The sequence below is a fragment of the Bos grunniens genome, chromosome 16, assembly GCF_055505025.1.
Source record: "Bos grunniens cultivar Pamir isolate PY7600 chromosome 16, Bosgru_T2T1.0, whole genome shotgun sequence".
NCBI lineage: Eukaryota > Metazoa > Chordata > Mammalia > Artiodactyla > Bovidae > Bos > Bos grunniens.
This window is the reverse complement of record NC_141180.1, coordinates 20,469,345-20,588,514: the sequence shown is the minus strand read 5'-3', so window position 1 is coordinate 20,588,514 and position 119,170 is coordinate 20,469,345. Positions and strand designations below refer to the sequence as shown.

At 39.8% G+C, this 119,170-nt stretch overlaps 1 protein-coding gene, 1 non-coding gene and 1 pseudogene across 10 annotated transcripts; all 3 read right to left on the bottom strand.

Annotated features, from left to right (window-relative positions):
* Nucleotides 1-6,791: 6,791 nt before the first annotated feature.
* Nucleotides 6,792-107,333, bottom strand: ABL2 (ABL proto-oncogene 2, non-receptor tyrosine kinase). Of its 9 annotated transcripts, none has more exons than XM_086343608.1 (13): nucleotides 106,572-107,070; nucleotides 30,699-30,761; nucleotides 29,296-29,466; nucleotides 25,317-25,612; nucleotides 21,867-22,139; nucleotides 20,712-20,796; nucleotides 19,588-19,765; nucleotides 18,843-19,027; nucleotides 17,386-17,538; nucleotides 16,423-16,512; nucleotides 13,748-13,921; nucleotides 12,971-13,204; nucleotides 7,075-12,661 (listed from the first exon to the last, which is right to left on the bottom strand). In XM_086343608.1, exons 1-13 carry the CDS (start codon nucleotides 106,726-106,728, stop codon nucleotides 11,481-11,483), a joined length of 3,240 nt encoding a protein of 1,079 aa, XP_086199734.1. In that variant the 5' UTR covers nucleotides 106,729-107,070; the 3' UTR covers nucleotides 7,075-11,480. The 9 variants fall into 9 exon arrangements, with proteins under 9 accessions (XP_086199730.1, XP_086199734.1, XP_086199735.1 ...); XM_086343609.1 differs by lacking the exon at nucleotides 106,572-107,070 and adding an exon at nucleotides 34,010-36,131; XM_086343604.1 differs by having other exon boundaries at nucleotides 6,792-13,204.
* LOC147356297 (small ribosomal subunit protein eS19 pseudogene) lies at nucleotides 41,678-42,353 on the bottom strand (annotated as a pseudogene).
* On the bottom strand, nucleotides 95,641-95,712 carry TRNAS-GGA (transfer RNA serine (anticodon GGA)). The gene has a single exon. It is a non-coding gene; the product is annotated as a tRNA-Ser (tRNA).
* Nucleotides 107,334-119,170: the final 11,837 nt, after the last annotated feature.

Here is a 119,170-nt window from a genome sequence, read left to right as displayed (position 1 = left end):
CCCCCCAAGCCTGTAACATACCTGGATCTAAACTCTGTAGACACACACTTTAAAAGGCACGTTGTACAGCTTTAGGTCTCAGAGCCACGGAACAGCTGACTTGCTTTCAGCACAGGTCAGCCATATCTGATGTCATAAATACTGGGTCTGAACCTCATACCTCGGGACCAGCACGAGCAGCAGACTGCAGTAATTCCACACACTCCCCTGGAGCCAGAAACTGCTCAGCGGCTCAGCCACTTACCGCCCGCTGGTGAGACCACAGGAAAGCTGTTGATAACTTCAGATTAACCTTGGTAATGACTGTGCTTACCTCATAGGGGTGAGAATTAAATGAGTTAGTATTTATCAAGTACTCAGGACACAAAACTTTGGCACCATACTCAAAGCCCAGGAAGGGCCTTTCCCGCCGTTCTCTCAGACCCCTGGTTTGTTTCAGGTAATTTAACGTTTGCAAACACGTCATGTGCCACGCGTGCTGCCTCACCTCACGCAATTCTTAACACGGAGGATTAAACTACCTCATGTATGTGCCACACGTGCTGCCTCACCTCACGCAATTCTTAACACGGAGGATTAACCTACCTCATGTACGTGCCACGCGCACTGCCTCACCTCATGTAATTCTTAACACGGAGGATTAACCTACCTCATGTACGTGCCACGCATGCTGCCTCACCTCACGCAATTCTTAACACGGAGGATTAACCTACCTCATGTACGTGCCACGCGTGCTGCCTCACCTCACGTAATTCTTAACACGGAGGATTAACCTACCTCATGTACGTGCCACGCGCGCTGCCTCACCTCACGTAATTCTTAACACGGAGGATTAACCTACCTCATGTACGTGCCACGCGTGCTGCCTCACCTCACGTAATTCTTAACACGGAGGATTAACCTACCTCATGTATGTGCCACGCGTGCTGCCTCACCTCACGCAATTCTTAACACGAAGGATTAAACTACCTCATGTAATCCTTAACATTATGACTTAGGGATCAATGCAGTCACCATTTAATGACAGAAAATTGGGGCTCTAAGAGGTTTAATTATCTTTAGAGAGCTCGTCAGTGGAGAAATGGGATTCAACTCAGGTAGTCCAATTCCAATGCTTTAATGACTTGTTTCTAAATGATTTTTTTTTTTTGCGAATGCCATAGCCTCGGGTTTGGAAAGTATTGCAAGCAATACAAAGAGGGAAAAGATAACAATGGGAGGTTCTCCTCAGAAAAATCTGAAACAAGAATTTCTAAACTAAAAATGTGTGGGAGAAAAGGATTGACAGTGGAGGGTACAGAGGTGTATAAACTGATGTTTAACATGGTCGAGGAGGAAAATTTTTCCCCTTTCCCTTTCTAGAGTCTTTGGCTGGCCTAGTAACTAAGGTGACATAAGATTAAGAGGAGAAAAATAAAAGTTTAATAAAACATACACATGGGAGAGACACAGGAAAACTCACTTTGAAATGGCAGAAGTTATCACCTTAAATACTATTTTCAGCTAAACACAATAGCAGATATTGGGTCCGGCGGGGCGCGGAGGTGCGGGCTGGCGGTCAGTTACGGACGGTTGCCAGGAAAAGCACTGTAAACCGATGTGAGGTGGTTCCGCAGATGTACTGATGAGTCACCACCTTCTCTGTTGTTGAGTTTCTAGAGATTTGATCCTCCTCTTCCAGGCACAGCAAGGGAGATAGCCTAACAAGTGGAGAGCTCCCTCACAAATGCAAATCTCTTACAAAAGGATAACTTTTACTCAGTTTTCAGAGCTTCACCTGTGTCTGCAATTTCTTATAACCAACTTAAAATAATCCTTATGCTAAAGAAGCGCATTTTGGGGTGCCAAATTCTGCTCCCCTACAACAGCCATTCTAATTGAACCTTATACACACATCACTTGAGTATATGCTACTCATCCTTCAGCAAAATGTCACTTCTATTAGAAATGAGCATTCTATTCATACTAAGTCAAATAGTGGAATCAAAATGTCATAAATTTCTTAGCTAGGCAGAAATTCTCAAGTTTTCTAAAATATACATACTATTTATATGTACAAAAAATTTTCTACTACACTTTATAAAGGCTTGAGAGAGAATATCAAAAAGAAAAGGAGAAACTGAAAAACAAATGAAATGGGAGCACTGAGTATGAAACAGAAAAAGTGAAACAAATCAGATAAAAGTACTAGATTTCTAATTTAAAAACACAGATATGCAACAAGCAACAAACGTTTACTGCACAGCACAGGAAACTATCGTTAATACCTTGTAATAACCCATAATGGAAAATAATCAAAAAATAGTATGTGTGTATATATAGAACTGAATCTATATATACACATATATTGAATCAGGGCTTCCCCAGGGGCTCAGAGGTAAAGACTGTTTGCAGTGCAGGAGCCACAGAAGATGCGGGTTGGATCCCTGGATCAGGAAGATCCCCTGGAGGAGGGCATGGCGACCCACTCCAGTATCCTTGCCTAGAGAATCCCATGATGAGAGGAACATGGTGGGCTACAGTCCAGGGGGTCCCAAAAAGTGGGACATGACTGAGTACGCACACACACACAACTGAACCACCTTGCTGTGCACCTGAAACGCTGTAAGTCAACTACATTTCAATAAAATATATATATTAAAAATTGAAAACCAGAGGGATGGGATGGGGAGGGATATGGGAGAGGGGGTTTGGGCTGGGGGACACATGTACACCCATGGCTGATTCATGTCAATGTATGGCAAAAACCACAATATTGTAAAGTAATTAGCCTCCAATTAAATTAATAAAAATCAAATGTTACTTCTAAAAGCAATGAAATCACTCATTTCTTAAAAACTGAAGACCAAGTCAAAGAAGACTAGAATGTTCCCTGTGAGGTTCTATACTTACTCCATTAATGTGGCTTTGGCTCCAAACATTTTTAGAACTTTATTTGGAGCTGTCCTCAGAATGAACTTTGAGAGAATGAAGTTTCATTTTACAGTCAGCTCATGTTGGATAGATGGATGGACAGACTCACACACATCACTCATCTTACGTATCAGCTGGGCTCCAGATGATCCTCTGGCCATTTCCAAACTAATCCATCAGAGGATGAGTAGCCACACTCATAAAGGACCACTCGAAAGAATGTTCAGGGGATGCTTGCTAAAATCAGCTTCTTTACCTTACAGATACCATTATATATATATATAAAGAAATTATGCTTAAATTACCTATCAATTAAAATTCTGGGAGAAACACTCCAATCACAAGCCTATATTGACAATAAAATATTGCAACCTTTATTTAAAATAAAACACAAGTTGGCAAGCCTTGTGAGACAACAGGCAGACAGCATTCCCCTTTCAAGGGTCTCATTATTTACATCAAGTTTAACACTGTTAGCAGTTCACAGTCAGACAACAGGGTGAAAGTATTAAATTAGAAAAACGCAACACCTGAAAATATATTACAATAACAATTAAGAACAAATACCTGACAACACTGGTAGTGTGACCCATGATTGATGTGTTTTCAGTGAAATCCCACACTGCCTCACTGTGTCCCCTTAGCAACGTACCCAGGGGTAGGCCCTCCAGACCCGCTCCTCTGTGCACCCATCACACATACACCTGCAGAGCGTGACCTTTGGTATAAACATTAAACAAGTTTTAAAGAATCTGAATCATATGGTTTAAGGACAAAGTTCTATCAACCACCATGAAATGTTCAAACTTATTTTTGCCAAGCGAGCACAACACTGGAGTTTCTCCACTGATAGTCACTACAGAATTAAGATTGCAAAGAAAGGAAAGTGTGGGGTCTACCCAGGGGACAGGGCTCTGAGCATGCAGAGAGAGCTCAGCCAGCCTGTTCACAGCACACACACTAACCAGGGCACAGCTTCCAGTCACCACAGGGAAATCCGAGTAACTCCTCCCACTCCCTTCCTTCTTAGCACGACAACAGTGTATGTACATAATGTGGAATCGCGTGTACCCTCTGCGCAGATCTGAAATATGGTGGTGTCCAAACATACGCCCTAAAGAACGGTAAGATGAGTACCTCATGGGTCCTTCCAGCTGCTGAATACTAACTTCTCTGAAGGATAGTCTAATCAAGGTGACTTCTCAAAGTCTCAGCAAATGTCCTTCATGATGGAGTTCCAAGAGTGATCACAGTGAAAACCGGTTTGTCAAAACAGAGGAAGGCTGGTTATCGGGCCCTCATCTATTGGAAACATCTGTCTCGTGGCATTCTTGCCACTCATAACACATGGCACGCTACTTCTGAATTGTACAGAACAGTATTTGGATTCTCCACCAATAACTTCTGAATCGAGAATAAATTTGTTTGGCCTACCTATGTTATTACTGTGTTAGAAATGCTGAAAATTATCTTTTGATGTGAAAACTTTACTAGCCAGTAGTCCCATTCTCCAATTTAGAGTTCATAGTGCTTAATTACATGATTCAAAATGCCTATCCTGAGGCTTAGAGGCAAATCTAAGCAAGCTCCAACCAGACAAACTATGCATTTCCTTTCTAAAAGCCTGCTGGCATTTCACAATCTACCTCCCCCATGTCCTGAAGAGTTATTGAGAATTCGTGGAGACCTCAAGCCCTGTGTGTATAATAGCTCAGCAGCTTGAATGACATGAAGAATCCGGAAACTTGCTGCTTTGAGTATAATGATGAACAGAGAATCTCACAGAACAGACACAGACAGTGTGTGTGGGGGAGTCGGGGTAGGGGGGGAGCAAGGGGTGCTCCACAGCCCTTCAACATAAAAGGTGACATCCTTTCCCACAGATGGGCTGCAGGTTTGAAGATCTAAGCACACGTCACCTGTGACCGCGGGCTGAGGTCACAGGCCCTGCTGCTGTGTTCAGGTCACAGAGCAATGGGGAAGGGAAAGGATGTAAATTTTCTAGGAGAGGTCAACTGTTTCAAATTTGTAATAGTGCACTTGGAGGGTGGAAAGGGCTCAATTGAGAGCGTCTTCCCCCAGCTCACCAAGCAGGTGGAGAAACATGCAGCGTCTACCTAGCTAGCAGCCCATGTGGAGAGAACAGCCCACCGACTGTGGCTCCGAGCCACCGCCACCAGAAAGTTCGTTTCCCCCAGTTTTAGTTCAATAACCATGCAACATCAACCTGGCTGACAAACCCTTTCCTCTGCAAAACACACGAAGCCCGGAATCAAGATGCCCCACACTGGCCTCCTCACCTGGAGAAAAACACTGATGATCACCTGGGTGATCACAGGGTGGAGTCTTCCCTAACTTCCGAGGGAGATGTGGGTCTAGGATGTGGAGTCAGAAGGAAAGGAAATCTCTTGCACCTTTGTTCTCTCAAGACAGAACACACACAGCTCAGGCAAGTGGTGTGAAAAGCAGCAGCCCCAGGGCAGAGACTGTCTTCTGGGACTCTGCAGTAAGGTCACAGAAGATAGGCTGGGGCCACTGGGGCTCAGATGCTCGGGTGCAGGGCTCCGCCCCTTCCACAGCCCCAAAAGCCTGCCCACCTGCTCCCCCAAGTCACACGGGAGGGCAGATGGCAGTGAACTTCTGGCTGTCACGGAGCTGCAACAAAGCAGGTAACGGTAATTGTCACTCCAGGCAACAATGCTGGCTTGCCAAAGAAAAGCCAGCCTTTACTTTTAAAAGTCTGGTAGCTGGAAAAACTGGAACTCCCTCCAAAGAATATAAATTCCCCACTGTTAAAAGAGTGGGACAAGCTTCCGAACCAGCCCAAGGCCTCTCCTCCCTGACTGGTGAGCTCTGGCTAGTAGAGATGTCCCTGGGCGGTCACATGGAAGGAACAGGCAACCCCAGAGCTGCCTTTCCCTATTTCTCGCCTGTTCCCACACGTCCCCAACTGAAGCAGGAGGTTACCAAAGAACTGAGCTACTGGCTTGACAGAAGCTGAGACAGAGATACAGACAGCTCAAGTCTATTAATACATAAGAAGAAATTTATGTCCAGAGACACTTACCTAAAGATGACTGGTCGTAACAGATGCTTGGGACACAGAGATGGCCCCTAAACCCAGGTAGAACGAGTTAATGCAAGCAAGATGATGAAACCCAAAAATCATCAAGAATAAAAATGCAGACAACCCTGTCAGCTCAGCGTAAATGCCTTGGGGCGTCGGGGGTTGAATGCAGAGCCTGATGCTAACAGTGACATCAGGAGCAAAAATGGAAGGAAGTAGGAGAGGCACGAAAGCAGTGAGCTACAACTCAGAACTGGCCACCAACGCAACTTCCTCTTGAGTATCTTTATAATTTAAGAGGTGAGTTACGTTCCGCTACTCCTTTAGGAGACAAGACAAAAAAAAAAAAGGGTGGTAAATGTCAAGCTCATCTATAATTGGTAGGAAATCCTAGAAAAGTAATTCCCAAAGTGCACTGGTTCTACAGCCATCCCCCCGCCCCCCCAAAAACAACAAAACTCTACAGGACACAGGTTAAAAAAGACACTGTCAACGTGAACAGGTAACGAGTCCGCTCCCACCATCTGTATTTAGGACACGAAATGGCTGAGCATGTGGTGGACAAATGTTCAGGGGTGAGAGCGCTTCACTCTTCTTGAGTCAAGGTCCCTGGAAGAGCTTCTTTGTTCTGGAGTGAGTACATGTTACTGAAGTTTTATAATTAAGCCAGGAAGTTGGTCCCTAGTTTTGGGAAGTTATTCGGCACTGAGTTACCATTTTAGCAAAACAGTTACTACACCTGCACGTACTCATTTAGCAGTTTCATACTTATAAATGTGATGAATCACAGAGCTGATTGTTTATATCTCTATTTTCGGGTCCCTTGCACACAAAACTTGTAAGTCAATCATCATTTAAACAGACATTTAGTGTCTAAATTACAGACATCTATGTAGACGTTATAGATGTCTATGTCTAAATAGACGTTAATAATACTTTATAGTTATATTACTCTTTCTCAAAGTGCTTTCATACATTATGTCAATTATTAAAATGATACGAAACAATAAAGTTTTTTGTTTTTGTTTAAGAAAAAGGAATGTAGGACTAGGTTTTTTTTTTTTAAGTTGCTACTTCTTCATTACAAAGTGCAGATTGCTGTGTTGCTAAGGTCTGTCCAAAAGAATGACCCCATATAATTTTTTAAATTACTGAGTTCTACTGAACGCCTGCTTTGCTAGTGTAGCCATTACTTAACATTCAAGTCCCTTAAGGTCAGAGAGTGCCAGGAACGTGTGCTTTAGAAAGTATGCAGCACTGTGCAGACGGATTGTCCGAGTCACTTTTTTTGCAGTGTCTCACAAGGCAACAGGAACGGTGGCAAGACCCCACAATGAGAAAGTGAATTAAGAACCACACTCTAGCCTTGGCTCTGCCACTAAGTAACTGCTCTGAGCTCATGGGCAATTAACTTCAACATCCTCTCCTGCCATTTCTTAAGCTGTGAAGAAAAAAGCTGGAGTGTTGCTACTGCTCACAGTGCTGGAGAGATTCTTGGAAAACACACTGGTTGAGACCTGGCCCCACAGGGAATTCCACAGGGTGAGGCCAATGAATCAGGATTTTTGTTGTTTTTTTTTTTAAACTCCAGGAAATTTTGTTGCACATCCTTGGCAAAAGCTCATTGGATTCAGTGTTAATAACAGTAGTAGTTAACATTTGTGGAGTACTCATTACATGCCAGACACTCAAGCTAAGTATCTTACACACATTATCTCATTTAATCCTTACAACAACCCTGAGGTAGTTACTATTAGTATCCCTGTTTTCCAATGGAGAAACTAAGGCCGAGGAAGGTTAAGTGTGACTTGCCTTCTAGACTGGCTTTAGAGTCTGAACTCTTAATCACTTATCTAAACTGTATCCTTAAAGCCCAAAAGCTTTAAAAGCCTTAAAGCATGACTTTGTTTAATAAATATGGGTGGTGCCTTAACAAAGTCAGCATTTTATTAACTGGGCACTATTTTACCAGTCAACTTTCAGCTGAAGTGTACAAAAATTCTAACTTAAACCCCATAATTCAGCTAAAAAAGGGTCTGCTGCTGCTAAGTCGCTTCAGTCGTGTCCGACTCTGTGCGACCCCATAGACGGCAGCCCACCAGGCTCCCCCGTTCCTGGGATTCTCCAGGCGAGAACACTGGAGTGGGTTGCCATTTCCTTCTCCAATGCATGAAAGTGAAAAGTGAGAGTGAAGTCGCTCGGTCGTGTCCGACTCTTAGCGACCCCATGGACTGCAGCCCACCAGGCTCCGCCGTCCATGGGATTTTCCAGGCAAGAGTCCTGGAGTGGGGTGCCACTGGGTCTAGTGGAGACCTAATAACCTCAATGTATAGAGGTCTCCTGGAAAAACACTGAATACATTTCTCAGGACCAATTTTTTTTAAGGCTGTATCTCTGAAAGTCACAATGGACATCTGTAGGAAAATATACACATTTTAATTGTACACAAAGCCTTTTAAGAAAATACTTCATGTAAAGCACAAACAAGATGTATTTTACACAACACTGCACTGTAAGGTAGTAAATCTAAACTGAAATCATATTATCTGTACATGAGAAGATTCATCTGTGGTAACCCCAAAGGGATGCATACAAATAACCACTTTAGAAAGTTTTCAACACCTTGTAGAAGGGCTTTTGCTCCTGCTGTCTGTTTTGTTTTTAAACTAGACAGAATTAAACTACATTTTTAGTTCCTAAAAGTAATTTTCTCTGCTTTGAATTCAAATGTTTAAATTTATATATGGTTAATTTTTTAAAAATCTGGTCCCTTTCAAGTAGAAAAAGGAAAAAAACCTAAGTTACATTTTTATAGTAAGTTGACAGTGTCTCTTTAACCCGAACCCTGAGCCCTCAACTCCTGAAGTTACAGTTAAAGCATCATGTGGATGGAGTGTGCTGCAACAGTCAATGCTACTCTTGACAGTGTTGAGAAAAAAAAAGAAAGAAAATCCATTCATGGACATACTGAGCACCTACTATGAATGAGACAGAGCCAGGTGCTACCCCTGAGTAAGACCCAGCCCTCACCCTCAAAGACTGCTCTTCGGTGAGAAAACCAGGGAGCTTAAATACACTCAGTAGTGTTCCTCCAAGGCTTAATTTCAGAGCTTTCAAGAAAAGACCCCTTGCTTTAAAAAAGAAAGAAAGAAAATCCCCTGAAAAATGATTCTAATCCCTCAACTTGCATCCACAATGACAGGGATAAACTTAAAAAGCAGCATAATAATATTCTAAAGTTTTAGCTCTCCCTGCCCCACCCTTAAAAGGCTAATTGCTAAAACAATTTCAAGTTTATGGAAGTATATGATGAAGGAGAGTGGCAAAGAAGAAGGTGGCCGGAGGATTGTTGGTTTTCAAATCCAAGTTAAAGGGAACTCTTCTAAACATTACAAAGAGATTAGCCAGATCTCTGGTTACCTGTGTTCCACCAACAAGTAACAGAGGGATCACCCAACCCCTGAAAGGAATGCCCAATACGGTCTCCTCCCTGCTTTTTTCTTCTTTTTGCCTGGGACTCCTCTGGAACACCCACAGAAAGAATCAATTCCTTTCTTTCTAATGAAAACTAAAATTTCTTCTTGGTCAAAGATGCCAAACTCTATCCAAAACCATTTTTCCCCTTAGCCTGATTAGTATAATCTCAGCAGTTTTAAATTTCATCACCAAAGATGATGAAAAAGGAGAATGAAAAATGTGTATTCATACATAACAATACTGCACTCAAGAGCTTTCCAGAGAGGCTCTCAAAGGGATAACTATACACTTATTTGCAAAACACCCTTGAGAACATGTATCATTACCTCCATTTAATAGATTAAGAGAAGGGGCGACGGGGCTGACAGTGGATCAATGACAAAGCCAGGAAGAAAACTCACTGTCCATCAGTGTTGAATTCCTATCTTCCTAAGTTTATATTCCTTTGGGAGAAAAAAAATGAGTTTTTAAAAAATACTGCATTCTCTTTGGAGGCAGGAATGGAGGGGGCAGAAAGTTTTAAAAAGAGAATGAAGTGGTCACTGGACTTAGACCTGGTATCGAGAGTATTAATAACATCTAATCAATTAGATTTGGTTCTAAATTCAGAAGTGATCCTAATTAACTTCTGTAACAATAACTGAATAGGGAAGGAAAAGGAACCATTAGGTTTCCAGGATCTAATCGGCATCCCCTGAAAATGACCTGCTCCTTCAATTATGCATTTTTAAATAGAGGTGAAATGAAAAAATAAATATCAAAGAGTATTTCCAGTATGATCTTTACAAACAAGCACAACAACTGGCAGGGGGAGTCAGTGAAAGAAGAAAAGCATGTGACAATAACTTAGGGTGATTCATTTGAAATCCACACAGAGTGAGAGAATGCTTCTCCCCACTCCCTACCTGGATTGGGTCTAAGGTGATGAGGGAGAGGAAAGGTACAGAGAAAGAGTCATTAGGACCAAGCCAGCTTTTCCCCTCAGTCACAGGCTCCTCGGCTGAATGCTGGGTTTCAAGAAGACACCCTTTTCCCTGGCACTTTAGTTGATAAAGAAACATACATAGCTGCTCAAGTCCTTGGCCAGTATGTCAGTATGCAGGGACTCTCCTGAGAGCCCTGTCCAGGACCATTATTTTCAATAGTGTTCAATGCTGGTTAATGCCCTGAATGCTGCCAGGACCGAGGAAGACAGCCTGCCCAGCAAGGGGCAGAAGAAACCCCCAGAGACCCTCTATGCCTATGGATCACAGATAGGCACCAATGAGCACAAAGCCCATCCTCATCCATTACGAAATCATACACTAGCCTGGGAGAAGTGGCTTCTGCTAGGCAGTATACAATGTAGGAGGAGGTTTCAATCTCCCTGAACACACATCCTAGCGTTCTTTACCTCTGGCACCAACTAACACACCAACAGACAGGCGTGTACAGATAGGGCCATGTTTCCCAGTTTTGCATCCAGCCATCTGATCTGCAGCTCTTACTGCAGCCGTGACCTTGTGGGAGCTGGGCTAACAGCAGCTTCCAACAGCCTTGAACAAAACCTCTTGGCATGTCCCCACCCACTCACTGAGATCAGTACCACTAGTACCTACTGGGGCCCCTAGTCAATCCCTTCTGTGTGGTGCAAAGTGAGAGCCACAGCCACCCCGCTGTCTGGGCACAGGCCCTGTGGCCTCGCTGGACAGCCCTGTTCGGCCAGCTCACATCACTCCAGGTAAGGACGGGCTGGGCTCGGTCCTTCGTAGCTCGACAGGCATGTCCCTGATGCTTCAGTGCAGCTTCTGATTTGGCCCACGACTGCCCTGCCCCCCATCTATTTTCCCTCTCTCCTATGGATTTTGCTTTTTGTTATTTTTGAGATGAACCTGTAAACGTGAGAACTCAGAGATCTGAGGTACTTCACAGAAACACACTCAAGTATCAGTCTTCCATTTTCTGAAACGAGAACACAAGTAAAACAAGTCCCTTTCCCTCTCCCCTCAGAAATGTGTGCATGTTCCCACTTGGCTTCCAGTGGCTACCTCTGCACCACATCACTGATTTCCTGTACACACGACAGTAAGTTGTTAAGGACAGGGTTTGCCCCGGGCACGCCAGCGGCTGCGGAAGACACCTGCAGCTCCTGCAGGCTGAGTTCCAGTTTGCTCACAGCCTCTCGGAAGGCAAATTTGTTGCGAGTTTGGGGGATGCAGTCCACGTAGCCTGAGCAGTAGTCGAGCAGCTGGTGGCCAGTGTCCACCAGCTGGCTGTTGGGCACAGGTTCCGTGATGGCACTGGACAGTAGGTCGGCACATTCCAGCAGGGCCTCCTTGCTGATTTTGTCGGCTGAGATTTTCTCGGCCGCCTGTTTGGTTTTTCTCAGAGCCACTTTAGTACCTGCTGTGCCATTGGCCATTTTGGCTGGCGAGCCGGAAGATGTGGGCAGAGGCACTTGAGGTGGAGGCATCACAGGCCTCCCAGCTTTCCCACTGGTGGGCACCGCCCCTGGAGCCGCCTTTTTCCCTCCCTCCTGTGTTTCTGACTTGGGCTGGACTGCAGTCGGGGCGGCTGGCTCTTCCGTGGAGTCTGAGCACACGGACGGATGCTGTAGTAGTCTCATCACTGGTGGTGGGGGCGGGGCACACTTTGGTTTTACCCGGCGGGGTCGGTCCTTGTCTCCAGAGGAAGTGACCTGATGCTCTGATAAGAGCTTGAATTTATTCCCCTGAGAGTCTGTGCCAATGAGCTGCACGTCAGCTGGAGTGTGCTTCAGAGTGGGTGAGATAAGGACGGGCACTTTGTGGTTATGAGTGGTTGGGAGGACCGCGGCAGTCTTGGCTGGAGAAGCCCAGCCGGTCTGCTCGCCATCCTCTGGGACTCCAGCCATGCCAAGTCGTGCCCCACCATTCCTCTCCTTGCTCTTGGGGGCAGCTGCCACTCCAGCCACCCCCAACCCTGGAGAATCCTTCTCTGTAGTGGCTGGATCCCCAGAGGGGGTTCTGAGAGGAAGAGCGGTGCCTCCTCTGGGCAGAAGTTTGGCTTTTGGTCTCTCCCTGGTCGGAGCGGCACCTTCCTCTGATTTTTTTGGAAGCGTGTCATTGGCCCTGTCCACATTCTCTTCTGGCTGAGAAGAGGTGGACACTGTCCTTTCCAGCTGGAGTTTGGACCTCTGGCAGTTCCTGGGAAGGGTCATTGCCATCCTATCCTGCTCTGGAAGCCCTGAGGACACGGAAGATGTAGAGTTTGACCTTGGAAAAGGCTTGGATGTGTCATCACTGGCTGTGGGTTTACCTGCTCGTAAGCCCAGTGTCTTTTTGATTAAGCGTGGTGTAAAGAAGCCTGTGATGCCAGACCACCCGCCCCCAGCAGCACCGCTGCCCCCACCCCCGCCACCGTCGTCATTACAGAGGTTCCTCTGTGCAAAGCTACCCCCATAGCACTTGGGTGGCACCAGACTCGCTTCTTGCTGGGCAGGAGTGAGAGAGAACCCTTCAGCATGCTGCAGAGAAGCAACAGATGAGAAGTTACCCGTCAGTTCGTATTTCTTGTGGGGCTGGTTCTCCATTTCTCGGAAGGAGCTGCTGCGTTTGGGGGGTGTGGGAGCGTTTCTCTTTTTCATAAAGGAGCTGAAGAAGCCTCCCTTCCTATCTCTGGTGAAGCATGTCTCTTTGGCATCTTCCAAGAGGCTGCTGGGTGACTTGTCTCTCTGCTTTCGAGGCAGTGCTGGGGACCCACTGGGGGCCTGTGCACTTCTAATGAACCCTGATTTAAAAAAAATAATAACAGCCAATCAGTATTGTGAAAAGTAAGTGACTCGCCTGAGTGAAGACAGTGAAGAGTGTTGTTGGCATCTATTAAGAGTCAAGTGTTAGCAGGACACTCGGAGGAAACTAATAAATACACTATCATGTCACACTGCTGTTCCAAATGTGATGTGAGATATAAATACAAAGAAATAAACCTGCTGGTTTTTACCTCAACATCCATCTTTTCTCTAGCAACTACAGCACAACCTGGCTTCACCTATCAGACTCAGAAAGAAATTTTTGCCAGAACCATAAGGAGTGCAACTATTTGAGAATCAAGAGTTTAGGAAATGGAGTGGGAGGCAGAGTTGTGTGCCGAATGGACAGATCACGACTACTAACACTAGCAATGCAGAGCCGTGGACTAGAGTGGTAAATAAAACAGATGCCCACCACCCTTTGCCTTGAGGAAGACGGGCAGGAAAGTGGAAATAAAAGCTTCATAGCCCATGGCTCTTTAAACGAGGCAGTCTGCCTCTACCTTCCTAGGGACTCGTACCTGGTGCTGAACTGGAAGCAGAATTTTCTGTGGCATCTTGTGCCCCCTCGATGTTCTCCTTGTTCTCCCCCTGCTTCTTCAGCGTCCGGGTCTTGGAAGGAAGCAGAGGCAGTCGAGGCAGATATGGAACCACAGACGAGGCGGCGGCGGCCCTCCCAAGCTCCTCAGCAACCTCTGTGTGGAGGACAGGGCAATGAGAAAAAGAACAATTTCATGACAAAAGAGAAAAAAGGGAGTTTTCTCTTTTCAGAAAAGGCAGACAACTGAGAGGACCTGAAGAATGGAGTACTAAAACGTGTAAGTGGAGTCACAAAGTATGTACCCTTTGAGTGTGGGCTTACTTCTGCTCAGCATTCTAGCTATAGATTCATCCATGTTACTGAATGTGGCAGGGGGTTTTCTTGTTGCTGTGTATTGTTCAAATATGTGAATACACCAAAATTCATTCATTCTCCTCTTGATGAATACTTGTTGTTTCCAGTTTGGGGCTATTATGAATATACTGCTAGAAACATCCTACGATGTGTCTTTGACTGCAACAATGGTATGCACGTCTGCTAGATACAGGAGCAGGACCGGCGGGTCACAGGGCCAAACTGCCTTCCCAAACTGGCTGTCCCAATCTCCATCCCCACTAACTTATAGGAAAGTTCTGGTTACTACGCATGCTTGCCAGAGTTTGATGTTTGTTTGTCTGATTTTAATTTTAGCGTTTCTGAGGTAGGTGTGTACTGGCCATTCATTGTTTTATTTTGTACTTCTCTGATAATGGGTGATTTCACATGCGCACTGGTCAACTGGATATTCTTATTTACTAAATGCTTATTCAGAGGTTGAACAAAGCAAACAGCTATTTGCAGATATTTTATTTTCAGGTTGTGCCTTGCAAAAAAAAGGAGGCTACATACATTTCATGCCAATGAAGCAAATGAGGCTCCTGAAAATGTGTTCACCCTATTAGTAAGCCTCAGCTGATTAAAAATGGCCATGGGATTTGTGGCTTTCAATAAGGCAAAGACTCACTTTGCTATCCATTCTTGAACAAAAATGAAGTATGGATCAGTCAAACTTTGGAATTTTGTAATTTACAACATTTTTGGTAATTATTTTCCAAAATTGATCCCCCACAAGTGTGGGTACATAGCACATAATTCAAGCCATGTCAATGAGATTCCAATGATATTCAGGATTTGACTCCACATGAACTAAAGGGTACAGAGAAAAGTGCTCTGATAGGGAGCTGCTTAATTTGGCCCAGAGGGTGAGCTGTGCCCTCCCTAACCTGTAGAAGTTCCATATATAGAAGGACGAGGATGGAAATACTTGTCATTAAACTCTGGTGGTGTACTTTTTCCTTTCTTCTTAGCAAAACATGATAAATCACTAAAGGAAGCAGAAAAAAAATCAACTTGCCTAATTTCTTCTTCAAACATTTTTTAACGTGAGCTTAAGTAGTGAGAGCTCTGTTCAATTATGAAGAAAAATTTGAAAAAATATGTATACAACTCTGGAACTACACAAAATGTCTAATAGGCAATTAGACAGAATTGTGTTTTTAGCTCTCAGGGAATAGCCTATCCTTTTAATTTTATTTATTCAAGTATTTATTTAGTTTTGGCTGCGCTGGGTCTTTGTTGCTGCTCTCAGGCATTCTCCAATTGCGGTGAGTGGTGGCTACTCTCTGGTTGCAGTGTGGTGGCTCACTGTGGTGGCTTCTCTTATTGCAGAGTATGGGCTCTAGAGCACACAGACTTTAGTAGTTATGGCGCATAGGCTCAGCTGCCCGGCAACATGTGGAACCTTCCCAGACTAGGGATCGAACTCATGTCCTATGCATTGGCAGGCAGATTCTCAACCACTTGACCATCTGGGAAGTCCAGTCTCTCTCTTCCTAAGAAGTTTATTTATTCTCTGACTGGGCATTTAATCTGTTCAGTATTTATTTTTACTTAGCCTCGCCAGGTCTTAGGTACAGCATGCAGGATCTCTGATCTTCAGTGAGACATGGGGGATCTTTTGTTACAGTGTGCAAATTCCTAGGTGGGGCATGACAGATCTGGTTTCCTGACCAGGGATCCAACCCGGGTCCCCTGCGTCGGAAGCTCACAGTCTTAGCCACTGGACCAGCAGGGAAGTACCAACAAGTACGTTTACTGTTTGACTTTTGCATGGAATTTTAAAGAGACATTATACACAAAAGTAGGAAACTTCCTGTATGTGTCCATATACTTGTTTTTTACATAAGAAACAGATTCTCAGTGTTCATAGCTTAGCTTATTTAACATTCTTTTTCTAAACTCCTTTCTGTGTCAATATATTTAAGAATATCATTTTAACTACTCAATTATAGGGATGTAATAATTAACATACTGGATACTTAAATGTTCTTAATTTTTCAGTATTATAAACTACACTCTGATGTAACACCCTTACAGCTAAATCTTTGTTCATACTCTTAAAATATTTCAATATTAAAAATATGAGCTAGAGAGACAAAGATACATTTTAAAACAGCAAAAGAAAAAAAAAGAAAAAAGAAAACAATAATAAAGGCCAAGAACTAATTCAATATCCTGAAATGGAGTCCCAAATCATAAGACACTATCATTTTGGGAATGTATCACCCCCAGCACCCAGAACTAGCCCCCACCGACAGTAAATCACCAGGGTCTCACCTTCAGAAATGCTAGAGTCGTGGAACATGGTTTCAAAAGCTTGATGTGTTTCTGCAAAAGAGGGCCTGTCGGCAGGGCTCCACTTCCAGCCTATGTAACCAAAAGAGAAGAGTAGTAAAAGCTTCTTGGCAGAAACTAAATATTCAGGGCCCACCTGAGGGTGAGCTCCATGCTCTGGGACATGTGCTAGCTAAAGCACAGTTACAGCAAGTCTGCAGTGACAGTGAGGCAGCTATTTCTTAGTCTCAGCCTGAGGTGCGATGAACCCACTTCCTAGGGCCAGTCCTTCTATGCAGTCTCAGCTCCTGTTCCCTCCACTAGAGGGATGCAGAGGGGGTGGAGAGATGGTTTAGAAAAGTTTTCTTCCATTGGAAAAATGAAAAGTAGTAAAACCTCTCTTCAAACTCACTCACTCACTCACAATTAGTTGTACACATTCCAAAACATAACAGTGTATCAGAAAAGGGGAGTTTGGAATTCACATTTGATGACAGCAGTAGGCAGTCAATGCTCAATGAGAAAATAATGAGACTCAAATACATGGTGGTTTAATTCACCACTCACCTCCCTACTTTTTCATCTTTAAGAAGTCAGATGCTCTTGTTTACACATCACAGAAGTCACTTTCATGCATTCTCCAGTCTTCAACACTCATTTTGCGTAGCTGAGAGCAACCCTCCCCAACCTAATCTCCAAATCCATTTTTTATTACCTTATTATACAGGCAAATCTTTTGGGAAACTGAGTGAGTACTTGGCCATGGACAATGATTCTTAGGATTCCAGTGTGACTCAGTAGTAGAGCATACAGTAGCCCAATTGGTTGATCAGTGACCAACTCTATGTCACAAGGTTGAATACAATCTTACAACACTGATAGGAAAAATGTTTTCAATTTTGTTATTAATCATCCAGAATTGCTCATTTAAACTACTTCAAAATTAAAATCTGCAAGAATACTCACATGCTCTCATAAGTTCATACACCTTAGGGGGACATCCTTCAGGCTGCTCCATTCGGTATCCTTTTTCCAGTAGATCATAGACCTGAGACAGGTCAATACCTGGATATGGTGACATTCCATATGTAGCAATTTCCCATAAGAGCACCCCAAAAGCTGCAGAAGGGATTGTAAAAAAAGAGCTTTTATGTTTCTTCTGATTTATTATTTATTTTATACCATTAGGTAACTTCTCTTTCAAATTTTCACAATGCTACAATATTAGTATACTCTTATAATTCTTAAAACATGACTTGTTCTTCAAAATATTTTCCACAGGAAAAGTTTAGGTATAATCTAAAGACAGTTTTCTTTAAATTTCCCAATTTTGGGGACTTCCCTGGAGGTCCAGTAGTTAAGACTCCATGCTTTCACAGCAGGTGAAAGCATTTCACAGGTTCAATCCCTAGTCAGGGAACTAAGGGCCACATAAGATGTGACCAGAATAAATACATAAATAAGTTTCCCAATTTTTATTTGGATTTCCTTTACAACGAGGGAGAATAAACTAGAGCCATATAAGAAGTTTGGGGTATAATCAAAACTATTCTTAAAGCAGCTTACAATCTATTTAATGAGTTGCACAATTTTTAAGTCACTAATACTAAAGGAAGAATATAAAAATGGACACATTTGAAATCAAATAAAATTCACATGTGATGAAAGAATTTGCTTGATTCTGTCACAGGTTACTCTTGAGTTTGAGATTGCTGGTAAAACATGATCTAGAATTCTCGACTAGTTCTACTGCCCAAAATCCAAACATCCTGACTCGTTCTGTCCCCCAAGTCACTACTAAATAATATTCTTTTTCAGGGCAGTAGAAACAAGATCAGTTACAAAGACAAATTCTAGATAAAACTTCACCATGCCTTCCTTGAAAAGATACATTTTAAAACAGCAAAAGAAAAAAAGAAAACAATAATAAAGGCCAAGAATTAATTCAATATCCTGAAATGGAGTCCCAAATCATAAGACACTATCATTTTGGGAATGTATCATCCCCAGCACCCAGAACTAGCCCCCACCAACAGTAAATTACCAGGTTCTCACCTTCAGAAATACTGTGTCACAGTGCTCTAGACACAAGCAATAAAGTCTAACGTGGAAAACAGGGAGCTTTATAGAGAGGATTGTTAGAACTTCAGTGCAATATAGTATCTAGACTGTGAGTGCTCCCAAGGTAGGAACTTTTTTTTTTTTTTAACTTTATTCTTTACAGTTTCTTTCTACAGTAAGTACCCTGCAAATGCCCAGCAGATAGTATTTATTAATAATAAATGCTTGCTGAATAACTGAAGAAGGATGGGTGTAACAGCAGAGGATATTGATCATATACAAAAAAAGCAGCTCTAAAGAATTAAGCATTTAAAGTATAAAGAAAATGACGAGACACAGAAAAATGTCCTGTCCAACCTTACCCCAGACGTCAGATTTAATTGAGAAAGTATTGTAGGCAAGACTCTCTGGTGCTGTCCATTTAATAGGAAATTTGGCTCCAGCATGAGCAGTATAGGTGTCTCCGGTCATCAGTCTACTTAAGCCAAAATCAGCCACTTTCACCACATGGTTTTCTCCCACCAGGCAGTTACGAGCTGCAAGATCCCTGTGGGAAAGAAACCCTGCTGTGATTCTATTCAGATGGTTCTGGAAAATGGTCATGAATGCTCTAGTATCAGTTCTTTGTGCTGCAAGCAGAGTTTGATAAGTAAGTGCTGACAGGTATGGTAGTATTTCATGAAAATTGTAACATGGTAGAAAGCCACTAATTATACATCTCTTGCAGAATACTCACCAAGAGGCAGTTACATGATGCCACAATAAAGCAGGCTTCAGAAAACCAGTTCCCATTTATAAGTACACTGGGATAGGTTTCAGAGGTGGGTAACAGAGGTTTCAGTTTCTTTACTAAGGCAGAAAACTATTTTTAAAATCAAGCCACTAGATGGAGCAAAATGATCTTGGACTTAGTCCTGGGCAAAATAAAGAGCCTTCTGAGAACAGCAAAGGCCCTGCATTAGTACTTTCATCAGAGGACACAGTAGGTTTCTAAGTTGGAAATGACATTACAATGGTCCTTGTGAAAGAGAAAACTACTTTCCTGAGTTATCTGATATGCATGTCAGTTTCCTGGTTAGTCACAAGTGATAATTGGGTTTTACACACCTGTGGATGAAATTCTTCTTCTCTAAATACTCCATTGCAGAAGAGATCTGAGTGGCCATGTAAAGCAGTACAACTGCAGTCACCTCTTCTCGGTTGCATTCTCGGAGATAATCAAGCAAGTTCCCATAAGGCATGTATTCAGTCACAATGTAAAATGGTGGCTCCAAGGTACACACACCTGATGGTTCAAAGACAGCTTGTTTTGTTAGTACGTAGTTAAACACGCCAACCACTTTGGCAAGAATAACTGACAATTTTTAAAAATCTAGTCCAGCAGTAATCTTTTCCTTTCCTGCCCTTTCGTTCTCTGAAAAGAACATAGCAACGTTAAGAAGCTGGATGATAGTGAGTTTCTACTTCCAATGATACCATGCTCTGGAAATTCACATGCATTTTGAGAATGTGCCTGTTTGAACAAAGGTAGAGTCACTTGTATTAATTCCTTAAGGGGTCAGGACCACCAATACCTCTATAGAGTTCTGTATGAGCCCATGATTTCACATCCTCAACTGCCTCCTGCTGACAATGTTTATCTAAAAGTAACAGCAACTGTGCACATGGTAAAGACTATATGAGCCCAGACTGCAAGGATTTCATTACTACACAGCAGACTCCCAGTAAAAATACAAAAGAAGCGATTTCCTTTGGGATAGTTTGGCTCAATGAACACCCAAAGAAACTGGCCTTATTTTTAAAAGGGCAATTGTTTCAGTCAAAGATTTCTCTGTGACCTGAATAGGTGAGAAGCCTATCAATCCCTGCAAAGCACTTGGGTGGTCACAATTTTTAATCTGTTTCTGTTCAACAGTCCTTTGCTTAATGTCTCTTTATTTTGTAAAATATATTTTGGGATAGTTTGTGGCTTAGTATCATTTCGAATGACTCTGACTTTGGATCTGGGGCAATCAGCACAAGCTGGGCAGTTTCATACATTGCAATCAATGAGGTCACTGTTTCTTGGGTAATTTTAAAACACAGAGACTTCTGATTAATAACAACCATTTATTGAAATAGATTTATACTGAGAGCTTCCGCCATGGTGATACAAAAGGAGGACTGGGGACAACAGGGGTTGGGGGACAAGCATCTTTGAGGAAACCTATGGTTCAGACAAGCTCCCTCACCTAATAGCTGTACCAGGTTAGGATGCTTGATTTCCTTCATCACTGCAGCTTCCTTGAGAAATTCCTCCACCTCCATAGTATCTTCCTGGAAAGGGGGGGAAGAAAGAAAAAAAGGAGAGGGACAAGCCCCCATCTTAATCATATGAGTCAACTCACACTCCTAAAACCTCAGTTTTAAAAAGGGGTATCTTTTGGATATTTTAGCACTTACTTCAAGAAATTTTATCGCTGCCTAGTATGCTCTGTATAAGTCCAATTAAGAAAGAAAAATGTCTCTTTTAATTTATTCAGTATTTGAAACTGAAGTAAAATTTAGTAGGGTAAGTATAATTCAGCAATCACGTCCTAGCACAACTGAAACACAAAAGACCTGGACAGACCATTCAATTCCCTGAAAGTCTCTTTATAGATACCTTAAGCCTTTGAACGAGGAGCCAGAACAATTAGCTGTTTACATATTTGCCTTCCTGACAAATTCCTTAAGGAGCAAGATATGTCTGCAAGGCTGTGCATACTGGTTGACACTCAGAACAAGCACTTAGTAAATTCTTGGTAAAAGAACTGACTACTACTCAGAGGTAAAGAGCAGTCCTTAGGAGTCCTCCAGAGTTACTGAGGCACATGAGAAAATCTTCAGAGAATGGGATGAGTGACAAAACATGTAATTCGCTACCAGGATGCTTAACGGAGAGAGACAGACTGGCATCAGGAAGAAGATTTCTGTGAATATGAAGAATAAGGTGATCTAATCTCAGGGAGATGGGAGAAGCAAGCAACAGGGAGACAAAGGACAGAACAAGAGAGTGATTCTCCAACAATGCATGGAGAATTCTGCCCAGCAGGGGTTGTTCTGAGGAAGGAAAACAGCTTGCTTTGCTTTTACAAGTTATAATTTGCTTCTAACCTCCCACCAAGATCTGTATCAACAGCCTCCAGAGACAAACCTTCCCCATATGTGGGTTTCACTGCGTTGTAGTGAATAATCTGCCCCTGCATTGTCAGCAATGGCACCAGGGTTAATCATCACAATTTGCTGATGTGCTTGGCACCAGTGGGTGGAAAGTGTTCCAAAGTTAAAGAAGGGCACACTGGTATTTCCAAGTGATTCAGCACAAAAGAAAAAGATGCCTAAAAACTGTAATCTCAGCAACCCACCTTCAATGTTTTCACAGCAACTGTAAGGCTGTATTTCTTCCAGACGCCAACGTAAACCTCTCCATACTGACCACCCCCAAGTTTGTGCTTCATGGTAATATCTGTTCGTTCCATTTCCCACTTGTCGTGGATGGGGGACACACCGTAGACTGTAGGCTTATTACACTTGGGTGCTGGATAGTGTAGGGTTGTCACCAGCCCATCAGCCACCGTGGAGTGATGGTGAACAAGCTCGGCCAAGGTGCTGAAGCGGCTCTCAGCAGTTACGTATACCTGGTGAGAAGAGCAGAGAAAAATAAACCAGCTGAAAAGGGGTCATTACCTCACTGCTCTCAAGATATGAAAATAAGCAGCACTAGTCACAATAGCCAAAACATGGAGACAACCTAAATGTCCGTTGACAGATGAGTGGATAGAGAAGATGTGGATGTGGGGGTGTGTGTGTGTGTGTGTCTGTGTCTGTGTGTGTGTGTCTGTGTCTGTGTGTGTGTCTGTGTGGCAACGGAATATTACTCAGCCATAAAAAAGGACAAAATAATGCCACTCACAGCGACATGAATGCAACTAGAGATGATCATACTAAGTGAAGTCAGTCAGAAAGAGAAAGACAAACACCATATGATATCAGTTATATGTGGAACCTAGAATACAACACAAATGAACTTATTTATGAAACAGAAAATCACAAACAGAGTGAACAGACTGGTGGCTGCCAAGAGGGAGGGGGTCGGGGAAGGGACAGAATGGGTGCTGGGGACAGCAGGTGCAAACTATCATATACAGAGTGGATAATCCACAAGGTCCTACTATATTCAATATTCCATGATAAATCACAATAGAAAATAATATAAAAAGAACGCAGATATATGTATAACTCAATCACTGTGCTGTATAGCACACATTAACACAACATTGTAAACCAACTATACTTCAATTTTTAAAATACTGATTTAAAAAAAGATGAAAATAAGGCATTATCTTACTGAGATAAATGGACGAATTACGGAAGAATTTAACCATGATGTTGGGGTGGGGGGACAGAGAACTTCAGTTTAATCTCATTTAAACTACTCTTCTTATGATTCCTAAAGTAGCTTGAGTCTTGAGGGGAAAAGCTTCTATCTCTCTGGATCATCAAGATCACTGGTCTTCAAATATTTTTAAGCTAAACGACGAAGGAACCCAAATATAGAAGATAAAGGAAGAGAAGTGCTGATTAAAGTAGGTAAGAGGCTGGCTTCCTGTAAAAGCTTATGAACTCCCACCTCAGAATCTTACACAGAACATAATTTGAAAACCACTGATTTAATTTTTTGGTAGAGAGAGGGTATTCAAATATCTTATGATTTTTATTTCATTAAGAGGCACTTTTGAGTGTCCAGGCAATTTTTTAAAAAGAGCCACAATTTTACTTCAGAAAGTAAACAAAACAGTAGTTTATTTGTGATAAGCAAGAAGGATAAAGTAGGATAGCAGTCTCTGAGCCTTATCTTCCAAAGGAGCTTGCTTATTTTTTTAAAAAGAGATTCTAGTGTATAGAGAAGAGCATACAATTAATAAATGGAGAACCGATGAGTTCTATAGTGAACTCACCCATGATAAACATCTCCCACCCAAGAGAATTATAGTATTACCAGCACCCGGCAGCCTCCCTCCTGCCCTCCCAGCTATTGACCCCTGCATAGGTAACCACTCTGCTGGCTTCTAACACCTTAGATTAGCTTAGATTGTGAACTGTACCTATGCAAATGGAACCACACAATAAGTATTGTTTTGTGCCTGTTTTCTTTCACCGAACTTTTTTTTACTGTGATATAATTCATACATTTCACCACAAAATTCACAATTTCAATTGTGCAATACAGTGATCTTTAATAAATGCACTGATTGTCCAACTATTACCACTATCTAATTTTGGAACATTTTCATCACCCTACAAAGAAACTCCAGACCCGTTAGAGGTCATTCCCACTCCCCTCATCCCATTCCTCAGTAATCACTAATCCCTTCTACTCAACTTTATGTGTAAAAGATTCATCTATGACTGTTCTAGAGGGCCAGATAGTAAATATTTTAGGTTTGTGGCCATAGCATTTCTGTCATTACTCAAGTCTGCCTTAATATTGAGAAAGCAGCCACAGACAATACATACACAAATGGGTGTATCTGTATTCCAATACAATTTTATTTGCAAAAGTGGACAGCCAGTGGGTCATAGTTTTTCCTAGTAATGTGTGTAGTAGTACTGTGTTCACTTTGTGTGAGATCCCATTTTACATACATACCACAATTTACTAATTCAGTCTACTGCTGTCAGACAGTTGAGTGTTTCTAGTTTCTGGCTACTACACATAACACTGCTATGAATATTCCGGTACATGTCTGCTGAACACACATGCACTCACTTCTGTTGGGAAGACAACCATAAGTAGATTCTGCTGAGTGGCCCTTATCTGATTCTATTTGGTTTCCTGAAGAAAAAATATATCTTATTGGGTGATGCAAATAAAATTAATAATTTACTGTTTCCTACCTTTTACCAGCCATTATCTTTTATGGAAATTATCTCACTGAATGCTTCCAATAAAATGGGATGGGAAACTGAGGCTTAAGTAAGGTCACAATGTGAATAAATGATGGAGTTACCCAGCAAACCAGATTTGCTTGCTCTAAAGCCTATGCTTTTCCCCTACTATGCATATCATAAAGAGAGAAAGACTGGAAGAAACAATTCAACATAAATTTATTATTCAAGGACTTCCCTGGTGGTCCAACACTTAAGAATCTACCTTGCAATGCAGGCAATGTGGGTTCAATCCCTGGTAGGAGAACTAAGATCCCATAGGCCACAGAGCAACTTAGCCTGCACATCATAACTATACATTTACTGTTCAATAGAAGAACTGATATAAACCTACGCTTTACCATTTATAAAGTAAGACAGTTCCATTCTAACATAGCCATTCTTAAACAGTTGGTCTTTCTAACCTGCAAAGTGCTAAATGACTGATCGACCTATTTACATTAACATACATTAATGATCAATATCAGTCTCAGAAGCCTAAAGTTTTACTCTTTAAACTTTCTGGTAGAGATTATTATAATTTTCATAGATAAAAGGTTTAATTTATAAAATTCCACACAATGTATTGGATGTATACGTGCATATCTGTATACTGATACCAGTTAACTTATACAGCTGTTTCCTTCATTTTTCATCTTCAAATCTAGCTCATCTTTAAACTCTTAATGTAATACTGTTTTTAATTTCCATTACTGAATTGTTTTGAAAAGAGTAAGCTCTCTCTCATGTGCCAAACAGCTCAAACTCACATCAGTGATTAGTTTCTTTCATGTCAGACATAAAAATTGTATTCTTTCATCATTCTGAATATTGCTTCTAAAGAGCAGGCCCATTCACACCAAGAGGTGGCTGCCGGCCAGTCTTACCTTGCCATCTGTGGTGGTATTGATCCTGTAGTGATACACACGCCCCTCGTACCTGAGCGAGATTGACAGCTGCCCGGGGCTGCTCTCACTCTCTCGCACCAGGAAGCTGCCATTGATCAGACTGCTGAGTAGGTACTCTGCTGCACTGCGAGACACAGGTCCATGATACCAGGAATGTTTTTCCAGGCTGTTCACAGGGGTGATGTAGTTGCTTGGCACCCAGCCTTGGCCATTCTTAGAGCGAACTTCGCTCCACTCTCCATTCTGGTTGTAACCAAGGACTCGGAGCTTTTCACCTGGCCAGGAGATCATTACAGAGGGAAAGAAAAGATGTAAGACTTTATCTTAAACAGAAACAGTCTACTGTCAAGCTTGAAATTCACTGAAAAAATGAATCAAGAACTTTTAAACCAGCACAGTTTTTTTAAAGATAATGAAAATGAACTTTGCTATCATCATAGCCTGACTGATATTTTTAGCTTGTAGCTTAAACAAAAGAAGCATACTTAGACATGTTTTTCTGGCATTATCAATAGGGTTTCAAAAGCTTTTATACTACAGGAAACTCCATATACATAACTAAGGTAGCACACAAAGAATAAAAGGTCACTCAAATGTCTGGAATAGGACATGGTCTCACTTCTTAAAAAAAAAAAAAATGAAATGAATTTTTTCCTCAAAACATATATATGGTCACAGAACATATATATGGTTCAGTGCTAACAGCAATCAAGGATTAGGGATTAGACATTAAAATTACTTCTAAATTTCAGTTGGCCAAGGCTACAAAAACCATCAATCAAAAACAAAAAACAAAAAAGCACAGACCACAGAGCTATCAGCAATATTTCAGAAAGAAAAGTGAGGAGGTAGGGGTCGGCAGTCAGGACCTCAAAAGCACAATCTTTTCCAGGACTGAAGTTTTAAAATAATTTCCCTCCCGTTCCCCATAACGAATGAATCCCCCATCTACTCTTCTCAAATTAGTGTGTGGCAAAGAGAAGTTGAGACTAAAGTTGGAGCCTAAGACTCAAGTTACTCAGAGTATCTTTGCTATCAATTTCAATGTCCTTGATTTCTTTAATAAAGTTGTGAGTATCAACTTCAGACTCCCTAAACATGCTTCCTTATCCTGTACTTGCAGCCCAGGCAAAATAGGAAAGGTAAGAGATATCATTATCAGTAAATGATAATTTAAAGATTCCTGGGACTTCCTTGGCAGTTCCGTGGTTAAGACTCCATGATCCCAATACATGGAGGCATGGATTTGATCCCTGATCTAAGATCCCACATGCTGCATGGCAAGGTCATAAAAAAAATATAAATCCTTATAAGGCCTTACACCCCCATATCTGAGAGATGCAAGCCTTCCTGTAGAGTTCACATCCACCTCTCAGTGTCAGAGAACAGAAGAAAGCCGCAGCAATCAAAAGCACATGGCCCAGTACTTACCAAGCAAAGACTGCTGGGGAAAAACTCAAAATTATTATTCTGCCAGTCATCTTTTTTCAGTGGTCTACAGAAATGTTTGCCACAATATGACTTTCTATTTGCCCCTACTATCTCACTAAGACCCTGGGTTGTGAGACATTCAGTGAGAAAAAACTCGGGTATGTGCACGTGCGCACGCACACACACACAGAAAATATACACACGTACAGGTAGGTAGTGTGTGTACTATCTACACACTATCTGTGTGTACACTATCTGTATCTACCTGTACACACACTACCTGTGTGTACAGGTAGATAGTGTGTAGATAGTGGCGGTGGAAATGCACAAGCGTGCTGATAAATACTCCCCAATCATATCTGCAGGGAAAACAAATCTTAGTGCTGTCAGAAAAGCTATATAAGACTTGTCAGTCAGCAGCTTTTCTCTAATACTCTTAAGAAACTGAGAAGACTAAGTTCTTTACCAAGTACATTATTTTTCCTTACAAAGAACTGATAATGACAGGTCATCATAATCAGGATATAGTCGAACACTCTAGGTTTGGGGCTATTTGTTTTTCTCTTTTTTGGCAGTTGGGAGGAGAATTTTCTACTCTGGAACTTTTGAGTACCATGAAGATTAACAATGGAATAAACATTGACCTTATTGCCAGAGAAACCTGATTTTTTAATTCAGGCAAAATATTGCCTTCAAAGAAATTACTAAAATAAGTATTGTTATTTAATTAAAAATATATTTTGTCTTTTAAAATAAAAAAACAGCTTTAGCATGACAATATTTTATATTAAATTAAAAATAAGAACCTGGATAAAAACCTGGCATTTCATAGGTTTTGGACTATACAGCCCATGGAATTCTCCTGGCCAGAATACTGGAGCAGGTAGTCAGTCATTCCCTTCTCCAGGGGATCTTCCCAACTCAGGGATCAAACCCAGGTTTACTGCACTGCAGGCAGAATCTTTATCAGCTGAGCCACCAGGGAAGCCCTTAAAAGAAATCACTGTTGATTATAAGATAAATGAAATCCCACTTTTTGAGATGTATAACTGGTAACTGATGAATCAAAAGGCTTTCTTTATCAATGTATCGCTGGTGACTGAGCAATCTTGGAAAATACTGACATGAAAATTGTATCTAGGAAAGAGTGTTCTGAGTCACCTTCACCAACTTTCCCAATGAAGCACCTTAAAGTAAAAGACTGTGTTGTAGCCCAAAGAGACTACCTACCACACAGAGTATAAAATATTTCTGAACTCCTGTATCCTAAAACTGTAAAATTTTCCTCCCATCATAAAACACAGTTGCACACACATACAAATACCATCAAATGCATGTATACATACCATCATCCCCACTCTGGGACATACATATACCCCAGAAACTCAGTTTTAAGGATTTCTGCCTTTGATGAATCTGGCTGGATTTTAAGAATTGATGTATAAAAATATTTTACTTCAGGGTAACATTCCTTGAGTGGAGACCTGTCTTCTTAATTTGGTGATCCACTCTCATTTACTATCTCATTTCAAACCTTACAAATAAGAGAAGTATTGTTTGACAAAGAATCATTTAATTTATACTTGCAGGTAGCTAAAAATTATCCAGAATCTTATTTTTTCCTAGTAGGAAGCTTTAATACATTCAAAAGACAAGAAAAATATAAGCAGATTATCAATCCAACTCATGTATACAATGACAATGCCCACACTCCTATTTCTTTCTCATAAAAATTCCACATTTTCTGTCCTCTTCAGAAAACCAATAATGGATGGTTTTTACATGATTATGTTCTTGGTGTTCTCTTTGTTAAGAATTTACTACTGAAAACAGTACTACTACTCTGTTGTGAGTGTTACTGCAATAGAAGCCCTTCCTGCTAGTCCTTTCACTAACACACACAAACACAAGTGAGAGAGAAGTTGTCTAGGCCAGTGCTACCCAAAGCAGGTCCACAGCAAGGTAAGATGCGTGTGCCAGAGTGCGAATCACTGGACCACTTTCTTCAGCTTTGTTAAAAAAAAGAAATGTCAGCTGAACTAAATAATAAGTGTACTTAGCAATGTAGTTGTTTTACATTTTGAGTACAAGTTCTTAATCTCAGTGTAGACTGGTAACGAATGGTCTCACAGGAAGTCAGCCCACGAACGACACTTAAGAGTAGCACTGGGGTCTGGAAACCCGACTCCTCTTAGTGAGCCACAGTTCACTGAAAAGAGCTGTACGGTAAACCTTACCTTTGTGGCAGACAGATGCTGGCATATTATCTACAGAACAGAATTTTGAGAAGGAGTCGAGTTTATGTATATATTGTGCAGTGTTTTTTTTCTAATGTACTTTGTCTCATTTTAGCCTTAATGAAAACTCTATGAAGTAGATAAGGTGGCATTATCCCCAATGAATCAGAGGTATCTGGGCCCAAATTACCTACCTAATTCCAGTCAGAGGCAGAATCCAGAACAGATCCCATTATTTCTTAACCACTAATAAAAACTGAAAAGTGAGAGGATGTCACGTAGAAGCTCACCTTTAGTGATGCTGAGTGTGTTATCACCACTTGCTACAAAATCATAAAGTGCAACAAAGAGATTAGGGTCACTCTCGGTGGCTCCAAGCAGGTTCTCCTTGGAGCTCCACCTGATGGCTTCGTTCAGGGCCTGGGGTTCAACATCACAACCGTAGGGGCGATGCAAGGCTTCTGAAAGACATAGAGAGAAAGGAGTTTACACCAAGTCCAACAGCTGGAGATTCATTTGAATTCACTACACAGACAGTATTTTAGCTGTTGGCATTATACTGATGGCTCCAGCAAGGAACAAAACCATACACGTGGTTGTGGAGTCATGAAGAATGAGCAGATGGCATGTCTCCTAAGCAGGAGAGAAATCTACTTGTTGAAAACATAGTAAGATAGAGCAAAGAACACAAAATGAGCATTTAGCTGTGATGCTTATGCATGAACCAAAATCAGAGGTAAATGAATAGGAAACATAGTTTCCTCAAAATGAAAGAAAAAAAAAATCTCAAAAAGAAATGCCAGTTCATTTTATAAAACACACAAGATATTTTGTCTAGATGATGGTGGTTTTAAGAAGGAATAGGTATGTTTTATAAATGAAGTTAAGTCCCCCCAAAGTACCTTTCTCCCCTTACTATCTCCATATAAAACAAATTTCAGAAAAGATAACAGAGATTTTTAAGAAATATGTATAGATTGTATTAATCCAGGCCCTCCATTTACATATAGAAAATTATAGAAATAGTGCTTTTAGAAAAAAAAACCCTAAAATTATCTACTAAACAGAAAAGTATTTTGGTTTAATACAAAATATTCTTGGCATCCCAAAATACCTTTGTACTACCATGTACAGTCTATAACATAACAGCTTTCCACTGTTAATTGTTTTTATAAAAAACAATTTTTCCTTATTTTCTTTTCATATATTTTTAATAAAATACTGTAACTTAATTAGGACTCAAAATACGGCTGGCAACGGACATGATTTATTGAGTTTCTATCACCTGTAATGGTTGAAGCCTTGTAAGACCTGGTTTCTTCTTCAAGGCTTTGTGGTTCCTAAATTTAGTTACACTAAACAAATAGGTGATCCTTACACCATGTTAGTTTAAGATCACCTGCTTCTCACAGTTCAGAATAATCATACCAAAAACACACTGTTCTTTCAGTAGCAATTTTCTTAGTCACTAAAAATGGGTTTTAGTGGCACTCTGCCACTATGCAACTGCCTCTGTCATATAACAATTCTTTTCTAGTATGTCTCCCTCTCTTCCACTCATTTTTAATTTAAACTTGGTTTTATCATATATGAAGAAGAAAACCCCTTGAATCCGTGGTTTTATTTTCCAATCCACTCCCTCCTCTCCACCTGTACTGCCAATGTCTTAGTTCAGATTCCCAACATCTCTCACCTGGACTACTGCCTCCAGTCTTGTCTCCCTCAAATCCATCCTCCAAACAGCTGGCAAAGTGATCTATTTAAAACAAAAATTTGACCATGTCACTCTTCTTAAGATACTTCAATAGTTCACCATCAAGCTAAAAATCTCTTTTAACAGGGCCTTCAAGGTCTCTTATAATCATATCTCCACCTATTAATACTTCTCCAGCTTCCCTTCTCTCCCATTCCACGCCTTGAATTTTAAATTTGAATAAACACCATGATGCTTCCTGCCTTTCTGCCTTTGTTCACATAGTCCTATCTTCCCAGAATGTGAACTCATTCCTCTTTTTTCTTTGACAGGCTGACTTCTATTCATTTTAAAAACACTCAACTTCAATGTAACCTCCCCTTGGAAGCCTCACATACATTATACTTGCTACAGTAATACCTCTTATTTTTATCCTCCATTTATGTTCATTTCCCCAGCTTTACAAAATAAGCTTCTTAGCATAAGAACTTTATCTTTTTTTCTAGCAAGAGTCATATAATATGTGTTCAGTAATTTTGACTGAATGAGTAACTAAGTTTCATAAAAATATAAGTGACAGGAAACAATGAGAAAAAAAAAAAAAGCAGTCTTTTAAAATAGCATTAACCAGTGTTTTTTAAATGGCTTCGTAGCTGTCGATATCCTATAGACAGAAATTCCTCTTGTAGGTCAGATGCTTTCCTAACAGTTTATTTCACTTCTTCACATTCCTTCTTCCTCTTAAAAAGAATGTGTTTTTTAATTTTCACAGCTAATTAAATCATTTTACATTAAGAAAGTTACAACAAACCTGAGATATGTCCAAATGTCCTGAAAAGATAATCTGAAACAGGTATCTTGCTTCTTAAGCACATAAGCATAGTGAATAGGAACAGCTGTACTATCCACTGAAATAAACTAGGATGACCAAACTTGGAGCTCTTTGACAGCTCCCTATCTTAGAATAAAAGCTAAAGTCCTTACGAGGGCCTTTGCCCAATTCATCTTCCTACTCTTCCTTCCCTACTTTACTTCATTCTGACTACTGGCCTCCCTGCCGTTACCTGAACAAGGCAGGCACACTCCCACCTCAGGACCTTTGTACTGGCTTTCCCACCTGCCCAAAACATCCTTCCCTAAGCCACTGACACGACACTTCACCCAAATGTTCCCCTCTTGGTATGGCATTCTCTAACCATCCTACTTTAAAATGCATCTGTTCCTGACAACACTTCCACATCCCCTATGTCTCCTTTACTAATTTCTCTCCATTGATCTTATCATGCCCCAAAATGCAATTTACTTGTCTATCATCATATTCATGTGAGCTATTATCCCACCCCACTAGAATATTAGTTTTATGGGGACAGGTAATTTTTATCTGCTTTGTGTACACTGATAAATTCCAAGCACCCAGAACAGTTACTGTATATAAGGGGCTCTCAAAAACAATCTATTGAATAAATGAATCACACATTCTGCTACACTTACAGAGTATACACTGAGAGGACAGAAGACAAAACTCTGCAGTCAGAAAAGGTTTCAGAGAAAAGAAAGCATTTAAATTAGATGAGCACATTTAAACTGGATTTTGCACTGATGACAGTAGAATGACAGACTGTCAAAATGCAAGGATATGTCTATGACATGTGAGTCATCTGTACTGGAGAGGAACTCCATCAAATTCAAAGGAGGATTTTGAAAGGCAAGTCAGCCTCTTAAAACCATGTTAAGTGACAAAAGGAGAAAAGAGAATGAGACCTTCAGCACAATTTTATGAAAACTTAAAACATATACACATGCCAAACAATACTGTACATTTCTCAAATATACAAAATAATAAATACAGGAAGACAATCATTTCAGAGGCCAAAGTACAAAAAGAACCACATCTTGGAAAACAATCCTTTTTATTCTCCAATCCCCTTCTTCCCATCTCTGGTTTTTACAGTCTTTTTGGTCAAGTCAAAAGATCTTATTTCCTTCCTTTCTTCTTTCTTCCCACTCACTCTTTTGTTCTCATAGAACTAAGGGTCAGTTTCCTGTACAATCTGCCTGCACAGGATATGCACTTAAACACCATCCTACCCACTAGCACCAAACAAAAGAGGAAATTTTCCAAAGACAAGAAACATCCTAACATTTTCTTGAGAATGAACATGTTTTAAATCATAAGGAGTTAAAGAGCTAAATGGAGGCAAAAAAACTAAGGAATGAAGACAAAAAGGGGTGGGGGGTCTATAGAAAGTAAATGCCACAGTGTTATCCAGTAGATCCAGCCTATGCTCCTTTCCTTGTCAGCTTAAGACAGACAAATCTGGATGATTCAGAGCTACTGCATCTGCCCAAATACAAGTGCGCAGGCTGGGAATGTTTTATTTTTGAACAATGTTAAGTGACTACTATATATAAGGTACCTTAGATAGCGAGTTATCCTTCGTTAATCACTATTATGGAGGCACATCATGGACTCACGATGAGGCAACAGAAGACTCTAATTTTTACTTATGGAATATGGAACCCAGAAATAGGTCCCAGCAGAAATATATTATGACTATTAAGAAAAGGTCATTTTTTTCTACTGATATGCCTGTAGGATACAATAAAAATAAGGTAAAACTAGTAAGAGTAGCTTGTACAGAAAATTATCAGGACTAAACAAGACTCAAACTCAAATTCACAGATAATTCCTAAATTTAATGTTTAATTTTATTAAAAACACTTTCACCAATTAGTCATTCAATAAATTTTATCAGTTTAAGTAGAAATTTGTCAGTTATTAATTGGAGAAATTAATAAAAAATTTCAGTTTAGCAGGCATTTCCAGGCATTTTTATAAACACTTACCTTGCCAGAATTCTACTTTGACTGCATATTCTTAAAAACTAATACTTTTTTTTTTTGCCATGCCACGTGGCTTGAAGGATCTTAGTTCCCCAAGCAGGAGTTTAACCCAGATGGGCCCACGGAAGTGAAAGTGTGGAGTCTAACCACTAAACCACCAGGCAAATCCCTAAGGAAGCTAATACTTTTTAATACTGCTTTTAAAAACTAGGGTGGTTGGATAAACCATTCAACTGTTCTCAATATCAAGCCACACATATCTTAAAACTAAAAAATACTGCACATTATTCATTTATTCATTTATTCTTTTATTACTAAGGCCCTACCAGGGAAAAAACACATGAAGCTTCACTAGCCAAGAATAAAGATGTTAACAACAATAGCAGTACAAATTTTTTGGAATCTCATTCAGGCTTGATTACTGTGGTTATCTACCCTCCCGCAAATGATCACCCCTGTTATCATACCTGTCAAGCTGGGGAGAGCCGTTTCTGAGGCCTCATGGCATAGACAGCAAAGCGATGTGTCCTGATCTCTGCCATAACAATTAGGTGGAAGCAGAACCATCCCAAAGACCATTCCTCTGCCCAGAAGCACGAAAGTTTAACTGTTCTCTGTACAGAGGAAGTCTTGGAATTCTAGCCTCTGACAAGCAATACCACATGCATGTGACACTTATTCATGAACTCAGTGGCCAAAGGGAACCAATGGCAGGGTAACATTTACAAGTCCAATGTGGGTGGAGAGTTACCTAAAGGGAAATGTCTAGTAATCAGCAAAACATTGAGTCAGAATAGAGTTACTTCAAGAACTCTGAAACGTTTTGAAAAACTAAATAAGTAAAAACCAACACACATGAGTAACAAATGATAAAATACACAGGCGTCACTGCATGTAGCTGGGATTTCATTCCTAGGAGATGATGAAGTGAGATTGTACAGAAGTTTCCTTGGAGAAAACATGTTTACAATAAAACACCAAATACACTTTTAAAAGAGAGGAAACGCCTAACAACAGTCATCTTTTGCATCACTTAAAGTTCAAGAAACCACAAATCCAAAGTTAAAGAAATGGTTGCAATCTGATTCATAAGCACAGAAGCCAGGAAATGAGGGCCTTCAGTAAAAGTTTGGCTCTATTGCTTAATAAAGGTTAAAAACGTGGCATGATAGTACTGAAAACTTTAAAGGTTCTGAAAGTAAAAGCCTAATCTTTGTTAATATATAGAACAAAGTTAAATAAAACTCAAGAGCCTTATAAGAATGAAACTAGCGAAATCCACCAATGATGGATGACTTTAGGGATATAACCTACAAAAATAATTCTAGAATGTCTGTTATTATACAAATATTTGTTAAGTAGCTGTTATGTACCAGCCACTGTGCTAGGTTCCAGGTCAACCAAAGTAACAGGGTAAAATTATTGATAGTAAAACTGATACAGCCTTCAATAAAGATGTTACAAAAGTTATAATGCAAGCTTAAAGAAAGAATGACTCTGGTGTAGGTAGTAACTAATTAACCTTTTATGAAGCCAGTACTGTTAACATAATGAGGAAAGTAAGAGTTAAATGACTAACGGGTTACCTCAAATTAATGACTCAGAATTTCAAATACCAGGTTGAATTTCTCCTTCCCTGAATTACAAAAAATAAAAGGGAAAGAGGCTCCATAATTCATGTTCTATAGATATCTATATTCTATACTATATGATTTACTATTTAATCAGTAAATCTATTTAAATTATCAATAATGAATAGCTCCATTTTTTAATCCTCCTATATTGTAACCAGGAGTACAGAGGATGAATAAACAAAATATGGTACACACAATGGAATTTATTCAACGATAAAAAGGAATAAAGTTTTTATATATGCTACAATATTGATGGGCCTTGAAAACATCATGCTAAGTGAAATAAGTCAGACACAGAATGACAAATATTGTACAATCCCACTTATATGAAATATGTAGAAGCTATTCTAGCTCTGGAAATCTAGCTCTGCACTTGGGTGGCTATGTAACACTGTGAATGTACTTAAGGCTACTAAACTGTATACCTTAAAATAGTATAAAAGGTAAGTTTTATGCTATGTATATTTTCTAATTACAGTTTTTAAAGTAAAAAAATAAGTATTTGACTTCCCTCATGGTACAGTGGTCAAGAATCCACCTGCCAATGCAGGGGACCTGGGTTCGACGCCCAGTGCGGGAAGAACTCACATGTCGAGGAGCAACTAAGCCTGTGAGCCACAATTACTGAAGCCCGCATAGGGCCTGCGCTCTGCCACAGAAGCCATCACAATGAGAAGCCCATGCACCGCAACTAGAGAAAAGTCCCTGAGCAGCAAGGAAGAGCCTGTGTGCTGCAAAGACCCAGCACAGCTATAAATAAATAAATATTTCTTAAAAACTTATAAAAAAAATTAGTATTGACTCTCCAAAGACCTCTGTTATGTAGGTTGTATCTATCATTATCTACCATATTTGAAATTAAAACTGAGAAATTGTAATATTAATTTCAAAATAATAAACTCATATGTTAACATTTTATTAAAAATAACTACTCTTGAAAAGAATTAAGAGGTAATAGTAACACTGTCATTTTTTGCATATATCTTTAATATCCGTCTTAAAACAAGATGGATGAACCTTCATTCTGCATTTGATCTACTGTGATGTTATGTTGAAGTATACGAAAATCTAACTGTGCACAGATATGGAGGTATAAAAGGAAAAGATATTTTAACAATCTTTCAGATAATGATGGATATTCTTCTCTGATACTATACCAAAACTCGACAATTAGTAGTTCTTTAAAGCCTAACTGTATACTGAAATCTGAAACCAAATAGATAAAATTTTTATAATCTGTCAAACTAAAATTATTTTAACTTGTACTTGAAATAAGTCTATCTTGTACTCTGCATTTTTTAACATCATGTATTGATCATCTGGAAATATATCCACTAAATGTTGATATATTCCATTATGTAACTTTGATACATCCTGTTCATTACTATCACCATCAATCTCACCACAAAAATTTTGAGTACCAGGTAAGTTCTCACAATCACAATGGTTATTACTAATTTTATAAAATTCTAATTTTTGTTTAAGAGCCCAAATTCTACCATTTCCAACAATTCCTGTTTTGTCTTTTTTTCCCCTGTTTTCTTTGAAATAGCAGATTTACTTCATTCATTTTTCAAGAAAATGTCTACCAAATCCCAATTCTGAATGGTTTGTCATTCAATCTTTTAAGTGAAAACAGGGTTCCCAGAAAAGAGCAGCCAGCTCAGTTAGAAGCACAGCACACGTGGACACGGGTCTCTCTACACACAGCCATAGCATCCGGTGAGCAACAGAAGTGCTTTCTGCACACTTTCCATTCTGTCACATAGGATACTAAAAAGACATGTAGCTGAGAATCAAGACTGTTTATAAACATAATCATTTTTACTGCTTCATCAAGGAAATTCTTAGCGAGAGTGTGGCGGTGACAATGCAGTGATGGCTAGGTACAGTTTAATGTCACTACCTTGATTTCTATCAAGGACTAAGCAGTTTTACCAACAGTGCTTTCGCACCATCAGTGCAAATGTCAACAGAGGGATTTGTTGAACACAATCAAATTTTGAGAACTGTTGCTACAAGGATATCCACATGAGTTAATCTGCTTCATTTTATTTTCAATTTTTCAGTTCTGCTTTATACATTTTATTTCATTACATAAAATATTTACATGGTTCCAAAGTTGAATCTACAGAATGAAGCACCCTTCTCTCTATCCTAGTCACTCCTTCCTTAGAGGAAACCTAAATTTATATGCTTTATTCTTACACTGTTTTAATGTAAATGGATACATGCTCACATCCCCGCCCTTCTTCTTAAACAGTAGGATATTTCACACTCTTTCTCCACTCTGCTCTTCTCACTTAACTGTAAGATCACTCCACAGTAGCACATAGAAATAGTTATTTTCCTATGTACAGCTGCATAATATTTCATGCCAAATGCCACAGTCTTAAATGAGGACAACTGAGAATAAACACTAAGTTTTTAAATTCTGGATCATGAACATGAAAAAAATGCCAATTAAGAGGTTCATTCGTGAAGTTGGAAAAAAAAAAATCAGTGCTGTTTATGTTGTTCAGTTCCTAATTGGCAACTAGACATCTCCATTTATGTTATAAACTTACACACACAAATACAAATCAACAAATATTTTTTGCTAAAGCATGTCGACCCCCCTCTAAATTGCACTATACAGCACTGAATAAGGGACCCCCTAAAAAAATTCTCAATAATTCAATACTTTTCTACAAAAGCAACTATTGTTCAGACAATAGTTAATTTCTATGTATTATTTCTGGATAAGAAGAGAATAGCTACAGTGACAGGACACTCAGGAGTTCACATTAACCCTTATATTAAATATTGCTTGTCTGTAGTCACACAGCTCAAAGAAAAAAGGAAAACGAAAAAGCCTACACAACTCCCACAATAAAAATTAGGCAAGGTTCATCAAGTCATTAAGGACACTGAAAGGATATGCAAACAGCTCTGTGGGGAATGAATTTCAATGACGACAGCCATCTAAGTTAGAAAACTATAAAAATTAACAAAAGACACTCAAAGTATTTTTTAAAAAACTTTTCATTCTATGCTGTTTTTAATGACCTAAGCCATCTAATACCACCTTTAACATTTTAGAGAATAAATAAAATGAAAGTGAGCATGAAAAAATTATCACCAAAAAATGATAAATGAAAGCCAGTAAGACCAAACACAACAAAGTTATTAGTATGGCGTATTCTTTCTAAATTGTTCTCAGTTTATAAAATATATACTCATTGAAAATCTGAAAACTATATATACTACCCACTCTACATCCACACTTATTAAATTATTAAAATATTGGCTCTTTTAATCTATATCACATTTCATTCATCCAGTTAATTATTTATTGAGTGAGTATGATGTGCAAAGTATCTACTAGGCAGGATACATCAGGCTCTAGGCCAGAAGTAAAGTCCGTTAAGAGACTGAGGTAAGGTGAGGAGTTTCACTACTTCACTGCAGGATCACACTTACAAGAGAGCTGGAATACTGACAACTGAATTTCAAAACTTGAAGGCTAAAAAGAAATGAAAAAACATTATCTCAAGTGCTGAGAGAAAAAAGCTGTCATCCCCAAATTCCATAATCACAGAAAATATTTAGAAATTAAGATGAAACAAAGACTTCTCAGTTGAAGGGAAGAACTCGCGACCAGCAGACCTCCTCTGAAAGAACTGTTAAAGGAAGCTCTTCAGACAGAATGGAAATACCAGAAGGAAACTATTCATTAGGAATAAATAAAGAGAAACAAAAATAGTAAATAGCATATAGACTACTCTTCTCTTCTTGAGTTGTTTAAAATATGCTTGATGGTTAGAAGCAAAAAATGTTAACCCCATTGCAGGGACTTTTTAATGCAGGTAAATGTAACAACTGTAACATAAAGAGGGAAGAGAGAACTGTATGACAGTAAGGCTTCCATATTTTACTCGAAGTGGTAAAATGATGAATCCAGGTAGAGTGTGAAAAGTTCAATACGTATACTGAAATCCATACAGCAACCACTAGAAAACCTATACAAAGAGATATAGCCAAAAATACAACAAACAAAAAAGCAAAACTAAAAAGAAAAAGTGTTAATAATCCAAGAGGGCAAAAAAAGGGAAACAGAAGAACAAACAGAAAAAAATAAAAACAGCAGACCTAAATCCACATATTAATAATTACATTATATGACAACAGCCTAAACGCAGATGTATGATCCAGCTACAGGCAACTTATTTCAAATATAATCATATAAGTAGGTTAAATGAGCTTCGGCATCAGTCCTTCCAATGAATATTCAGGGTTGATTCCCTTTACAACTGACTGGCTTGATCTCCGTGCTGTCCAAAAGACTCTTCAGAAGTCTTCTCCAGCACCATAATTCAAAAACATCAATTCTTCACGCTCAGCCTTCTTTATGATCCAACTCTCCACATCCATCCAAACATGACAACTGGAAAAATTGTAACTTTGACTAGACGGACCTTCGTCGGTAAAGTGATGTCTCTGCTTTTTAATACACTAAATTTGTCATAGCTTGCCTTCCAAGGAACAAGCATCTTTTTAATTTCATGGCACAGTCCACAGTGATTTTGGAGCCCAAGAAAATAAAATCTCACTGCTTCCACTTTTTCCCCTTTTAAGACAGGGGTACTTTCACTAATATTTCAGGATCTAATGGCAGTCCTTAAAATATGTTCAATTCCATTATTATTGAGATAAAGAAACAAAGCTATGTAAAAACTAGATGATCTCTAAAGTGGCCATATCGTACCTGTTATTAACGTTCAACCTCCCAACAGAGCAGCTAACCAGCATTCTAATAAGAAAGAGCATCAATTTCACACTATACTACGTTACTCTCAGCAATCACATCTTTAGGAACAAATATTGGCCTCTGATTACAAAAAGACTACAATCTCAAACGTTAACAAGCTTTTTGTTTTTTAAATCCAAGACTTCAGACTCTGTATTAAGAAACCTTGTGCTTTGCCAGTGAAAAATTGAGGTGTCCTTCATTAAGTTATTTAAGTATCTTACAAATTTCATTTGTAAAACAGGAAAATAATGGCAAGTACTCTACAGCATCCTTAAATGAGATTAAATGCATGTAAAGTGCTTAGTAAACTTGACACCATAATTTAAAATTTTAGTTCCTCTGTAGTCTAAAAGTGGTCCCTTCCTTGAAAATAAATTCACTGAAAGAATAAATGTGCTGAGCTCAAGTGGGAAGATTTGCATGACTAACCAGAAGTGAAAGGTACAAAAATAAAAACAAACAACTGATGAGCCCCTAAACTTGTACAAGGTTAACTCTCTTTGGGTCAGTAAGTAATCCCTGATAGCTCAGCTGGTAAAGAATCCACCTGCAATGCAGGAGACCCCGGTTTAATTCCTGGGCTGGGAAAATCTTCTGGCAAAGGGATAGGCTACTCACTCCAGTATTCTCAGGCTTCCCTGATGTCTCAGCTGGTAAAGAATCTGCCCGCAATGCAGGAGACCTGGATTCAATCTCTGGGTTGGGAAGATCCCCTGGAGAAGGAAAAGCCTACCCACTCCAGTATTCTGGCCTGGAGAATTCCATGGACTACATATATAGTTCATGGGGTTGCAAAGAGTCAGACACGACTGAGCAACTTTCACTTTCACCCAAAATAATGTTTATAACTCTTTCAGTTCAGTTCAGTCGCTCAGTCGTGTCCGACTCTTCACGACCCCATGAATTGCAGCACACCAGGCCTCCCTGTCCATCACCATCTCCCAGAATTCACTCAGACTCACGTCCATTGAGTCAGTGATGCCATCCAGCCATCTCATCCTCTGTCGTCCCCTTCTCCTCCTGCCCCCAATCCCTCCCAGCATCAGAGTCTTTTCCAATGAGTCAACTCTTCACATGAGGTGCCCAAAGTACTGAAGTTTCAGCTTCAGCATCATTCCCTCCAAAGAAATCCCAGGGCTGATCTCCTTCAGAATGGACTGGTTGGATCTCCTTGCAGTCCAAGGGACTCTCAAGAGTCTTCTCCAATACCACAGTTCAAAAGCATCAATTCTTCGGCACTCAGCCTTCTTCATAGTCCAACTCTCACATCCATACATGACCACAGGAAAAACCATAGCCTTGACTAGACGGACCTTTGTTGGCAAAGTAATGTCTCTGCTTTTGAGTATGCTATCTAGGTTGGACATAACTTTCCTTCCAAGGAGTAAGCACCTTCTAATTTCATGGCTGCAGTCACCATCTGCAGTGATTTTGGAGCCCAAGAAAATAAAGTCTGACACTGTTTCCACTGTTTCCCCAGCTATTTCCCATGAAGTGACGGGATCGGATGCCATGATCTTCGTTTTCTGAATGTTGAGCTTTAAGCCAACTTTTTCACTCTCCACTTTCACTTTCATCAAGAGGCTTTTTAGTTCCTCTTCAGTTTCTGCCATAAGGGTGGTGTCATCTGCATATCCGAGGTTATTGATATTTCTCCCAACAATTTTGATTCTAGCTTGTGTTTCTTCCAGTCCAGCGTTTCTCATGACGTACTCTGCATATAACTCTTTACTGCATTACAATTACAGGGTTTTTATCATTGGTAATATTTTTTAATGAAGGAGGCAATTTGTAACCCAGCATCATTGGTTCTAATGCTTCTTCTTGGCAGATGCTGCTTGTCCGGTGATTTTGTCCCAATCACTGAAGTGTCAGTTTGCAGCCCCCATCTTGGTCCTTTTGTGCCATTTTCCGCCCCTCCAGGGCTTGGAGGACCCAATGGGCCATGTTCCTGAAGCTTCCGCTGAAGTGGCTTGGCTGGGCATGATACCGTATCTGAGGGTCCCCCCTTGCCCTCAGATCTTGGTCACTAAGCCAACTCCACCTCCTCCCCAGAGGTACAGGTGCCATGCTGTGGAAGCAGCTCATGTATAGAAACCAGTTCTCATTGTAAGGAGCAACCTCTTTATGCTTGGTCAGTGTGATGATGTCCACCCATTCAAGAACTTTCAGCTTCCCAGACTTGTTAAGGAAGGCCACCAGAGCTCTGATAAAACACTGCTGGTTCACATATTTTACAGCAACTCCAGGCATCCTACGGCCTCTATGCTGCCAGCCAGGAGAAAGCCATCACTGATACTGTTATCTGGGAGGGAGGAAAAATCGTACAGCAGAGAAAAATACAAAGTACTACTCCCTAAATGTCTGACTCCAGTACTACCCGACTCAAAGGCATGGATTATATGCGTGACTCATAACCATTTTCCTAGAATATATATTTAATATCTGCTGACATATCATTTTTTCCTAATTACAGAAGCAATACTTGCCCCTGTTCTAAAATCCAAAATGCACAGTAAGGAAGACAATTAACAGCAATCAGGATCTGATCACCCAGAAATAACTACTGATAATATTCTTCATACATTTATATCCAGTTTATCTTGTTCTTACACATGTTCTCAAACACATACTCATATCAATTTTTAGCCTTGACGTTAAAATTAATGTATATCAGTTCAGTTCAGTCGCTCAGTTGTGTCCTACTCTTTGTGACCCCATGAACTGCAGCACGCAGTTCCTGTCCATCACCAACTCCCGGAGTTCACTCAAACTCACGTCCATCGAGTCGGTGATGCCATACAGCCATCTCATCCTCTGTCATCCCCTTTTCCTCCTGACCTCAATCTCTCCCAGCATCAGAGTCTTTTCCAATGAGTCAACTCTTTGCATGAGGTGGCCAAAGTACTGGAGTTTCAGCTTTAGCATCATTCCTTCCAAAGAACACCCAGGACTGATCTCCTTTAGAATGGACTGGTTGATCTCCTTGCTACCAATTCCTATAACTTAAGATTTGGAACTTGGAAATAGAAAGAATTTAGTTTGTAGATTTACTAGGACGTGTGCAAATTTGATCTATATCATTTAGATTTTTCTTCTATGTATTCAGATTCCTAAGATTCAAGATTTATAAAAGCTACATGCTTTATTGATTGATTTCTCTATGCCAGGTCTCTAGTTGTTGCATGTGGGATCAAGTTCCTTAACCAGGGATCGAACCTGGGCCCCCTGCATTGGAAGGCTGGAGTCTTAGTCTACTGGACCACCAACGAAGTCCCACAATATGCTTTTTAGAAAGAAATTCAAAGCAACTTCATCAATAGGTAAGTAGTTTTTATAGCTTTATAAAGCATAAACAATTTCAATTTTCAAGGATGAACCAAATTTAAAATGAAACATGTTATAATCCATTCTTAAAGTATTTTACTCATTTTGTGGGCAAAATATCAACTACCCAAAAGTAAAAATAGCCATCACATGTTCTTAAAACCAAATAGCAAAGTTTTCAAAAAGTCTATTTCAGAAAGTAATGAGCTTATAGTTTTATTTTTAAATGTCATACTTAATTATGTATTGGTCAACATCAAGGGAGATGTTGAGGTCTCCTCTCTCCCTTCACAGATCTTCATCTTCCTCACAAAACAGAATTCAAATCTTGACTATCAACTTCACCTTCAAGGAAATGGAGAACTTGTTATCAGTTCAACTGCTCAGTCGTGTCTGATTCTTTGCGATCCCATGGACTACAGCACGCCAGGCTTCTCTGTCTATCACCAACTCCCAGAGTTTGCTCAAACTCAGGTCCATCTAGTCGGTGATGCCATCCACTCATCTCATCCTCTGTTGTCCCCTTCTCCTCCTGCCTTCAATCTTTCCCAGCATCAGGGTCTTTTCCAATGAGTCAGTTCTTTGCATCAGGTGGCCAAAGTATTGGAATTTCAGCTTCAGCATCAGTCCTTCCAGTGAATATTCAGGACTGATTTCCTTTAGGATGGACTGGTTGGATCTCCTTGCAGTCCAAGAGACTCTCAAGAGTCTTCTCCAACACCACAGTTCAAAAGCATCAGTTCTTTGGCACTCAGCTTTCTCTATAGTCTAACTCTCATATCCATACATGACTACTGGAAAAACCATAGCTTTGACTAGACGGACCTTTGTCTGCAAAGTAATGTCTCTACTTTTTAATATGCTGTCTAGGTTGGTCATAGTTTTTTCTTTCTTGAAGCAACCATCCTTTAATTTCATGGCTGCAGTCACCACCTGTATTGATTTTGGAGTCCAAAATATTGCCAAAACCTTACCCAAAAAACTTGCTATAATTTATTATATTCAGAGATTTTGATTGGGCCACATTTTTGCTATCTACTGTGTTTTTCTCCTATTTTTTATTAGAAGGTATGGTCTTTTCATGCAACTATGGAGGTATGATCTACAGTTTGGTCCTAGCTAACTACTTCTTCAATGGGCTTGAGGGGAAAACTCTTTCTATTAACAGAAAGTGTATCTGCCTTGCTTAATTAGTTCCACATGCAGATGTCATTCTTGAGAGAGAATTCTTTCAAGAGAGTTTAAAGGAGTGATATAAGCAGAACTCAGGGATTGTGTTGTCTCTAAGAGAACTCTTTAGTATCTCCCTAATGGCATCCCCTTCTCAATATTTCTCACTTTATCATTTGTCCTTTTTTTTGAAGGTATAGTTGTTGTGAGATAGTATTAAGGTATTTGCATTTGGGAAAGAGTCATCCAGCCATTTGCAGATAAGATTCCTTAAACAGATACCTGTTTGCATTCAACAATATGATCACTAATGTTTCTCTGTACTAATAACAGCACTGTGCACATAGCAGGCACTCAAGTATTTTTTAATTAATGTTCACAAAACGCCCACCAGCATGTTTTCCATGCAAATTTAAAACAACTCAAAGCAATTCTAGCTCTATAGTATGATTACAATAATAGCTACCATTTATGGAACACACATTATAAACTAGGCACTTTTACATACCTTAATTGATACTTTACAATTTATATTAACTATAGCCCTGAAGGACAGGTTTTTGTTATCACCAATATACAAATGCTCAGAAATGCTAAGTATCTTATTCAAGTTCCAAAGTAAGCTGGTGAAGCCAGGATTCGAAAGTGTAGGTCTTATATAACTCCTAAGCCCGTGCTCCTTTTACTATTTGAGGCTGCCTCAGTAGAGAGTGGTACAAAAACTACTGAGAAATGTTTTTTTTCTTACCTTCTGGAGAAGAATTTTAAGACAGCCAGACTCCGCAAGTGGAATGACCTCAATTCGTCTATCTATGCATAGAATGACATTTAAAGTCAAACCTAAGAGATGAATCAGAATGACATACATGTGTTCACCAACCAGTCTATTCCAACAAAAGAAACTGGAAATTTCTGGAATTTACTTCCAGCAGCAGAGCAATTACAAATTTTTCCACAGTCAAGGCACAATAACTCAGAGAAGAGTTTTAAAAATTTGTATAAGTCATGCCAGAACTCAAAATGCATTAAAAAAATACAACCTTTTCTCTAATTAACTAACAACTTTCATTTCTTCTTTGAAGAATCTTATATTTAGACCAAAACAGAAGGTGTCTTTACTTCTCATCTCACAAACATCCCAAACAACAAAAAAAATTGTACATGTGGTTATCATTAGGAAATATTTCTTCGAGCTCTAAAGGTCCTCTAACCTTATTCTTTAGGACACTTGTCACTGCCTTGCAGATAACTTGGTATGTTATCCTTTCATGTGATGTTAAAAATCAAAAAAGCTGACTTCTTTTTCAGACTGGTGGAGCTAGTTTTCCAATGTCTGTGAAGAGGCGTGTGTATGTGTATATACTACACTCCCTATACTTGAGTCCCGGCTGCAAGCTATTTCCTGCTGGCTGAACTCATATTTCCAATGGCCTGAACTAAAAGAAACAAAGACCTTATTCATTATCCTTATTTCAGCAGCACTGGCTGTCCAAACCAATAGAACTCTCCCTAAAGCATGAATGATTAGAGGTAAGAAGGGAAAAAACATACTTCAAGTTACAAAGTTCTTTTGGTTTAGGACTCATAGTAATAAATAAATACATATACACATATTTGTTCAAATAATCTATAAAAACATACTCAGAATTCAATCCCTATGATTTCATTGCTAAACTCTCCAGCTTAAAACAAGATATCAATAAAATTACAAAATCACTGAAAAATTTTAATGATAATCTTAGTTAATAAAGCTCTCTATTAAAGTTATTTTTACTAGAAGATCTGTCTGAAAATACACAGTACTAGAAGTACTACATAAATACTATGTATTACATGACTGTCTACTATGACTCAAACTTCTTTTTTTCCCCAAACTTCATTCTTATCACTAGCTTAATTTACAACATGGTGTAGCAAAAAACTCTGCTTTAACACCACCACCACCACCACCAATAAGGTCCTTCCAGGTTACAAGATCAAAGATCAGGTGAGAGCTGTAGGGGAAAAGGGAAGAAAGGAGGGGGAAAAAGGAAAGAGGGGAGGGAAGAGCAGAAAGGAAGGAAAAAGAATACTTTATAGGTACCCAAAAGATAAAAACATGTAATTCTTACAAGCAGGAACTAGCAGCATTTCTTCACCAGAACACCAGGCCCAGGTCAAGAGTAGTGGCTTTGTGTATTTAAATTAACCCGGAGTATGACTAACATCAACTTCCCTGATCAGTTTTGCTAGATTCCCACTAATTCTATCTTGATGGTAGAAGGACAGAATATCATGCTCACTGGTAACATTTATGGGCTTCCCTGGTAGTTCAGTAGTAAAGAATTCACCTGCCAATGCAGGAGACACAGGTTTGATCCCTGCATGGGAAAGATTCTCTGGAGAAGGAAATGGCAACCCATTCCAGTATTTTTACCTGGAGAATCCAATGGACAGAGGACCCTGGCAGGTTACATACAGTCCACAGGATCACCAAGGGTCAGACATGACTTAGTGACTGAACAACAACACTTATAGGATAGATTGAGGAAGAATATAAATCAGATATCAAAACATTTTCTAAATGCTGAGCCAGGCTGTGAGAAAAAGAAATAAAGGACAGGGAAGAATAAGAGGCTGAAAAAAGCAATGTTACACCAAACCCACAGAAACAAAACTTAAATTTTGGACTTTTGAGCACCACATCCTTTAGAAGCAATTTAGAAAATAGGGAATAGGAGAAAATTAACATCTAATAGTTGATGAATATTTGCTTATCTAAGCCAACCACTTACATCTATTACCACTATTACTCATCTTAACTCTGATAGAAATATTCAATTTCTCAGATAAACAGACCACATAATGCAAACTATATGCATTTTTAATTTTAATGTATGACTATACTCAAAGAGACAACTTTGGAGTGAGACTGAAATTCTACCTCTAGCACTTATGAGCCTGGAAACTGAACAATTAATAACTCTGAAAACAAATAAAGCCATTCTATTTACAGCAACAACAACAAGAAGCAACAGTTAGAACTGGACATGGAACAACAGACTGGTTCCAAATAGAAAAGGAGTACGTCAAGGCTGTATATTGTCACCATTTAATCTATATGCAGAGTACATCATAAGAAATGCCAGGCTGGATGAAGCACAAGCTGGACTCAAGATTGCCGGGAGAAATATCAATAACCTCAGAGATGCAGATGACACCACCCTTATGGCCGAAAGCGAAGAGGAACTGAAGAACCTCTTGATGAAAGTGAAAAAGGAGAGTGAAAAAGTTGGCTTAAAACTCAACATTCAGAAAACTAAGATCATGGCATCCGGTCCCATCACTTCACGGCAAATAGATGGGGCAACAATGGAAACAGTGACGGACTTCATTTTCTTGGGCCCCAAAATCACTGCAGATGGTGACTGCAGCCATGAAATTAAAAGACGCTTCCTCCTTGCAAGAAAAGCTATGACCAACCTAGACAGCATATTAAAAAGGAAAGACATTACTTTACCAACAAAGATCCATCTAGTCAAAGCTACGGTTTTTCCAGTAGTCGTGTACAGATGTGAGAGTTGACCATAAAGAAAGCTGAGCACCGACGAATTGCTGCTTTTGAACTGTGGTGTTGGAGAAGACTCTTGAGAGTCCCTTGGACTGCAAGGAGATTCAACCAATCTACCCTTAAGGAAATCAGTCCTGAATATTCATTGGAAGGTCTGATGCTGAAGCTCCAACACTTTGGCCACCTGATGCAAAGAACTGACTCATTGGAAAAAACCCTGATGCTGGGAAAGACTGAAGGCAGCAGGAGAAGGGGACGACAGAAGATGAGATGGTTGGATGGCATCACCAACTTGATGGACACGAGTTTGAGCAGGCTCCAGGAGTTGGTGATGGACAGGAAAGCCTGGTATGCTGCAGTCCATGGGGTTGCAAAGAGTCGGACATGACTGAATGAACTGACTGAGAGCACAGTAAGGAGCAGAGACTCTCAAGCCAGATTCTCTGTGTCTGAATACTAGTTCTACACTTAACTGTGTGACCTTCGTCAAGCTAACATTTCTATGCCTCAGATTCTGCATCCAAAAAGGAGAGCATGATAGTACCTACTCTTAAAGAAGTGGCAGAAGAATTAAATGTTATTCTATGTAAAGATGCTAAAACTGTCTGATACAACATAAGAGCTACCTAAAAAGTTAGTTATTTGGTTGATGAAGATGAAAATGCTGATTAGAAGGAATGTATACCAAGTCCTATTTTCAGACCTTAGCAATGAAGTTTCTGCCTTTTCTATCAGACTATACTGGATGCTCCAATGAAAACTGGTTTCATCCAGTTTAACGTTGTTAAAATGCATACTCTAAGGACAGATAATCTCTTTTTAGCTGTGATCCTTAGAACCTGATGTCCAAAACCAATTAATTTTCCAATACACAGAGAGGGTCTGTGCTAACTTCTTTTCTTCTCACAACTAAAGTAATGGATGGTGTAACAGTAACAGAGCACATGAAGATTATCACATCTTGCCAGTGAAGGAGTGGTAAGTAGTCCTATACAAAACAGTGACTCAAATGTACTAACAGATTGTTTCATAAATTATCAGCAACAGCTGTTTATAATGGGATTTCTGATTCAGATGATTTCTTGATGTTCTCCCTATGAGTTTAAGAGATCAGTCTGTTTAAAAAAGAGGCTAGACTTCCCACTAAAATCTAGAAGAAGAAAAGGATGTCCACTCTCACCACTTCTATTTGACACAGTATTGGAAGTCCTAGCCACGGTATTCAGACAAGAAAAAGAAATAAAAGGTATCCAAATTGGAAGGTAAGAGGTAAAATTGGCATTTTATGCAGATGACATACTATACATAGAAAACCCTAAAGACTTCATACAAAAACTACAAGAATAAACTAATTCAGCAAGGTAGCAGAATACAAGATTAACATACAGAAATTGGCTGTATTTCGTTACATTAAAAATGAAATATCAGAAAGAAAAACTAAAAACATAATCCCTTTTACAATCAAATCAAAAAAATTAAATATCCAGGAACCAACCTGACCAAACTGGTGAAAGACTTATATGCAAAACACTGATAAAAAAAAAATGAAGATGAGTCAAGAAATGGAAAGGCATCCCATACTCTGAGATTGGAAGAATACTGTTAAAATGGCAATACTATTCAAAGCAATCTATAGATTTAATGTGATCCCTATCAAATTGTCCATGACATTTTTCACAGAACTAGGACAAACAATACTAGAATTTATATGGCACTACAAATGACCCAAAATTGCCAAAGTAATCCTGAGGAAAAAGAACAAAGCTGGAGGCATAACCCTCCCAGACTTCAGACAATACAATAGTCAAAACAACATGATATTGGCACAAAAACAGACGTATAGATCAATGGAACTTAACAGAGACCCTGGAAATAAATTCACACACCTAAAATCAATCTTCAACAAGAGGCAAGAATATACAATGATGAAAAAATGGTCTCTTTGGCAAGTAGAGTTGGGAAAGCTAAACGGACATATGTAAATCAATGAAGATAGAACACTCCCTCATACCATATACAAGAATAAACTCATAATGGCTTAAGAATAAACTCAAAATGGCTTATGGAAAAGAACCTGAAAATATACATGAATACATATATACACACACATATATATTGATATATACATACACAAAGAGAATCACTTTGCTATACATCAGGAATTAACACACCACTTTAAATAATCTATATTTCAAAAACATGGTGGGCTGCCTATCCCTTCAAAATTTGCCATTTCAGATTGTTTTTCTCACCGAGTATCATTACCTTGCAGTCTTCCTGGAATTACGTTTGCACCAACCTAATATTTAAAGGTCAACTGCATAATGATAGAGAACAGACCAGTGGTTGCCAGGGTACAGGACTGGAGAAAGATGTGAATACAGAGAGATTGCACAAGAAAGTTTTTTGAAATGATGTAATTGTTCTGATTATTGGATTACACAAATCTGCAGAGATTAAAATCACAGAACTGTAAAAGAAACAAATAAAAAACCCAACTTTACTATGTGATAATTTTAAAAATAAAAACAAAAAAGGAAAAAAATGGAGCTGAAGCATATACATTTTCACACCAGTTATGAAAATAAAAAGTCATGCCATATCGCAGAACACTAAATTTTAGAAATACCTACAAATGAGAATTTGCAGCTTAAGAATCTAAAATTTCCACACTTATTTTAGATATAAATAAATACCTTTCTGTTAAGAATTGTGATAAAAGTTTAGAGGAAAGTAATAGCCTGCCAAAGCACACAAAATTTGTGGAATTCAGCATTCTAAGATCTTTGCATGTTAACAGCAATGTGTCACTGCCAACGTTATTTAAGCAGAAGATAACGAAATATCTGAGGGATGAAAGGAATGTGCCAATCCTCTTTCCCTCATGGAATTCTCAAAGTCAGTGTAACTAACACCTGGTACAACGACTTGAATGCAAGCTCAGAGCTAACATTCCTAGGGAGGGACTCACAAACAAACCTAGACCATTCCTAAAGATCTACAATACAATCCTCTGTAATCCAAGGAGTCAGCTGTTTCACCGAGACTAGGGAAGCATGCAACAACTGCTTACATACATTCACATACACACACACACACACATCTCTGCATGGAATGTATATGATGTCTGTGCCCACGTAAACAAAATAATTCAATCCACAGGAGATTCTAAAATGCCTAACTCTCAGTATTAATTCATCAATGTATTAATTATTCAAATATTTATCAAACATCCACTTTGTACCAAGCACAATAAAAAGCACCTGAGATATATCTGTAAACTGGAAAAATGAAATCTGGGCCTCATCTATTACCTCCAGTTTAAAGACATACAAGTCATTTTTCTATCAACCATCTGAAGTAAAGTGAATGAGGATGAAGGCATTAAAAATAAAGGAATTAACGACAGCAAACTGTGATATCACATGATGGAAACTGAAAAAGAAATTAGTGTGACCCCAGGGTTTCCACTTGTTCTTTGTGCGGAGGAGGGTATATATGCATGAAATGAAGTGCTAAGAAAACTCAAGCAGGAAAGGTAAGCAAGGACCAAATCTTGGAGAACACTGAATGCCATACCAAGAATTGCAGATTTATCTTGTTGGCAATTAGAAGCCATTAATAGCAGTAACAATTTCAAGAATTTTTCTTCCAGACAAATAATTTCATTCATTTATTTTTTGGCTGTGCTGGGTCTTTGCTGCTGCACAGGCTTTTCTCTAGTTGTGGCAAGCGGGGGCTTCTCACTGCAGTGGTTTCTCTTGTTGCTGAGCACAGGCTCTAGGCATGCAGGCTTCAGTAGTTGCAGCTCCCAGGCTTCAGAGCACTGGCTCAATAGTTGTAGCACACGGGCTTAGCTGCTCTGTGGCACGTGGGATCTTCCCAGATGAGGGATCAAACCTGTGTCTACTTCATTGGCACGTGGATTCTCAACCACTGAACCAACAGAGAAGCCCCCAAATATGTATTCTGAATATTCTGAATTATGGAGGAAGGAACAGTTAAACCAAGGAAATAGATAATATACACTAAGTCACTGAACAAACAGCTAAATAGTGTTTCTCTAGCTTCAACAAGACATATTCATTTATTAACTCTTTTTCCCAAGGGATTCAAAAAACCATCCTTTACTATTTACTCACTGGAAAAACCCTGATGCTGGGAAAGATTGAGGGCAAGAGGTGAAGGGGGTGACGGGGAATGAGATGGTTGAATGGCATCACTGACTCAATGGATGTGAGTTTGAGCAAACTCAGAGAGATAGTGAAGGACAGGGAAGCTTGGCATGCTGCAGTTCATGGGGTCACAGTCAGACATGACTTGGTGACTGAACAACAAAAAAATTTACAAGTAGTAAATAGTAAAATCCTTTTTAACACACATTGTTGGGCTTCCCAGGTGGCACCACTGTAAAGAACCTGCCTGCAATGCAAGAGACTTAAGAGACACAGGTTTGATCCCTGGGACAGGAAGATCCCCATGAGGAGGGCATGGCAACCCACTCCAGTATTCATGTCTGGAGCATCCCATGGTCACAGGAGCCTGGCGGGCTACAGTCCACAGGATCACAGAGAGTCGTACATGACTGAAGCAACGTAGCATGCATGCAAGCAGGCTAGCATTCATACCGTTATAAAAATTAAAGACTGAGGACTGATGTTAACTGAAAAACTGCCCTTATTCTAACATTCAAATTACATATAAATGAAAATGATCAATGTACTCCCTAGATAAAAATATTTTAATTCTCTGTGGCTCAACATCATTTCTTTCAGGCTCTATTTCCACAACCTTAGTTTAGGCTACCTTCATTCTTCACCTAGGTTTTTGCCATGGTCTAAGTGAAGTCAAGTGATGTCACTCAGTCGTGTCTGACTCTTTGCAACCCCATGGACTGTAGCCTACCAGGATCCTCAGTCCTTGGGATTTTCCAGGCAAGAGTACTGGAGTGGGTTGCCATTTCCTTCTCCAGGGGATCTTCCCGACCCAGGGATTGAACCCAGGTCTCCCACATTGTAGGCAGACACTTTACCGTCTGAGCTACCATCTAACATCTATCTAAAATGCACAAATAGACAAAGATGATTTTTTTCTTCTAGAGCACAGGAAAATCTGATCACATAACCGCTCTGCTTAAAACCTTCCAATGATTTCCCCACATTGCATTCAAGTTAAAGTCTAATCTCCCTCACATGGCATAAAAGGCTCTTCTGTGGGGACCTGGGCCTTATTCTATTACCCATTCTCTTTTTGGTAAACAGCCAGCCTCTCATCTTATGCTTGTGACATACCCAACTCTCTAATTCCCCAAACCCTCTTTGATTTTGTCGAATATTATTCCCTTACCCACTAATACTGTGGCCCACTGCCTCTACCCAGATTTTGCCTGGCTAACTTCTACAGGTTCCAATCTCAATTTAGGTATCTCAGAAATTCTAGTAAATAAAACCCACAGATATGAAAGAAAGTATCTCATTAAAAGATGCACAAAATAGGGCTTCCCTGGTGGCTCAGTGGAAAAGAATCCGCCTGCCAACACAGGAGACACAGATTCGATCAATGGTTTGGGAGGACCCCACGTGCCATGGAGCAACTATGTCTGCGTGCCACAACTATTAAGCCTGTGCTCTACAGCCTGGGAGCTGCAATTACTGAAGCCTGTGCGCTCTAGAGCCCATGCTCTGCAACGAGAGAAGCCACCGCAATGAAAAGTACACGTACCACAACTAGAGTAGCCCCTACTCCCCGCTTCTAGAGAAAAGCCCGTGTGGCAACAAAGACCCAGCACAGCCAAAAATACATAAAGTTATCTTTTTTAATGCACAAAACAGGCTGGACTGTTAGTCTCAATTTTTCAGTTCCTCCCTGTTACAAAAATATACATCCAAATCTTTGGCCCAAAGACTCGGCAGTTATCTACCACTGGAATGTTGTTGCTGTTCAGTCACTCAGTTGTGTCCGACTCTTTTACCCCATGGACTGCAGCACGCCAGGCTTACCTGTCCTCCACCATCTCCCAGAGCTTGCTCAAACTCACGTCCACTGAGTAGGTGATGCCATCCAACCATCGCACCCTCTGTCGTCCCCTTTTCCTCCCGCCTTCAATCTTTCCCAGCATCAGGGATTTTCCCAATGAGTCAGCTCTTCGCATCAGGTGGCCAAAGTATTGGAGCTTCAGTCTCAGCATCAGTCCTTCCAATGAATAGGACTGACTTCCTTTAGGATTGACTGGTTTGATCTCCTTGCAATCCAAAGGACTCTCAAGAGTCTTCTCCAATACCACAGTTGAAAAGCATCAATTCTTCGGCACTCAGCTTTCTTTATGGTCCAACTCTCACATCCATATATGACTACTGAAAAAACCACACCTTTGAATATATGGACCTTTATCGGCAAAGTAATGTCTCTGCTTTTAAATATGCTGTCTAGGTTTGTCACAGCTTTTCTTCCACTAGAATAGAGAGAGAATATTTCCCTGCCCCACTGAGGTTGGGCTTGCTTGGTCATATGACTTTCTTGGCCCAACCGTGTGGGCAGGATGCCAATTATGAATTAAGAGCCTTAACAGCCTTCATGTGTGCTTCTCATCCCTCTGGTGTTCTCACTATCCTCAAGAGAAGACTGAGACATGCAGAGCAGACCTAGGAGTTTGGAGCCAAACCCAGCTGAACCTAGTAAAACTCAGCTGAGATCAACCAAAGCCCAGCTAGCTCAGAGACTCATGAGAGAAAAAGAAATGCTGTTTTAAATCACTGAAAATTTCAGATTATTTGCTACACAGCATTTTTGCAGCAATAGCTGATATAATGTATTTCTAATAAAATCTTACTTTTAAATATCAAAAATGTATATTGTTTTGATTATGTACTAACAGGCTTCCCCCATGGTTCAGAGGCAAAGAATCTGCCTGCAATGCAGGAGACCTGGGTTCGATCCCTGGGTCAGGAAGATCCGCTGGAGAAGAGAATGGCAACCCACTCCAATATTCTTGCCTGGAAAATTCCACGGACAAAGGAGCCTGACAAGCTACTGTCCATGAGGTCGCAAAGAGTTGGACATGACTGAGCAACTAACACACTTATGTACTAACAGGTTAGAATCCTAAATCAAGCATACAATTTTTTAAACACAGAGAAACTAAAAGACATTCAATTTCAATTTATATACCTATCTTAGATGCAGAGAACTATGATATGATTTTGGACGGTCAATAAAATGCCACATTAGGATAAAATTCAATGAGGGAAGTAGGACAGAAACACAAATCCAGAGAAAACAAGAATAACAAACACCTTTCAGCAGTTAGATGGTAATGGTAAGCAATAAATCACTGTGATATTTAGATTCTTACTTTTTTTTTAATAATGTTTTATTTTAAAATATTATTTATAACACATCAAAAATCATATAATCAGCAACTATTTAAACTTGGGATGAAAACTTTTTTAGATGTCACCCAAAATATGTGCAAGAGAGTACACATCTATTTTCTTTTCTTTTGGGGTACAGTTCTATTAATTTAATACATGATTAGATTCATGTGACCAACACCTGTTTGTATTAGATACATACGTCTCCCTCATACTATTCTTTTACAGTTACATTCTCTAACCTAGATTCTCCAAAAGTCCTTATAGGAAACATGTGAACAAAAAAGTATGAAAACGCTGCTATATGAGAGTAACTAGCATGACTTATTCATCCAGTAAAATTTGGCTTCAAGTTTTCAGCCAAATTCTAGTTCATTTAGTAATATTAACCACGCCAAAAATATCCAATAAGTAACGGTAAGAACATTCATAAGAGACATTTATAAGGGAAGTCAGGAAAAGGATGTCAAGGACTACTTCATGACTTTGCTTAGAATAAGACCTGGCTAAGGAGCTACCTTCTCTTGAAGTGCAGCATATACTAACTTTTAATTCAGTCTTTGTTTGCTCTTCGAAAATGCTGATAACATTATTATTTTTAAGGTGAGTTGATTGCTTTTTGCTTTGTCATGAATTGTTTTAAGCTTTTGCTCTATGATTACTTTTAGTGAAGAGAAAGGTATTTATGTGTGGTCTGTGTTGTGATTTCCCCCACTGTGGGGAAGTTTCTTAGCATCAATAAGGAACATTTGTGACCAAGAGTCGTTAGTTGGGTGACTTTACTGTTCTTTTTTTTGGGTACATAAAAACTCATTCTGTGAAGTTTGACAGAGTTCCTTATTGAATTTTATGTGCATTTCTTTGTATGTAGGTGTAGTACTATTAAGTACATGCAGTTTATTTCCTAACAGTGTAAAATGAACCTATTCTAACCAGATTTCTAGCTTAGATGTCAAGTTCCTTGAGCAGTCTCTTTCATCTTTGTATACCCCTTAGTATCTTGCCAATGGTAAAACCTGCTGTAAGTGGGTCCAAAATGTGTGTTATGAAGAGGTTAGTAGAATTATCAATGAGCTTCTGCGCACATTGCCAGTCAGCAGTTATATCACAATTATAGTCCCTTGAACAGAATAATACAAAAATTTGAGTGAATGAGGATTTCTGTATGTATTAATCAATGCTAACAGATTACTGAAGTTTCCACTCTGCACTTAATTCTTTGTTCTCAAATACAACTATGTTGGGGATTTGTATTGTGTATTTTTTTTTTAAAGAGGTACTATTTAATGTTTGGTCTTAATGAATAAAATAATTAATTACCAGATTTTTCTATAGAGTTAGAATGAAATTAGTGTTCTTAAGTGATTCAACAGGAACTACTTTATTTTCTATATTTGACTTTTCCCTGCTTATATTTTTCATAATTGTTTAAAGTCCCTTGGTTTTGGCTTTTGATCCTTCTCCTGAGATGCTTGGTGTTTTGAGAGACTGGTTGGATTCCATATGTGTGCAAAAGGGTTTATTCTCATTTGTATTATACTTTGATTTTCATCTGAAATCGCTGTTTTGAAGTGATATTTATCTAAGTCTCAATTTTCTGAAAAACTAAGGCAAGCAGAAAATAGAAAATTTCCTAACTCAGAGGTATTTTAATACTCAGTATAAGCAAGCAAACCTGTTTAAAGATAAGAACAATTTCCAGATTACGTTGATCTGTGTCATGCACTGTCACTACGTGGAAAAACTTGTCTCAACTGTAGTGAACCCTGAGTCAGTATATTAACCAACTCAGTTTTGACTGCTTGATTATTTGGTCCCCAGAGACATTCCCTTATGCCTTCCCTGACTTCCCTTATGAATGTCTCCTCCTTTCCCAAGGACTTTACCCCTCACAATACTTCTACTATTTTCTGTATGCACACATACATGAATGCACATAGACTGTGCCAGGTCAATCTCTTTCTATCTGAAGGACTGCAGTGCTTTTATCTTTGATTGGAGAGTGGTATTAGGGGAAGAGAATGGCCTCCATTTATTTTCACTAAACAACAACTTCAGGGTGTTTACTCCCCCAGGCCTCCCTGGTGGTTCAGAGGTTAAAGCACCTGCCTGCAATGTGGGAGACCAAGGCTCGATCCCTGGGGTCGGGAAGATCCCCTGGAGAAGGAAATGGAAACCCACTCCAGTACTCTTGCCTGGAGAATCCCATGGACAGAGGAGCCTGGTAGGCTACAGTCCATGGGGTCGCAAAGAGTCGGCACACGACTGAGCGACTACACTTTCACTTTTTCACTCCCCCAGGCAAAGCCTCTAGAAAAATTAGAATTTAAAGATGATATAATAAGTAACTTCTATTAAGATGCTAATGCACAAATAATGGCAATGAATCCCACCACCTCCCTAAATAGTGATATCTGCATCTTAATAGGTTACGCAGTTAAAAATGAAAGAAATAACCCAAAGAATTTTAGCCATAGACAGAAAAAGACTGCTGGTGTTCCTAAAATCATGTCATAAAGCCTTTTCACCTATCCCTATTAAAAAATATTCAGTACACACGGACTAGCTCTGTTTTAACTCTGGCCAAAAAGCAAGCAAATCTCTTCTAAAAATATTGAGTTAAAGGCTCAGACAAATGTCTACTCAGAATATTATGGAGAACTGTACACTGTAAAATAAGTATATAACAAGTCCAATCTGGACATTTAGCAACTAGTATTAAAAATTACAAATAACTAAAAAAAATTATAAATTATAAATAAAAACTTTAGTTAAAAAACTTCAACACGCATTCTTTCAAAACCATCAAGAAAGTTTGACGCATATCTAGAAAGCAGCTGATATAATCAAATTAGACCAGATCAGCCGCTCAGTGGTGTCCGACTCTTTGCGACCCCATGAATCGCAGCACGCCAAGCCTCCCTGTCCATCATCAACTCCCGGAGTTCACTCAGACTCATGTCCATCGAGTCAGTGATGCCATCCAGCCATCTCATCCTCTGTCGTCCCCTTCTCCTCTTGCCCCCAATCCCTCCCAGCATCAGAGTCTTTTCCAGTGAGTCAACTCTTCGCATGAGGGGGCCGAAGTACTGGAGTTTCAGCTTTAGCATCATTCCTTCCAAAGAACACCCACAGCTGATCTCCTTCAGAATGGACTGGTTGGATCTCCTTGCAGTCCAAGGGACTCTCAGGCGTCTTCTCCAACACCACAGTTCAAAAGCACCAATTCTTCGGCGCTCAGCCTTCTTCACAGTCCAACTCTCACATCCATACATGACCACTGGAAAAACCATAGCCTTGACTAGATGGACCTTTGTTGGCAAAGTAATGTCTCTGCTTTTGAGTATGTTATCTAGGTTTGTCATAACTTTCCTTCCAAGGAGTAAGCATCTTTTAATTTCATGGCTGCAGTCACCATCTGTAGTGATTTTGGAGCCCAAGAAAATAAAGTCTGACACTGTTTCCACTGTTTCCCCAGCTATTTCCCATGAAGTGATGGGACCGGATGCCATCTTTGTTTTCTGAATGTTGAGCTTTAAGCCAACTTTTTCACTCTCCTCTTTCACTTTCATCAAGAGGTTTTTTAGTTCCTCTTCAGTTTCTGCCATAAGGGTGGTGTCATCTGCATATCTGAGGTTATTGATATTTCTCCCGGCAATCTTGATTCCAGCTTGTGTTTCTTCCAGTCCAGCATTTCTCATGATGTACTCTGCATATAAGTTAAATAAACAGGGTGACAATATACAGCCTTGATGAACTCCTTTTCCTATTTGGAACCAGTCTGTTGTTCCATGTCCAGTTCTAACTGTTGCTTCCTGACCTGCATACAGATTTCTCAAGAGCCAGGTCAGGTGGTCTGGTATTCCCATCTCTTGAAGAATTTTCCACAGTTTATTGTGATCCACACAGTCAAAGGCTTTGGCATAGTCAATAAAGCAGAAATAGATGTTTTTCTGAACTCTCTTGCTTTTTCCATGATCCAGCGGATGTCGGCAATTTGATCTCTGGTTCCTCTGCCTTTTCTAAAACCAGCTTGAACATCTGGAAGTTCATGGTTCACATATTGCTGAAGCCTAGCTTGGAGAATTTTGAGCATTACTTTACTAGCGTGTGAGATGAGTGCAACTGTGCGGTAGTTTGAGCATTCTTTGGCATTGCCTTTCTTTAGGATTGGAATGAAAACTGACCTTTGCCAGTCCTATGGCCACTGCTGAGTTTTCCAAATTTGCTGGCATATTGAGTGCAGCACTATCACAGCATCATCTTTCAGGATTTGGAATAGCTCAACTGGAATTCCATCACCTCCACTAGCTCTGTTCATAGTGATGCTTTCTAAGGCCCACTTGACTTCACATTCCAGGATGTCTGGCTCTAGGTCAGTGATCACACCATTGTGATTATCTGGGTCATGAAGATCTTTTTGTGCAGTTCTTCTGTGTTTTCCTGCCACCTCTTCTTAATATCTTCTGCTTCTGTTAGGTCCATACCATTTCTGTCCTTTATCGAGCTCATCTTTGCATGAAATGTCCCTTTGGTATCTGATTTTCTTGAAGAGATCCCTAGTCTTTCCCATTCTGTTGTTTTCCTCTATTTCTTTGCATTGATTGCTGAAGAAGGCTTTCTTATCTCTTCTTGCTATTCTTTGGAACTCAGCATTCAAATGTTTATATCTTTTCTCCTTTGCTTTTCGCTTCTCTTCTTTTCACAGCTATTTGTAAGGCCTCCCCAGACAGCCATTCTGCTTTTTCACATTTCTTTTCCATGGGGATGGTCTTGATCCCTGTCTCCTGTACAATGTCACGAACCTCATTCCATAGTTCATCAGGCACTCTATCAGATCTAGGCCCTTAAATCTATTTCTCACTTCCACCGTATAATCATAAGGGATTTGATTTAGGTCGTATCTGAATGGTCTAGTGGTTTGCCCTACTTTCTTCAATTTCAGTCTGAATTTGGCAATAAGGAGTTCATGGTCTGAGGCACAGTCAGCTCCTGGTCTTGTTTTTGCTGACTGTATAGAGCTTCTCCATCTCTGGCTGCAAAGAATATAATCAATCTGATTTCGGTGTTGACCATCTGGTGATGTCCATGTATAAAGTCTTCTCTTGTGTTGTTGAAAGAGGGTGTTTGTTATGACCAGTGCATTTTCTTGGCAAAACTCTATTAGTCTTTGCCCTGCTTCATTCCGTATTCCAAGGCCAAATTTGCCTGTTACTCCAGGTGTTTCTTGACTTCCTACTTTTGCATTCTAGTCCCCTATAATGAAAAGGACATCTTTTTTGGGTGTTGGTTCTAAAAGGTCTTGTGGGTCTTCATAGAACCATTGAACTTCAGCTCCTTCAGTGTTACTGGTTGGGGCATAGACTTGGATTACCGTGATATTGAATGGTTTGCCTTGGAAACAGAGATTATTCTGTTGTTTTTGAGATTGCATCCAAGTACTGCATTTCAGACTCTTGTTGACCATGATGGCCACTCCATTTCTTCTGAGGGATTCCTGCCCGCAGTAGTAGATATAATGGTCATCTGAGTTAAATTCACCCATTCCAGTCCATTTCAGTTCACTGATTCCTAGAATGTTGACATTCACTCTTGTCATCTCTTGTTTGACCACTTCCAATTTGCCTTGATTCATGGACCTGACATTCCAGGTTCCTATGCAATATTGCTCTTTACAGCATCGGACCTTGCTTCTATCACCAGTCACATCCACAGCTGGGTGTTCTTTTTGCTTTGGCTCCATCCCTTCATTCTTTCTGGAGTTATTTCTCCACTGATCTCTAGTAGCATATTGGGCACCTACTGACCTGGGGAGTTCCTCTTTCAGTATCCTATCATTTTGCCTTTTCATACTGTTCATGGGGTTCTCAAGGCAAGAATACTGAAGTGTTTTGCCATTCCCTTCTCCAGTGGACCACATTCTGTCAGATCTTTCCACCATGACCCGCCCGTCTTGGGTTGCCCCAGGGGCATGGCTTGGTTTCACTGAGTTAGACAAGGCTGTGGTCCTAGTGTGATTAGCTTGACTAGTTTTCTGTAAGTATGGTTTCAGTGTGTTTGCCCTCTGATGCCCTCTTGCAACTCCTACCATCTTACCTGGGTTTCTCTTACCTTGGGTGTGGGGTATCTCTTCGCGGCTGCTCCAGCAAAGCGCAGCCATTGCTCCTTACCTTGGACGAGGGGTATCTAAAAGTTTAAAGCTACAAAGCCTTCAATGACTTTTTAGAAATAACCTTTTCCTTTGCACAAAATAATATTGAGAATGAAGGCAAAGAACCTATAGATCATAAGAAGATTAAAGATACATAGCAATTACATTAGATATGATGTGTTCTATCAATTATTTAAAATATCCTTGAGATAAATAGGTCTTATCTGGATCCTAATTAAAAAAAGAATGACATTTGAACCTAACGGGATATGTGACTGACTATACAGAAGCAAAACAAATGTTTTTCAAAAGAATAAATTACAGTGACACTCAAAAACACCCTGAAGCATGATACTTTTATTTACAAGGGGATAAAAGATTCAAATATATTAGTAAAATGGAATTTTTATTATGGTTTCCCCTTAGTAATCATTTGTGAGTGTGCCTGTGTGTATTCATATCAAATTTCAAATAAAAACAAAAAAATTCCCTTTTTCTTTTGTTTTGTTTTGTATTCTGACCTAGGTATATGCCTTAGACACAGCTGTGGAGCACCTCTTCACTCCCAACATGTTCTGTCCCTCTGTTTCTGACTTTCCCTCCCATCCCCTGCATGCCCTGGGAACATACCTACTCCCCTACTCCCACCCTCCTCATCTTGGATCAAGGAATAAGCAACTTAGCCCATCTCTACTACTAGCAGACACCCAAAACCTTTCTGGTGCTATAGTTTTGTTGTTTAGTCACTCAGTTGTCCGACTCTTTGTGACCCCATGGACTGCAGCACACCAGGCTTCCCTGCATCACTATTTCCCAGAGTTTACTCAAACTCATGTCCATTGAGTCGGTGATGCCATCCAACCATTTCATCCTCTGTCGTCCCCATCTCCTCCTGCCCTCAATCTTTCCCAGCATCAGGGTCTTTTCCAATGAGTCAGCTCTTCGCATCAGGTGGCCAAAGTATTGGAGTTTCAGCTGCCGCATCAGTCCTTCCAATGAATATTCAGGACTGATCTCCTTTAGGATGTACTGGTTCGATCTCTTTGCTGTCCAAGGGACTCTCAAGAGTCTTCTCCAGCACCACAATTCAAAAGCATCAATTCTTTGGTGCTCAGCCTTCTTTATGGTCCAACTCTCACAGAAGTACATGACTGAAAAAATCATAGCTTTGACTAGACGAACCTTAGTCGGTAAAGCGATGCCTCTGCTTTTTAATACGCTGTCTAGATTAGTCATCCTTCCAAGAAGCAACTGTCTTTTAACTTCAAGCCTGCAGTCACCATCTGCAGTGATTTTGGAGCCCAAGAAAATAAAGTCTGTCACTGCTTCCATTTTTTCCCCATCTATTTGCCATGAAGCAATGGGACAGGATGCCATGATCTTAGTTTTCTGGATGTTGCATTTTAAACCAGCGTTTCACACTCCTCTTTCACCTGCATCAAGAGGTTCTTTAGTTCCTCTTCGCTTTCTGCCATTAGGATGGTGTCATCTGCATATATGAGGTTATTGATATTTCTATATCAATACCAAGTTTGTTTCTCTTTGATATTCCCCCCTGAAATCCCTTGCTTATGTACACCTGAGAATCAGTTTGAAAAATTTTTAAATATACATAAATATACTTTATTCAGTCCAGATATAGTCTTATAACCTTCTACAATTTTTTTTTAATGTCCCTCAACTTTTCTATTGACTCTAAGCAAAAAGGAGACGGCAGAGAAGTAAAAGAGGGATTATCTCTCGACCTTCTCTTAGTGCCTTTCCCTTTGGCTACTCCCTGTGAAATTTCTTAGAGCACTTTTAGAAAATAGAAAGGATAAGGGGTTCTTGGGGGATTTGTCTGTTTGTGGGTTTTGGCACAAATAGGCAAAGCAGAAAACATGCATGGCCACAGCAACAACAGGAAGTTAGGGATGCCAAAACCATAGAGAAGAATAAGGACAGAATGCTAGGCCAGACTGATATTAGATGTTGAGCCAGCTCCTTTACCTTTTTCCTTTACTCCTTGGAATCAGCCTTCTGTTTCTTGACTAGCCTCAGAAAAGAAAAGCCACTATCAGTCACTTGGAGCTGGTAAAAGCTAGACTTCCACAGCCAAGGATATTTCAGTAGTAAAAGCTTAGCGAATATCTGGTGGCTTACTTAGAACATAAGAACAGACAAATCTGAAGCTACCTAAAAGAAATAAATTAGTTATTTGATGGGAAGGGAGAGGTACTCTCCCTAGATGGATGTCCTTAAGGAATCTAGCTCTTAATTTTAATCTCCCAGCAGACAAACATCCTAGGAAGCTTTACTACTGTCTGGCATGCTCTCCTGTAAATCTAATAAATGAGAATGTGAGCTCATGCCCTAGCCAGTAAAACATAAAAGCTGATGAAAGAAATGATGAAGCAAATTAATAAAGGAGATTACAGGCTAGAAATTCTTACCAGTCTGCACAATCAAAAGAGGTTATAAGAAACAGACTAAAATCAATCATAGCTCCTTTTTAACCATATGCATTAAAGAGTTCTTAAAATTCTGAATCTGTTACTTTGGGAGATGATGGCAAATATCTGGATAACCAAGTGCTATCCACAAAAACAAAACCCTTATTAGGCTATTATTAAAAGCAGCTCATTTTTAATGCTGCTACATTTTCCTATTCAAAAAAAAAATACAAGTAGTTGATCATTTTTTCAAAGTAAAACTCTAGATTTTGATGAACCAAATTTAGGAGTGAGTATAGCAATAGGAAAAAAAAAAAATCTGTAACTAAACACCCTGGGGAAAAGGCAGGGACTAGTGAGGTGCAGGTTTATGTTACTATCAAGAAGAACAAGGATTTAGAGAGATTTGAAAACAAACCAACAAACAAAAAGTGCTTGCAGGCTGGGCTGCTACACTAAGCATCTTGATTATTTCAAAGATACCCTGAGATCCAACCCAACCCTTTGGCTTCTGCCAAAGCAGCACAGAAACATCCAAGTCAAGTTCCAAGAATAGTTATGACATACCATCCCCTTCCAACTACAGTCTTTGGGGGTATCTTGTCCTGGGACAAAGGGCATTATCAGAAGGGGAATGAGCTGTTAACACTGCTTCCTTCTTTATCCACTGAAACCCAAATAAACAGGAAAATAAGGAACCTTGGATTTAATAGCAATTAATTCATTTAATTTATTTTTCTTTTTTTTTGCTGCACCATGTGGCTTGGAAGATCTTAGTTTCCCAACCAGGGATGGAACCTATGCCCTAAGCAATGTAAGTATGGAGTCCTAACCACTGAGCCACCAGGGAATTCCTAATTCATTTAACTGAATAGCAATTACTTCATGTAATTCACTGGGGAAGCAAGAATAGACTAAAACTGTTACCTCTCTCACAAATTCTGTTTTTCTGGGGCTACCTGGAAAACAGGTACTAAAAATCAACTTGTAAAATACTTAAGTGTACAAGACAGCCCTTTTCCTGCAAAGTTGAAGTAAACTGTATATTAACAGGTTACATAACCACTTTAAAAGTAAGCTATTGGTCAGGGAATAAGAGCTACTCAGACTGTTCTCCCTGTTCAATCATCAGTAACCAAGGGAAAAATTCTTCCTAAAACTTCTTTACCTTAATTCATTATGGCCTATTAGTGTTATGGCCTTCTAACAGAGTGTCCCTCACACAGGATCCAAGACTTCTGGCCTCCCTACTCACTATATGTGTGACACACTCTGGTATGTAACTGCAGTGCTACATGTAACCGTAGTTGTGTGTGTTTTCAGTTTTCCTTGATGCCTTTCTCCCCTTTATTTCAAGCTTCTATTAGGCATCTAGAGATAATTATCTACATGTAAATGATGCTAATTCTTAAAAGTAACCTGCTTTCTTATCAGTGATAAAAAAAAATACTTATAAAATACTCAATACAGCGAGAAGTATCTAAGACCTGGATAGAACCCAGGTCTCCTACACTGGCAGGTGGATTCTCTACAACTGAGCCACCTGAGAATCCCCAGGAGAAATTTTAAAGATTATCTAACTCAAACACCATTTTTAAGGATGAAGGAACTGAAATACAAACAGAAATTAACAGACTCATCCAAGGTAATATATTACTAGTTAAATGGCATACCCAGGTGGTGCAATGGTAAAGAATATGCCTGCCAGTGCACGAGACACAAGAGACATGGGTTCAATCCCTGGGTCAGGAAAATCCCCTGGAGAAGGAAATGGCAACCCACTCCAGTATTCTTGCCTGGAAAATCCCATGGACAGAGGAGTCTGGTGGGCTACAGTCCATGGGGTCACAAAGAGTCGAACATGACAGAGCAGCAGGAATGGCACAGCAAAGGCCTTATAAGTAGAACTATCTCCTAAGAATGAATCCCAGTACACTACAGGAAGAGATATAAAATGGTCAGCTTCCAAATAAAACATTTTGGTGGTTCTTCAATAAGCTTAACATTGATTTATCACATGTCCCAGCAATTCCACTCCCTTTCACTTTGGAAAGGCAAATTTAAAAGCCAGGAATATTCAATATATAATGCTACAAAATGTAAATATTAGGAAACAAGAGCAACAGCTATCTTATACACTTTCTGTAACAGAAAGAACCTGTGAAGATTAAGTAAAGAGCTAGGGAGTAATACGGTAAATAAGACTTGATCTCTGGCCCTCAATCTCACATTAGTGGGAGAAATAAAAAAGTAACTCAGTGGCTATATACAGAGATGTGGCCTAAATATTTTGGTACCACAGAGCAAGAGTGCTGGCTAGTGAGTGTAGCCAAAAGCAGAGAAAGCCTCTTAAAAGAGCATTCTTAGCCTGAGTCTTAAAAGGAAAGCCGAGTCAGCTCTGGAATAAAAGTTACACGTTGGCATGTAGAAAAGTACGACTGAGAGACATGCATATATACATATGTACACATACGTGTATTTTTTCCCATTCTTTCAAGAAGTATTTTTAGACTACCTACTACTTGCCAGGCATAGACCATGTTTAAAGAACAACATGTATTTTAGCATGGCCGAAGCCTAGAGAGCATGCACGAAACTTGGCGGGCACGAGGTTATGAAAGCCTTGGATGCTCTGCTAAGGAGTTCAGACCTCATCTTGAAGATGGTAAGAAACGAAAAAAGCTAAGGAACTGACAAGATCAGACTTCGATATACTCTGATTCAGGCTTTCCTATACTATCTCTCTGAAGAGCTGGCAGAAGGCTTCACAGGGAAAAAAGGAGCTGATATGATCCATGTTTCAAAGATACCATATGAACACCAGGAGCTAACTAAGGTCTACCTCTTCTCTTACTCTGTCACCAGACTCCACTCTGATAGGGTAAAAAGTTTCCGTACCAGTAGCAGATAGAAGAGTGGTAACAGAAAAGCAGAGTCCCTCTGGCCAAAGTGCATTAAGAGTTACCCACAGAGAACTATTCATTTTAAACAGAATATCGTATTAACAAAATACAACCAGAGCATATTAAAACACTTGATAAGATGGTAGATTTTACGTTGTATTTTGCCACAATTTAAACCTTTTAAAGAAGAGAAAAAAAAAAAAAATCTGCAATTTAGACACCCAATTTTTTCTACTCTGGCAAACATTTTTACAAAATGTATAAATGTATGAGTTCATATTATACTTAATTCCCTCATTCTTCTTTCAAAGTTTAAAAACTCTTCAAAGTCTGGACTCCACCACAAAGCTAAATGTGTAAGACCACAAAGAAAAAAAATACGATATTTACTATCTTACGGCGAAAGAGAAGAGAATCATATCGCAAATGGACCCCATCCTATAGCCCACTATCCTTTCCTATAGACTTGCCATGGTGCAAGCTGCCACCATAAAGAATGCACATGGATTTGGGCAGACACATTCTAAGAGCACAGCTGTCTGTCCAGGCATGCTGCTGAAAGAACAGTACATTCCTATTTGTCCTGTCCCCACCCACCTTAAACCCCCTTAAAAAAGAGAGTTTAAACAAAAACTGTCTTATTTAAGTGTTTAATGTGTTTAAGTGCTTAACAGTAGCAAGAACCCCTCTAACATCACCCTTATGCCTAAGTTAGTCTCTGAAGATTCCTGAAGAGGAAAATAATTTTTTTATGTATATTCTCAAAAATCTTCACTCAAGACTGCCATTTATGTTCAAAGCGAAAATAACAAGTCACCAACTTTCAGAAAATTGATACAGTATGGTAGAGGAGAGAGTACTGAGTGAGAGTCAGAGTAATACAGTCTAAGTCCTAGGCAGCCGACTGGCTTTGTGACCTTGGGGAAATTGTCCAGCCTCTCTGAACTTCAGTTTGTTCATCCATATAACATGCTTACACTATCCACATCATAGGGTTGCTGTGAAGATCAAAGAACTAAACGTAACCTTACCTCAGTCACACCCTGCAATACACCCTTCTCAGCAATCTCAATTTCACGCAACCACTTCTGAATACAGATTCTATCTTTTTAACTCGTTCCTTCCAGTTGTTGTTCCCTAAGTCATGTCCAATTCTTTGCAACCCCATGGACTGCAGCATGCCAGGCTTTCCTGTCCTTCACTGTCTCCCAGAGTTTGCTCAAACTCATGTCCATTGAGTCGACTGTGCCATCCAACTATCTCATCCTCTGTCGCCCCCTTCTTCTCCTGCCTTCATTCTATGCCAGCATCAGGGTCTTTTCCAAAGAGTTGGCTCTTCCCATCAGGTGACCAAAGTATTGGAGTTTCAACTTCAGCATCAGTCCTTCCAATGAATATTCAGGACTGATTTCCTTTAGGATGGACTGGTTTGATCTCCCTGCTGTCCAAGGGACAATCAAGAGTCTTCTCCAACACCACAGTTCAAAAGCATCTATTCTTTGGCACTCAGCCTTCTTTATGGTCCAACTCTCACATCTGTACATGACTACTGGAAAACCCATAGCAGCTTTGACTAGATGGACCTTTGTTGGCAAAGTGATGTCTCTGCTTTTTAATATGCTGTCTAGGTTTGTCATAGCTTTCCTTCCAAGGAGCAGCGTCTTTTAATTTCATGGCTGCAATCACCATCCACAGTGATTTTGGCGCCCAAGTCACTGTTCCCACTACATTACATTCAGAATTGAGAAGATAAAACTTACAAAACAAAAAGATATAAATTACATTTAAGTCAGCTTCTTAAATATGCTACCATAAGAAAACCACTGCATCAAAATGCATCAAAATGTTTAAGTAAGGGCCAGGAAAGATGTTTCAAAAGAAAGTAATAGAATGACTATATTTTTAAACCATTAAAACTGATATTAGTTTAATAATACCACTAATGCTAAATATAACCACTCTGCCATTAAACTGATTTACTGTGTAACAAACAATCCTTTTTTTAGTTTCAGAAACTTTTGACTACATATTTGTTATGTGTTGTTTTTACTGGAAACTACCTACAGGGCAATATTTGACTATATCTACTAATAATTCCAACTTATTGTTGTAGCGTACTTTCCAGTTAAAATCTTTCAAGTAAAAGGGATAGGCACAGGTGTTTCTCCTACAGTTTTCAAAACTCAAACTGGATACAACTAATCGAGGAAAACAATTGTATCACATAGAATTTACTGTTGTTGTTTAGTCGCTAAGTCATTTCCGACTCTTTTGCAACTTCATGGATTGTAGCTCACCAGGCTCCCCTGTCCACGGGATTTCACAGTCAAGAATACTAGAGTGGATTGCCGTTTCCTTCTCCAGGGCATCTTTTGGACTCAGGGATCAAACCCGAGCCTCCTGCATTGCAGGCAGATTCTTGACCACTGAGCCAACTGGGAAGCCCATTACATACAGCTATTGGTTAAAATTCACAATCAAGGAAAACAGTGCGCATCACCTTCAGGACGCGGGTGCTGGGCGCTGAAGGAGTTGAGGTGATCTTTCCTTTGCCACGTAATAGTTGTGACTTTTCCTACCAATCATTAATTTTATAACCAATGTTGAGTATAGTTGGCTATGCAAATACTGCTCAAGAAAGCAATTTAATTCACAACACTTCCATAAAGAGCACATTTCAGTTATAACCAGCTTCCATTTTTCCCTCCATTTTGGCTGGAATCATTAGATATACCATTTTACATACAACAGGCAGCTTTAGGGTTCAATATTTATGCGTATTTTAACAGCCTCATTACCTCAAAGTTTTGGAAACTGTAAATATTTTCTTAGGAATTAATAAAGTTTGTTTCTACATATCTACAAATATTTGACTTGCTAAATAATATCAACAAAATTTTAAGGATAAAGGTATTTAAAATTTTAAATTATAAAGATACATTCTCCATTTAATTTTTTAAACAAGCACATTAAACTACTACTAAAAACATTCTTCGCTACTTGTCAAATCAAATGTTTCAATGATTCTTATGAGCCAAACGATTGAATCTACTTGCAGTTATCTATACCTCAAAAAAAGAATGAATCTCCTAAAATATGCCATAAATCCACCTATAAAGCTAAACTGATCCTTCTTATTAAAATGAGTAAGGCCTTCTAAGTTTTTAACAAAAAAATTTCTACTTATACACTGCAAACTTAACTCTTCTAAATAAATTCAGCAATGCAAAATTTAATTCAAATCAAAATAAGAAAGCAATAAACACAACCAGAAAGCTGGAAATTAAGATTAAAAGGTTTCGATACTATATTCCTAGAAAGTCCAATTGACTTCCTCTTGGAGGAAGATAATTAAGGCTGCTAGCATCTCAATGTAAAGAGAGTACCACTCAAGATAATCATAAAGCAGCAATTTAACAACAAAAAATAACTCCTGTCTTTATTAATATACAATTGAAATAGTCAAAAATCGTAATGCAAAACAAACAGAAGTAAAACTTACAGAAAAGCACTGAATCAAAAATCAGAAGACCTCAGGTATAATCTTTTCTTGTCATAGATATGAAAATCTACTATTTCCATTTTCCCATCTGCAAAATTAAGGCTGGCAAAAGGAAGAGATCATCCTAAGGTTATTTTCAGCTCAAACCTTATTAATACCATGAACCAAACTGAAGCTATGTCTTATTTTGTTTTAACTTACATAGAAATAAAACGGAGAAGGCAATGACACCCCACTCCAGTACTCTTGCCTGGAAAATCCCATGGATGGAGGAGCCTGGTAGGCTGCAGTCCATGGGGTCACAAAGAGTCGGACACGACTGAACGATTTCGCTTTCACTTTTCACTTTCATGCATTGGAGAAGGAAATGGCCACCCACTCCAGTGTTCTTGCCTGGAGAATCCCAGGGACGGGGGAGCCTGGTGGGCTGCCGTCTATGGGGTCGCACAGGGTCGGACACAACTGAAGTGACTTAGCAGCAGCAGCAGCAGCAGAAATAAAAATAAATTATTACATAATTGGAGTTAAGGGTAGCCTTTACTATCTGAAAGATAGTAAGTAGCTGTTGATAAAGACCATGTCAAAAATAAAAACTCATAAAAACACGAGAATTTACTAATAAAAATATATACTACTTTTCTAGATAAAGTTCCTTCTGTAAGTACTTATAAAACATCTGAAGTTATCTTCTAAAACATCAACTCGAAACTCTCAATAACTACTTTATAAGTCTTAGGAATCCTATACTGCTAAGTCGCTTCAGTCATATCCAACTCTTTGCGACCCCATGAACTGTAACCAGCCAGGCTGCTCTGTCCATGGGATTCTCCAGGCAAGAATGCTTCAGTGGGTTTTTCAAAGGAAATCCTATATAAAGAATCCTATATAAGGAGATGAAATTACTATAGGAATCCTATACAAGGAGATGAAATTACTAGAAATTAAGAATAGAGAAACTTATCAATGTCTTTGTAGGCTATAACTACATAATGTGTAATGTAACAGTTTTGGAACTCACATTCAGAGATCTTTTTTTGAGTGTTTGTCAGTCAGTTCAGTCGCTCTGCTGCTGCTGCTAAGTTGCCTCAGTCTTGTCCGACTCTGTGCAACCCCATAGACGGCAGCCCACCAGGCTCCCTCGTCCCTGGGATTCTCCAGGCAAGAACACTAGAGAGTGGGTCGCCATTTCTTTCTCCGATGCATGAAAGTGAAAAGTGAAAGTGAAGTCGTTCAGTTGTGTCTAACTCTCTGCGACCCCATGGACCCCAAGCACGCCAGGCTTCCCTGTCCATGACCAACTCCCAGAGCTTATTCAAACTCATGTCCATTGAGTCGGTGAGGCCATCCAATCATCTCATCCTCTGTCATCCCCTTCCCTTCTCCTCCCGCCTTCGATATTCCCAGGGTCTTTTCCAATGAGTCGGTTCTTCACATCAAGTGGCCAATATCGGAGCTTCAGCATCAGTCCTTCCAATGAGTAGTCAGGACTGATTTCCTTTAAGATTGACTGGTTGGATCTCCTTGCAGTCCACGGGACTCTCAATAGTCTTCTCCAACACCACAGTTCAAAAGCATCAATTCTTTGATGCTCAGCTTTCTATATAGCCCAACTCTCACATCCATACATGACTACTGGAAAAATCATAGCTTTGACTAGATGGACATTTGTTGACAAAGTAATGTCTCTGCTTTTTAATATGCTGTCTAGGTTGGTCATAGCTTTTCTTCCAAGGACCAAGCGTCTTTTAATTTCATGGCTGCAGTCACCATCTGCAGTGATTTTGGAGCCCAAGAAAATAAAGTCAGTCACTGTTTCCATTGTTTCCCTGTCTATTTGCCACGAAGTGATGGGACTGGATGCCATGATCTTAGTTTCCTGAATGTTGAGTTTTTAAGCCAAATTTTCACTCTCCTCTTTCATCAAGAGGCTCTTTAGTTCTTCTTCGCTTTCTGCCGTAAGGGTGGTGTCATCTGTGTATCTGAGGTTATTGATATTTCTCCCGGCAATCTTGATTTCAGCTTGTGCTTCATCGAGTCCAGCACTTCTCATGATGTACTCTGCATATAAGTTAAATAAGCAGGGTGACAATATACAGCCTGGATGTATTCCTTTCCTGATTTGGAACCAGTCTGTTGTTCCATGTCCAGTTCTAACTGTTGCTTCTTGCCCTACATACAGATTGCTCAGGAGCCAGGTCAGGTGGTCTGGTATTCCCATCTCTTGAATAATTTTCCATAGTTTGTTGTGATCCACAGAGCCAAAGGCTTTGGCGTAGTCAGTAAAGCAAAAATAGATGTTTTTCTGGAACTCTCTTGCTTTTTTGATGATCCAACACATGTTGGCGATTTGATCTCTGGTTCCTCTGCCTTTTCTAAATCCAGCTTGAATATATGGAAGTTCACAGTTCACACACTGTTGAAGCCTGCCTTGGAGAATTTTGAGCACTATTTGCTAGAGTGTGAGATGAATCCAATTGTGCGGTAGTTTGAACATTCTTTGGCATTGCCTTTCTTTGGGATTGACCTTTTCCAGTCCTGTGGCCACCGCTGAGTTTTCCAAATTTGCTGGCATACTGAGTGCAGCATGTTCACAGCATCATCTTTTAGGATTTGGAATAGCTCAACTGGAATTCCATCACCTCCACTAGCTTTGTTGTAGTGATGCTTCCTAAGGCCCACCTGACTTTGCATTCCAGTATGTTTGGCTCTACGGGACTGATCACACTATGGTGGTTATATGGATCATGAAGATCTTTATTGTATAGTTCTTCTTAATATCTTCTGCTTCTGTTAGGTCCGTATCACCTCTGTCCTTTATTGTGCCCATCTTTGCATGAAATGTTCCCTTGGTATCTCTAATTTTCTTGAAGAGATCTCTAGTCTTTTTCCATTCTATTGTTTTCCTCTATTTCTTTGCATTGATAGCTGAGGAAGGCCTTCTTAACTCTCCTTGCTATTCTTTGGAATTCTGCATTCAAATGGACATATCTTTCCTTTTCTCCTTTGCCTTTAGCTTCTCTTCTTTTCACAGCTATTATAAGGCCTCCTTAGACAACTATTTCGCCTTTTTGCATTTCTTTTTCTTGGGGATGGTCTTGATCCTTGCCTCCTGTACAATGTCACAAACCTCTGTCCATAGTTCTTCAGGCACTCGAATCCCTTCAGACCTAATCCCTTCAACCTATTTGTCACTTCCACTGTATAATCATAAGGGATTTGATTTAGATCATACCTGAATGATCTAGTGGTTTTCCCCACTTTCTTCAATTTAAGTTTGGATTTGGCAATAAGGAGTTAATGATCTGAGCCACAGTCAGCTCCCGGTCTTGTTTTTGCTGACTGTATAGAGCTTCTCCATCTTTGGCTACAAAAGTATAATCAATCTGATTTCAGTATTGACCATCTGGTGATGTCCATGTGTAGTGTCTTCTCTTGTGTTGTTGGAAGAGGGTGTTTGCTATGACCAGTGTGTTCTCTTGGCAAAACTCTGTTAGCCTTTGACCTGCTTCATTCTGTACTCCAAGGCAAAATTTGTTACTGCAGGTAGCTCTTGACTTCCTACTTTTCCATTCCAGTCCCCTACAATGAAGAGGACATCTTTTTTGTGCATTAGTTCTAGAAGGTCTTATAGGTCTTCATAGAACCGTTCAACTTCAGCCTCACTGGTTGGGGCATAGACTTGGATTACTGTGATACAGAATGGTTTGCCTTGGAAACAGAGATCATTCAGAGAGACAGCAGTGAGCTGTCCAGAAGAAGAGAGAGCTTAGTTCACTGGCCGGGAACTGAACCTGGGGAGCCTGTGAGAACAAAGTTTCAGTTTTATTCCACATGACAAACACCAGCTATCTAGCCCAGCGGCTCCATCTATCTCATATCTCAATTTCAACATAGTCCCTAAACTTGACTGGATCCAGCAATTCCTTATTTAAAAGTTTTCATAAACTCTCAATATACTGGCTTTCCCTTTAACTCTCATACTCTATTCCTCTTCTCCTTCCAACATTAACTATCTATGTAGGCTTCACAATGTCTGTATTGCTTTTGTATTTCCTACATCTTTACTGTGTCTGATCTTTACGTCTCTGTTATCCATGATTTCACTTCTGATTCAAAGTGCCTTTATTCATCCAGTTAGATATTAAGTGTTCTGAGATCCTCAAATCTCCTTTGATGCAACTCCTTTCCACAATATCAAACATGGCAGGTTTGCCAGCAAATTGAGATATTTCTCAGTCACTTGAAAGTTTAAATTTTACAAGTTGACATTTTTATACTCCATTTATTTTCATCACCAGCAACCTACTTGCTTAAAGTCTTATAAGAATTTTGACTTTTAAATACTTTTCAGCATATTGATAGATGCTGAAGAAACCAAAACAACTTCAAATTCAAAATGTCACCTAGTCAAATTGGAGAGGAAAAAACAGCACTTGATATTTGGCAAAACTCTGCAACACAGCCTTTTTTGGAAGGCTTAAGAAAAAACTTACTATATACTATAATATTACTATAAAAGGAGGTTCTTTGTGGAATCTTACCATATTTCTTTAAGATGCAAGTGATGCTTGGGGATCTATACAAACAAATTTAAATTATTACAGAGTTTAACTATAATATCTAAAGTTACCATTTAAAAATAATCATTCATTATGAATTCACTTTTCTTTTCTTACCCTATTATTCAACCTAGAAGTCAAATCCTAGAGAGAAATGATACCAAACTAATTTGATAAAGGTCACTGTATCTAGCACATTGCCACAGATTTATTCTATGGCTATTTCAGACTCATAACTAGTCTGTTTTCACCTCTGCCCCCAAGAGTTTATTCTCCACAGAACAGACAGACTGAACCTTTAAAAGAAAAAAATTTATTTTTATTTATTTGACTGTGCCAGATCTTAGTTGCAGCATATGGGATCTAGTTCCCTGATCAGGGATGGAACCTGGGCCCCCTGCATTGGGAGCATGGAGCCTCATTGGACTACCAGAGAAGTCCCCAGACTGAATCTTTTAAAATCTAACCCCCTACCACAATAGATTCCCATCCTACATATAATTCATATAATTCTTACCTCCCTTCTCCCTCTATGTATCTCCTAGCATTCTCCCCCAATGCCAGTCCTCTCTAGCCAGTTTAGCCTCCTCTGCCATACTTGATGGACAAAAACCTCTGCTTTACAAATATCCTTCAGAATTTTGTCTCCGATGGTCTTCTTTCTGAAATACTTCTCCTGGAAGTCCTAAGTCTCAGTCCTTCAGATCATTCAATTCTCTACTGAAATATCATCTTTAGACAGGCTGGGACCTGAGACCCTTTGCTGCAGTGCTGCAATGCTTGTACCTGGACAAACCAATAACTGCACTCATGCCCAGTGGGGGGCAAACTCTGGACAAAAGATGCAAAAAGGCCCCATATCCCTACTTCAACTTCTGAAGAACCAAGAGCTAAAAGAGGATGTTGGGAGCAAAAGCAGGGGACTGAGCATGCCCCCCTGCACCCAACAACACCAGAGTGGGGAGCAAAACACCTAAGCCACCCCTCTGACCCGATCCTTGGACAAGTCCCTATGCTCTTGCCACCTCCCCACCACTCCCCACCACCACCCACCAGTGAGTAACCAAGCAGGAAACCTTTTGTTTTCATTCCCCCTTGCTGCAACAGAGCCCTCAACAAAGGCTCTGGTCTGGCCTCTCTAGTTGATTTCTACTGATAGGGAAAGGCCAACAATTCTGGTTGGTATCAACACTACCAGAAGCTTTCTCTGAGCACTCTATCCAAACCTGCATCTCCCCTATCACTCTGTCCTTTTACCCAGCTTTATTTTTCTCTCAGAACTCATGATATAGTAAATGATATAGTAAATAAATATTTAGAGCCTGTCTCTACCCACTACAATACAATCTCCAAGAAGGCAGGTAGTTTCACTTGTTCAATGCCATATTACCAGTACCAAGATAGTGCAAATATTAAATGTAGTCGGCCCATCATATCCATGGGTTAGACATTGACAAGATTCAACCAACCATGGATGGAAATTTTTTGGGGGGAGGGGTGAACCATCAGTTCAGTTCAGTCTCTCAGTCGTGTCCGACTCTTTGCGATCCCATGGACTGCAGCACGCCAGGCCTCCCTGTCCATCACCAACTCCCAGAGCTTCCTCAAACTCATGTCCATTGAGTCGGTGATGCCATCTAACCATCTCATCCTCTGTCATCCCCTTCTCCTCCTGCTTTCAATCTTTCCCAGCATCAGGGTCTTTTCAAATGAAAAGGGTGAACCACACAGTTCCAAAAAAGTAAAACTTGAATCTGCAACATGCCAGCATCTATTTACATAGCATTTACACTGTATTTATAGGTTCTAGGTATTTTCACCATGACACACTTTGTGGCAAGCAGTTTGGCCAAACAACTAATTGGCCATAAGGCCATTCTGCATTAAAAGATAAACTGATCAACAGTTCTGGATTTATTACACTAAAAAATGATAACCTATCAGTTCTTCCAAATCTTTTGGTGGACACAGTCATCCTTTCCACCCAATAAAACCAAAAGTTTACCAAGCTATGGCAACTACAAAAGAGGCGGTTAATAATTCACATTAGTCTTCAAGAGCATTAATTATTGATTCTTCAGCTAATTTAGACACAACAGCTTGTTCTGTAACACCATCTTTACCAATTTTATCACTTGATATTAGAAGTTGGACACAAAAGAAGACTCAAGTTACTCCTATCCCCCCAAAAAGAAATGGTTACGTGATTCTTGATGAGTGTAAGTTTCTTGAAAATGGTGAAAATTTCTTGTTATTTAATAGTAAAGAATGTGACGCAGACAGAATTCTGGTATTTGGCACTTAATCTAGCTTAAATGATCTGGCAAAATATAAGGATGGACATGTGATGGAATGGTTAGATGTAGTCCAGATGAATATTACCAGTTCTATGTTACATGTAAAGAAATAGCCATCTCCCTTGTCCATTTTACTTCCAGAGAGACCTGAAGAGACTTAACAGCAAAATTTTTTATAGTGTAAAGAACTTACATTCAACACTATATCCTATATCCTTAGTGACTGACTTTGAGAAAGAAGTATTGCTTTCTTCTCAATATATCTGAATACAACTATAACAATGAATCTTATCTCATTTCACATAACATTCAAGTATTTTTCTATTTTCACATTTCATAATAGGAGTATTACTGCTTTTAAATTTTTGTTTTCAATTTTTCACATTTCATTAGGCCCTTTTTAATGTCTCTTTTCTTTTTTTGCTATTTTAGCATTTGAGGCAAAGTTATTTTATGGTCAAGTAGTTGTGTGGTAAAACTGCAGCAAAACTGTCTGCAGCAAAGGCTTTCAGGGTGGAAATACTGTACACAGTATTTACAACTACCTACATAGCATCTACAATGTATAGGCATTATAACTAATCACAAAATAACTCAAAGTATATAGAGGGTATGTGTAGGTTATATGCAAATACTATACCATTTTATAAAAGAAACTTAAGCATCCTCCGATTTTGTCATCTGCAGAGGGTCCTAAAACCCTGCAGATACCAAGGGATAACTGTAAATGAAAAATTTAAACATCTGAGTCTAAAATCCATGCTATCAACTTTAATTATTCATGCATGCCAAAGAAGTCCTTTAAATAATAAATGTTAAAAGTATATTTAAACTGGGAATATTGATTGCCTCTAGAGAAGAGACTTGGATGGCTGAAGAGAGAGAGATACAGGACGATTAAATGTATGTCTCTTAAGTCTTGAACTGTATTAACGTGTTAATACTATATTAGTGTGTTAACTTTTCACTTATTATATTAATGCATTAATTTCAATCTTGAACTATATTAATATGTTAACTTTCTATTAATTTTAATAACATTTAAAAAGTTGATAGTAATACTAAAGCTAGGTAACAGCCTAGAAGGGTGGAAGGTAGAAGGAGATGAAGGGAGGCTGAAGAGGGAGGGGACTATGTATACCTATGGCTGATTCATGTTGATGTTTGGCAGAAATTAACATTCTGTAAAGTAATTATCCTTCAATTAAAAAATAAATTAACTAAAAATACATATATTTATGCTGGAATACCATAACCTTCCCAGTTCATTCTTATTTTCAAGACATGGGACACTAATGGTAAAAGCATGACGTTCTTCCTGTCCTGGATAGTTTAGTAAGATTCTTCAGGAATTTCTCAGAGCACAACAAGAAGTTTTATGTTCCTTCTTAAATGTTCCCTTACTCTTGAATCATATTAACTAATTCTCTTACTCTAGTATTACTAGCAAGCTGTTAACTACATTCACTAGTTCATTCAGACAAGGTAAAACAGCCATCAAAACACCAAGTGTGGTAACATCTGTACTAAGTAACTATGAGGTTGTTTGCCAAGGACACTGTTACCAGAAATTTTGTCACCAGGACAGCAGTAACAAAGAATATTCTAAAATATGCTCCAGCATTGTTACTTAGTTGCTAAGTCAGGTCCGACTCTTTTGCCACTCCATGGACTACAGCCCACCAGGCTCCTCTGTCCATGGGATTTCCCAGGCAAGAATACTGGAGTGGGTTACCATTTCCTTCTCCTGGAAATCTTCCCAACCCAGGGATCGAACCTGTGTCTCTTATGTCTCCTGCACTGGCAGGCGGATTCTTTACCATTGAGCCACCAGGGAAAGCTAACCAGATGCATAACTAAAAGGCTGGATTATCCCAACACTCTCTAGCTCTCTCCTCATTTTGCCAGGGGTATAAAGATAAAAGAAAATACAGTGCAATCCTTCTATACAACACTGTTATCATCATAATATCCTATCAAATTATCACCCAAGCTCACATTAAAACAAATTCTCAGTAATTCCTATACCACTTTCAATTTCATTGGAGAAATATATATACTTGCTCTTATTCCAGATTGCCTGACGTTCTATTTTCAAATCATGCTATCACGATTTCATCCATCTGTTGTACTTATAAATAGCAGGAATCAGATGAATTGATGAGTTAAATCTGATAAGTCACTTTAAAGAATCTATGTTCAGGGACTTCCCTGGTGGTCCAGGTGTTAAGACTTCACCTTCCAATGCAGGAGGTGGAGGTTCGATCCCTAGTCAAGGAACTAAGATGCCACATGCCTCCAGGGCGAAAAAAGCAAAACATAAAACAGAAGCAATATTGTAACAAACCCAATAAAGACTTTAAAAAGAGTCCACATCCAAAAAAAAAAAAAATTCTTTGAAAAAAACTATCAAAAAAGAATCTATGTTCAAGGTACATAGGAATGAATTTTATGCTTTGTAGAAAACTCATACAATCACATCACACAAATCAAAAAATGGCTTAGGAAAAACAATAAATTTTTGGTTAACTAAAGTATTTTCTGAAATACTAAGTGTGATAAACTTTTCCTAATAAACACAAAGACTCTAAATTATTTTCTTGAGTCTTTGCTAACTTAAAAATGGAACTCAACTTTTTATACATTTTTCTTTAAGGCAATAAGTAACTGCATCGAGTCTCCTTAAATTACTAAAAAGAAATCAAGGTAATATTAAACACTGCTGAATTCCTTTAACAGTAGCATAAATTATCCTCTGCATTACGTGCAACTAAGGTCGTATTTTATACTTGCTAAGATGTATGTTATTATAATGATATAACGGAAAAAATTATAACAAATTAAAACCATGTATCAGCTTTTCTGATCTTCCAAGGAAGAACACAACTTACAAAATAAATTAGAACCATTACTTTCCTGTACTAAGGATGAAATAACCAGTTTTTCTAAAGTGCTTGAAATCTAAGACAACACCATCTGAAAAAGCAGCTGACAAATCATATTACGAATCTGCACACCATAAAAAATGCAGGAAATCCCATAATCTCAATTATACATGGAGTCTAAAATAGTCAAACTCAGAAGCAGAGAACAGAATGGTCGTTGTGCAGGCAAGGTGGAGGGAATAGAGAGATGCTGGTCAAAGAGTACAACATTTCAATTATGCAAGGTGAATAAACTCTGGAGATCTAATGTACAGCACAGGGACTGGAGTTAAAAATGTATTTGTATACTTGAAATCTGCTAGGACAGTAGGTCTTTAGTGACTTCACCACAAAAAAAAAGAGAAAGAAAATAACCTCGTGAGGTGCTGGATATGTTAATCAGCTCGACTGGAGTGCTCATTTCACAATGTAAACATCAAAACATCATGCATGCTGTATCATGAACATACACTAAAACACAGCAAACATACAATTTGATGCCTTAATTAAATCTGCACAATTTCTATTTGTCAATTATACTTTAATAAAGCTGCAAATTCTCCCAAAGATGATTATTACTATCAAATTAATAACCCAAACCAGTCCTAAAAAGTGTATTCTTTTTAAATGTAAGCAAACAGGAAAGTAATAATTTTATTAAGAGATAATTTTCAAACTATCGCAGCAACTCAATTTTCTTCTTAAGCACTGGAGTATCCCCTAGTGGACTGATGAGGAACAGGTTTTTTTTGGTTATTAAATTGAATTTTTATGTATTTGATCATAACAAATTCACTAACAATCCTACCTGAAAAGCGTATTTTTTCCCACGGTCAAAGCAAAACTTTTTAACTTTTTTTAAAATTTCATAATTGTGAATTCAGTGGGGGCCCTGAAAGACAGAATCAAATTTGTTTCTTGATAAAACATTGTTTCCACTGTTTCAAGTATAGTTTCCTCCAGGAACTGTTACATAAAATGAGCATCAATTTAGAAATTCAAAATCAATCTCCTTTAAGTTTTCTAATAATACAATTTAATGCAAAGGAAGTTTATTAGGAAAATTACTTGGAAGGAGATTGCCAAGCCCATGGCCAAGCAGGGTATCTGAAGCCTCAGGCTTTGTGTTCAGCAGTATTCTGCAGTGATTTCATGGGAGTAACCCATGACATAGCCTAAGTGTCTGTGGGGCATTTCAACATAGAACAAATCTAATTCAAGATACCATAAAAAGGAGAGCAGCCAAAATGGCAGGGTAGAAGGAGTCTAAGCTCATCTCCTTTCAGGAGCACACCAAAATCACAACTGCAGAACAACCATTAATGACAAAAACAGGAACCTGCCAGAAAAGATCCTCTACAACTAAAGACATAAAGAAGGAACCACAACAAGTGGTTGGAGGGATGGGCCTGCAACAAGACAAGTTGGAGGGATGGGCCTGCAATATAATTAAATCCCATACCCTCCCACCCCTGAGTGGGGAACCCTCAAGTTGGAAATTAAGAGGTTCTCCCACAAAAGTGAGAATTCTGAGTCCCATATGAGACCACTCATCCCAAGGGTTCAGCACCAGGAAAAGGAGCTCCCAGAGCATACAGCTTTGAAGGCCAGTAGGGCTTGACTGCAGGAGCTCCACAGAATTAGAGGAAATTAAGACTTCACTTGTAAATATCTCATGCACCGGAACCAAGGGCAAAAGCAGTAAATTGATAGAAGCTTGGACCAGACCTATCTGCTGGTCTTGGAGGGTCCCCTGGAGAGGCAGGAGAGCCAGCTGTATACCAGGGAGAATTCATCTGAGTGAGCTCTCCTGGAGGCTGACACCTTAGCACCAAGACGTGGCTCCACCCAACAGCCTTTAGGTTCCAGTGCTAGAACACCTCAGGCCAAACAAACTGGGCAGGCACACAGTCTCACCCATCATCAGACAGGCTGCCTAAGACTTCCTAAGCCCACAAGTGCCTTGAGACACACCCCTAGACATGGCCCTACCCACCTGAAGGCCAAGACCCAGCTCACCCACCAGTGGGCAGGCACCAGCCCCTCCTGCCAGGAAGCCTGCACAAGAGCAGCTTCACTCACCAGGGGGCAGACACTAGAGCCAAGAAAACTACAGCTCAGCAGCCTGCAGACGGAATCCATAAACTCAAGCCAGACAACACCCTGAAACCAGCTGGTGCCTGGTCCTTGGGTGACACTGCAAGGGACGTGCACTGCTAGGACACTTAGGACATCTCCCACAGAGGGTCACCTTTCCAAGGTCGAGAAACCTATTACACAGGTTACAAGCCTATTACACACCTATTACATACATATGTAATAACTAACCTGTTACATACATAAAAATACAAAACAATTTAGACAAAATGAGGCAACAGAGGGATATGTTTCAGATAAAGGAACAAGAGAAAAACCCAAAGAACTAAGGGACAATCTACCAGAGAAAGAGTTCAGAGTAATGATCATAAAGATGATCAAAGAACTCAGGAGGTTCTGTCAGTGATGCTATCTAACCATCTCATCTTATCCTTTTGCCTTCAATCTTTCCCAGCATCAGGGTCTTTTCCAGTGAGTAAGAGTAATGATTCTAAATGAAGAAACAAAAGACATTTCAAAAAAGATCAACAGAAAAAAAAAAAAGACCAACAGAGACTTCCCTGGTGGTCCAGTGGTTAAGAATCCACCTGTCAACACAGAGGACAGAGGTTCAGTACCTAGCCTGGGAAGATCCCGGATGCCATGGAGCAGCTAAGCCCATGCACAACTACTGAGCCTGCACTCTGCAACAAGAGAAGACGCCGCAATGAAAACTCCACACATCACAATGAAGAGTAGCCCCACCTGCCACAACTACAGAAAGCCCACGCGCAGCAACTAAGATCCAGTGCAGCCAAAAATCAATCAATAAATTTTTTTAAAAAGGCCAACAATTCAACAAAAACACCTGCTTTATTTTTGGGCAAAAGACTTGAATAGACATTTCTCCTCAGAAGATATATAAATGAACAATAAGCACATGCAAAGATGCTCAACATCATTAATCACTAGGTAAGTGCAAACTGAAGCCACAATGATATCAGCACCTCACATCTATTACGATGGCTGTGCTGTGCTCAGTCACTTCAGACGTGTCTGAGTCTTTGCAACCCCATGGACTGTAGCTGACCAGGCTCCTCTCTCTATGGGATTTTCCAGGTAAGAATACTAGAGTGGGTTGCCCTTCCCTTCTCCAGGGGATCTCCCTAACCCAGGGACTGAACCTGCATCTCCTGCACTGCCAGGATTTTTACCACTGAGCCGCCGGGGAAGCCCCTATTATCATATTACAGTAAACTAATTCTTAATCTGATGTACCTATCCAAATTACCAGGCAGGGTGTTTTTCCTTGGTTTAGCAGGAACACATTTTTTTCTTTTTAATATTCTATAGGTGATTTTGATACATACTTCTAGTTAAGCAGAGGAAGCAAAGGAGTAAAAGGCAGAAAAGGAAGGAGGCAATATAATAAAACAACTGATATATAACATTAACAACCTGGGATGGACTTCCCTGGTGGCTCAGTGGTAAAGAATCTGCCTGCCAATGCAGAAGACACAGGTTCGAGCCCTGATCCGGGAAGATCCCACATGCATGGAGCAACTAAGCCCGTGTGCCACAACTAATGAGCCTGTGCCCTAGAGCCCTGGAGCCACAACTACTGAACCTATGTGTCGTAACCACTGAGGCCTGTGTGCCCTAGCGCCCATGCTCCATGGTAAAAGAAATCAGCTCAATGAGAAGCCCGAGTACCACAACTAGAGAGGAGCCCCCACTCTCCACAACCGGAGAAAAGCCTGAGCAGCAGTGAAGATCCAGCACGTCCAAAAATAAATAAGTAATTTTTTAAAAAAGAAACAGAAAACATTAACAATGAGGGAAACAGGGCAAAGAGTAAAAGAGTTCTTCATTTTTTCTTGTAATTATTCTATAATCATAACTTTCAAAATAAAAAGTTATAAAAAGAACAAAAACACATATATACCAGAATTACACAATTCTATTTTAAGATGCCATTATTTCTGAACACTGGTTCTAAAAATTCTAATAGGAAATCATGCCTATAAATTAGTCAAAACTGTCCCGTTATCACCAGGGAGTATTCCTCATGAGAGATTACGTTGGATGTGTTTAATCAGTTACTGAAACTTGCTAACACTCAAGTGTCACATTCATCGAGTTGCTATGCCTCCTCTCATCCCTTCTTGAGTTTGCACTTAAAATATTCTTAGTTTTTAAACTATAAAAAGTTCCTGGGTGATTTTGAAGATAAATTTAAAATTCCATGTTCTAAAACTTAATGATTCTTCTCTCCTCACTAACCTTCCTACCCAATTTCCCATCAAACCAATAAGAGAAAAACAAGCTTCACCCTTCACTTCACTCTCTTTCTCTCCTTTAAATTTCTCCAATCTCTCTAAATCTTGAAAAACAGAAAAGTAGACTAACAACTTGTAAAGCCATTTATGTGCGACACATAGTGGTAGGAGATTTGTACACATTATCTTGTTTAACGATCAAGCCGCCCGCACGGCCAGTGTTATCATCCTCATTTTATGATGAAGAGATAAGCAAGTTCAAACAATGCACACAATTAATAAACCCCAATTCTGACTGAAACCTGTCTAGCTCCAACATCCCTGTGCTTTTTATATCACAGTGCATTGCGTCATACTTGTCTCATTTTAAGTTCTCTTTTTAGAATAAAATTTCTATGAGGTACAGAACCTTAGCAGATAGCCTGCCATCAAGATCCATTTTCACAATAATAGAACCTTGGACTGAAGTTTCTCAGTCATAGATTAAGAGTTTTTTCCCTCTCCTGCAGACCCCCAAATTACTTTTAATTTCACTTATTCTATCTACTACCCTATTTAGACGTGTGCTCAGTTGCTCAGTCGTGTCCAACTCTTTGTGACTCCACAGGCTCCTCTGTACACAGGATTTTCCAGGTAACAACACTGGCGTGGGTTGCCATTTCCTTCCCCAGGGGATCCTCCTGACCCAGGGATCAAATCCACATCTCCTGCATTGGCAGGCGGATTCTTTACCACTGAGCCACCAGGGAAGCCCTATTTAGACATAAAAAAAAAAAAAAACATTATTGCTCGCTTCCATGTAGAAGCTTTTTCCATGAGCACGGTACAACCCAGTTTAAATTCCTTGGATCCACTGCTGTGTTGGAGGGTGGGCAGTGGTACCCAAGATCACACCCAGGTTCAATGATTCACTAGGATGACTTAGCACACAGTTGTGCTTATAGTAATGATTTATTGAAGTGAATGGATACAGAGCGAAATCAACAAAGTGAAAAGTCAGATGGAGTGAAGGCTGCAGGAAACCAGGGACAAGTTTCCAAGAGTCTTCTCCCAGGGGAGTCACAAAAGACACACGCTTCCTCCAGTCATGAGTTTTAACAATATGTGAAAATATTGTCCACAAAGTAATAAGCTCCTTAGAGGTTCAGTATCCAAGGTTTTTCTTAGGACTGGTCATGTAGACACCCTCTACCTACTTCGTAGGACTCCCAGAAGGAAAGTAGGTGTTTAGCATAAACCACATTGTTTGTGCTAACAGTTTAGACAGTGAACCACTCTTCACAGTTCTGGGAATGGTGGAAATAAACCCTCTCAAAATCCAAGTTACCAGACGCCAGTCAGGAGCCAACCTTGTAAGCAGGGGGTTCTAAGGATTATCATCTCAGGTTGGCTATGTTCAGTTTTTTCTGTACCACTTAGATGTTCTCTTTGGAAACAATGTTTTGCTGTTTTGTTTTTGGCGATCCCTGCTTTCTATCCAAAATGTGTCCCCATTTCCTATCATTTTAACTAAAATTTCCTTTCCTGAGATTTATATTTTTTTAATATCAGCTACCTATGCCCAACTTTTAAAATTCTTTCACAAGCCACAAGTATACTAGATACACAATGTTATGATTAAATTCTGTATCTATCCTAAAGGAGAATATTTGTGAGGAAAAAAAATCCTTTTAAGACTTAAAGACAGTTAAATTAATCTTAGCACATTGGGATAAAATTATTCGATGCAATTTGATATTGTTGATTGTTTATACTGCAACAGACCCAGTAAACTGTAATACTTTAAAAAGGAAAAGAAAAAAGGAAGCCTCGGTTCCATTACATTTCTACACATTGCTATGTATAGTAACAAATTAGCTGTTAGCCCTGTAGGAGTGCTCCACAGCCTTCTCCATTCTTTTATAAATCATCACCTAAAAACTAGACAGTAAACCCACGCTTCCTTCTTCTTGAAAGAAGTTAAACAACTCATGACATTTTAAAGGGAATAGAACATAACCTTGCTGTCCTCCTCCACATTTTTATTTTCGAGCCAGTTCCTCAGACTAAGTATGTGCTATTCAAAGTAAAATTAAGACCATAGGAATATCTTACTTCAGCTTAAAAAGGGGAACATTACTTTGCCAACAAAGGTCCATCTAGTCAAGGCTATGGTTTTTCCAGTGGTCATGTATGGATGTGAGAGTTGGACTGTGAAAAAAGCTGAGCGCCGAAGAATTGATGCTTTTGAACTGTGGTGTTGGAGAAGACTCTTGAGAGTCCCTTGGACTGCAAGGAGATCCAACCAGTCCATTCTAAAGGAGATCAGCTGTGGGTGTTCTTTGGAAGGAATGATGCTGAAGCTGAAACTCCAGTACTTTGGCCACCTCATGCGAAGAGTTGACTCATTGGAAAAGACTCTGATGCTGGGAGGGATTGGGGGCAGGAGGAGAAGGGGACGACAGAGGATGAGATGGCTGGATGGCATCACTGACTCGATGGACATGAGTCTGGGTGAACTCCGGGAGTTGGTGATGAACAGGGAGGCCTGGTGTGCTGTGATTCATGGGGTCGCAAAGAGTCAGACACGACTGAGCGACTGAACTGAAAAAGGGGAAAGGTTTTTAAATACACATATAGAAAGTCACTTTCTTAGTTTTGGTTTATATCAGCAAATTAAGCAACGCTGGACTGTACGTGATTTAGTGACTGATCTGTATCCTGATCAGTACCCCGAAATAATTGCTGAAATGCCTTCTGCTTTTTTCTCTAGTCTCTCCCATTAATGTTTTCTGGCCTTAAATATACTTAATATGAGCTCCAAAGAATACAGAAGAGGGCTTCAATGAAGAACTTATCTAAGGAAACATGAATAACAAAAATCTAAGACAAAAGCATGAAAGTTAAATAATGTAATGAGGATAAATAAAACAGAAGTTCTAGAAAGAGAAATTTACAAGTTTTGAAATATATAAAGTAAAAAAAATAATTAACAAAAAAACTTCATGAATGTTTTATACACAGTTTTCCTGGTGGCTCAGTGGTAAAGAATCTGCCTGCCAATGCAGGAAACCCAGGTTCTATCCCTAGGTCTGGAAGATCACTGGAAAAGGAAATGGCAACCCACTCCTATATTCTTGCCTGGGAAATCCCATGGACAGAAAAGCCTGGTGGACTACAGTTCATGGGGTCACAAAAGAGTCAGACACAACTGAGTGACTAAACACACACGTTTTATATACTTTTTAGTTAACAACACAAACTATGAAAACAAAGTTTAAAAGGATACACACCAGAACAGGAAGGTGGGTTTGGGGTTTGTTTTACTTTTTGCTCATGTTCTTTCTTTTCTATAATGAAATATGCCACTTTTACAGTAAAACAAACTAATTTTTTTCCTTTCCCCTTAGAGAAATGAAGGAAACGAGTAGTAAATATATGGATTTTCACCCCCTTTTCTAGTTTAAAGATGAAGCAAGATCTCTGTAATAAATGAACATTTTATACTTGTACAAATAACACAGGGAACTGTCTTAGATCATTCTTCACTTTCATTATCTTCCCCAAAATTATCCTCCTCAAAGTAAACTTTTTTCCTTTCTGTATTCATTGCAAATAACAACAACAACAAAAACTACATTCATATTATTGTTAAAAAGCTGTAACACCAAAGTCCATGCATTAAGAGAGACAGCTTGGTACACTGGAAAGCACAGTGGGCTAGAATAAGTCTTACATTACAGTCCAGCTCTGGCTGTGTCACTTAAACATTATTTAATTAACGTAAATAGGATGTAAGAGGATTCTTTTGTGGTAGGTTGTCTTTAAGATATTTCTCTTTACACAGTATCTGCTAACTGTAAAAAATTTTGTCAAATAATATAGACATATATAGAGTTGAAAGTGGAAGTTATTTTTACATCTCCATTCCCACAACCAAAGAACCTGAGAAGATACTAAGATGCTTTTCTAACAGACCAGCTGATGACATCTTTTATTCACAGCTGTCTGGACCAAGGAAAACTCCCCTGAATCTGACTGACAGACTCAGAGATTAAAGATTTTGAGCTCAGCATAGTTACTTGATAGAATTTGGGTCTTCTCTCTAAAGGAAAGGCTTAGTGTGTTGCATTATATCCTTGCCTAGGAAATCCCACGGACAGAGGAGCTTGGCGGGCTACAGTCCATGGGGCTGCAAAAGAGTCAGACACGACTTAGCGACTAAACAACAAAAAGTGTGTTGCATATAACACAAAGAATGACCTAATACTTAGCAACCAACAGAGCAAACTAAGGTAGTTAATTATTGCTCTCCATCCTCCCAGGCACACAGCAAAACTGCACCTTCCTCATCCCCATGGCATGATGTGATGACAAACAACTTGCTCTGGTCAATGAAATATAAGAAATGCGATTCATGGGGTTGCAAAGAGTCGGACACGACTGAGCGACTGATATGATCTGATCTGATGCCTCTTCTGGTTTTTAAAGTTTCCACTAGCACTTGATTCAACAATCTCTCCTTCCCTCTGCAATGCAATTGCCAGCATTCTAGAATGATGATGTAAGACTGTCAGCCTGGGTCTCTGGGTGACAAAAGTGAAGTCACTCAGTCGTGTCCGACTCTTTGCGACCCCATGGACTGTAGCCTGTCAGGCTCCTCCATCCATGGGACGCATGTTCTGTTCTGGAGTGGGTTGCTATTTCCTTCTCCAGAGGATCTTCCCAACCCAGGAATCAAACCCAGGTCTCCTGCATTGCAGGCAGAAGCTTTACTGTCTGAGCCACCAGGGAAGCTCCAAACAGGCAGAATCCCTCTCCCACCTCTGCCAAGACCCCCCTCCCCCAATACACACAGTGATCTTCACTGAACAGGTATTGTGAATGACAAACTTTTGACGTGTTAATCCCCTAAGACTGGGGTGGGGAGGAGCTATTGTTACTAACCCATAACCTATTCTATCTACCTAGACAAACCAACTGACTCTAAAGTTAATACAAAAAAAAAAAAAAGGCAAGGAGGAATAGCCAGTAATATTCTGCAAATACAGAGAAATGAACTAGCCAGACTGGATGGTAGAAACAATAAAGAGCTAATACTTACATAGCACTAATAACATGCCAAACATTATTCCTAAGCACTTTGCTTATATATCTATAAGCAGTTTATTAATTCATTTATTTTTTATAACAACCTTATAGATAGGTATTATCATCTCCATTTTACAAATAAGGACACTGAACTACAGGGATATTAAGTAACTTGCCCAAGATCACACAGCTAAGGAAGTAAAGGTTTAAAGCAAGGCAGTTTAGCACAGAAGTCTATATATTATTAACCGCCATGCTATAATGCACATCATAAAAACACAATAATTAAAACAGTGTGATACTGACACATAATTAGGCAAATCAGAAAGAACAGAAAATCCAGAAACAAAACCAAATGCACACAGAATTTTAGTATACAAAAAGGTAAAGACAGTTATTCAGTAAATGGCTATTCTGAAATCCCTATATCCTGTCAGCAATTCCAATTCAAGGCTTTTATTCTATAGCTATTCCTAGCATATGTTTAAAATGATTCATTTTTCACTACACAGTACCTTTTGAAAACAAATAATTCATCCATACAATGAAAAGCCATGCATTAAAAAAAAAAAAGCAAGTTCTTTATTTACTAACATGGAAGAATCTCTAAGACAAATTAAGTAGGAGGGGTAGGAGTGAGATGCAAAACAGTCTACACAATATGCTTCCATTGATCTTAAAGAAAAAAAGGACTGGGGGACTGGGGGGATACACACACACACACACACACTACCCAACCCCCCCAAAAGTATACCCAAGAAACTGGTGCTTTGGATTGCCCAAATCTGACTGGCCAAGGAAAACGTGGTTGCAGAAATACTTCTGCACCATTTGATTTTTGAACTATACAAAGGTACTGAGCATTCAGTAAATAAATAAATGTCTTAAATTTTACAAGAGAAAAAGACTGAGCCATTTAGCAGCAGGGATAAATGCCAAAAGAATACACTGTGAGCTGTCATGCTGAAGAAGCTAAGCAGCCATTACACTCCATATACCACAAGCTGAAACAGAGAAAGCCAGCTGGAAGAAAGAAAAACCGAACAGATGTACAGAGCAAAAAAAAAGTTGTTAAAACCTTACAGCCCCTAAAAGAGAAAGATGGAGTATGCAGTCTTGATTTCTAACGGTTTACTAGCTCTAGTTTCCATTAGGCCCAGATCTACAATGATTCCCATCAATGGAGAGTCATGATCCCCAGAGTACCCACATATAACACACACTTCTACTGGCGTTCACTCCACTGCTTCACCATTTCCTTTTTTTTTCTTAAGGCCCCTACAATTATTCTATTCATATGAATGAGAAGGCATTTCAGGATACTTTCGAAGTGCCCTCTGTGAAAGAGAAGACTGATCTAACTGAAGAGCTAGAAATATCCAATCAGAATGCTGATAACTGTACCAAAATAAAACTATACATTATACTTACCTATATATTCAGAAGCACTGAAATCTGGGAATTACACTTAGACACAGAAGAAACCTATATACAATATAGTGCTTGGTATTAAGTTATCAAAATTATCTCAGTCTTAATATTACCATAATTGTTAAGTACATTAACCAACAAACATGTTAGAAAGGCAACTTTAAAAAAACATACTATCCTATGCTTAGTCACTCAGTCGTGTTCGACTCTTTGTAACTCCATGGACTGTAGCCCGCCAGGCTCCTCTGTCCACGGGGATTCTTCAGGCAAGTATACTGGAGTGGGTTGCCACGCCCTCCTCCAGAGGATTTTCCCAGCCTAGGGATCAAACTCAAGTCTCCTGCATTGCAGGTGGATTCTTTACCATCTGAACCACCAGGGAAACCCAATTTTTGAGGACTTAAGATTTATCACGTACCTCTGGGCATTTTACATATAATAATTATTTAATTCTCATAACTCTATGAGGCATTTTACATATAATAATTATTTAATTCTCATAACTCTATAATATTTCACATGACTATTTTACAGATGAGGAAACAGATACATATAAAAAATTCAGAACCTTAAGAGACCTTAGCAACTATGTATTACCGCAGCAAGCTATTTATTTTCCATTCACGTCAAAATATTGGTATGTTAAATCATAAATTTAATCCAGGATTTAAACCTACATAGTCTAACACCAGCAACCACAATATTAACAGCATACTTATAAATGGCACTGACTGCTGTTATAATCAAAAGCACTCAACTAGAAAATCCAAAAGCTTCAAGAACTACAAAGTGTGAAAACTGTTCATATCAAGATGAGGGAGCAAACAAAAAGTCATTCCTGGTAGGATAAAAAATAATCTCTTAAATATCATTTTTTTAAAAACTATTTTCCTGTTAACAGTAATTATCTAGCTCTCTTTTATTAGTATTTCTTTTAAACTCAATTTTATAAAATTCCTAAAGAGTCACAGACAAGTGCACGAAGACTAGTCTCAAAATAAACAAAATGGTAATATTTATTATCCTTAATAAAGTGAACTATATCATCATTGACTTGATGGACCTGAGTCTCAGTGAACTCCGGGAGTTGGTGTTGGACAGGGAGGCCTGGCGTGCTGCGATTCGTGGGGTTGCAAAGAGTCGGACATGACTGAGCGACTGATCTGATCTGATATACATTATATTGTATTTTTCCTTCTATTTTATTATCATGAAAGCTCTGTGAAGACAGTGGAGCATCAGTGTAATATTTCCCCCTAGGTGCAGCAGAAACTTGGGAAAACCACAAAAGTCAAGTCAGGCTCTGCTTCCTGTCAGTTATGTGGCCTTAAGGTAAGTAAGATACTTACTCCTTCTCAGCTAAACGCCTTCATAGGTAAAACCAGTTAGTATGTATAGCTTCCAAGGCTGTGCTGAGGATTAAGTGATATCATAGAATAAAGAGTCTGGGACACAAGCACCCAATCCTTTCCCAATGCTATTATGTTACTATTAAAGCACAATGGTTAGGAGAATAGCATTAAGAGTCAGACATGTTTTATTATGAGACCCGTTTTCATTATTTGCCAAGGACTAATGAGAGAACATCTGAAGCATGGAGCTTGGCACATAAACACTGATTATTATTACATAAATAATACTAAAGATTAACTACAAACTAAACCTAGAAAGATAATAAAAATTAGACCCTAATTTTTTGTGCTCTTCTAAGCTACATGTCCATAATCAACTTGTTTCATGTACCTAAGCATTAGTTTATTTACCTGTAAATTAAATATATCAGATAACTGAGAAATCCCTGGCAGTCCAGTGGTTAGAACTCCAGGTTTAAATCCCTGATAAGGGAACTAAGATCATGCAAGCCATGCAGCATCCCCTCCCAAAAAAAAAAAAAAGTATATTCTACCTATGCCTGTCTGGCTACCAAATTCATAAATTTTATCTTAAAACAACCAACATCCTCACATATATATACACTCACCCTCAAGGAAAAGAAACAAATCAGCAGGAGATTGAGAAATTTAGAGATTCAGAGTAATGACCAAAAACAGCAAGTTCTACAGTGCCAGTTTAAGATTTTAATAAGAAACATATTAATATCAAATACTTTAAATGAGAAAAAAATATTTTAAAAAGAAACACCTAAAATAATGAAAAACAGTGTTAAATTTATAGCTGCTACAAAAAACTGGAAATACTTTTCAGACATTTTGAGGACCTGTCTAGCTCACAAGGCTTTTCTGAAACATCCTTCTCACACAGTGGTAGGCCCAGAGCAGTCAAGTACACTCTAGATTAGAGTTCTCAATCAGGGGTGACTTGACTTCCAAGGGAATTTTGGCAATATCTAGAGATATTTTTTGGTTGTTACAGTTAGATGGTGAGTGCTACTGGCATTTCGCTGATAGGGTCAGAGACACTGCTAAATTCAATGCACAGGACAACTTCCACAAAGGATCATTCAGCCTAAAATGTCAATGCTACAGAGGTGATCTGACCACCAATCACAGCGGTGATTCCAATCCTGAGAATATGCAACTGAGACTAAGAGCCTTAGTTTAATATCGACCATCCTTTTGACCAGGAAAGATTACCAAAAAAAAAAAAAAAGGAAATTGTGGTATGAATTAAATGTCTAAGAGATAATAAAGTGAGCAAACAGAAGAAAAAACAAGAGACAGAATAAATAAATATTGCCTGAGATTTTAGCAGCCTTCCACTTCCTGTTTCTGGGCCGGCCTAACTACATTCCTGTCCTTGAGTCTCCACTATCTCCACACAAATTTTCTGTGTATTACATAATCTAGAGTTAGTCTTTCCCACTTGTAACCAAGAGTCCTACTCACACATATTATACCCACAGAAAACTGCTACGGGAAAAGAAGTAACTACAGAGAGTATGTAATACCTATAGTTCAACATAAGTAAATCAAAATAAACTTGATGAAACTTTATAATAGTAAAAAAAAAAAAAATGGTGAGGTATTGAAAAAAGATCAGTAAGAACTAATATATAAATATAAAGAAAACAGGGAAAATTGGGCAAATAATGTGGAAACCAGGGAAATGAGTCAAAATTTCCTAAACTAGAAGGATAACCAAAAACCACAGACAGGTGGTGCATTACACAAAAATTGAGAAATAATCATTTAAGACAGACTTCTCGAGCGTCTATGTACCAAGCTCTTAATCTTGAGGAAAAATTTTATAGAACTCAATAGCATAAAAACAGTTCAGTTAAAAGATGGGCAGAGGCCTTCCCTGGTGGCACAGAGGATGAGAATCCACCTGCCAAGGCAGGGAACACAGGCTCAATCTCTCGTCCAGGAAGATTCTACATGCCTCAGAGCAACTAAGCCCCTGTGCCACAACTACTGAGCCTGTGCGCCTTAACTAACGAGCCCGAGCGCTGCAACTCCTGAAGCTGGTCTGTGCTCGGCAACGAGAAGCCACCTCTGTGAGAAGCCCATGCACCACAACTAGAGCGTGGCACCTACTCTCTGCAACCAGAGAAAGCCTGCACGCAATAACATGCATGCAGCGCAAGCAAAAACAGTGAGAAAGTGAAAAAATGAAAATGGGCGGGGAATTTCCTGGTGGTCCCAGTGGTTAGGACTTTGTGCTTCACTGATGAGAGCCTGGGTTCAATCCCTGGAACTAGGATCCCACAAGCTGCACCATGAGGCCAAAGAAAGAAAGAAAGAAAGAAATTAAAAATGGGCAGAGAATCTGAATACACACTTTTTCAAAGGAGACATACAAGTGGCCAACAGGTATGTGGAAAGGCGCTCAATATCACTGTCACCAGGGAAATGCAAATCAAAACCACAAAGCGCTATCACCCCATTCTGGTTAGAATGGCTATCATTTAACCAAAGGGGGGGAAAAGCCACCAAAAAACCTCAAGAGATATCAAGGATTGGCAAGAATGTGGAGAAAAAGGAGCTGTTCTGCATTGTTACTGGGAATGTAAACTGGTGCAACCACCACAGAAAACAGTATAGAGGTTCCTCAAAAAATTAAAAACATAAGTCCCATATGAGCCAATGATCTTATTCTGGGTTTATATCCAAAGGAACTGAAAACAAGATTTTGAAGGTACATCTGCACTCCCATGTTCACTAAGCATTATTCACAATAGCCAAGACAGAATACAACCTAAGTGTCCATCAAGAGATGAATGGATAAATACGTGTGTATATACATTCACACAACAGAATATTTCAGCCATGAGAAAGAAGGAAACCTTGCCATTTGCAACAACTTGGATGAATTTTGAGGGCATTACACTAAGTGAAGTAAGTCCGAACAGAAAAAGGAAAATGTTGTATGATATCACTTATATGTGGAAATCTAAAAAAGCTGCACTCAGAGAAGCGAGAGAGAAAAGTGATGGCTAACAGGGCCTAAGAAGTAGGGGAATGAGGAGACACTGGTCAAAGGGTACAAACTTCCAGTTATACAAGTTTTGAAGATCTAATATACAGCAGCATGAAAGTGAAAGGGAAGTTGCTCAGTCGTGTCCGACTCTTAGCGACCCCATGGACTGTAGCCTACCAGGCTCCTCCCTCCATGAGATTCTCTAGGCAAGAGTACTGGACTGGGTTGCCATTTTCCTTCTCCAGAGGATCTTCCCAACCCAGGGATCGAACCCGGGTCTCCTGCATTCCAGGCAGACGCTTTAACCTCTGAGCCACCAGGGACTAGTGATTATACCACCACCATACTATATATTTGAAAACTGCTAAGAGTAGATTTTACATATTCTCACCACAAAAAAGAAATAGTAATTATGTGACTTGATGGAAGTGTTATTAGATAATACTATAATGGTAATCACATTACAATATATAAAAGTATCAAACAGCTGTATATGTACCTTAAACTTCCACAATATTATGTTAATTATATCCCAATAAGCTAGAGGAAAAAAAGAGGAAGAATTTTTAAAATAAAAAGATTTTATATGTTAAGAAAAAAGAATAAACATAAATATAAAAGGATAACCATGACCCCAGACTTGAGAAAGCAATAGCTTGGTAGAAAATTTAACAGAGCTAAAGCCATCCTGACACATGCCGTGGCCAAGATGACTTTTTCTCTTTGAAGACAGCTAAGAATCTCAAGAAACCGGTAATCTGAAATAATTAAATCAAAGAAATTACAAATCCATTAGAATTTTCCCAAACAACAGGATTAACTTCCCTTGTGGCTCAGCTGGTAAAGAATCAGCCTACAATGTGGGAGACCTGAGTCCGATCCCTGGGTTGGGAAGATCCCCCGAAGGAGTGAAAGACCACCCACTCCAGTATTCTGCCCTGGAGAATTCCATGGACTGTATAGTTCATGGGGTCACAAAGAGTCAGACACAACTGAGCGACTTTCACTTCACTTCAAAATAGAAAATTACAAATATAATGATAAAGACAGAATGAAAACTTTATGATATCCTAAGACTTGAAAGTGTAGTTAAGCTAAAAATAGGGTAGTAAAAGGAAAAACATACACTGGATAATGAAGCCAAATTCAAAGTAACTTTTATACCAATCAGTAACTGCAAAGAAAACTCAAAGCACCCTAAGTGAACAATAAAAAAAAAAAAAAACCCTCTCTACACCTGCTGAATGCATCAACTCATTTAAATTTATCGAGCATCAGCTTTGTGCCTGTCACTGCTCTGGTGGTGGGCAAGATCAAGTTCCTGCTCTCACAGAGCTTATTTAAAACAAGACTGTCCAACAGAAATGGGAGCCACAAACGTAAGCAAAAATATGTCATTTTACATATTATGGCAGCAAAGTTAAATTTTTTAATCATTAAATTTTAATAATCTATTTAATCTGGCATATAAAACACTATCATGTCAACAGGTAATGAACATAAAAATACTAATGTGATATTTTATATTCTTGTTTACGTACTGAGTTTTCAAAATGTAGTGTTATTTTAACACAGCTCTTCTCAATTAGGACAAAGAACATTTGCTGAACAGTCACATGTGGCTAGTAGCTGCCATCCTGGACACTGCCGACCTGGGAAGAGGGATGGGGCTGTTGCCCGCCCCCCCACCAAAACTTGTCATATTCTTTGACTATTTATAAACTGTCCGCATATATTTCTCTGATAAAAATAACTAAAAAGAGCTTTCTGGTCAGAACAAATAGCAGCTCCAACCATCTATTTTATGCAAAACTGGAAGCAACCTACCATCAATATGAAAACTGACTAAACTGTGGTATACAATGGAATACTGAACTATATTATTTCAACACGGATATATCTCAATCACACAGGATAAAAAATAAAGCTGCAAGATGATATGTCTGGCATAGCATTTATGTAAATCTTTCAAACATACAAAGTTACAAACTGGTGTTCACACACACATACACTCTATAGATAATTACAAGTGGAATAAAATCCAACTATGTGGAAGGGAAGGATAAACACCATCAGGGTAGTGTTAACCTCAGGATAAGGAGAGAAGAATGGGTTTGAGAAAGTCTGCAAAGCGTATTCAACTGTCTCTATAATTTTTTTTAATGTGACATAACTAACAATTGTTAAATCTGGGTGATGGGTACCTGGACATTCTACTATATGAACTTTTCTGTATGTTTGAAATACTTCCTTTAAAAAAAAAATGCTTTCTTCACATTTTATTTCTATTTCTGAATAGACCAGAGTTTATTGGTATCAGAAAGTTAACTTCTGATAAAAATACATATTTATCAAAGAAAATATTCTTTCCTCATACCTTCTTAAAAATTAAATCTCAGTTTCACAGAATTAAACATAGCATAAGAATCTGGTCTTAGAGTTAGCTAATGGATTATCAAAATTAAAAATACATATATTGATTCAGAAGCTAGACACAAGTCCCAAAGCAATCTGGAGAGAATCTGGAACTCCTCTGTAGTATCCATAGAACACATCTTTTTCACAGCTAAAAGGTTTACATGTACCAAAAATCAATGCTCAGAGGTCTCAACCACTGATGTAGCACTGTGACTATGAATTGTCAACGTTAGGAATGTATTTACCAAACTTAATACCTTCCTCACTGCATACATATACAATAAATTACATGCTTTATTCTAGATGCTAGTCACAAATGACATTTCTTTCTGCAAAACATGGAGAAATAACAGTGTGAAATAACACCTATATATGCTTCAGATATATGTACTACATATAGGCTTCCCTGGTGACTCACTGGTAAAGTATCCAACTGCCAATGCCGGAGACACGGGTTCAATCCCTGAGTTGGGAAGATCCCCTGGAGAAGGAAATGGCAACCCACTCCAGTATTCTTGCCTGGGAAATCCCACAGACAGAAGAGTCTGGCACATTAAGTCCACGGGGTCACAAAGAGTCAGACACAACTAAGCGACTGAGCACACACACATACCTCTTTACAGATTTTTATACAATTAAAAATGCAAATTTCAAAATAAAAGAAAGCTACTATAACAAATACCTTCAAGTGTCAACCTTTCTTCCCCATAAGAAACAGATGGGTGATAAGAACTGTGCCGGGTTAGCACTGTTAGTTTTAGAAAATGTTTTCTTAGTAATTACTTGGAACCACAAGATGCTAAGTGGCACTCTTTAGTCCTAACTATTATTTTAATTTGCTGGAATTAGCATAGAGAAAGGAATGTGTTAACAAAATTATCTGTGTACATACTGTATATTAAGCCAGAACAGAACATTTTCTTTGACCTTGACCACATCAACTGAAAGGTTTCTAGACCCTCCCTTTCCTTGGAAAGCAAGTCAGGGAATATAAATTGCCTGGGCCTGCTGGTGAGCTTTGTGTTCTGCTGGATCAAAAGCCAACACTGGCAGAGTTCACTACAGAGGAGCCTGAAGTACCACCACCATAGACTCAGCACAGTTATACCATGAAGAAAAGAGACAGAAAAGGCTCGATATAGTTCTTTTTTTAACCAACCAAAATTATACTTGGCATGGTATTATATTTAATGGGTATATTAATCTGTACATTTGAGTGAAAGTTCAACTGAAAATAACTGAACTGAGAAATCACTATAATTAGTATAATAATCACAAATTTTATAGTTATGCCCTCAACCCAAAAATGCAGAGATTAATAACCAAGAGTTATTATACAAAACATGTACTTCTCCACACATAGACACACAAAACAAGGCTAGTTTTTCAACTGTTTCATCAGCGTCTTAGTCAGTATCTAAAACAGCATCATTCTTTGAGACAGCAATTCTGCCTAAATTGTACCTAAAAATTCTCTTTGCAACATTAACACAGGCAATTACTATTAATTGAACATAGAAATACAGAAAATACTCTGGAATGTCACATTAATTTTTTCAAAAAGATTGTCATGTTACCTAAAAAGGAGAAACATCCTTATAAGTTGCATATTGCAATGATAAACAGATCACTTTAAGTGGCTATAAACACACCAATACAAAGAGAAAAGGAAAGGTATAATCTATCAACGGGGGTAGGGGTGTCAGTCTTTAAATAAGAAGTGTTAGTAATACTAAATCTAGAGGTTAAGCCAGTAGTTCAACATTATCATGAGATTTCAAACTGCACTGTGATTGCCTACTGCTCCCTGTGTTAGACCATGGTACCTAAGTCTCAATCCATAGTCACAGAGTCAATATACAGATCTAATGCTGGTCTCCTGTGTGCTCAGTCGCTCAGTCGTATCCAACTCTGCGACCTCATGGACTATAGCCTGCCAGACTCCTCTGTTCCTGGGATTTTCCAGGCAAGAATACTGGGATCGGCTGCCATTCTCTTCTCCAGGGGATCCTTCTGACCCAGGAATCAAATCCTTGTCTCCTGCACTGGCAGGTGGATTCTTTACCACTGAGCCACTTGGGAAGCCCAACCCTGGTCTCCCATGCTGAAAACCTCATCATTGGTCTCAAGAGAGATGGGGTAAAAAGAAAAAACTAGTAATCTTCCCATATACACACACATACAAATACATAAACACAAACTTCAAAAGGAAACTAGGCACCATCATACCATACCTGTAGAATCACAAACAGGTATCCCATCTTTGGCCTCTAATCTTTTTCAATTTGGACAGCAGGATTTTATGGAGTTTACGTGAAAAAAAAAAAAAAAAAAAAACCCTGATATTAAGTACTTAGAACATGCTTGCCACACAGCAGCACTCAATAAGTGGCAATTACTTCTTCACGGCTTCTTCCAGGGACTAGGGCCCACTCTAGGTCTATCAGCAGAACCCTATGTCTCTTCCCTCCATTTTTCCTGACACAAAATTCTTTAAAAAGTGCATCTCTCAACTGAATTTCAACATATAAACTTTTAGAGATTAAAAAAAAAAAAGGTTGAGGCCAAAGCATCTTTTCCTGACACAAAAAGGTGGTGTAAGACCAGTGGACACTTGCATGTGGACACCAGACTTGGAACAAAGGGAATTATAAACCAATTTTAAGTAGAAGAGTCAATACATTATGCCTTCTGACAACTGACAATCTTTGAATTACTTTTGATCCACCACTCCTCTTATTCTCACATTACCAACAGTTCCCAACGTGGGGCCCCAACCAGCAGCATCCAGCAACACCGAAAATTTGTTAGAAATGCAAAATCTCAAATCCCACCTTGGACCTAAATAAGAAACTCAGAGCAGGACCCAGCAATCTGGGTCTCCACACAAAAGTTTGAGAACAGCTCTATATAATTAGGTGAAGTATCAACAGTGAAACTTCAAATTTATCTATTGCAGAAGAAATCTGTTAAGATTCATGAGGTTAACATTAAGTAAGGAGACACAAAAAGGTCTTAAATGATGTTAAATGAAGGACATTACAAAATAAAAAGTCATTATATATTAACTGGCAAATAAATCTCGGAGAAGGCAATAGCACCCCACTCCAGTACTCCTGCCTGGAAAATCCCATGGACGGAGGAGCCTGGTAGGCTGCAGTCCATGGGGTCGCTACGAGTCGGATACGACTGAGCGACTTCACTTTCACTTTTCACTTTCATGCATTGGAGAAGGAAATGGCAACCCACTCCAGTGTTCTTGCCTGGAGAATCCCAGGCACGGGGGAGCCTGGTGGGCTGCCATCTATGGGGTCACACAGAGTCGGACATGACTGAAGTGACTTAGCAGCAGCAGCGAATAAATGTGCCAGCTTAAAATGAGGTCTCAACCTAAACTTTACATTTGCCTTGCCTTGTATTTCTGGTTCAACTTCTCTGAAGGAAGAAAAACACCAGTACAAAAGAACCATAAAACCAATCACCCTAAAAGGATAACATTCAACCTCAAGGAAGGCAGGCCTAAGGTGATTTCAGAGTCCCAAAATTCCCCTATCTTTTTGCTGCTTTCTTAAAGTCCCTTAATAATCAAGAGTAGCTTGAGAGAAAAACAGACTTAGAGAAAACAGATTTAAAATGTAAATACTAAGACAATGCTACATTTCAGAATGCTTTACGATAGCTTACAACATTTTCATATGAGACTCGTCATTTTCACAATCATTTTGAGGTAAATAACAGTGCCAACAACACTATTTATTACTTACGAGCCTTACAAAATTTTATTATTTAATTCAACTGTTGAGGTTGGCGTTATAACCATTTACTAATGTAAGACACGGCAACATCTGAATCCAACTCTACCTAATTTTAAAACTTACGTTCTTTAAATCTCTACACAATGGCAAGATGTGGAGACAAAGGCTTGAGTTTCAGCACCATAACTTAAAGAGCTGTGTGCTGAAATACTTGAGAAGTCACTCAATTCTCTTTACTCTGCATCTATAAAATGGGAAGATTAGTATCTGTCCTCACCTATTTCAGAGTACAGTTGACCCCTGAACAACTTGGGGGTTGGAGTGCCTACCCTCCAAGAAGTTAAAATCCACTTATAACTTTACAGGTGGGTCCTCCACATCGGGGGCTGGCATCTGTGGATTCAACCTATTACAATAAAACTACAGTACATATTTATTGAAAAAAAAATCTGCCTACATGTGGACTCTTGAAGTTCAAACCCGCGTAGTTCAAGGGTCAATTATAATTGAAAAAATCAAAATAAGATAAAGGACAAAAGGTGTTCATAAGCTCTTTAAAAAACTACACAAATATAAATTATCATCATTACTGACATTGATAGTTAAGAATGCAGAGAGGAAAGAAAACAATGATTACAGTATAGGGATAGGAAGGGGTAAAGATACTGGGTTTTCTTTTGTTTGGCTTTTATTTCCTTATTAAAGCAAGTTGAAGACCCTTAAGGAGAAACTTCAGATTTCAAAATTTACCTGTGACCTTACTGTCAATTGGGCTGTAATAAAAGAATCTGTGCCACAAATTATTGTTACTTTTCTAAAAATACATACACACAACTATATACTTGTGTCTTACACAGATATGGAGGTTAATAAAAATATAACAGCTGACTTACTTGTAAAAGTTTAGTTCTCGTAAGAATCAGTGACCACTACACTAGGTCACCATAATTAAAACTCCCTTGCAAACAGCCTTCCTGTTCTTTTCTACCGTATCATTTTCAACCTGTGGTGCCTACGTCTTTCATTCTGCAATATTAAAACATGAACTACAGATCCTAAATAAGTAAATGAGACCACTTAAAATGATGAGCTTGATTTAAAAAGGGAAAAATTTTATTATTCAAAACTTCACAACTTAAGGTTTATTTTTAATAGCATTTACAGCAAATGAGTGAGAGAAGAAAGTAAAGTTGAAGTGAAATCACTCAATTGTTGTGAGGTATATCAGATATTAAAAAGAAAAAGTATTCAAGCCTAGATTACCAATCATGAAATGTCAGCTCACCGAAAAGGTTCAATAACAGAGTTCAGAAAAGTCACAGCACTCACCTCTTTCACACCAAAAACAGCCCAACTATTTTTATTCCTTCTACATTACATTCACAAAAAGCATTTTTGGCAAAGCAAGTTATTATAACAACTTACATTTTAATAAAAAATACTATTCTCATTTTCAATGAGAAAATACCAAAAAATCATGGACTCTGATAAAGCATTTCTATAACGTGCATAATTTCTGACTACATACAGTATTTAATCTACATTTAAACCTACATGTAAACTCAGTCTGTCAGGCCTAGCTTTCATATATGAAATTATGTGCTAATACATCAATACTGAAATTCAAGACTGATTTGCACACTAGTTGCCAGGTTTTTTGTGTAAATGTCAAACAATAGGTCCACTAAGAAGCTTCTAAGTCTAACTCAATTTATTCATTCAAACCAGAATTTATCATGTGTTTCTAAGCACTGGTTCTCACCTAGGGGCAATGTAGCAGTGTCTGGAAACATTTCTGGTTGTTACAACAGGAGAGGGTGGGGATTACCAGAAAGAGGTGCTACTGGCATCTACTTAGCAGATGCCAAGAATGATGCTAAACGCGTTATAAAGCACAGGACAGCTCCCATAACAAAGGATTATCCACCTCAAAATGTCAATACTGCAGAAGTTGAGAAACTCTGAGCTATAGAAGTTTATAAATACCCATCTGTCTAAAAATAGTACTCACTTCTCCTTTGTTTAGGTATTATTTGCCAATTCTATTCTTTACAAACTAGTCTCTGGCAACAAACTTACCATGTTCCCATCTTTTCAATCAACTTGTAACTTCCAAACTTGTCAATAAAAGCAATTTCAAAATCTTTTTGTCTTTGATTCATCCTTATTTTTAATAAGAGGAGGAGGAGTAATGGCCACACCAAAACATATGCAGCCCTTACTACATGCCAAGCATATTCTAAGTGCCTTGCATACATTAACTCATTAATCTAGGTACTATTATTACCAGGTATTCTTATTATCCTCATTTTACAAATGAAGAATCCAAGGCACAAAAAGGTTAAATAACTTGCCCAGGGTTACAGATAATAAGCAGTCAAGTCAGGTTTCAAATCCAGACAGAATGGCTCCAGAGTTCATAACCTTAAGTATTCAGGGTCATCTCTCTTCCTTCATCCTCTACATCAGATCATAAAGTCCTTAAGATACACAAAGGACAGGGACCTTGTTATGTTCACAGCAGCATCCCCAGAGTCCAGTACATAATAAGTGCTCAAAAAACTTGTTTGTTTGAATGAAGTATCTCTCAAACTCAACCCCACCTGTTTCCATTGCCTCCATTCAAGGCCAAGTCTCTGAGCACCTCATACTTAGGTTTCTTTACATATCCTATTTACTAACCAATCAAGTGAAAGGATATAAACTCCTCTGCCACATTTTCGATAACTCAGTCCATAACCCAACATAATCAAAGTTTTCTTCCCACTGCTTCTCAATTAAAATCATAATATCTTAGAGTCAGAAGGTACCTTAGAGATCATCCAATCTAACATTTAACAAGAAACCCAAAGACAGTAAGTAGCTAAATCATCCAGCCAGGTGAAGCCAGGATCAGAACTTGATTCCTGCAATTTTTGTTCAAGGATTCACTCCTGCAAGATTTACTTCATTCATGACAGATGTCTGCTCATTATTTCATCAACAAAATAAGTTCATTTCAATTGTCCACACTTGTTTCTCCTGCACAGCCTGCCCTTTTTCTTGCTCCATAGATCCAAATCCTATCCACCCTTCAAAATCTCTTCCTATTCCCTTCTTCATGACCTCCTCCTCCTCAGAAAATCTTAGGTCTTGAATAGAGACTAAACGAAGAGGATCACCATTGCCCACCAGGCCAAGTTTAATACATACTAACACCTTCCACAATGCAAAGCTACTTGGATCACTTCTTCCCTGAAAACTATTTACCCATTCTTTCCTCCTGCAATGCAGGAAGTGATTTCAATAAAGACTAACTTATATGGCACCTTCATAAAATGTTCCTATCTCTGGAAGAGAGGCTCACTCGCATCTTTAATAGTAAGACATATAACACTCGAATGGCCCAAATCACCTCTCTTCCATTAAGAAACTCAGCTTGTTCACAAAGTCCAAACCCAGAACTCTGATACAACTCACCATCTCTTTCTCTGCATAAGACCATTTGTCTTAACTTCCTCCAAAACTCCATTTCTAAGGAACAGTTCACATTTCCTTCCTCTTCTTCCCTACACTATGCAGAAAAGAACACCCTCTTTTCTCTTTTATTATTTTCCTTATGCCTCTTCAAAGTCCAGTTTGCTGCTGCTCAGCCAACCTCAACTATCCAGTCCTTTATATAGAAGTCACATCTATTTCTTCAGCCTCCCTCAGATCTTAGGGTATCTCAACTCCATGAAGGTCAGTTTTCTTCCCTTCTTCCTTTAGACAAGTGGCCTCAAAAGGTGTGGGTGCAGCTAAGAGGAGTGCAAAAAAGTCCATTCTTCCCTGGACTGCAGGAAAGAATATATTAGAACTCTTGTTGTTTATTTTTTCATCTCATCCTTTCTTAAATTCTGCTTCTGTGTACATTTGTAAGTTACACATTAGTACAGTGGGACAAGCATATAATATACATAAATTCTTGGAGTATTATATGATCAACAGATATTAAAAACTGGAGATGGAGACAACTTAAAAATACCTTTATATGAGGCCAAAGTAATAGGTTCCAGACCATAGAGAGGATATATGTTTGTATACATGTACACATGACTGGCAGAAAAACTCTTGTTCCTACCCAAAGTCCTAACTATGCCCACCCACGTCAAACCCCTGCCAGCCATCTCAGAATTGTGTCCTACTCAAAAGCCCCACTAGGGGCTTCCCTGGTGGCTCAGAGGGTAAAGCATCTGCCTACAAATGTGGGAGACCCGGGTTCGATCCCTGGGTCGGGAAGATCCCCTGGAGAAGGAAATGGCAACCTACTCCAGTACTCTTGCCTGGAAAATCCCATGGACTGAGAAGCCTGGTATGCTACAGTCCATGGGGTCGCAAAGAATCGGACACGACTGAGCCACTTCACTTTCACTTCAAAAAGAGCAGAACAGAGGATGGTTTAGCAAAACCCTTCAGTTCCACTTTGGGGAAAAAAGAAAAAAATTCAAATGCTGAGTTACTATTCTTATCTTTCCCATAGAAGTGTATTTCAGGGCACTGTTCACTATCCTAATACCGCTCATTGCCTGGCTTGTTCGTCTACTTCACAGACCACTACGTCCTGAGATTCAGTTCCTGTTTCCCAATCCCTCCAGGCACAATTCACGGTCCCTTCGATAACAACCTATTTATGCTAACACCTGGATTAAGCTCACACCTGCCTCAGTCTCCTCTCCCCTGAGGATACCATGCACCGTCCCCCCCGAGCCGCACAGTCGTGTCCAGTGTAGACGACAGTCCATCCAAGATCCCTAAGACCACTTCTCTTTCCTCCTCCGCCCCCGGGAGCTGCCAGCCAGGATGGAGACGGGAGGGGGGAGGGGTGTGACTCGCCTCCCGTGACTGGCCCAGATGGCAGCCGATTCCGCCCCCACTCTCGGGCACCCCTCCACCCGCTCGACCCCCTAGGGCTGCCTGTCTGCCTCCCACCCCGCCCCAACTCCACCTCCGGCCTCCCCCACGTCCTCACGCCGGCTCCCGGACACACTCACCATGCTGGGTGAAGATATTGAAGCCGGCCTCTGCGGTGCGCCCCACCAAGTCCCGCCTGCGACCGGAGGGCCTGGCTGCGCTGCTGCCCCGGATCCCGCGGGGTTGCGACTGCTGAAGCCCCGGAGCCTCCCCGACGCGGCCCACCTGCTGCCCCATCCCTGCGCTAGCTTACTCCCGCGCCCCCGACGACCCCTGGTCACATTCCTCCTCGGCTCTGGCCTCGGGGTTCCAGGCGCTCCTCCGGCCTCTCCTTCCCAACCCAGGCCCCGGCCCTGAGCGGTCCGGCAGCCTGCGGCTCCGCACCCGACTCCTCACAGCAGGCGCCGCGCTGCCTCCCGACGCCTCACAGGTTCTCCTTTTCCCTTCCCATCCCGCGGCTCCGCGCCCCCAATGCTGCCGCTGCTGCCGCCGCCGCCATCTTTAAACCACCGAGCACTGGGAGAGCGTGGGACAGAGCGTCTCCTGCCCGCAACCCGACCAGTCATCTCCGCTATACTCAGGGGGCGGGCTTCCCGGCGGCCCCGCCCCTCCCGCGCGCCCCCGCCTCCTCGCAGGGTGGGTCCACCCCCACCTCCACCCCCGGTACCCACCTCGTTGGCACGTCTACAGCTGCTTTAGGTCTTTCCGCCCTCTGTTCCTTCGCGGCAGCTCGGCCTCCCACGTCCGAATCCACTTAGCCGACCCCTCCCAAGTTCGGTTCAACGCGCTTACCGCCTTTTCGGGGGTCGGTCGGTTTAAAGGTTTCCCTGTCCCACCTCCACCTGTCAAATCAATCAGTTGCGCTGAGCGCCCAGGGCGCACAGTTCTTTAGCCGACTCAGCTGGGACGGAAAAGCACAAGAAGTTTGGTGCTTGCCATCCAGGTGAGGCTATCTAAAATACCCTGGAGGATTCCTTTAAACACCCGTGTCAGCAGCAGACATACAGTCAAAATTAAATGATATAAAATTTACGTGAACATAATAAAGTACATTATTTCATGGTAATTTTTTGAAATTATTTCATGATGGGAAATTGCACCCACCTTGGTTGTCTGTACTCTACAATCTCATTGGGGAAGCAGTTATAACCCGATTCCTCCTATTATATTATCATGAAGTCCTCTTGAACTTCTTTACCATCTAACTACGTATGTGTTTCTGTTACTCTTACGTCGCTTGTCAGTAAAGCTAATCTTCACACCGGCATGCTTTATATACAGTGCACGTGGTCAGGTCTTCTTTTGATGACAGAAAAATAAAATTACCTTTGACTCTGTTTCTGAGTCAGAACTTACTTTTGCCTGTATTGTCCAAAGACAGTGACTCAGGCAGAAAAGAGAAATGTTTTTAAAGCGCAAGCACACAGACATATATTTGTATATTCACTTATCTCCCCCTCACTGCACACTCTCACATCTTAATATTCAGTTTTTTACATTCTTAACCTGATAATTATTTTTAGCTATTCAATTAGCTTCCCTATGTCCTTTATTAAAAGTATCAGTTATTGGAGGTAACTTACTGAAAATTTGCTTGAAAGCACAGTATAGGAGCCATTGCAAAAACCAACAAAACAACCATTGGGAAGATAAGGTCCAGGAGAAAAGGTGGATGAGCTCTCCTTTGGAGAGATGAAAGATCTCAGGATGAAAGATGAACCATTAGTATTCACTACAATAAAACCTCTATGAAATTATTCCATTGCCATCCAGGGTATCATCAGAAATAACTGAAATTGCCCACCAAATGGCAAAAGAAACACTGTGCTTTAGAACTGGATACAATATGAATTTTTCATTTGGATCAAAGTTTTCCTGTGTTTAAATACTTTTTTTCCTTTTAATTCCCAAAGTGTTTGCAAAAAAATAGAAATCACTGATAAGGGATAAAGGTGATCATAGAGCCAGAATTGGTTTTGCTGTTTGATTTTATTATCTGAGAGAATGTCACTTGGAAACAGATCTGGGTTCTCTGCTAATTCTTTAACAGTATGCAATGGATGGGTATAGCATAGTGCAGTGGTTAAGGACAGGCACTTAAGCCAGACTGCTTAAGTTCAAAACTGAGCTCTGATTACATACATGTTCGCTATTTGTTCTTAGGCAAATATTTAACCTCTTTGTGCATCAGTTCCTCATCTGTGACGTGATGGTGATAGCAATAGTACCTACCTTATAGGGCTGTTGTGACAATTAAATTGGCTAATGTAAAATAAGGCACTTAAAACAGTATTTGGTATATAAAAAGCACTATTAGTACCAAAAAAATGTAATTTTTTCAGAAGCTCATCAAATTTCCAGGCCTAATTTTTTCAAATGCAATATGCTTAGATCATGGAACAAATTCTACAGTATTTATTCAGGTGAGCCATGCACCACCACCACCTGACACCTTGCATTTAACTAAAAAGAAAAACACCAATCTACCAATAAAAACACATGGAATCATATCACTTTATTAGGCATCCCTACCTGGTCATCACCAGTACCTGCACATGCAAACTATTATATGTGAAATACTACTTTTGTTTAGCATATGAAGATTCCTCCACCATGGATTCTTAAGATCCTGCCTAGACTTAGGCAAGGGCTTCCCAGTGGTCAAGAATCTGCCTGTCAATGCAGGAGATGCATGAGATGTGGGTTCGATCCTTGGGTTGGGAAGATGCCGGTGGAGAAGTGGGCAACCCACTCCAGTATTCTTGCCTGGAGAATCCCATGGACAGAGGAGCCTAACGGGCCATAGTCCACGGGATTGCAAGAAGTCAGACACGATGGAGCACAAAACTAAGGCAAATATAAGATATATTTTTCAAAGTGAAATGGGAATTTTCAGAATGGGAGTGAGGGGCAATAGACCAGGGAGAAACTACTTACTTAGGTGTGGGACACTATTTCATCTCAATAAAATCAAGCCCAAGTGACTCACTTGAGAATTACACACTTGAAACCATTGAAACACTTAAAACAATCCCAAGTAGTACTAGCTCAAGCTGAATTGAGGGCAGCTGTGAACTCCAGGCAGGAGCAAAAGCCAGATGAAGACCAGGCAGGTATAGAAACCAGATGAAAAAAAAAAGGTAGAGTGCATGGTGCACAGTAGCATAGGGACAGCCTCACCTGAGCAATGGCCAGGGGATGGCATGAAAAATCAAACCCATCGTCATCAATGAGGCACAACGAAGACAAAGATACTCATCATCTTTACCTTCCCTGTAATAGAAGTAATACCACAATTTTCAGAAGCAAGGAACAGGTAAGCGGTGCTTCTCTGATCCCTGTCTTGACTCATCTGGATTTCCAGGGTATTGCCAGTCTTACATTATCTCCCATATTAGTCCATATTTCTTTCTCTACATTTGTATGGATATCCAGGTCATCTTTCTGCTGGATTCTCCTGCTACTAGCCTTTTCTTTTGAGATTCCTCACCTTTAGCACCAAACAATTCACTAAAACAAAAATACCTCTTCCTGTCATTGCTTTGACTGTGCTTCCCCTCCCCTTCATAATGTACAAGGTCTAAAACTTTCACCTGATGTTTTAAAATTGTTTCCCAGTATACCCTGGATTATAATTGCCTAATGTTCATCAACTCCTGTTGCTCAAACTCTCACCCCTTCTATGGTAGGCATGTATATTTTATTCAATAAGCCTACTTTAGGATTTCTTCCTTTTTAGCTCTGATTTTTGCAATGCTCAGGGTTTCCCTAATAGCTCAGTTGGTAAAGAATCTGCCTGCCACGCAGGATACCCTAGTTCGATCTCTGGGTTGGGAAGATCCCCTGGACAAGGGATAGGCTACTCATCTTGGGTTTCCTTTGTGGCTCAGCTGGTAAAGAATCTACGTGCAATGCAGGAGACCTGGTTCTAATCCCTGGGTTGAGAAGATCCCCTGGAGAAGAGAAAGGCTCTCCACTCCAGTATTCTGGCCGACATTCCCCATGGAATGTAAAGTCCATGGGGTTACAAACAGCTGGACATGACTGAGTGACTTTCACTTCACTTTTGCAATACTCAGATTCTCCCCAATACGGTACTGAAGTGACTCCCTTTACAGTATTCAGGACTTGAATTTACAATCTACAAAATCTACTCAGATCTTGCCTCCTTCTTAGGAAAATCTCAGACTTATCCATAGACACACAATAGTTCCCCTGTACTCTACTCAGCCTATACCTAAAACAGCCACAGCTGATAATGATTATTTGCCTGTAAAATTCAATTAGCTTCTTCTACATTCCCCCAAATGTTTCCCAAGTGGCACTAGTAATAAAGAACCCACCTGCCAGTGCCAGAGATGTGAGAGATGCAGGTTGTGAGTTTGATCCCTGGGTGGGGAAGATCCCCTGGAAGAGGGCATGGCAACCCACTCCAGTATTCTTACCTGGAGAATCCCATGGCCAGAGGAGACTGGCAAGTTACCATCCTTGGGGTCGCACAGAGTCGGACACAACTGAAGTGATTTAGCACACATGCACGCATATCCCCCAAATGTGTTTAATTTTGACACATGGTTCAATGTCATAGTGTTGGAAAGAACCTCAGAGATCATCTAGGATAATCTTCTGGAATTCCCTGTACAGTAATTCCAGTGAGGGTGCCCATTTAATTCCAAGAATTCTAATTGTCAAAAAGTTCTTCCTTGCCTGGAAAATCCCATGGACGGAGGAGCCTGATAGGCTGCAGTTCATGGGGTTGCTAAGAGTCAGACACGACTGAGCGACTTCACTTTCACTTCTCACTTTCATGCATTGGAGAAGGAAATGGCAACCCACTCCAGTGTTCTTGCCTGGAGAATCCCAGGGACGGGGGAGCCTGGTGGGCTGCCATCTATGGGGTCGCACAGAGTTGGACACAACTGAAGCGATGCAGCAGCAGCAGCAGCAGCAGCAGAGATAAAATGATACATGCCACCCTGAAATTTCCATCTGTTTCACCCCTATTCCTAGTTCTACCCAGTAACTACACAGATTACTTTTCACTTTTCTTCTGCATAACAGCCCTTCAAATATTTGGCAGCTATCATGTTTCTCAAAATCTTTTCTTTTACCTATACAATGCATATACTTGTATAGTTATATTAACCTCTGTCTATATTATCTACATGGACTCAAAATGTTTATGTAGATAAACTGGAAGAAAAATATAATTTCATACGCAGGATTTTTCCAGTTTTTCAGCTTTATTGAGATTTAATTGACATACGACATTGTTTAAGGTGTACAATGTGTGGATTTGATACATGTATATTGTAAAATGATTACCACCATGGAGTTAGTTAATACTATTATTATTTCTCTTTTTATATAATATTTATTTAGTTAGTTTTGGTTGTGCTGGGTCTTTGTTGCTGCGTGTGGGCTTTCTCCAGTTGTGCTGAGTGGGGGCTACTCTTTGCTGCGGTGCATGGGCTTCTCATTGCAGTGGCTTCTCTTATTGCAGAGCACAGGTTCTAGGCATGCAGGCTTCAGCAGCTGCAACACGCAGACTCAGTAGTTGTGGCTGCCCAGCTCTAGAGCACAGGTTCAACAGTTGTGGTGCTTGGGCTTAGTTGCTCAGTGGCATGTGGAATCTTCCCAAATCAGGGATGGAACCCATGTCCCCTATATTGGCAGGTGCATTCTTATCCACTGTACCACCAGTGAAGTCCTACCATTTCTTTTCTGTTATGCTGCTGCTGCTAAGTCACTACAGTCGTGTCCGACTCTGTGTGACCCGATAGATGGAAGCCCACCAGGCTCCCCCGTCCCTGGGATTCTCCAGGCAAGAACACTGGAGTGGGTTGCCATTTCCTTCTCCAATGGCATGAAAGAGAAAAGTGAAAGGAAAGTTGCTCAGTCGTGTCCAACTCTTAGTGACCCCATGGACTGCAGCCTACCAGGCTTTTCCGTCCATGGGATTTTCCAGGCAAGAGTACTGGCTGCTGCAGGGAGCTGCCCGTGAGAACGGGGTCCTTTGTCCGAAGGACACAGCTCTGGGAGCTGCCTCAGTCCTTGAGGGTTTGCTTGCAAACATAGCTCTCTGTCCCACCACCCCAGAGATTAGGCGCTTATTTACTGCAGGCACATGGAGTTCTGTGCAAACTTCTCACGCACAGAGAAATGTTATCTGGTGTAAGAAATAATAACAGGGTGCCATTCCCATGCTCTCAAGATTTCTTGCGACTGTTTGTAAGATGTATAGGCCAACCAAGAAAAAATGTCAACTGTCTTGTCTTTCTCACTCTCTTCTGTATAAATATAAGATGCTGAATAAAGTTGGTGTCAGACCGCTTCCCTTTCTGGAGACGTGTCTGAACCTCTCAACCCCATCTTTGTTGCAGAAATCCTTTGCTGTAATTTTCTTTCTCAGCCCCGCCGTGCATGTTCTCGGGACCTGATTGACTTTGCCGGCTGGCACCGGCAGGCTGCTGCTGCTAAGTCGCTTCAGTCGTGTCTGACTCTGTGCGACCCCATAGATGGCAGCCCACCAGGCTCCCCCGTGCCTGGGATTCTCCAGGCAAGAACACTGGAGTGGGTTGCCATTTCCTTCCCCAATGCATGAAAGTGAAAAGTGGAAGTGAAGTCGCTCAGTTGTATCCGACTCCCAGTGACCCCATGTGGGGTGCCATTGCCTTCTGGGGTGCCATTGCCTTCTCCGTTTCTATTATAAGAACATTTAAAATCCCTCTTCACAACTTTCAAGTATATAATACAGTATTATTAGCTATAATAACCATGCTGTTCATTAGATCCCAAAACTTATTCACCCTGTAGGTGAAAGTTACTCATGCTTGCTTCTTGCAAGAAAAGCTATGACCAACCTAGACAGCATATTCAAAAGCAGAGACATTACTTTGCCAACAAAGGTCCATCTAGTCAAAGCTATGGTTTTTCCAGTAGTCATGTATGGATGTGAGAGTTGGACTATAAAGAAAACTGAGCGCCAAAGAATTGATGCTTTTGAACTGTGGTCTTGCAGAAGACTCTTGAGAGTCCCTGGGACTGCAAGGAGGTCAAACTAGTCCATCCTAAAGGAAATCAGTCCTGAAAATTCATTGGAAGGACTGATGCTGAAGCTGAAGCTCCAGTACTTTGGCCAACTGATGCAAAGAACTGACTTATTTTGGAAAAGACCCTGATGCTAGGAAAGATTGAAGGCAGGGGGAGAAGGGGACGACAGAGGATGAGATGGTTGGATGGCATCACCAACTCGATGGACATGAGTTTGAGGAAGCTCTGGGAGTTGGTGATGGACAGGGAAGCCTGGCATGCTGTAGTCCATGAGTCGAAAAGAGTTGGACATGACTGAGCGACTGAACTAAACTGAACTGAAGTGGAAGTTTGTACATTTGACCAATAACAATCCTCCTCTCCCCTCTACCCCCAGCCCCTGCTAACCACCATTCTAGACTCTGTTTTTATGAGTTTGGCTTTTCAAGATTCCACATATAATGATACCATACAATAATCTTCTTTCTCTGTCTGATTTACTTCACTTAACACACTTCCCTCAAGGTCAATTCATGTTGCTGCAAATAGCACGATTTTCTTCTTTTTCATAAATGAAATTCCATTGTATATACAGGCAAACCTATTCTACTTCACTTTATTGTGCTTCATAGATACTGTTTAAAAAAAAAAAAAATTGAAGGTTTGTGGCAATCCTACATCACACAAGCCTGTTGGCACCATTTCCCAATAGCATTTGCTAACTTTGTGTCTCTGTGTCACACTTTAGTAATTCTGGCAACATTTCAATTTTTTTCATTATTATCATATTTGTTATGGTGATCTGTGATTCAGATCTTTGATGTTACTACTCTGACTTGCTGAGAGCATAAATGATGATTAGCATTTTTAGTAACAAAGTATTTTTTAATTAAGGTATGTACATTGTGGCATTTTTAAGACATAATGCTATTGCACATTTGGTAGACACCAGCAGAATATAAACATAAATTTTCACATGCATTAGGAAACCAAAAAATTTGTTCGACTCATTTTATTGCAATATTTGCTTTATTGCAGTGGTTGGGAAATGAACCCACAATATGCTCAAGTATGCCTATATCCATCACATCTCTTTTATCTGTTCTTTTTAAGCTGTTTATGCACGCAGCACTTTGAGTTTTAAGTGTGGTTTGTCTCTGCATCACTGTATTAAATCTTTAAAGGCCTAGAGAGTGCCAAATATCATTCCATTTACAGATTGACATTTTAAAAGTTTTTTTGGATGTCAGTGAGGAGGAGGATTCTTATCTGGCCGGAATAGAATTGTCATGCTCTTTGAAGATAAAGAGATGGAGTAAATGACCTCTTGTTCCTTTCAGTCCCAGGGGTCTATAATTCAATATTGTTTTGATTTAAAAACTTTATAAATTATTAAGAGACTATCTCGAACAATGGGCAAAATGCTATATAAACTAGTAGCAATAATGTCTATTCATTTTAAATTAAGAAATTAGCACCACTTCTTTTCTATGGTAATAATGAAATAGCTGACTGAACAATCCACTTAACAGGTAGCCTATCACTAACTAGTGTAGTGGAACTGAGCCCAGTTTAGAATTTACATGAAATGGGTTTGTTTTTTTTTTCAGTTATATATTGCTGAATAAGAAGCTATCCCAAAACCCAGTGGCTTAAAACAACAGTGATTTTTGACTTCTTTGGATTTGTGTGGACTATCTGAATAGTTCTGCTGATTTCACCTAAGCTCACTCACGTAGGAGCATTTGGCTAGAGCCTCAGCCGAGCTGCAAGGTTGGCAATGGCCTCACTCACGTGTCTGGCAGTTGGTGCTACTGTATCAGTTTTCTCCCACTGGCCTCTTGTTGTGGGCTGAATTACACCTCCCTCCCTATTCATATGTTAAAGCCCTACCCCCAGTGCCTCACGGAGTGACTGTATTTGAGGGTAGGGTCAGAACACTTTTTATTTATTTATTTATAGCTGTGCTAGGTCTTCATTGCTGTACAGGCTTTTCTCTAGATGCGGAAAGTGGGGGCCACTCTCAAGTTGTGGTGTGCAGGCTTCTCATTGAAATGGTTTCTCTTGTTGTGGAGCATGGGTTCTAAGGCACATGGGCTTCAGTTGTTGGGGTTCCTGGGTTCTGGAGTACAGGCTCAGTAGTTGTAGCACACAGGCTTAGTTGCTCCATGGCATATGGGATCTTCCTGGATCAGGGATCAAACCTATGTCTCCTGCATTGGCAGGCTTATTCTTTACCATTGAGCCAAAGGTTCAGGATAGGGTCTTTAAAGAGGTTAACAACTCAAAATGAAGCCCTAAGGGTGGGTCCTAACTCAATATGGCTGATGTCCTTATAAGAGGAAGTTTGAATACAGACACACAAATGCAAGAGTATGTGAAGACACAGGGAGAAGACAGTGTAGACTTAAAAAAATTCACAACACAAAAGTTGAGAGTTATTTGGTGGGAATTTTTAGGACTTCAAGCCTGAGAGGCAGCATCTCCAGTAACCCTGAAAGAATTGCATTGAAGAGGTGAGAGGGGAGGGGAGCCAGGATATATAGAAGCTTTGCAACAAAGGGCAGGTAGTATGAAAATCAAAAGATTTTTGTAAATTAAAGAAAATCAGATATCCCAAGTTAGGGAATTTAGCGCTTTCCTATGTATGGGAAGATGCAAGAGGCGGGGCTCACTGAAATCATTCCTTTGACATGCACCTTAGCTATCTGAGGCCAATATCCTGTGTTTTCACATCCTGAGTTTCCTCAGGGCTCACCAGAGGGAGTGGCTGCAGTCTGACGGCTGCTAAATGGCAGGTATTCTTTCCTTCCTGAGTGTCTCACACTGGAGGGCTGCAATTGCTGATGACTGTGACATCCCTGATTACTGATATGGCAGGAAATATTTCATTTCTTAATAGCCATTCACAAACCAAACAGAGGTCTCAGAAGAAACCAACCCTGGGACTTCCCTGGTGGTCCAGCGGTTGACACTCCATGCTTCCCATGCAGCTGGCATGGGTTTGATCCCTGGTCAGGGAACTGGGATCCCCCATGGCACACAGCACAACAACAACAAAAAAGTTTTTTGTAAAGAATAAGAAAAAGCCCCAATCCTACTGACACCTTGATCTCAGACTTTCAGCCTCCAGAAGATTGAGAAAATAAATATCTGTTAACTAACCCATTCTGTGGTACTTTGTTAGGGCAAAGTCTTAGCAAACTAATGTAAACAATCTAATCTACTGGAGAATGAGGTTAAGACTGTTGTAGCAAAGTACCAAAGGATGACTTAACAGTATTTTATTGTCATGGTTCTTGAGGTTAAAAGTCCGAGATCAAGATGTCGGCAGGGTTGGTTTCTTCTGAAGACTATGAGGGAGAATCTGTTCTCTGCCTCTGTCGTAGCTTCTCGTGATTTCCTAGTAATTTTTGGTGTTCCTTGGCACCTAGCATCATCCCATCTCAGCCTAGGAGTCACTTCCTCCTAGAAGCCTTAACTGACACACTAGAATAGATGTCCCTTCTCTGAGCCCACATTAACCCCTATCTATGCCGCAGGATTTACAAGTTACCTGTTTAGAGTTGTTGAGGTTAGTATGAAGGACAAACTGGGCCGTGTGTAAATTGAAACCCATTTTTGAAGCAGTACCTGTCAATACATATACTTGGTCCCTAAAAACAGTATACATACTGTGTATACAATTTATATATTCTTTTACCCAGCAATTCCTAAAAATTACACAAAAATACATGTTCAAGTATCGTCACAGTATTGTTTTTAATTGTGAAAAATTGAACCCAGAGTAATTGTTCATCAACATAGAAATAGTTAATGTAATACTAAACAGTGGGTGAAAAAAAAAAAAAAAAAACAATGAAATTGGTACACAGTGCTTAAAAAGATCTCCAAAGTTTATCTGGGAAAAAAAACAGCAAGACGCAGAATATCATGAAAGTTTCTCTGGATGGGTAATGGGAAGAATTGTCAGAAAGGAAATGGTGGGTAGGGGGTACCAGAAGTGCTACCAGTTTGTTTGGGCTAACTTCAGCATTTGCTATGATGTATGCCTTCCTTCACATGCTAGTAAAGTAATGCTCAAAATTGTCCAAGCCAGACTTCGGCAATATGTGAACCGTGAACTTCCAGATGTTCAAGTTGGTTTTAGAAAAGGCAGAGGAACCAGAGATCAAATTGCCAACATCTGCTGGATCATGGAAAAAGCAAGAGAGTTCCAGAAAAACATCTATTTCTGCTTTATTGACTATGCCAAAGCCTTTGACTGTGTGGATCACAATAAACTGTGGAAAATTCTGAAAGAGATGGGAATACCAGACCACCTGACCTGCCTCTTGAGAAACCTATATGCAGGTCAGGAAGCGACAGTTAGAACTGGACATGGAACAACAGACTGGTTCCAAATAGGAAAAGGAATACGTCAAGGCTGTATATTGTCACCCTGCTTATTTAACTTATATGCAGAATACATCATGAGAAACGCAGGGCTGGAAGAAGCACAAGTGGGAATCAAGATTGCTGGGAGAAATATCAATAACCTCAGATATGCAGATGACACCACCCTTATGGCAGAAAGTGAAGAGGAACTAAAAAGCCTCTTGATGAAAGTGAAAGAGGAGAGTGAAAAAGTTGGCTTAAAGCTCAACATTCAGAAAACAAAGATCATGGCATCTGGTCCCATCACTTCATGGGAAATAGATGGGGAAACAGTGGAAACAGTGTCAGACTTTATTTTCTTGGGCTCCAAAATCACTGCAGATGGTGACTGCAGCTGTGAAATTAAAAGATGCTTACTCCTTGGAAGGAAAGTTATGACCAACCTAGATAGCATATTCAAAAGCAGAGACATTACTTTGCCAACAAAGGTCTGTCTAGGCTATAGTCAAGGCTATAGTTTTTCCAGTGGTCATGTATGGATGTGAGAGTTGGACTGTGAAGAAAGCTGAGCACCGAAGAATTGATGCTTTTGAACTGTGGTGTTGGAGAAGACTCTTGAGAGTCCCTTGGACTGCAGGGAGATCCAACCAGTCCATTCTAAAGGAGATCAGTCCTGGGTGTTCTTTAGAAGGACTGATGCTTTGGCCACCTCATGGGAAGAGTTGACTCATTGGCAAAGACTCTGATGCTGGGAGGGATTGCGGGCAGGAGGAGAAGAGGACGACAGAGGATGAGATGGCTGGATGGCATCACCAACTTGATGGACATGAGTCTGGGTGAACTCCAGGAGTTGGTGATGGACAGGGAGGCCTGGTGTGCTGCGATTCATGGGGTCGCAAAGAGTCGGACACGACTGAGAGACTGAACTGAACTGAACTGAACTGATGCCTTCCTTCTGAAGACTCCTTGCTCTATTTCCTTATCTATAATATGAGGTTAATATTAATGTATACCTTCAGAGGTTGTATGAGGAGTTAATATATGTGAATCTCTCAGAATAAAACAAAATTGCTTCACTCTTCACCCCCAGCCAAAATGATTGGTCTTGGGATGATCAGTTGACCCAAGCGTGGCCAATTACAATCTTTCCCCGAACATTTTGGAATTTGAAATTGAGAGGGGCTAGCCTTTCCTTGGGAGAAGGCAATGGCACCCCACTCCAGTACTCTTGTCTGAAAAATCCCATGGATGGAGGAGCCTAGAGGGCTGC

Coding starts and splice junctions, on each gene's coding strand:
- ABL2 (XM_086343604.1), bottom strand. CDS start 106,728: ATGGGGCAGCAGGTGGGCCGCGTCGGGGAGGCTCCGGGGCTTCAGCAG. Junction 30,762..106,571: donor CAATATCTTCACCCAGCATG/GTGAGTGTGTCC, acceptor TGTTTTAAATAG/ATCACTTTGCCAGCTGTTTG. Junction 20,797..21,866: donor TTGCTGTGAAAACATTGAAG/GTGGGTTGCTGA, acceptor CCCCCTTTCCAG/GAAGATACTATGGAGGTGGA.